Here is a 144179-nt window from a genome sequence, read left to right as displayed (position 1 = left end):
AACATCTATGGGTGCTCTATCCCCACCAACATTATCCAGATGTCATTAAATACATTTTGTGAAGAATAATGCAGTAAGAAGTGACTGTTATATTTGCTATAATGTTGGAACTATGTGACCTCTCACCCTGAAGGCATGACTGCACCGACACATGGCACAACATCGTGCTCTTCCCCCTCTGCGGCCACCCTGGACACCCTGGAGTCCCCCTACTCCCTGGTCACCCTGGCCACGTCCCTGACCATACCCGCCACGAGGAGTACGCCCAGCTTAGGTGCCCCTCACCTTTGGTGGCCTCCCAACCATGGCACAGATGGAGTCGTGCTGGCACAGCTGGAGTAATGCCAATGGGAGGTGTACACCACAATTGACCTGGGCAATTGGGGTGAAGGGGGTGGGATGCAAGATGTTAACAGCCCCCCTTCACCTGCAAGGCTGTATGTGACCCCGGTGATGTAGTGACGGGTCACGCTACGCTCAGGCACCCCAAAACTGCAGTAAAACCGTGCACGCAACCCTGCACCCTACGTGCGTGTCAGAATGCCTCTTCACTGGTTGACCCCGTAGTGTAGAAGAAGAATTCTTCCCACCAATGTACCCCTCTGAATGGTAACAATACACATACAGAGGGATCAATTAATTGAAAGATGTTTGGATATCCCTCCAAGACCACCGTAGCTGTAGAAGGAAAGAAGCACAATTAGTATCCAAGTATACCGTGTGTCTTCACCAAATACTAACACTCCTCCCACACTAACCTGCTCAGAGATAGAATTGATCCTAAGTTGATTAATCACGATCTGAGCAGGAATCGGGAAATAATAGGAATATTCTGCAAAACAAGCGACCTCTCTGGTTACAATCCCTATTAACACTAAACTACCAATAACAAGAAAAAGCACAGAGATTCTTACCAGAGGGATTCCAGGGTTAAGTGTACATGGTAATTATTTGTGATGAAAGAGAAAGATGATTTCCGTCTGAGTTAGAAGGAATACGGAAAGTCGAAGTTTTTTTTTACCTAATGGTGAGCAACTCCCGTGATGCAGCGGACGCTGTCCCACGTTGCAGCGGAGGCCATCCCGCGGCGCAGCCGAGGCTGTCCCACGTTGCAGCGGAGGCTGTCCATGAAATAACAGATACTGTGTTGACAGTACAAGAAGTAAGTCGAAAAGTATCAAGAGTGAATGTAGTCAACAAATTCAAAAGAAATCCTTTAAACAACCCGGGTCAAATCCATACGAGTAAACTTAGACTGAGGAATAGGCAATAACAACATCCAAGGGCAGAAGGCAAGGGTCGAAAACCAGTAGATCACTGAAGTACCAAAACAGACTAGGAATATCCAAAAGCAAGGTCGGTTAGAGAAGCAAGGGTTCAAGATACCAGGTAAACAAGATGCAAGGCAAGTAAATAAGTAGCGCCAAAAATGCTTGATCAGAAGCACTGAGCAAGCAGGGGGCGGGATTAAATACCCAATGCCACATGATCACCGCCGTGAACCGGCACGCACGTTGCGTCTCCTTAGCAACGCATTGCTAAGCTTCCATGGCAACCTCCAGCCACCTCGGAAGACCGAAGTTCGGGATATTCCTCCCCGTGAATCACAACACAAAGTTCGGCTGACTCCCGTGCTTTTTCTGGTGGCACGAAAAGTACGTATCCCATTCCGAGAACCTGCGCGCATAAGAGTGCATGGAATCAACCGCCCACAGTACGCGGTGGCACCCAGTAACACGAAAAATCCGTACGCCTGGGACACGCAGACTACTATGACCTCGAAAACGGGTGCGGTACACAGGGGCACCCGCAGTGGGAGAAATAGCTTGCGCGACTCACCGTCTGACTAGCGCGATGCAGAAAAACACGCGTAGCCAATACCCCCGCCAAAAGAAGAGATACGTTCTCGATCGCTGTGAAGATGTGATGGCACGCGAAACAACATGAAGCAGCTACACACGTCGGTCTCCATGAAAGACGCGTACAGCGAACTGCTGGCCCCGCTCACCTTTAACCCATGCTGAGGGAAACAGCCGCGTGCATCACGTCACTTACGTGCGTAGGCCCTTTCCTCGGATTACACGCATTCACACACGGACGTGCAGTTTTGTCACGTGCGCTGAACCACTATGCCCACGTCATGAGGGAAACACCCGCGCACGTACGCGTTCACGGGCTAAGGGCCTTTGGTCCAATGAAAACGCATACATGTGCTGACGCGCTTACGCGCTAAAGGCCTTTCCTCCAATTACACGCTAACGTGCAATTTTTTTACGTGCCAAATCACTCTGTATCAAGCTGGCCACGCTAAAACACACAGAAGACCACGCTCCTGCCCAGAAGGCTGAATTACTGCCCCCCAGAGCCCCGAGCACGCTCCCACCTGCAATCTGCTGCTGCCTGACTGCCTACTGCCCATGTGCCCTGCCATTTGCTGCCTGCACGTCAGCCAGGGGTGCAGTTGCTGTGACCACCCCTGCTGGAACTGAAGACTCCCGACTGGGATTCCATCGCTCCACAGCCCAGCCCCAGGACCATGTTGCCCACCCACTCCTGTCTCCTGGGTTGCCATGTCCAGCAGAACACCATCGGGCAGCACTGGCAATCCCCAGCCAGAGAGGCAGAGGGCCACCAGCTTCAGTGCCGGGGAAGTTGGTGTCCTGGTGGAGCAAGTCCTGGGGCAATATGATGCCCTCTTTGGAAGTTTGCGCGCCGACATTGAAGGACGGACCAGGATCTGGATGGACATCGTGACTGCCATCAATGCGGAGGGGGTGGCAGTCCGCGACTTACATCATGTCAAGAAGCGCTGGGAGGACTTTAGGTCCAGGACCCTCAACAAGGCCCGGTGCCTCGCAAAGGCAGCGGATGGCGAGGGGCACCAGGGCCAGCTGTCAGACCACCTAATGAGGGTCCTGGAACGCATATGCCCAGCGCTCTACGTCCAGATCCTTGAGAGGCAGACCCGTCTGGAGTCAAGCGGTAAGTGTACATGCAGAGTGATTGGATGTTGTGCGTGTCATGGTGTGCCTGTAGTGTGCAGGTGGCACATGTGTTTTTGTAGGGCCATGTAGGGATGTGTATGAACATGGGCGTGAGGCTGCCACATGTGTGTCCTCTCATGTGTGAGACCCATTGATGGTGTATATGTTGGTAAGCATGCTGGACAAATGCAGGTGTCGGAGCACACATGTTTGAATTTCTGTATATGTACATTGGCATGGTTGTGGCACGGATGGTGGTTCCTAATGCATGCATCTGCACTGTGTACATGTGCATGTGTGTGTACTTGACAAGTGTGCAACTGTGATGCAACATGGATGCATGTGACACTCACATCTGCCATTCAGCCTTCTACATATGACATGTATGGCGATCTCATCACTGCGTCAGTTGGACGAGATGTAGACATGAATATAAGTGTGGTGGCGTTTGTGCATGTCTACTGCACTCCCTGTGTTTCATGTGATGTCTGGCTCACCTTTGGATGCTCATGCTGTTGTATGTGTATGGATGGTGCTGGCTGTTGTGATATGGCTGTGGAATTGCTCATGTGTGTGAGTTGAAATGACATGTGTGTTGGGGATTGTGATGCCATGTCTGAAGTTTGACACTGCCACTCACGTGCAACTGTCATGTGTGTTTCAGTCCATTGTACAGTGCCCTGATGCCTTTGTCCTATCTCTCCCTGTCTGCAATGTCAACTGATGAAGAGGGCGGAGAGGGTGCTGTGGAGCACAGCGGCAGGGATCGCACTGCCAGCCGGAGACGCAAGGCCCGGCACCCCTCCCAGGTTGTCATCTCGTCAGGGAGTGAGGAGTCCGGTGCCATGTCCCAGGCTGCAGCTGCCGAGGGTAGGTCCAAGAGGCGGAGGTCGGAGTTGGACTCCACAGCAGCAGAAGGGGCAGCTGAGACCCCACAAGGTCCGACGGAGGAATATGGCACGGAGTCATCCAGGTTGGTGGGGGGTTTGGTGGGGGGTTTGGTGGAGGAGGAGGCCGTGCAAGGGACAGACAAGGGGTCTGGAGGTGGGGATTCCACTGGTGCTAGTGGTGCAGTGCAGGGGCAGGGACAGGAGGCAGCACAGGCCACAACGGAGGTTCCTGTGTGTTGTCCTGTCCCCGATCCTGTGACTGCATGAACCTGCACCAGCAGGGATGCCTACGTCCAGACCCGTTTTCAGGGAGGGGATCCGCTTACAACAACTGGCCTTCCTCACCCTGCGGACGTGGCTATCCGGGACCGGGTAGAGCCTGTCCTGAGTGGGATGGCGTTGCGTCAACGGGGCATGCGAGGTGACCTGCAGTGTTTTCATGAGGACACTGTACGTCATCTCGAATGCCTCGTTGACCGCATAGACCTACTGGGACAGCTCACCAAGGCCAGATTCCTCCGTTTGCTGGACCTTGTTCTGACCCCCTCCTCACCTGAACCCCCTATGCGCCAGTCGTCCTACATGCCATCTTCCCACCCATGTATCACCTGGGTACCCTGTGGAGCTGCCTCTGACCCTGCGGCTAGGCTGGTGGAGGACACATCCCTGCCACAGTCGGGAGTCGGACGTCCAGCAGGGGTGGCCACATCAACAACTGCACCCCAGCCGGAGGAGGATGTGCAGGCAGCAAGAGCCAGGGCACAGGCAGAGGCACAGCAGCAGCAGCAACAAGGTGGGAGCCATGATGGCTCGGGGCCTTCAACATCGGAGGGGCAGGCATCGGCCAGAGGGCAGGAAGACCCAGGACTGGAAGTGTCTTCCGTGTGGCAGCAGTATGGCCATGCTATAGATGTGGAGCGGCAGCGGGCAGAAGAGGCACGGCTCACGATGGTCAGGGCGGAGAACTCCATGCGGAGGACCCTGAGGCGGGCCGAGTGCCTCGAGGCAATTCGCAGGGAGTTGGATGAGCACATGTCATCGTCCCTGCGAACCCTCGGGGCCATGGAAGAGGACCGCCTCCAGGACATTGAGCAGGAGTGCGATGATGCCCTGGCCCGTGAGATCCAAAAATGAGCCGTCGGACTAGCCCGCTGCCCTTGTAAATAGTTTTTAGAGTTAGGTTTCCTTTTCGTTTTCTTTTTATTTGTGGTCAATGGACAATGCCACACAAATTTGTACATAGTTATATTTTTAGGTAGTTTGTTAGGTAGGTTTCATTTGTCTGGTTGGGATCTTGGACCCTTTACATCCTTGGACAATGGATTGTATATAGTTTCATCATGTATTCATTTCTTTTTTTTTTGCATTATGGACATGGAGCAATGGATTTATTTTTTCCGGACAATGGATTGTAAATAGTTGGACTATGGATTGATTTCTATTTTTCTTATTATTACGAACATGAAGCAATGGAGATTTTTTTTTACATTTCCTTTGGATTTGCGTTGTTGGAGGGTGACTTTGGACTGTTTTTCTTTTAATTTTTTCGGGATTGGTTATCATTTTCATTCAATCATCTTTTTCACATGCTTTTCATTTCATGTTTCATATTTTGGTATGCTTTCATTTCATTTTTGATTTCATGTACATAATACATTTTCATTTTTTATTTCCATGTGTGGGATCCGCTCATTGGGTTGATGCATGTGAAAATGTGGGTTTACACAAGCAATGCCAACCAGTGTATGTGTGTGACGGACATGTGTTGATGTACATAGTTGACTTTTGGTTTGTGTCATGAGATTGGCATTTCACTGCTGGGGGGTGCGGGTACAGGGGGACATGAGCGGGACATGAGTGGGGGCCTGCTGGCAGGTGCCCCACAGTGTTGGGGGGTGGGGGTGCAGGGGGACATGAGTGGAACATGAGTGGGGGCCCGCTGGCAGGTGCCCCACAGTGATAGGGGGTGGGGGTGCAGGGGGACATGAGTGGGGGCCTGCTGGCAGGTGCCCCTGAGAGCTGGGGGGTGGGGGTGCAGGTGGACATAAGTGGGACATGAGTGGGGGCCTGCTGGCAGGTGCCCTGCACTGCTGGGGGGTGGGGGTGCAGGGGCACATGAGTGGGGGCCTGCTGGCAGGTGCCCTGCACTGATGGGGGGTGGGGGTGCAGGGGGACATGAGTGGGACATGAGTGGGGGCCTGCTGGCAGGTACCCCACAGTGCTGGGGGGTGGGGGTGCAGGGGGACATGAGTGGGACATGAGTAGGGGCCTGCTGGCAGGTGCCCTGCACTGCTGGGGCATGGGGGTTAGGGGGACATGAGTGGGACATGAGTTTTGGCCTGCTGGCAGGAGCCCCTCAGTTCTGGGGGGTGGTGGTGCAGGGGGACATGAGTGGGACATGAGTGGGGGCCTGCTGGCAGGTGCCCTGCACTGCTGGGGTGTGGAGGTGCAGGGGGACATGAGTGGGGGCCTGCTGGCAGGTGCCCTGCACTGCTGGGGGGTGGGGGTGCAGGAGGACATGAGTGGGACATGAGTGGGGGCCTGCTGGCAGGTGCCCCAGAGTGCTGGGGGGTGGAGGTGCAGGGGGACATGAGTGGGGGCCTGCTGGCAGGTGCCCCTCAGTGCTGGGGGGTGGGGGTGCAGGGGGACATGAGTGGGACATGAGTGGGGACCTGCTGGCATGTGCCCTGCACTGCTGGGGGGTGGGGGTGCAGGGAGACATGAGTGGGGGCCTTCTGGCAGGTGCCCTGCACTGCTGGGGGGTGGGGGTGCAGGCGGACATGAGTGGGACATGAGTGTGGGCCTGCTGGCAGGTGCCCCACAGTGCTGGGGGGTGGGGGTGCAGGCGGACATGAGTGGGACATGAGTGGGGGCCTGCTGGCAGGTGCCCCTCAGTGCTGGGGGGTGGGGGTGCAGGCGGACATGAGTGGGACATGAGTGGGGGCCTGCTGGCAGGTGCCCCACAGAGCTGGGGGGTGGGGGTGCAGGGGGACATGATTGGGGGCCTTCTGGCAGGTGCCCCTCAGTGCTGGGGGGGTGGGGGTGTAAGGGGACATGAGTGGGACATGAGTGGGGGCCTGCTGGCAGCTGCTCTGCACTGCTGGGGGTGGGGGTGCAGGGGGACATTAGTGGGGGCCTGCTGGCAGGTGCCCTGCACTGCTGGGGGGTGGGAGTGCAGGGGGACACGGTTGGGATATGAGTGGGGGCCTGCTGGCAGGTGCCCCTCAGTGCTGGGGGGTGGGGGTGCAGGGGGACATGAGTGGGACATGAGTGGGGACTTGCTGGCAGGTGCCCTGCACTGCTGGGGGCTGGGGGTACAGGGGGACATGAGTGGGGGCCTGCTGGCAGGTGCCCTGCACTGCAGGGGGGTGGGGATGCAGGGGGACATGAGTGGGACATGAGTGGGGGCCTGCTGGCAGGTGCCCCTCAGTGCTGGGGGGTGGGGGTGCAAGTTGGTGATCAGTAGTGCAAGTTGACATGTGGCTTGGCTGGGGGGCATGCCCATGGTGGATGGGTTGCCTGCGGGACATGACCAGGAGTGCAGGGTAGTCCCCTGTGGTGTGGGCTGCCTGCAGGGGCCGTGGAGGGTGTAGAGGGAACACCTGGGAGGACCCACACTGCCAATTCAATTCATGTGTAGGACTCCCCTGCACCCCCAAAATACACGTACCCTGCTGAAATCGCGTGTGAGACTTCCCACAAACCCCAGTAATACACGTAGCCCACTCGCACATGGCCCTTTTGCATGTGAAACTTCACACGAACCCCAGGAATATTGGCCCTGTGTGAGTGAGGTATGTGTATTCCTGGGGTTCGCGTGAAGTTTTACACGCGAAAGGGCCCTGTGCGAGCGGGGTACGTGTATAACTGGGGTTCGCGGGAAGTCTCAAACGCGATTTCAGCAGGGTACGTGTATTACGGGGTTCGTGGGAAGTTTCACCCGTGAAAGGGCCCAGAGCGAGTGGGGTACATGTATAACTGGGGTTCGCAGGAAGTCTCACACGTGATTTCAGCAGGGTACGTGTATTACGGGGTTCGCGGGAAGTTTCACACACGAAAGGGCCCTGTGCGAGCGGGGTATGTGAATAACTGGGGTTCACGGGAAGTCTCACGCGCAATTTCAGCAGGGTATGTGTATTTCGGGGGTGCCGGGGAGTCCTACACCTGAATTGGCAGTGTGGGTCCTCCCAGGTGTTCCCTCTGCACCCTCCACGGCCCCTGCAAGCAGCCCACACCACAGGGGACTACCCTGCACCCCTGGTCATGTCCCGCAGGCAGCCCATCCACCATGGGCATACCCCCCAGCCAAGCCACATGTCACCTTGCACTACTGATCACCAGCTCATATCCCCATGCACCCCCACTCCCCAGCACTGAGGGGCACCTGCCAGCAGGCCCCCACTCATGTCCCCCTGCACCCCCACCCCCCAGCACTGAGGGGCACCTGCCAGCAGGCCCCCACTCATGTCCCACTCATGTCCCCCTGCACCCCCACCCCCCAGCACTGTGGGGCACCTGCCAGCAGGCCCCCACTCATGTCCCACTCATGTCCCACTGCACCCCCACCCCCCAGCAGTGCAGGGCACCTGCCAGCAGGCCCCCACTCATGTCCCCCTGCACCCCCACCCCCCAGCACTGAGGGGTACCTGCCAGCAGGCCCCCGCTCATGTCCCCCTGCACCCCCACCCTACAGCACTGTGGGGCACCTGCCAGCAGGCCCCCACTCATGTCCCACTCATGTCCCCCTGCACCCCCACCCCCCAGCAGTGCAGGGCACCTGCCAGCAGGCCCCCACTCATGTCCCACTCATGTCCCCCAGCACCCCTACCCCCAGCACTGAGGGGCACCTGCCAGCAGGCCCCCACTCATGTCCCCCTGCACACCCACCCCCCAGCACTGAGGGGCACCTGCCAGCAGGCCCCCACTCATGTCCCACTCATGTCCCCTGCACCCCCACCCCCCAGCAGTGCAGGGCACCTGCCAGCAGGCCCCCACTCATGTCCCCCTGCACCCCCACACCCCAGCACTGAGGGGCACCTGCCAGTGGGCCCCCACTCATGTCCCCCTGCACCCCCACCCCCCAGCACTGTGGGGCACCTGCCAGCAGACCCCCACTCATGTCCCACTCATGTCCCCCTGCACCCCCACCCCCCAGCAGTGCAGGGCACCTGCCAGCAGGCCCCCACTCAAGTCCCACTCATGTCCCCCTGCACCCTCACCCACCAGCACTGAGGGGCACCTGCCAGCAGGCCCCCACTGATGTCCCACTCATGTCCACCTGCAACCCCACTCCCCAGCAGTGCAGGGCACCTGCCAGCAGGCCCCCACTCATGTCCCCCTGCACCCCCACCTCCCAGCAGTGCAGGGCACCTGCCAGTAGGCCCCCAGTCATGTCCCCCTGCACCCTCTACTCCCCAGCAGTGCAGGGCACCTGCCAGCAGGCCCTCACTCATGTCCCCCTGCAGCCCCACCACCCAGCAGTGCAGGGCACCTGCCAGCAGGCCCCCACTCATGTCCCCCTGCACCCCCACCCCCCAGCAGTGCAGGGCACCTGCCAGCAGGCCCCCACTCATGTCCCACTCATGTCCCCCTGCACCCCCACCCCCCCAGCACTGAGGGGCACCTGCCAGCAGGCCCCCACTCATGTCCCCCTGCACCCCACCCCCAGCACTGAAGGGCACCTGCCAGCAGGCCCCCACTCATGTCCCCCTGTACCCCCACCCCCCAGCAGTGCAGGGCATCTGCCAGCAGGCCCCACTCATGTCCCACTCATGTCCCCCTGCACCCCCACCCCCCAGCAGTGCAGGGCACCTGCCAGCAGGCCCCCACTCATGTCCCCCTGCAACCCCACCCCCCAGAACTGAGGGGCACCGGCCAGCAGGCCCCCACTCATGTCCCCCTGCACCCCCACCCCCCAGCAGTGCAGGGCACCTGCCAGGAGGCCCCCACTCATGTCCCCCTGCACCCCCACCCCCCAGAACTGAGGGGCACCGGCCAACAGGCCCCCACTCATGTCCCACTCATGTCCCCCTGCACCCCCACCCCCAGCAGTGCAGGGCACCTGCCAGCGGGCCCCCACTCATGTCCCCCTGCACCCTACCCCCCAGAACTTTGGGGCACCGGCCATCAGGCCCCCACTCATGTCCCACCCATGTCCCCCTGCACCCCCACCCCCAGCAGTTCAGGGCACCTGCCAGCAGGCCCCCACTCATGTCCCCCTGCACCCCCACCCCTCAGAACTGAGGGGCACTGGCCAGCAGGCCCCCACTCATGTCCCACTCATGTCCCCCTGCACCCCCACCCCCAGCAGTGCAGGGCACCTGCCAGCAGGCCCCCACTCATGTCCCCCTGCACCCTACCCCCCAGAACTTTGGGGCACCGGCCATCAGACCCCCACTCATGTCCCACCCATGTCCCCCTGCACCCCCACCCCCAGCAGTTCAGGGCACCTGCCAGCAGGCCCCCACTCATGTCCCCCTGCACCCCCACCCCCCAGCAGTGCAGGGCACCTGCCAGCAGGCCCCCACTCATGTCCCCCTGCGCCCCCACCCCCCAGCAGTGCAGGGCACCTGCCAGCAGGCCCCCACTCATGTCCCACTCATGTCCCCCTGCACCCCCACCCCCCAGCAGTGAAATGCCGATCTCATGACACAATCCAAAAGTCAACTATGTACATCAACACATGTCCGTCACACACATACACTGGTTGGCATTGCTTCTGTAAACCCACATTTTCACGTGCATCAACTCAATGAGCGAATCCCACACATGGAACTAAAAAAATGAAAATGTATTATGTACATGAAATCAAAAATGAAATGAAAGCATATCAAAATATGAAACATGAAATGAAAAGCAGGTGAAAAAGATGATTGAATGAAAATGATTGTAACGCTCACCTGATTCCCACAGAGATGCTGACACGAACTGGACTGCTACCGTTTCTTCTATCGTGAGATGCAGGGCCCAGAAGATGTTCTGGACGGGCCTCCGAATTTGGATTGCCTGGCTTGTAGAGTAAGTTTTCTGCAGGTGGAAAAAAAGGGATTGATTACCAGCTGGGGTGGATATGTGTTCCCACCAATCTCCCGTTTCTCACTCTTCTTGACCCCCCAACTTGGTTTCTGCGATCTCTCACCTTAGGTATTGTAAAGATGAGCTCTCCATCCTGCTTCAGGTGCAGGGGTGCGAAGAATCCAGTTACGTCACTGGATGGGAAATAGTTGCGGACACTGTGTCCTTTGGTCTCTCCTGCGGTAGCCGTAAGTATGAGTGTCTTTTCTCCACAGGAGCCGGGGCCCAGAAACCTAAAGCAGGTAAGTCTCTTGGTGAGTATTTTTTCTCCGTGCTTAGTAGTGCTCACCATGTATTCCTCTTATGCAGGTGCTGGGATGTAGCTGGCGTCGTAGCCGCGGTGGAGGAAGGTAAGTGAAAGAAAAGCGACTGCTTACTTCTAATGATTGTCTTTTTCTGCTTACAGGTGCCGAGATGCTGCCGCGCGTGATGAGGCACGTAAGTAAGTGGAAGAAATGTGGCCGCTTTAGAGCGGCCACCTCTAATGACTGTCTTTTTCTGTTTTTCAGGTGCCGAGATGCTGCCGGCGTCGTGGCCGCGGTGGAGTTCAGCGAGGCCACGGATGGGTAAGGCAAGGCGGCGCGGCTGCGAGCGTTTGAGAGCGCTGCTAATCTTATACCTTTCCTTTGCAGGATCGTCGGAGGTAGGATTGCTGAGGCCGGATTCCGGTAAGTATAATTTCTAATGCTCGCCTTCTCTTTTCTTGTCTGTTTGCAGGTGTTCCGGGTGCTGGCGGGCGTGTCAGGAGCCAGGATGCAGGAGCCGACTCGGTGAGCGTCCTGCTGCTGATGCAGAATAACGCGAAGCACGTGTATTCCATCGGGCGTGGTTTAAATAGCAGAAAAGTGCTTCAGGTGTGTGTTCTTCCACCAGCCCCACCCAGGTAAGAAAAGAGTTCCTGAATAGAGGAAATAGTTCCTCCCAGCCCTGATGGCTGGGGACTTCAGCCAGACTGGATTGTTCTGGGTAAGTATGCAGCATGGTCTGCCTCAGGTAAGTCCACCCAAGCATTATTACACAGTTTATCAATATGAGCCCGGCGCCTATGGCGCCGGGACTGAAGTCCTTTATGAGCCTGGCGGCATAGGCGCCAGGACACGGTCCAAAGGGCCCCTGTAGGGGTCTGCTGGGTCCGGAGATGTGGAAGAAGGGTCTGCTTCCGGGGGCGCTGGGCCAGTCCTGGCTCCTCGGGAGTAGTGCTCATGACAATGATGACCAATCCAAAAAAATTTAAAAGAAAAGCAGTCCAAAGTCACCCTCCAACAACGCAAATCCAAAGGAAATCTAAAAAAATAAATCTCCATTGCTTCATGTTCATAATAAAAAATAATAAAAAAAATAAGAGAAATCAATCCATAGTCCCACTATTTACAATCCATTGTCCGGAAAAAATAAATCCATTGCTCCATGTCCATAATGCAAAAAAAACAAAAATGAATACATGATGAAACTATATACAATCCATTGTCCAGGGATGTAAAGGGTCCATGATCCCAACCAAACAAATGAAACCTACCTAACAAACTACCTAAAAATATAACTATATACAAATTTGTGTGGCATTGTCCATTGACCACAAATAAAAGGAAAACGAAAATGAAACCTAACTCTAAAAACTATTTACAAGGGCAGCGGGCTAGTCCGACGGCTCACTTTTTGATGTCCCGGGCCAGGGCATCATCGAACTCCTGCTCAATGTCCTGGAGGCAGTCCTCTTCCATGGCCCCGAGGGTTCGCAGGGACGACGACATGTTCTCCTCCAACTCCCTGCGAATTGCCTCGAGGCACTCGGCCCGCCTCAGGACCCTCCACATGGAGTTCTCTGCCCTGACCATCATGAGCTGTGCCTCTTCTGCCCGCTGCCGCTCCGCATCCATAGCATGGCCTAACCACTGCCACACGGAAGACACTTACAGTCCTGGGTCCTCCTGCCCTCTGGCCGATGCCTGCCCCTCCGATGTTGATGGCCCCGAGCCATCATTGCTCCCACCTAGAGCCTTCTCCTGCTGCTGCTGTCCATGTGCCGTGTCTGATGGTGCCTGCACATCCTCCATCAGCTGGTCTCCAGTTGTGGTGTCCACCCCTGCTGGTCCGCCGACTCCCGATTGTGGCAGGGATGTGAGCTCCTCCAAGCTGGCTGTGTTGGTCGGGCCAGGTCCACAGATGGGGCCCTGGTGGAATCTGGGCCGGAAGACGGTGTGGAGAACGACTGGCGCATAGTCTCCACAGAGAAGGAGAGGTCCGCCAGAGTGTGCGACACATGTTGGAACCCACCAACCAGGGCCCCTCCCAGCAGTGCCACGTCACGACGCTGCTCTCCATGATGGCGTGCGTTCTCCGCCCAGGAAGAACGCATGTCATCACGAATGACACGCGTGCGCAATGCGACACCAACCAGGACGGAGCCCATACGTTTGTGGGACCCCGCATCCGCAGGTAGTGGAGAGGGAGATGACATGGCATTCTCCCCTACCTGCAGACAGCCCTGGGACGGGGCCTCCCTGCTGGTGCATGGTGGTGCAGTCACAGGGTCAGGGACAGCGACATGCACAGGCCCCTCCGCGGTGAGCTGTGCTGCCTCTTGGCCCTGGACTGCACCACTTGCACCAGTGGTACTACCCCCACCAGGCCCCATGTGCAGCTCAGTAGCGGGCTCCTCCTCTGTGGAGACGACCAACCTGGATGTCTCCACACCATCTTCCGCCATTGGAAGCCCCTGTGGGGGCCCACCCGGCCCTTCCGCCACAGCCGTTGTGGCAGACGTAGCACCAGCCCCCTCGCTCCCGGATGATGGTAATTCCTGGGAGGGTGGCTGGGCCTTGCGTCGCCGCCCAGTGGAGGCATCCCCGCCTCTTGGCTCCACAGCGCCATCTCCGCCCTCTTCTTCACTTGACACTGCGTAGAGGGAGACATAGAACACAAGCATCAGGGTACAGAACAAAATACCCTAGACAGGAAGCAATAACACATGAGTGACACTGTCAAATGTCACTTCCATCCTGTCATTCCACAACACATGGGTGAATGCACAACACACATGCAGAAACAGTGCTGGCACCTGCAATCAACATCAACATCCATGTAGAAGGGCCCCTGTAAACCAAGATGTTGCCTTCAAAGTCACATGCATCCATGGCGTTTCAAAGTCACACACACTTCTCAGGCACACACACACATGTGCACCATACATGTACATGACATCAGCACCTATTCCTCACCCCCCCCTTCATGTCCAGGAACAGAGACAGCCATGCTTTCATGTGTGCATTCCGCATAGAGCTCCCCATGTTGCATTGAAACACATGCACCAACCATGTGGTTCACACATAACTGGTCTCACATGCATGACCATGATGTCCCTGCACGCACACATCCATACATGGCCTATGTCACACATACAGGCAAGCATCAGACTACCAGGACACTGCAGCATGCCCTGTCTCACACAGCAATGCTTGGCCACTTACCGCTCAACTCCAAACGGGTCTGCCTCTGAAGGATCTGGGCGTGGAGTGCTGGGCCTACGTGTTCCAGGACCCTCATCTGGATGTTACTCATGCGTGCCCGGCCCCCCTACGCGAGGCGCTGGGACTTGTGGAGGGTCCTGGATCTGAAGTCCGACCAGCGCTTCTTGACGTGCTTGATGTCACGGGTTGCCACCCCCTATGCATTGATGGCAACCACTACGTCGTCCCAGATCCTCTCCCGTCCTTCCTTGTTGGCGCGTGATGTTCCGAAGAGGGCAGCATAATGCCCCAGGACATGCTCCACCAGGACACCAACTTCGGTGGCAGTGAAGCTGGTGGCCCTCTGCCTCTCTGGCTGGGGGTTGCCAGTGGTGCCAGATGGAGATGTGCCCGACATGGCAACCCCAGAGGCAGAAGTGGGTGGGCAACTGGGTCCTGGGGCTGGGCTGTGGAGCTATGGTATCCCAGTCGGGAGTCTTCTGTTCCAGCAGGGGTGGACACAGCAACTGGACCCCTGCAGATGGCTGATGTGCAGGCACCAAATAGCAGGGCACGTGGGCAGCAGACCGTCAGGCAGCAGCAGATGGCAGGTGGGAGCGTGCTCGGGGCTCTGGGGGGCAGGTAAATGGCCTTCAGGGCAGGAGCGTGGTCTTCCGTGTGTGTATGCGTGGCCAGCTTAATACAGAGTGATTTGGCACTTGAAAAAATTGCACGTCAGCATGTATTCCAGGAAAGGCCCTTAGCGCGTAACCGTGTCAGCACATGTATGCAATTTCATTGGACCAAAGGCCCTTAGCGCGTAAGCGCGTCTGTGACGTATCGCGCACAGGCGTCGCCCTTTCACGTGTAAAACTTCACACGAACCCCAGGAATACACATACCCCACTCGCACAGGGCCCTTTCGTGTGTAAAACTTCACGTGAACCCCAGGAATACACGTACCCCACTCGCACAGGCCCTTTCGCGTGTGAAACTTCCCACGTACCTCTGTAATACACGTACCATGCTGAAATCGCGTGTGATACTTCCCGCGAACCCCAGTTATACATGTACCCCACTCGCACAGGGGTTTTCGCGTGTGAAACATATCCTGCGAACCCCATAATACACATACCCTGCTCCAATCGCGTGTGAAACTTCCCGCAAACCCCAGGAATACACGTACCCCACTCGCACAGGGCCCTTTCACGTGTAAAACATCACGCGAACCCCAGGAATACATGTACCCCACTCGCACAGGCCCTTTTGCATGTGAAACTTCCCGCAGACCCCTGTAATACACGTACCCCGCTCGCACAGGGCTTATCACATGTGAAACTTCCCACGAACCCGAGTAATACACGTACCCCACTCGCACAGGCCCTTTCACGTGTGAAACTTCCCGCAAACCCCAGTAATACACGTACCCCACTTGCACAGGGCCAATCGCGTTTGAAACTTCCCGCGAACCCCAGTAATACACGTACCCCACTCGCACAGGGCCAAACGCATGTGAAACTTCCCGTGAACCCCAGTAATACACGTTCCCCGCTTGCCGTGCTGGTACAGGGTTAGCGCAGCCCTTTGCGCTGGATTGGGGATTTTGATGGCTTTTCCCTGCACGAGGGGCGTTCTTGGGGGTGTAACTGGTGCTGCTGCAGGGTCACTGCGCCACTGTGCGCCATGGCTGTTTTCGGTAGCTAAAATCCATGAAAGCGCTGTGGGCGGAAATGGATTTTAGCGCATGCGGCTGGCGCAGAGATTCGCACGTGCACACTGTGCGCCAGCCGCGTGCGCCACTTGTGCGCTAAATTCTATGAATTACCCCCTTAATCTCTCCTTTCTTCTTGGCAGATTGGATAACTCTTTGCCTCTACAGGCCAGAGATGGAGCCGCCAGAATGGGAGAGGCCCAGGACAAAAACCTAACGGAAAAAGAAATAAATCTGAAACAAGTGGAGTGCAGACCAGAGCACCACTCCATCAAGACCAGGAATAGAGCAGCCGTGCTCTAAAGGACATCCCTGGGACGAACCCAGGCCACCGTGAAATGGACACCCCACTCTCTCCTCCTTGCTCTTCTCTCACTCAGAGGGGTGTGTGGGGTGAAATAGCCCTGGATGCCAGAAATAAAAGAATACGATTCATTGGTGGGCATGCCCGTAAATAAAAGGCCAGCGCAGAAATGATGTCCCTCATAAGGCCATGGAACTCGAGCAAAAAGGAGAGAAACTGGGCCTAAAAACTTCCAGATTGTAAAATATGTGAACTGCTTTTCATAAACAAACAAAAACACACGTGGACATAAAATGTTTGTCAAATCCATGAAGAGCTGTACTGATATTTCCAGGAAACAGCAGTCCACAAAACCCTCAATGGGATGTCAGAATTGTGTGTGCAAGCAGCTGCAGTGAAACGGAGCATCCGTTTTTCCTTTAAACTAATAATATGCTGAGAAAAGCGCCCACCAGACCTGTATGCTTGGGCATGGTGTTCTCCTTTACATGCACCATTCAGAAATAATGTGCATACATTGTAAATTGTGCACCTTATATGTTATTTAAAATACATTATGTAGGGGTTGCCAGGCTGTTTGCTGATCCCCCCTTTTTGTTTATGAAGAGGCAACATACATTTGATGTTTTCACTCAGTCCTGAGGAAGGTTGATTAAAGTAACTGGGCAAGGAGACCCTACCCTTGTTTGGAAACCCAACCCACAATAGTTTTCCAACCCCTGGAGATGTACAGAGGGTCACATAGTTTAATATTAGAGTGTTAAAGTGACATTTATTTGATTAGAATTTGAGATGGTAAGATAATTTTACATTATTGTCAAAATGTATGTGAGTATGAGGAATGTATGTGTGAGTTATGATTGAATAGAACATGGAAGGAAGATTTTTGTGTACTGAGCCTGGCTTATTAATTTCTGTGAAACTGTTTTCCGTATTTGTAAAATAAATATGATGTTTTACTATTAGATGATAAACAGCATCTTGTCATCTTTGGTCTAGTTTGACCAAACCCCCTTTTTTCTCATTGTATACTTGCCTGGAGGACCATAGACATAGCACCAGGCATCCCTTATCTTTATTATATGTTTGCTGAAAGGCCAATAGCTGTGGGGTGGGGATTTCTTCATATGTGAAACTGGACTTCAGAGCCTCTCCATTGCCCTGGGGAGTTAGGTCTGGCTGCCTTGATTGTCAGTGCCTCCCTTAAAAATACAAGAAAATAATTACTTTTGAGATGGGAGACACGGGTGGACCAGATAAGAAGTGGGTCTGTTCTCCAGCATTGGTCACAATTCACATAAAAAGTGCATTAGCTTGATTATTAGCTCTTGAAGGGCTGAGCTAATGTAAACACAGATCCCTCTACTGACGTCATGCCTGAACAGAGCAGGACTGGTATTTAAAAAAAGGTGGGGGTCTAGCAAAATGAGTGACAGAAAACTGCCCTTTGTGTAAAATGGGAGAAATGCTCTTTATTGTGTAAAAGTGACAATATATAGAGCACAACAGCCATTCTAGGGTTTTAATGAAGGTGAAAGTACCCCTTCTAACCATCCAAAAATGATTTTGGTGGGAAAAACACAACTCAAGTTATTGAGGAAAATATGATTTGGGCTTCCTCATGATTACCACAGATGTGACAAGTTGATAAATCAGGCCAATCATAATTCGAATGATGCCCGTAAAATGGCGTATTTTTCACTAATATAGTTCCGGAGTAAATGGAGAAAAAATGTATCTCTGCACAAGAATGACGTACAGACATCTGACGAGTCTCATGTGAACCGCTGCAAAATGTTTTAAAAAATATATTCATTTATGTCAAAACATGGAGATTAAAGGTACTTGCCATGTAGTAAGATTTCTATGTCCCCAGAGCAGACCAAGCCCACCTGTCAAGTGAGATGATGTTCTCTCCTCGCCTATTGTCACAGAGCACTCCCCTATTCCCTTGTCCTATCAGCACACAAGAGGGAGTGTGGTATTGACACTCCACCAATCTCTTCTGTGGGAATTGTGACACATTATCGATGTAATCTGCCCTATAACTTAGCCAACTTGCCTCAGAGCTGGAGTTCCCCCACTAATTCCATGAGGTAACATGCTGCCAAAATTTGACATGAACATCCCCGCAGACAGAGGCCTAACCTTGCAGCGGAGCCAGGAGACATATAGATTGATTGGGACCCTGGGAGCCAGGAGAGGAGACCTTTGATTGATCCCCATTGGCTGTCCCAACAGTGTGCCCTGATGCTCTCTGATGCCCAGTCCTGACGTCTCCTGTAATTAAAAATACCCCAAGCCATAGATTGTGTAAGACCTATAATTTTCAAGCATTGTTTTAGTTATTTTCCCATTGAAAAGATCCCATCTTTGCCTGTGTAGATCCTTAGCATGTTGATCAAAGTAAATCAATTAATGTCCCCATTGAATTCACAGGATCTGAATTGGTGGCATTCGATATTCAACAATCTTTTTTTTCCCAGTGTGTTGTGAGCCGGTATAGTCATAAAGAGTTGCCATAATAATGAATCCCAAAAAGCGATGTTTCCATGTGAGTACATTGTGCAGGGTAAAAACAAAATTGTCCCAGTGTGTTCCCATTGTAAGGTGTAAAAACGAAATTGTCCCTGCGTGTTCCCATTGTAAGGTTCATTCAAAATTGTCCCTGTGTCCGCATTGTAAGCTGAAAAACGAAATTTTCCCTGTTTTCCCATCGTAAGGTGCAAAACAAAATTGTCCATGTTTTCCCCTTATGAGCTAAAAACGAATTCCCATTTGCATTCTCTATCCCATATTACATCTGTGATTCCAAACCAAAACCGATTTTCCCATTGTGTGATGACCGATATCCCACAGCCCTGCCTGTCCTTTGTAGATGTAGAAACACAAATTTCTCCTTTCTTCCTATCCTTTCCCATTACAGTTGTGCTAAGTAAGTCAAAACTGATTTTCCCATTTTGCCCTGCAAAACAAATTTTCCCATTACCTTTTTGCCTCCCATGTTGTTTGTGTGAGCTAGAACAACATATACCCACTGTGTTCTCACTCCCTGCCACAGCCTTTAATTCAAAAGAGTCAAGCCTAGTGGATGTTTGAAGGGGTGAGGGTTGCTGGGACGAAAGTATAATTATGTTTGCAGTCATTTTCATTGTGTGCTTTGATCTGTTCTTTGCTTGTATTGGGGGGTGAGGTAAAAGTTAGCTATTGTAAATGCATAGTCTGGTGTCATCTCTGTGTTGGTACATTACTAAAAAGGATATTTTGTCTTTGTGTTGCCGCAACATTGGTGGCTGATGCAATCTGTTCTAATTTGACTTTCATAAATATATTAATAAATATTGTATTAACACATACCGGCCTGGTTCCTTGTCCATTGTGACACTGGGTATTTGTGGAGGTTGTGTGTGAGACGGTTTGGAGGCCTTATCAAAAAGGACCTGAATGATATAAATAAAAGTGTTTTTATTGTGTGCCACATTCACTGTAAGGGACGAGAACCCTGACTTGCATGTGACCATGTAATAAACTGCGTCAGAACTCCATTGTAACCTCCCTGTTTCAGACAAGTGTTAATAAAACAGACCCTTTGCCATCTTCCTGAGTTGGTTTGATTATTTGGACTCAGAATTACTTTGCGATCCCATCCATTGCATGCACGTTACTAAAGGGCCATATGCTCACATGTATGTGAGAGTTAGGGTGGAAATGGGAGATCTTGAAGGAATAAAGCACACAGCAGTAAGGATATCCATGATGTATTCTGCAGAGACTCTGGCCTTTGTCCCTTTCCAGGCTCTAACAGGACCAAACAAGTGTTGTCCTGGTTGAAGCCCTTGTCTATTTCAATCCTTTGCTCAGGGTTCCTAGGCGAAGTATGGTCTATTGTGGAGGGTTTCACACTGAGGTAGGAAGGGGGGCAGGGAGAAATTGCAAAAGCAGGGAAAAGGTAGGGGAAAACCGTAGCAAAGACAGAGACAAAACAAGGACAGCAAGCACAGGGTTTGAAAGGCATGGCGGGGAAGTCAAGGTAGGTGATAGGGACAAGGCAGAAGAGCAGAGGTAAAGGGAAGTACAAAATAGCAGTAGCAAAAGGGAGACAACAAGCACAAACACATAGTTTTAAAAGCGGTAGGAAGCCAGAGGATTGAGGGGATTCAGAAAGCAGTTACAGTGACAGCGGAAATAGGAGGGAAAAGAGTGAAAAGCAGAGGGGAAAACAGGAGCAATGACGGGCACAAAATGGAGATAAGAAGCACAAACCTGTGGTTTTAAATGCAGGGGAGGTGAGAGCTACACAGAGGGAGGGCGGAATAGAAGGAATCACTCACAGGATTGGGGTAAATAAGGAGGGAAAACAGCAGAAAAATGAAGGCAACAGGCACAAACACATGCTTTTAAAGTCTTAAAGTCTGGGAGGGGGCAATGCCACACAAACAGATGGATGGGAAGCAGGAAGCAGTCACAGGATCAGGGGGAAAAGGCAAAAAAGTAGAAAGACAGCAGCAAAAACTGAGACAAAATGAAGACAACAAATACAAACACAGAGATTTTAGGGGGGTGAGGTGCCACACTGAGGAAAGGACAACAATGCAGAAGCAGTCTGAGGAACAGGAGAAAAAGGAGGAGAAAAAAAGATGCAAAAGAATCCACAAAGATGGGGGAAGTGGGGCTGGAAGCAGTTAGTGGAGCAGAGGTAATGGAGAGAAAGGAAGCTGAAACAGCAACAGAAATAGAGACAACATCGAGAGAACAAGCACAAACACTCGTTTTAAATCGGGATTCGGAAGAGACACACGGGGGGAGCAGTCACATGAACAGGGACAAAAATAGGGAAAAACAACAGAAAAATGGATGCACAAAGGGGGAAAAGGCACACACACAAGGTTTTAAAGGAACTGGGGTAGGAACCACACAGTGGGAGTGAGGGGAGCCAGGAAGGAGCTGGGTAAAAAGGAGAGAAAGGAAGTTAAAAGGAGGGAAAAAGTATGCAGCAACATCGGAGACAAAAGAAAGGGATATTATTCTTTAATTTTGTATTGCAAGGTATTCTTTCAATGTATAAATGCCTCACTCACGTATATTTGAATGGCTTCATTAGAATGAATATGTTGATCTGGGCTGTTCCCGACACTTTAACTTTTTAGTATAGATTATGTGCAGGAATCCTTAATGAAGTGCATATTATTGTACACGTCTTTGTTCCAAAATATTCTTCTAAATTACAGAACCCTATGTCACCTACATTTGAATACCTAACCTGCAGCTGATATCTGCTTCTGGACTGTTTTGCTGTTCCTAATGGGTTTTGGGCAGCAAGAGGTTAAGAAAGGGATACACATTGCCCCATTCCGAAATATTCTTTTTAGTACAGAGGACTCTCTCACACAGATTTGCATTCCTAAATTGCAGTAATTGAGCTGTTTGGGGCTCTTTCAGGCACACATAGCAGTTATATTTAATATATTACATATATTGTTTCAGTGGTCTCAAATGTTCTTAAAAGTATACATACCTAGTTAACCTCGGGTCAATGACTAAATTGCAATTACTACGTTGTTCGGGGCTGTTCTGCGTATCTTCAAATGTTTATAAAGCGGTTTGGGTAGGAATCTGTTAAATCGGGTCATGATATCCCATGCAATTAGTCCTGAATGGTCTTCTAAAGTATACTTGCCTATATCATAGAGATGCGAATGCTTGAACTGGAAGTCCCATGTGCCATTCTGGGAGGCATTTAGATGGTTTCTAACAAGCATTTGGATAAAAAAGAGATCTATCATATTCCAAAACATTCTCCAAAATAGAAATACCAATGGTATTAGATTCAAATGCCTGAATTGGAATGATCGTACCTCTTGGTTTTGGGCAGGAACCGGTTAATAACGAGATATTATTTGATGCTAGTTTGTGCCATAATATTCATCCAAAGTATAAATTCCACCCTTACATAAGTTGGAATGCTTTGCTTGCAATTGTCATGCCTTTCTGGTCGGTTCTAGGAACATTTTGCCCCTTAGAATTTGGCATTAACAGGTCAACAACAGCTCATTATTCCACATTCATTTTGTGCAAAATAACGTCGTGACATTTTGCAGCCAGATTGGAACTCTTAAAGTGGACTTATTATGTTGTTCTGAGGTGTTGCAAGCAACTTTCCCGTTTCATTAGGTGAATGAAACTACATTAAATAAAATGTGAATGCTTTTCTCAGCTAGACCTAAAGGCGGGGTGTTCAATTGGAAATGTTTGGACATTTTTCAAAATGCTTTTTGCCCATTCTGGATTCTTTCACCTGTTCAAATGTGAATTTTGATCAGCAGTCGGTTATTTGCAGCACAATAGTCCAGAGGCGTCATCTGTGAAGGATACTCCAGGTCACTTTCCATTTTTCCGAGGTGCTTTTCTCCAACTTTGTGGTTATTTTGCTTGTGTTCCGGCATATTCTGGCTTCTACACCAAACCAAGATGGCGTAGAACCATGCAGGGCATCCAAACCTCCAGTCCCTCTAGAGAAACATATGTGGAATGTGATAACAGCACCCGATTCACAAAGTACGATCCAATGCAGTGATTGACAGGTTCGCTGAAATCTCATGCAGGGGCCATCAAGCAGCACCATGACTCAGTTAGGAGGGTTTGCCGCACTCCTGCCAACGATTGCAAACAGGGAAGAACTGGGAAGCAACTGAAACCCTGTGGGCATCTCTGACCTGTTCTTCCCAGATGCGATCAGAGTCTCTTGGATCCGAGCACCATCTGGGCCCCTGCCTGATCCAAATGGCCGGATCCAAGGGACTCTGATCGTCTAGATGAATGCCGCATACAACAGTGACTGGCACCAGGGTATGAGCATCTATCAGACAGTGTTCAGGGTTAGGCATAATCATGCCACCCTCTGGCTGGGCACCACATTTTGATGACTCGCCTAGGGCGCTGCCAAACCTAAGGCTGTCCGTGCCCTCTGGCAACAGGTTGGAACCATGAATTTCAAAGAAAGAGCTAAATACACCTGGCTATCAAGCGTGTCCCCTGCACAAAGACATTCTGTTTCCAGGGAAGAACAAGGATATCATTTCTGATGAAGCTTGTGATACATGCCTGGTGGCAAGTGAATTCTCGGGAACTGGCGAGGCTCGAGCTACCTGCCTGAAAGTGCATCAATGTGACAGCCAAAGAAGAGCGTCAGAAGAGGGGAGCCAACCTAGGGACCAGTGGCCCCTCTAACTGGGGCACAACACTGCAGTTCAATGGTTTCCAGCAATGGTGAGCTTGGCTGGAGAAGGAGGGCTGAGAGCAAAAGGAAGGGGAGAGATATATGGGGAGGAGGTATGAAACTAATAAGAGGTGCATGGATAGGGAGGGCTGCAGGGGAAAAAGGAGAGAGAAGGGTGAAAAAGGAGAGGAGAGCTGAGAGACGCCCACAGGCGAAGGAGGATCAGGGGCAGGGAAATGCAATGACAAAGGGAGGCGTGCATGGGGAAAGAAATCCAGCAGGAAGTGAAAACAAGCATTGGCAATGCCAACAGTTTTGGCTTTTGTGTAGGCATGAGAAAGGCACTTCCGTAGTGGTAACTCCTGGCCATAGATGGAAGCAGGTGCAAAATGGCGCAAGCTCCTGGGCATATAATAGACATGCTTGGCAAATGCCTGATACTTATACACAATCCAAAACTATTGGCTTTGCCAATGCTTGTTTTAACAGGACTTCAGTGAAGGACACACAGAGTGCCTATACATTGAGTGGCTGAAAGCAGACCTGATTAAGACATTTTTATTACAACAGTAGCGGGTTTATGACTCCATTTAAGTAATTAACTCTCCCGAAGACTGCTTTAAAAAAAAAACACTTGCAGGCACTTTGTGCACAAAGTTGAAGGTAACACAAGCTCAAAGATTTCCCATGAGGAAGTGTTTTAGGCGGGAGTGGCAGGAACTGGGTTGGGAATGGCCATAGGGATTAGCATGGCCATGGGCAGTCAATGGGTGGAAAAATAACCAAGCAACACCTACAAGCTTAGTGTCCATGCATAAATTCTATTTCTCCCTAGTTATACTCTAAACCAATAGTTTTGGCTTATAGGTGTCGCAAGCGACACCTAAAGCCCAAACTAAAAAGTGCCTCCTGTAGAAGTTGAAGTGACTGTCAATGACAGACTGGGTCCTGTACAGCCAAGCTCACATAGGCGACTACAAGTGCCGCAGGACCCTGTATACTTTACCATGCACAGATTAGGCCTGTCTTGCCACAACTCACACTAAAAGGCCCGCGGTGGCTAGGCATTCTTCAAGGAGAGTTTAGGCAGCCTTCTACAATCCATAGTTTTTTGGAGGAGCAGAGACTGAGTCTGGGGACTCTGGGTGTGTTTAACAATATCAGTAGCGCCATAGTCACCAGTCCCTCGCTAGCCAATCCACATTGTCCCCACAAAACAGCAAAGTTGGGTGAGCCAAAGACAAACCTTTTAAAAGAAGAACAATTAAATTAACAGATAGATTATAACATTCATATCAGTTGATTATGAGAGCAAAACGAAGACGAAACTCAGAACTAAAAATAGACTCCTTTTGCCGGTGCACTTCACAAGTTGTTTCTTAATTTTTCTACCACTTTTTCTAAAAAAAAAGGTTAATTCGATAGTTAGTTTCCGATCCGAGTCGTTGTATAATTTGCACCACCAGTCTTCAATGTCTAGAGATGGTCTTGCAGCAAAGTGTTTTCCAAGGGGCAAATTTCGGTCTTAGGTTAAACCCGGAGACATCAAGATTAAGTGCTTCAAGGTTTCCCGTGGGATTCCACACAACCGACACAATGTAACTACAGACACGTCTATTGTCCAAAAGTTTAATGTTTCTCTTGTCGGAAGTTGGTTTAGCCGGAATTTTAGGAATATGAGTCCTGGGAACTTTTCAAGATAATGCTCAGCCATGTTGTATCTTTTCGATTCCGGGGGAGCTGAGTTCATGGCTCTATGTTCGCTCCGAATATCATTGGTATCAATCCAATCTTGAGTCCATAACATGGTTTTAACTTTGTTTGGATTGTTTTCCAGAGTACCGATGTCAGAGCTTATGTCAGCCAGGATATTTCACAACGTTTTGCCCATATAGTAAGAACATTCTCACGATTTCCAGTGTCTGGATCTTTCAATATTGCATATTGGGGCGCCACCTGCTTTGCAATCATTTTGCGATATTCGTTGAGCGTATTCCAAGATATTCTTGCGTTGATAGATATCAAACTTAGCTCATGTCTTATGCAAGTAGTAGGCACACCCTTTAGACCACAATTTGTGTTCCAACGAGGACCAAAATTCTGATTTGCAACCAAAAGCAGCCTCTGCACCATGTATCAGGGCTGGGACAGCCTTTTGTTTGCAAAAGTTCAACACTGGTATTATGGAAATTTCCCAAACTTTGTATTTAGTAAGCATGCTTGCACAGTAAGTTGTTTGCATTTGTTCTTTGTTTTTGGTACCCATGGGGCATCATTAATACTGGCGCTGATGCACATGCCTAGATCCATAGTTTGGGTTACCAATTTGATAGAATCAGTTCCAATTTTCCAAGTGAACTTTTTGGACCCAGGAGTATTTTTGTTCTTTTGTAGATTTTGCAAAACTAACATTTCTGATTTGTTGGTATTAACACACAGCCCATTTTGCTGAATGTAATGTTGCAGGATGTTTAACTTTCGCTGCAAACCAATCGGTGTCAGGTCCAAGAGGACGAGATCGTCCGCATACAGGAGCCAATCTATTTCTTTGCCGTTGATCTTTGGCGGACAAACTTTGGCTCCTACATAGGCTTCACCAATGTCAGAGATAAACAGATTGAAAATTGTTGATGCCAAGGGACAACCTTGTTTAACTTCTCGTTCAGTAGGATCTGATAAGGTACCCTTTTGGTCCAATCTTACTCTCATTAGTGTGTCCGTATATAGATCTTTTATTGCCATGATTAGACTTTCCGGACATCTCCATGCAATTAGTTTTTTCCAAAGCAGCTCTCTGTCGAAGCTGTCAAATGCCTGCCATAGGTCAATAAACGCAAGATATATGTTCTTTTCAGATTTAATAGCCTCCATTTTTAAGACATTAAGGGTAAGCAGGTATAAAACACATCCTACTCCCTTTACAAAACCCGTCTGGTGGGAGTCCTGATGTCCACTTGTTTTTATCCAGGTCAATAATTGTTTTTGAAGCTGGTTCGCATAAAGCTTACCTAGAATGTCAAGGAGTGCGATCGGTCTGTAATTCTTTGGATCTGCCCGATTACCTTTTTTAAATATTGGGACAACAATCGCACTCTTCCAGACAGGTGTTATTTTTTTGCGAGCTATGTCTGTAAAGAGGATAAAACACAAGGACGCCCACTCTTTTGGATTCTGTTTTAGTATGTGGTTTGTCAGTCCGTCCGGGCCAGGTGCCCGTGATGAGCTACACCGCTGAATACTTTGCAAGATGTCCTCTGCATCGATATGACGGTTCCAGGTTACCAGTTCCAGAAATTTACGTTCAGGCACAGTTCCTTTTTTTTCTTATACTTTTATAAAGTGCAAAACCCACTGAACTTCTGTAACCATACTAGTTTGTATGGCTTGCTGTTGACAACTGTTGTGATTTATTAATTTCCAGAACTCTTGCAAGTTGTTATTAGCCAGGCTGAGCAGCATCGCCTCTGCATCTCTTTGCTGGAAAATTATTTTATGAGAGATCAACCAATTTTTGTAATTTTGTTTACTTTTTTTCTGGGCAAGTTGTTGTTCACTGCTTGCTAAGGCTGCATGTTGTCTCAGTTCTTTGCGCAGCTGTTGTCTCATTTTCACAAGTTCTTTATTGTACAGGTGCTTCGGTTTAAAGGAGCCTCTTTTCAAGCCATGGTTTTGGTATGTATACTGCTGCAATAGGTGAGAATACTCCACTTCGGTTGTAAAAGGACTACTTGAATGTTTAGAGTAACCATCTACGAGAGCATTTACTTCAGAAGGATTTATTTTCAAGCGGGTCCGATTAGGTTCAACTGAGACAATCTGGTTCCAATGCTCAGATTTGGTTCTCTCACTATATACAAGTAATAGTTTAAGTTGGCTGTGATCACTTGACGGCGACCTCATTATTTGAAGCGAAACTATTTGCTGAGTCAGGTTGTCAGACACGTAGAAATAGTCTATAATTGATGACAGCTTCTTGTTGTTCCAGGTTGGATGGGCAGGGATGTCACCCTTAATGTTGCCATTTGACACCATAGATTTCTCTCATCCATTGCAGTACACCATTTAGCTGCCAATGTTTGGGAGCCAATTTTTGTGCTTTTCCAGCAGTTCATCAGTTGTGTACATTCCAGATTGAGATCGCCACAGAGAATGATGTTCGGTACTTCTTGGTCGCAGTTAATGTCATCAATTATTTCACTTATCATCATTTATGAATTTAATTGTGCCTGCCAATTCATGATGCCAATATACATTGATTAGATTAAGGTGGTTATTTTCTTTAGTTATACAGCATTTAGATTCCACAACAGTATGCTGTATAAATGCAGAATGATTAGTAGAGGATGTGATTTTCCAACCTGAGTTTTTCCTAATTAATCTCATCAGGCCAGCGGATGGATGTCCCTTTTCTCTCATTATCACAGGATTCATTGTCAACTCAAAGTCTTCTGAAATCGGGCAGCTCGACATCCACATTTCTTGTAGACATATGATGGTAATGTCTTCTGTCCATTTTAGAGAATCCCTGAATAAATGATTGAATGCTCTGGTATTCTAGGATAAGATGTTAAGTTCACTGCCTTCCGGCCTTTTTTGGCATTAACTTTTATGCCCTCCCAAGACACCAGCTAACAGATTCCACTGTGTCGATGGATCCACTGGATTTACTGAGTTCAGTTAATTCTCATTTTGATCCTTGTAATTATGTTTGCACATGAAGGTTATCTTAATTTGTTCGCCCAGGATTAGTTCACTTGGGCTATCGGCAGGTTTAGTTGCAACCAGTTGCTCGCATCCTGTGCCATTTTCCATCACTGTGTCTGTCATGTTCATTTCTATGGATGATTGTTTAAGATTTAATTCAGCACATCTCTATCTATCTCTTTGGATATTCAGCCTCCAGAGACTCTCGAGACTCAGCTCCGACTCCGCGCCGCTCCGCGGGTTGCCTGGGTTTTTAAAGGTGAAATCTCCCAAACTGCAAATGGGAATAGAAAGAGGACAGGTCTGCTCTCAGCTCACAGCAGACTCTCGAGACTCAGCTCCGACTCCGCGCCGCTCCGCGCCGCTCCGCGCCGCTCCGCGGGTTGCCTGGGTTTTTAAAGGTGAAATCTCCCAAACTGCAAATGGGAATAGAAAGAGGACAGGTCTGCTCTCAGCTCACAGCAGACTCTCGAGACTCTGCTCCGACTCTACCAAGAATAATCAGCCTGGAACTCCACAACCATGAACAACCATGAACCGGAATCATATCCAGCTAAGAGGCGATATATGCAAATTTATTTACTTTCATGAACTTTTAATAGGTTTAGGGTTTCACCAGTGGAGCCTACCATATACCTTAATGTATTTTTACAGGGAGCATGATGTGCTGGGATAGCTATATCAAAAACATGGACCACATTTCCTTAGCAGCATACATGCCAGCCTGCCCCATTCCATTTGGGAGCGCTTCGCCCAGTCCCGTTTTTCCTTTCTTTTTCATTCTGAGACTAATTGTCCTAGAATTCCTCATGAATCCAGGCCTGCAAGTCTAAGACTGCAAAGAAGGAAACAGGACTGGACTTGCTTCTCCCGAATGGATCAGGGATTACTGTCATGTATGTGGTGGTCTCAAGACCCCCCACACACCTGTAATAAGAACATGCCATAGGTACTCTAATGTACATTCTTTGTGGAGCTGGACTCTGATGTCAAAATGCCCGTTGGCCCACAAAAGCCAGTCCAGAGTGAACAAAGCGGGTCCTTAAGCAGAATACCAACTGCCACGTGAATCATTTAAGGGGGGGGGCTAGCTTTTCAGGCTCCTCCATTCTGAACTGCCAGCCCCTGACATTTCAATATCGTTAGCTCACAAGAAAATATATTAATTCATTCAAGGGTGTTTATTTATTGCATAGCATGAGGAGAGTACAGCAGAACAATCGTCTGTCACAATGTTACTTCACAAACAAAGCTAGTTGCAAAACTGACATGTATTAAATGTCTTTAAGATTGTATTTCCAACCACGACAAACTAACCACTGACATGTTTATTTCCAGAGTACACTTTCCATGCGTGGTTTGCAAAATCGACGTTCTTGTGAGGGGTAGCATGTGTTTCATAGTAGTTGAGTGATGTTTCTGTCATGTATAAGGAAATGGTCCTTGTGCGGCAAGTGCGCACTATTGCAAACCATGATGGCCTGTTCTTTGTTTGAGGGGATCTTCCATTCTCTGCGAGAACCCATGCTATGTCTCTTTTATGCGAGGGATGTTTGCCCTCTGGTCGCCCATTATTAGGACAGGGTGCATTGCTGTGACCCCGGCTGAGATAATGTTACCGCGGGTGCTGTGTATTCTAGCATGTTCTCTGCTTGAGGGAAGCAGACTCTGCCACAAGGGATATAGGATAACCATAACTAGATACATTGGGCTGTACTGACGTTTGAGTGCAGTGCCATTAGAACATGATGGGCCTTCTGCGTGTGGTCCTGGGATAACATGGCAGCACCCAAATTAATATATAGTTGATATCTAAAAAGGCTCTCGTCTACCTAAGTAACTTGTTAGTGTATGAAATTGATATGTATTGAAGTTCGCATGCTATGCTGACACCAGGGTCAAAGGTTTGGTGACATCACTTGTTGTGACATCACTGGGGTCCAGAGGTCAAGTGGTGTCCTGTAATGGCGTCATTGGGCACACGGGGACAGTACGGCTAGCACTGGCATTTTGGTGAATTGACGACCCTGAAGAGGAGATATTGAAAGGTCTGTTTTGACTGGCATTCTGTGTTTATCTTTGCCCATAAATTAAGTTCATTGCATCTCAGAGACGGGTAGTAGGTGTACCTGCCTCCTGGATCTCCAACCATTGACATTTGATGCACAGAAAGTATTTCAGAACTGTAACTTTTATAAGGGCCTGTGACTGTCACTATATGTTTCTAACAATATCTTCTTCATTATCATCCTTGCCAATGGCTTTCCTCAATCTTTCCCAGAATGCCATCTGCTCCTCAATGCTGTCATCAGGCCAGTCTATGTAGGTTTTCTTCTTCACCATCTTGGCGAGTCTGTGAAAGGCAGACAACTGGTACTTGGAGATGTTCTCTAAGAACAACAGGATGAGGACGTCCTCCTGCTCGGCTATCAGCCTGTAAGTGGCCATCCGCATCTCCAGGGAGCACCAGTCGCTCCTTAGATAATTGTGGCTGATCACGCAGATGGTCTTCCTGCTCCTGTAAATGCTGTCCCCTATATTGTCCACAATGTCTTTCCCTACTTCAAAGTCCCGGTTATGCAGGCACAGCTTTAGGAACGGTGGCCCTTTCTCCTCCAAGTTTGGGATCAGATGCTGTAGGATCCAGTCCTGGTCCCAACTGCTATAAGACACAAACGCATCATATTCATAGCGGACCGCTCCACGTCTTCTGCCTCTCAGCCTGTTCAACCAGGCATGGAAGATGTACTTTAAATGCAGGGAAAAAGAGCCACAAGTATGGTACAACAAAGTGAAAGATAGGAAGGCCAAGAGAAAAAGTGATGTCAAGAGGAACAGAACAAACTCTATACTTTGCTTGCATCCTTGTTTTAAAAAATCTAAAAAGTTGTGTCTTGTGCGCTGTTGGAAGCAGATCACATTGTTTAGATTGGTAACAAAAGTTTGTTGCGTGCTGACAGCCCAATAATAAAACCAGTCATTGACACAGTCACAGGGGAAGGTCACTTCATCTAAATATAAGGACTGAAGGTTATGAAAAGGTCCCTGGATGCCATTCTCCAGGGTTGCAATGGCATCATTGCAAAGTACAAAAACCTGCAGGGAAACCATGCTTCTGAACATGCCACGAGTGAGATATTTTAGCCCAGAATTTTGCAGTTTGAGAAATTTAAGACTTGGCAAATTTTGGAATATAAATTCAGGATTGTCAGTGGGCTCTTCCATGGCAGAAAACAAGTTCCATACTTCTAAAGTATTCAAATAGGTTAAACCGGAAAAATTTAGTGCACTGTAATGCTGCCCAGCCAGAAAATGGCTGTAAAACAGTTTTTCTATGCGGGGGCACAGCTGGTAAAAAGAGACTGAAACAGCATTAAAGACAATATCTCCATTATAGCGTATTTTCAATTCTCTGATGTTGTGAAAATGGGAAAGGTTAGGTGCATGAAAATAAATGCTGAAGGAATCTAGGTTCATTATTTTCACAGAAGACATGGCTACGCCACTGTCACATCTTATAACTATAACTGAGCCTGAGTTAAATGTTAAAATGTTCAACTGTGGGAGGTTCTCTGGGATAAAAATCATTCTTTCTGATCCAAGTATGAGCTCCTGAAGGCAGTTCAGCCCTCCAATCTCCCCCCCTTTAAATTCTTGGACATCATTTGTGTCTATGTCTAAGGACAACAACTTGGGCACATGTGACAACATGTGGCTAGTGAGTTGCTTGAGTTTGTTGCCCCTCAAAACTAGGTACTTAAGTTGGAGCAGCCCCCAAAATCCCATAGGGTCAATTCTTTCAATATGATTTCCTGATAGATCCAGCTCCTCTAAGTTGGGCATGCACGAAAATCGTTTGTTTTTGACTATGGTGATATTGTTGTTAGAAAAGCGCAAAACGCGTAGTACTGAATGAAAATGTATTTTTTTATATAGCCAAGGGCAAAGGTACAATTTTAGTCCATGGTTACTTGAGAGATCGAGAAATGCCAGATGCGGGATTCGGTGTAGAAGGTCGCTTTCGAGGTACTGTAGATCATTGTTGCTGAGATCGAACTTTTCTAAAGACCAGCACATAGGTAGGGCGTCCCCTGAAATATTACCAATGTGACTGTCTATTAAACTAAAGGAAGTGAGATTAAATTTGGATGCTATAGAGCAACATGATTTTAGGACGTTGGTTGTCCCTTTGTGTACAGACCCAATAAGCAAGTGATCCAATGTAACTGCTCCAGAATATAAAAGGTCACTTAAAGCCGCGGGGCAAGGGCTCAATATGAGCGAGTGGAGACCCATTCCATTGAATGTGCCTGGGCTCACATTTGTGACCGGGTTTCCGGACAGATCCAGTTCAAAGACAGTTGGCATGGCATGCCATTGGTCCAAGTCCATTTCCAACCGGACAATCGTAATATCATTGAAGCGGACACTTAATCTTTGTACAGACTTCATTCCTCTAAAGATTCTGAACACTGCAGAAATGTCATCAATGTTATCTTGTTCTAGTGAAAGTTCTTGGAGTTGAGAAGAAGGTGACAGGAAAAGTTCTTTTATATATTTGACACAGATATTAGAAATGATTAGAGTTTTTAGGGAGGTCAAACCAAGAAATACATCTTGTGCCAAAGATATGTTATTGCATTTGTAAGTGGGCGGATAAAAAGAGATAGAAAGGTTCTGCAGGTTTTGCAGGCCTCGGAAAGCTCCCGATTGTACAGTTTTAACTGGAATCGCCAACGACAAATACAACAACTTCTGAAATCTGTAAAGTGCATTCTTGGGAATGGTCTGCACACTTCCTGTTACACACAGGGCCAAAACATCTCCTGGGAGGTCTGAAAAGTCATTGTCGAAGTTGGAGACATTGCCACAATGGGCTACTTTGTCTTCAAACGTCCTCACTAAATTGCAATAAGGCAAGTTGTACAGGGTGAAGGGACCCTGAGCAAGCACACATTTCCTGCTGGTCCAGGCTTGAATGAAGCAAGAGCTCAGGGAAAAACAGAAGAAGAAACCAATGCAGGCTCGCACAAAGACTTCTTCCATTCTGCTTAGTTTGGCAAACATCAGCATCTTTATTTCCTAAAAAAAACAGAAAAGGAAAAATAGAAAGATGAGTGCATGAAGGGAACATGGCATATCTTTAAAAACCTCCTGAAATAAACTTTCAACCATAACAAGTCTTGGTCATCCTGCTTGCCCGTGCCGGCCCATACATATGGCAATGTATTTAAATAGATCCATGTGTGACCCAAAATGTCAATTTTATGCAAAGCATAAAATATTTTCTAAAAGAAATCTGACAAACTTTAATATTTCCATTTTCTATTTTATCCATGTGTGCAGTTCAGGGGCAACTCGGTGCTAGAGGCTGAAAAGTGCAGCTTTACTATAAAAAACTCAGATAATTTAGGAAACAGTCAAGTCTATACTATGCAATGAAACATCAGATAGATTCAATGTTTAGCTGGGCAGGGCCATTTTTCCTGTCCAGGCGCATATAGCAAACACAACAGAACGGTACAAAAACATGATAAACCTTAGTAAAGATTTATAAAGGATGGCATAATTTGGTAAAACACTTGCACAAACTACAAATCATGTATTAATGAATGTGTATTTCATATCTAACTAAAGAGAAAAAGGACGGAATTACCATTATCCCCATGTTGTCCCACTGAATTAATTCCACATTGAGAGGCCACAGATATGTGTCCCAACATTTGGTGTAACGGTCATTTATTTTGACCTGCGAAATTAGCGTCAAAAACCAATACCAATCAGCACCTCAGCCACTTTTCAGCAGAAACAGCGTTACCACTGGAAGAATGGAGGGCTTGCCGATCAGTAATTCCGCTTGCAGAATTACTGCACAGGGGAAATAGCGTGGTTCCCTAAATGGGATGCTCATCAGAGGCCATCTATGAAAACAGAATGTATTCAATATCACCCATTTTCTCTTGCCATCCAAGCCTACAAGTAGTGTCAAACGTGCCGAGGAAAAAGGCAAGGGGAAGGTGCCTGAAATATGGGCGCGGAAACCAAAATGAAGCACGGCAGAGATTCAGATGCTTGCAGAAGAGGTGATCATCCATCCTGAGGAGCCCTTTGGAGCACATACCAGGAAAACAGAAAGAACAATATCTGGACAGAAACACGAGACAAGATGGTCAATGAGGTGGTCAATGGCCAAAGAGGTGGAATGACCTGAAGGCCAGAATTCAGAGTTTAATCTCCGTCCACCAGCTGGAGTCAGCTGCTACAGGAGGTGGCAAAGTTGAGCAATTATCCTAATGCCGTCGGAGGAGAAGGTGATCCGTATCCTCCAAAAGACTGGCATGAAGTGTATTTGAGGAGCAGAGGTCTGAGCATTCATGAGTACAGCATGAGAGAAATCTAGTCTCTGTGATGTGAATCCTTAACCTGCTCCGCAGCCAAAGGCATGCCTGTGCTAGGCTGTGGAGCAAGATGGCCCTAATGCCTGAGCAGGTCATGTGATCAAATCAGAAAATAAAGTCACATATACACTTGAAAAGACAGTAAAAGTCATCTTTGAGTTGTTATGAAATATTTACTATGTGACTATATACAATCAAGTGAAGTAGGTAAAGCCAATGTTAAACTGTATCTATGAGTTCCTGAGGCATGAGACCTCCATCCATGCCTTCTACAAAGGCACTGCATGGCCGCATGTTGTTCCCAGCAGGCATGTTCTATTACTCCTCTGGGTGTGCCATGCCATCTGATGTCCATGTTGTGCTTTAAGCACACACTACACCCATTTTCCCAGATGTGTCTAGTCTGTACATTAGGGCACCTCCTGTCTGCTGGAGGCAAAATAAGCTTCCCTTCAGCAGGCTAAATGATACTTGATAAAAGACTGATCCTGATGTGGGCCTTATTTCATGCCACTCCCTGCACTGTTTGAAGGATCTGGACATGTGGCATTTGCCACAGGACCTGGGAATAGCCAGAGACATCTGCAAAAGAAACCGGGGTGGCTGTAGTATGCAGCACATTCAGTTAGAGTAATCAGTAGCTATGGCATGGTGACCTACTTTTCACCCAGTTTATGTATGTGTTATGACCCTAGGTAGGGTCTCTAGGTCAAAGGATACTCTGGAGGCCAGGAATACTTCATGTTTCTTTAATTAGGTGTCATCAGGAGATTCTTCAGTAATTGCAGGATCAGAGTGGAGCCCACTGGCTCCCACCACCCAGGCTACATAATCTCAAGTGTACCTGGGCAGAACACTCACCACACAGCATTCCACACAATCATACCCAAACACTCCATTCATGACATCACTACTCAGGCACTCATCATACATACTCCAAGAGGACGGAGCGTCACCCTTAACACCTCCCTTCCTTCAAAGCCTAACACTCGAACACCTCCCTTCCTTCAACCGACACCAACACACCTCCTCCTTAAAAATGCACAACACACAAATGCCTACCACCACCCAGGCTACATAATCTCAAGTGTACCTGGGCAGAACACTCACCACACAGCATTCCACACAATCATACCCAAACACTCCATTCATGACATCACTACTCAGACACTCATCATACATACTCCAAGAGGACGGAGCGTCACCCTTAACACCTCCCTTCCTTCAAAGCCTAACACTCGAACACCTCCCTTCCTTCAACCGACACCAACACACCTCCTCCTTAAAAATGCACAACACACAAATGCCTACCATCATCCAGTTCCGGGCACCCGGGGAAGTATCTCCAACATGACAAACCGTTTGGTTTGAGAACAAGACCCAGCTGCCTCAGCTACTCTCACAACCCAACAAGAAACACTGATCACCTTCTATTCCCCACCGCCACTAGGGGGCCTCGCAGCTGCCAACTGCGGGCGCAAACCGGCCCCACCGTGGGCATACACACCATAGACAATCCACAAACCCTCAAAGAACTCTTGACTCCTTTTATTCAACCCCTGACACGGGCAAATTGTGGGGCTGCCACATCCATGCACAAACTCCCTACCTCGGGATGAACCAGGTCCTGCGCTGACAGAGCAAACACTACCTGACTATGAACAATCACCCCAGGGCGATCTTAATTAGGCACCAGGACCCTTATACCACACACACAATACCAGACAGCCAGCAACTCACTCACACCTCATACACACTAGGGCCTCTCCCACCAGAGGAATTCCACAACAAGTACCAAACACTGATCCCAGATTGGCGGCCGTTCCAACCTGAGCCATCAGCAGTCAGGTCTCAACCCAACACATCTCTAACAACGACGAAAACCTCTGGCAACTAGATGGAAAAGTCAAATTAGCCCTAAAAATTACAGGGAAGTGCCACCAAAAATTGACACTCCCTGCAACTCAATTTAAGAAACAAGAAAACGTACCCAAGCCAACTCACAACTTGGACAGCATACCACTTGGTAACCCTGGGCTAAAACACACACGCACCCCTTAACTCACCATCAGACACAAGACATGAAGGCGTCCATACACTCTCGTGCCACGAACAGCAGGAGGCAGCGTCCTGCCAAACACCCATTCCTAAAACCAGTTACCTCTGAAAACACCAAGTGTAACTCACATAAATGGGCCATACACACCCATACTTGTAATGCACATCAATGGGCCACACACACCCATGCTCATAACACACTTAAATGGGCCACACACACCCATGCTCATAACACACTTAAATGGGCCACACACACCCATTCTCATATCACACTTAAATGGGCAAAACACACCCATGCTCATAACACACTTTAATGGGCAATACACACCCATGCTCATAACACACTTCAATGTGCAACACACACCCATGCTCATAACACACTTCAATGTGCAACACACACCCATGCTCATAACACACTTAAATGGGCCATACACACCCATACTTGTAATACACATCAATGGGCCACACACACCCATGCTCATAACACACTTAAATGGGCAACACACACCCATGCTCATAACACACTTTAATAGGCAATACACACCCATGCTCATAACACACTTCAATTTGCAACACACACCCATGCTCATAAAACACATTAATGGGCAACACACAGCCATGCTCACAAAACACATTAATGGGTAACACACACCCATGCTCATAAAACACATTAATGGGCAACACACAGCCATGCTCACAAAACACATTAATGGGTAACACACACCCATGCTCATAAAACACATTAATGGGCAACACACAGCCATGCTCACAAAACACATTAATTGGTAACACACACCCATGCTCATAACACACTTAAATGGGCCACACACACCCATGCTCATAACACACTTTAATGGGCAATACACACCCATGCTCATAACACACTTCAATGTGCAACACACACCCATGCTCATAACACACTTCAATGTGCAACACACACCCATGCTCATAACACACTTAAATGGGCCATACACACCCATACTTGTAATACACATCAATGGGCCACACACAGCCATGCTCATAACACACTTAAATGGGCAACACACACCCATGCTCATAAAACACATTAATGGGCCATACACACCCATACTTGTAATACACATCAATGGGCCACACACAGCCATGCTCATAACACACTTTAATGGGCAATACACAGCCATGCTCACAAAACACATCAATGGGTAACACACACCCATGCTCATAAAACACATTAATGGGCAACACACAGCCATGCTCACAAAACACATTAATGGGTAACACACACCCATGCTCATAACACACTTAAATGGGCCATACACACCCATACTTGTAATACACATCAATGGGCCACACACACCCATTCTCATAACACACTTAAATGGGCAACACACACCCATGCTCATAACACACTTTAATGGGCAATACACACCCATGCTCATAACACACTTCAATTTGCAACACACACCCATGCTCATAAAACACATTAATGGGCAACACACAGCCATGCTCACATAACACATTAATGGGTAACACACACCCATGCTCATAAAACACATTAATGGGCAACACACAGCCATGCTCACAAAACACATTAATGGGTAACACACACCCATGCTCATAACACACTTAAATGGGCAACACACACCCATGCTCATAACACACACTAATGGGCAATACACAGCCATGCTCACAAAACACATTAATGGGTAACACACACCCATGCTCATAAAACACATTAATGGGCAACACAAAGCCATGCTCACAAAACACATTAATGGGTAACACACACCCATGCTCACAAAACACATTAATGGGCAACACACAGCCATGCTCACAAAACACATTAATGGGTAACACACACCCATGCTCATAACACACTTAAATGGGCCACACACACCCATGCTCATAACACACTTAAATGGGCAACACACACCCATGCTCATAACACACTTTAATGGGCAATACACACCCATGCTCATAACACACTTCAATTTGCAACACACACCCATGCTCATAACACACTTCAATGTGCAACACACACCTATGCTCATAAAACACATTAATGGGCAACACACAGCCATGCTCACATAACACATTAATGGGCAACACACAGCCATGCTCACAAAACACATTAATGGGTAACACACACCCATGCTCATAAAACACATTAATGGGTAACACACAGCCATGCTAATGACGCACACCAAATTTACATAACCACAGAGTTTTTAGAAAGTGTAGCATAATACTTTAACATTTCCCAAACTTTAAGTTTATACATTTAAAAACACCTGTTTTTACCAATGAAACCCTAAAAGTCCATGTTGCCATTTGAGTGCAATTTAAATGACCTGAAATTCCTCAAAGCGTTAGCTAGCACAAATACACAAGCATGCATTCTCATACAACTTCACAAGTTACATAGGGGGAACAATATGGTATATCATAGTCCAGGATGTAGTGTTGCCTGAAAAACCTCAAAGCGTTAACTCTAACATGACCACTATTTCAGGCAGACCTTCCTAATACCAAGTTCCTGATTCGCAGCATCAACAACCTGAAAAACCACAAAACTCAAACGTTTACACAATACTAACCATCCGCGTCATTCACATCCACACAGAGTAGCAAAAACCTGTCACCAATTACCAAATTCTCTCACTATAACGCAGCGCACCATAAACATTAAAACATTTCCATTTGTAAGAGCAATGCGTGCAAGAACTATATATATTCAAACCTACTCTTTCTTTACAATTACTCTTCTGTAACATCAGAAATAACGTATTTGGAAACTACCTGGCATCCATAACGTATTATAAGTCTGTCACATCAATGTCAGGGGACACTACATCGTTACCTTGCCACCATCAATGATTCCTTTGCCCTCCTGGAGCCGTTGCACGCTCTTGACTCCTGCCGAAATGTACACATAAGGTTCAAGACCTTAAGTGGACATGGCCGGATGGATTGGTCCCACATCCATCGATCCTGATGAACAGTTCACTTCTTAACAGTACGTTCAGGAAAACTCCCTAACGGACCTGCTTTCCTCACGTCCGCCCACACTGCCTGGCACAGTCTACCCACATCTCCACCAAGTAGAATCTAAAAACCCGTGCACGATGCAGCACGTAGTTGAAACCTGGCAATAGCATCATCCGACACCCTTAAGATGCCATGCAACACCCAACCTCAAGTTGCAACAATTCCTTCCTGGCACATTGTCAGCCAGCCCCAATAAGACATGTTTTCTGGAGACGTTTTAGTCACGTCGCCAGGTGCTTTCTTGTAACCATGAGATTGGTCGCCGTGAAGCAACTGAACGCCAACACTCGTCGGGCCCAAGAACATTTGGAGCTCGGCATTCCATTCATCACCGACTCCCGCCTGCGGCATCTGATGTCATCACATGCTCCTTTGGAAACCGACTGAGCAGAGCTCCGCAGGCTCAACAGTCGCCGCAGCCCGACACTCTGAATGCCTGTACATTCCTTCAGGTGCAACAGTAAGCACTCTCTGATGTCCAAAGGCGCACAACAAGCTGTTCTCAGTTACGCTCCCTTCTCAGTTATTGCATTAAAAAGCCCATGGGTGACAGCCAACTTCGTTCTGCTTTAACCCTGGTACCCCTCCAACTCTCTGGTGCCAGGTGGGGCAATCTTTGGCACCCTTGCATCCATCAGGGGCCTTCTGTGCCAGTCTCTCTGTTCCCCTGGGTGGTCCTCCAACACTGGCGCTTGCAGGACAGTCTCTCTTCCAGGATAGTCTCTCTCCCTGCTTCTCCCTGGAAGCCATAACTAAGCACTTTCTCGCCCCTGAGTGGTGGGACTCATCATGGGGGGCAGTGGGCTCCTCCCCTATTTCCAATGTCTTTTGATCCTGTGCTGCACCGTCCGCAGCAGTCTCCTTTCTCCTTAATCAGTCTCCTTTCTCCTTTCTCTTCACTCCCTCTGGCCCCAAACACACAGGTACCTGTCAGTAGTTTCAGTAGCTTCTTAGCTTCTTCTCTTGGGTTCCCATCAAGACCACCTCGTCGCTAATTTAAGTTATGACCCTAGGTAGGGTCTCTAGGTCAAAGGATACGCTGGAGGCCAGGAATACTTCATGTTTCTTTAATTAGGTGTCATCTGGAGATTCTTCAGTAATTGCAGGATCAGAGTGGAGCCCACTGGCTCCCACCACCCAGGCTACATAATCTCAAGTGTACCTGGGCAGAACACTCACCACACAGCATTCCACACAATCATACCCAAACACTCCATTCAACACATCACTACTCAGGCACTCATCATACATACTCCAAGAGGACGGAGCATCGCCCTTAACACCTCCCTTCCTTCAAAGCCTAACACTCCTAACAGTATGGCAACATTGCAAATTCCACCACTGGCGTCTGTGTCCCCCAGTTATGTTGTGCCTTAAGAAATAAGGAGCTACATGCTGTATTTCATTAGGGTATCCCCCCTTTTCCAACAACAGTGACTCAACATACGTAGCAACTATACGCTGTTAGTGGAGTGCTAATGGCGATGTTCTTAGTGAATGGTAAGTGCTTGGCACACATCCATGCACTCTGTTATGCTTTTTGATCTTTATTTACTATTTGTGATAAAGATCATGCAGTTAGAAATTGGAAATGTGGTGCTGCCTACATTACAATGCTACCTTTCTGTGCTGCAAGGTCATGTTCCGCTTGAGATCTGTACCATCGCCATTGTGGTACCTGTTGTACCATCGCCATTGTGGTACCTGTTGCCCAATCTTTGCACATGTGGGATTATGCATTTCTTTCATGCATGCTTGTTGGCATGCAGGGGCATGGCAGGTAGTGTGGAACCTCTTATGTGGTGTTTGCAAGGGCAGGTTTGTCCCTCAAATGACTTTGAATGATCATACATAACATTTGAATTCAGTAAGTGCACACCACACCCAGTCATTCTTTCCCTTCCAACTTATGAACATGTATGATTGATTTGATGGTGTTTTTATTTACACCGGATCGATAACCATTGTATTCTGTAGGTCTTCATGTATGCAGGCAGTGTACCATTCCACAGGACCATGGGTGGAATGGGGAAAGGGCACACCAGCGGCTCATGCTAGCACCGCAGGTCAACTGTACGTTTAGGGAATGCTGTTGTTTCGGGGTGCAATACAACTCGAGGGCCACTGAAGTGATATGTGTACGGTCCAGGGCGCCAATGGCATTTTGGGAAGTGGGCATTTGCACAGAATCTTGCTTTTGTAGCGTTTATATCTGCTGTGATGGTGGGCAGGGGGATGTGCCGGGATGCACGCGGTGGGAGTACATCTCGCACCTGTCCAAGCACTATGGAAAACACGTGCTGTGATATGCCATGCAGCATGCGAGCAGTGTGCTGGAAATTGCCTGTGGTGAAAAAGTGAGCACCGACACAAGCTTCAACAATGGTGGTGTGGGTGTTCTTATGTTGATCCTGCTCTCTACATCTGTTTGTATCAGGGTGAGTAGCTCAGCTATCGTCTCTCTGTCCAGGTGGCACAGTGAACATAGCTGCCCATCAGTGAGTGACCAGTGTGATGGCCTGACCCATGTTATGGGCTCTCTACTTACATCTCCTCTACCTTTGTGCAGATTGTATAATGAGACACTGCCGGTGTGCACGCCTCTGGAGCTCAATTAACAGCAGAAGATATCCAGAGCTCACATTTCTCTACTGCTAGTGGCTATATGTGGTTTGGAAGTGCATTTGGGGAAGATGGGATCTTGCTTACCCTTTCAGGGCCTATTAGGTGCACTTGTGGATTCAGTTCCATCACCTGGGTGCACTCTCTGACAAAGCCAGGAGTCAGGCATTCGAGCGCCTCCTGCAGCAGACGGCATCGCAGGAGGGGCCAGATGCTGTCAACTGCCTCCGACCATCAAGACCGCAGATTTGCAGGCCCACAATGATTTTCCCACTTTGCTACATCTATGGCAGCCACTCATGCCTCCTGATAGGTGGTCTGTCTAACAAAATACTGCTTTAATTTTAAGCCAGCTAGCCTGCCGGCGATCTCCCACACAAGGCCCCCATAAAAGGCCCTCGCTTGTCTGGGCATTCTGCACTCTCCAACAACACCAGGAGCCAGGCATCCAAGCCCCTCCTGGAGCAGACCGCATCGCAGGAAGGGTCCGATGCGGTACATTTCATTGTTAGCTCTTTCTCCGCTTTAAAATTGCCACATTCAACTGCCTCAGACCATCGAGATCGCAGATGTGCTGGTCCGCGACAATCTTAACCCTTTGCTACATAAGTGGCAGCCACTCGTGCCTCATGATTGGTGGGTTGCCTAACAAAATGCTGCTTTGATTTACAGCAGGCTGGCTTTATGGCGACATCCCACAGAAGGCCCTCATTAAAGGATCTTGCCTGTCTGTGCCTGGTTGAGTGCTGACAGAGCCATGGTGTTAGCCCTTCTGCCTCCTTGTTCCTGTTGTCTGTCTTGCTTCCTCACTCATATCTTCACCAAGTTTCTCTTCCAGCTGTTTTTGGTACTGCGCTTTCTTCATACCGTAGGAAAAGGAGGTCCGTCTGCAGACCTCCATTCTTCGGCTGAAGGAGAAGGGGGAGAGCCCATAGGGAGTGGCTAGAGTGAAGAGAGGCAAGAGGGAGCAGGAATCCCAATAGGAAGGATCTCAGTCTTGCTGGCATTGAGGCAGAAATAGAAGCACAGCAGGACTGGATAGCAGATAGGCAGTCAGGAATGCTAGAGGAAGTAGCGAGAGGTTCAGAGGGAAGTTTGGTGAAGAGTTGGGTGTCATCTGCATAACGCTAGAAGTGGGGGAGAACGAGGAAATAAGGTGAGCAAATGGAGTGAGATAGACTTTGAAGAGCATGGGATAAAGGTTGGAGCCCTTGGGGACGCCACAGCTGGAGATAGAGGTGGGAGAGGAGAACGAGCCCAAGATAACCTGGGAGGGTTATCTTGGGTGTGTTTCCTCTGCTACAGATTGTGCCCTTGCTAGCATGCCCGTGGTAGCCTTCTCACCCTCAGATGTGGCTTGCCATTATGTTTCAATACATATTGCGTCCCCCCTTTAATTTACTGATCTCTCTTCCAGTCCTGTGCTGTGATCTCCCCCTAAAACCTTCTTCAACTTGGTTTGGCTTTCCCTCTGCTGCACATCTCACCATCCCTTCTGTTACCTCTGGATATGACCGTGCTCAGATTTACTCCCCGCCTGTGTCGTTTCTCTTGTGCATGCTTCCTCTCCCACCCCTTATTGCTCCATCACCTCCTCCTTCTAGCCCTTACTTGCCCATTTACCTTTTGTGTGCCCTGTTGCCGCAACCTCTTGGCTGTTACTCCCAAACCTGCTCTGTGTTCTCTTCAGCCTCCCCATTAATCACTATGCCTTCTTACTCACAACTTTGCAACCCGCAACCTTTGTTGTCTTGAAAACTTGCATGTTTTGCATTTCACCTGCCTGCAACCACCGTTTGACTTGAAACCTTGAGTGTTTTAGAAACACTGTTTGACTTGAAACCTTGCATGTTTTGCATTTCACCCTCCTGCAACCACCAACTGAATCTGAAATCTTGTTGTGTTTCACTGTTGTCCTTGTGTTGTTACTTGATGTAGCCCCTGTCACCACGTGGTGAGTCTTTCCCAAGATATGCACCCACTTTTTCACTTGAGCCATGTCATTGTTCATTGTGTCCGATTCACTTGCAGCCCCACACTCTCTGCATCCACTTTTGAACTGAATTCACTGCTCTACCTGACAGTGCGCCCATTTAATTTCTTTACACTTGATGAAGCCCCTCACTCCTCGAGGTGCAGCTTCTCCAGGCTACATTCTTTCATCTCTATCTTGTTATAACTGCTTGTCTTCTAGACTGATGTAGCCCCTTATTCATGTGGCACGGCTGGTCTAGTCTCCATTCATTCATACCTGATTGTCATAATCTTTTCCACAATGCATTTTACCTATTTGTTCTTGGACTTTTTCAACTTGTCCTTCATTGTTCCTCTCTCCTTCCTCTCCTCCTTCACTTCCCTTCCTCCTCCATCTCCTCCTTTTTCACATCTCAGCACTTGCACAATACAAATCGCCTCATGGCCTCGTAGGAAAGCTTTTTATTGTGTTTCCACCCTTCCTCCCCCTCCTGCACTTCCTTCCTCTCAATCTCCCCTGTTCGCATTCTTCAGCACTTGCACATTCCGAATGTTTCAAGACCTTTTAAGAATGTGTATGTTCTTGTTTTATGCCTCTTCCCCTTCCCCATCCTTGTCTTGATGCACCTTGAAACAACGTATGCTGCATAGTGCACATTAGAAATAACCAACAAATAAAAATAAATACATTTAGCTCCACCTGGTGGGTATTACTGCACTGTGTTTTTGGAAGAATTACTGCCTGTTTTTGGTGGGTGTTTGGTGGTAGTTCACCTTGTAATATAGTCGATTTTTATTTCTGGTAGCTTATTCTGCCAGTGAATTACTGCTGGGGGAATTAGCACTGGTTCATATTGGCAACTCATCTGGCGAAATTAGGACCTGGGAAATAAGCGCCCACTTCCTGTTACCTGTAATGCGGAAGAGCGTTAAAAGAGGTGGTAACTCCATATTTACCACACTCGTAAAGAGTCCTATGTAGTAAGTACCGTGAACATAGACGTCAGATATTGTATAGCCAAACACTATAATTGCTCAGTACGTAACAAAATTGGAGAACAATTTTTTACAAAAATAATTAGCTCGTGTTCGTTTATTCGAGCCCGTGGTGCAATGCAGACAGCCAAATAAGCAATGTTCCACCTGGCGAGCTGCATGTTTTTCGACTGCATAGTCATTCGATCACATGGAACTTTTCCTTTCACAGTTGCATCGCAACCCATGACATTGATAACTCAAGCTCCGCATTCACCATCACCTGCTGCAACAGGTGTTCTTGAGCTCTCACTGCACAGTCTCCCAAAGGACCTATTACACAGCTTTCCTTCAACACCGGAACAGCCAGCTGATGAGATAAGACGCTCGCATGAATTTCCAGGGACGTCATTTGGGGGTCGTCAGTGGTCGCAGTTGTGGCCCCTGTGGTCTCCCTTGCTACCTCTGTGGTCTCCGTGGCTACCCACAAACCAAAGTTACTGGGCTGTGGCCAGCACCATGTGGCTCCTTCTTTCTGGAGTGTCTTGATTTCGCATTCAGGCCTCTTAAAAAAAACACAAAAAAACAGGGGGTTCCACTAATGTAAAAGTGACCCTTTATTTTTTCGATCTCCCGGGCATGCTGTTCAGGATGTTTGCTTGAATGTCTGAGGTAATGAACCCTCCCAATGGTATGTATTTTGCAAACCATTGAAACGTGAAAAGTAGATCCACGCTAGCTTGACATGTGGCCAAATTTGGCCCGAGACCTGCAGATGAGCTGCCTGCGTTCACAGTTACTCATTTTAATGTATCCACTACGATTAAAGTAATTGTAGTGGATGTAATTTGCTTTCTGATTTTGAGAACATTCAGGCATGTAATTGCTAATTGTACTATAGCCGGTAAGATAGCTCAGTGGGTTGAGCGCTCACTGCTGTGATGTGTGTGTGATTTGCAGGTTGTCGGATCGAAATCCAGCAAGGCCAACTCAGCCTTTCATCCTTCTGAAGTGGATCCATGAGTACCAACACAGGTTGGGTGATATTGTAATGTACATTTGTTCTATATAAAGCGCTTGAACATAAGTGCTATATAATAACGCATCATCATTATTTGGCCTTGGTCGTCTGCTTGCATTCACAGTAATGTGGTAATATGGGCCATACACACTGATATTAATGATACATATGGCAATCTATTCTTGTATTAAATGTATTTCACATTACAGTGATATCGTAATCATATTTTTGTAGTGTACTTGGGAACAATGCTATTTAATGCCACTTCCTGTTTTGTCAAGGGGTGAAAGGACGTGTGCCATCGCTTCCTATGATGTCACTTTGGGGATGTGTCAAATGACATTGTTAAACGAGATATTATATTGTGCCTCCTTTATTGTATATATTGGCCTAAGCCCAGTCGCTCTGCGAAGAAAACCGCGTTGCAAAGTTTCTATTCCAAAGTAATTCTGTGTTCTAAAATGGTGGACAGTGTTTCCCGCTTGTAACTGAGCCGTCCTGAACTTTGTATGAAAGTTAATGTTCAAACTGTCCGTTGGCCGAATGTTTGGGTTAAGTAAAGAGACCTTGTCCCATTCCTGACTTGTAGACAGAGGATTGTCTGCACCAAATAGTGTGATCCACAGACATACATCGAGTACAATGTTGTACAAATACTAAACGTGGACACTAGCTGAACTGCATTGTATAGGACATGTGTTAAGGCTTATTGTTAAATCCGAGAATACACTGTTGCAATTGTAACTTGTTTATATGCAAACTGAAGATGATCCCCATGCATATAGTTGGACAAACCAGAAGTGAACTCGGCACAAACTCTAGACCGTGTATAATTAACCTGTGAGGGGCTGGACATTGTGATTGGAAACGTATAAAATGTGCAACTGTTTAGACGTCCAGTACCTCTCACTTCTCACACCGAAAGGGCTGGTATTCGCTTTAATGTACTGAGGGCCAGATAGCTATCTGATACTTTGTTTCTTTGTAAACTGTACAGTTTTAGAATAAAGATCTGTGAATCTTTATAAGCCCGTGTTTGGTGTATTTCCTTTTGGGGTACTCAGCCCCGATATTTCCTTTTGCTTTTACAGATGGCGCCCGAATAGGGACCCTCAAGATTGATGCCATCTCCTTGAAGGTTGACGCGGCTATCGGACCGGGATCGGATGGTGTAAAAGGGGGCCCCTTTCTTGGATGAGACGCGATACCTCAGCAGCGCTGCACGACCCAATCCCTGGACGGTGAGCACGCGGTCCGAGATGGCATCTTGACAAGGGTCCATATATTAAGGAGGCCAGATTTGCCGAAATCACCAACCACATGGGACCTTTGTTAGTTCTTTGAAATCCAATCGGACCTCCTTAGGATTTGATCAGGTGAGTCATGGCCCGATTCTTAAGTATCCTGATAATTTGTTTTGGCGTATTACACTTGCAAGTGCAATTATTGACCAGGTAACACCAGTATTCTGATATGCCTCGGAAATTGTCTGCCTGCTTCAGGGCGTTATTCCACAGTGACAGACAATCTTTGGAATTTGGCTGACCGGCGCCAATGGAGGGGTCGCCAGTGTGTACTATGTACTGTAAGCACGGCATTGGTAGTATAGTGTTTAATGATATTTGCCACAGACAAACTAGACATGCTTCTGAATTTCAGTGGCCAATCAATGGTAGTTTTGAAATTCCTCGTATTGAATACTTAGAATCCATATTATTAAAGAAAAAGGCTAGACCTGCAGCATTTGATGTATTACAGAATTGGAAGAAAGAAGCTATGCAGCAACTTAAGAGTAGGGAGAAACATGTGCGCCGTCATATGACAAACGCCGAAAAAGCATTGTTATATGATCAGAATAAACAGTCTGAGTCAGTTAGGAATATGGATAGGGCTTTTTCACTTGGTATCCAGAAAATGTATCCTTCTAAAGACTTTCATGTATCTGATGAGCTGATTCACAAACTTCTAAATGAACGAAGGCCTGGTGCCACTGCACCACCTCTGTATGTTCCTCTTCCTGCTGTTATTCCTCCTCCCATAGCTCCTCCTGCTCCTCCTATTGCTCCTCTTAATGTTCCTCTTCCTCCGGCTGTTGTTCCTCCTCTTGTCTTTGCTCCTCCACCTGCTCCTCCACCTTTGCCTGCTGCTACGGGTCCGGTGGGTTTGCCTGCTGCACCAGTGATAGCACCTCTGTTACCGAATGTACAAGATTTGCCTACTCTCCCTCTTCCAAGTTGTTCTGTGCCGCTTGTAGTTGATCAGGGAGCAGGATCATGGGTTGTAACTCGTAATAATTTGTCTCCAGAGAGAAAGCGTGAATTGACTGCATGGGCTAGACATTGCATGGAGAAGGGTGAACAAGCTGATGTTTTTGCCACACTCTCTAACTTAGACAATTTTCCTGAGAAAAACGTTTTTATTGAAGGATTGGGAGTCCATTTGCGTATAATGTGGAACAGGTTAAATGATATAGATCTCCCACAAGGGTTAAGGGTTCTGAATATTTTAGCATTTTCTAGAGATACTGCGGAGAAAGTATATGAGCACGTCGAGAGGGTTTTTGAGTATAGAAGGGAGTTGGAAAGGTTACGGAATGAAGATGTAGATGGTGATAGTTTGGACGCTATGTTAGTACAGAAACGGTTCTTTCCTTGTCGTAAATCGATAAATGAGGAAACGCGAATTTGTACAAAAGATGCGATTAGGTGGATTTCAGACATGTTGATAACTCCCGTTGAAGTATATGACACGTATAGTCAGTATACGCCAGAAATGCAGAGGAAAGTGATACAGGTAATGGTAGAGTACCTGCAGGATGAATGTATAAAAAGAAAGATTTGTTGTCCCGCAGAATTGTTGAATATTTATAAGAGAGCTTTTTCGTTTGACACTTCTTCAGCTGCTTTAGCGCTCGATCTAGCTCTGTTGCTCAGTAAGCGTTTGGAGTTGCCTACTTCTCAGTTGCCTATGAGAGAGGTTCCTCCGACATTTGTTCCAAAAGTTGAGATTCCTGATAATGTTGCAGCAGGTACACCTGCTTAAGATATCCCTGCACATTATGTGTGGCAGTTTGTCCACGTCCCGTTTTCGAGACAGGAAGTGAACACCATTAAACAATCTATTCCCGATATTAGGAAAAATCCGACAGGGTTCTATAAAGAAATAGAGTCAGTCTTGCAGTCATCAGTATTTACCTTAAGTGATATTGATTTTTTATTTCCTGTACTCCTACCTATTGATTTGTGGAACAGATTAGGATTGTAGATTTGTAGATGATGTACCAGGGTTAGGAGATACATGGGATAACATGGTTAGACTAGATAGAGAAAGGCCAGCTGGCGAGAGACCACCACAGGTAATACTGACTTTGCCTGATAGAATAGTTACAAAGTTGAAAGCTATAATTCCTGAAAGAAGGATCATTTGGGACAAGCTTACTGCCTGTGTCCAAGGAAAGTCTGAGGGTGCTACCGAGTTCTTTAATTGGTTCGAACAGGTGTTTTCAGATTTCAGTAGACAAGATTTGAGCACAGAGTCTGGGAAACGATTATTTGTGGACAAATTTGTGTGTGGATTGCTGCCTGACATCCAGTCGCAAATTATGTCCTCAGAGAGCGCTTGGCAAGCGAAGACTCAATCAGAAGTATTGCATATGGCTCAGTACTATGAGAATCATGCCAATAACGAAAAAGAAAGATTTGAAAAGAGAAAAGGAGACTTAAAAACAAAAGTTCTATTGCAGCACATTGTTAGAGGCCCTAGAGGGGGTAATTCGCAATTTAGGGGTCGGTATGTTCTGCAGGGAAATGCGCCATTGGGTCCTGTAAACATAAACCAGTGTGCTTATTGCAGACAAGAGGGTCATTGGCGTGCACAATGCCCGATCCTCCAGCAGGGTCGAATAACACATTTGGTAATATGGGTAGATGATCCAGAGGCCGCCCTGGAGCAGAGGGTCCTGGTAGAAGTCAGTTTGCGTAAGATTCGCAGCAACCTTTTTCACAGGACAATCAGGCATTGAGTGTGGATAATAGAAACATTTTTGATCATCCTTCTGCTGCTTACCTCTCTGAAGAACTTCCTTTTGACGACATTCTGTTTCGCTAGGATTGCCCGAAGCAGGGTTTGGAACCAACGCCTATTCCCGTTAATCAGAAAGGTCCCTACGTTGAGATGGTAGTGGGAAATAGGAAACATCTATTCTTGATAGATACAGGGGCACAGAAGTGTTCCATTGACCATTCATGGGTTCCAAACATTCCACTGTCAGGGCCAACAAATGTTTTTGTAGGGTTTTCTGGCACATCAGTAGTCTATCCGGTTTCTTCACCGGTACCGATTACCTTGGGTCCATTTACGGAACATTGTCCATTCCTTTTGACTACGAATTGCGGAGAGAATATGTTGGGGTTGAATCTGTTGAAACAATTAAATGCGGTAATTCATTGTTCTTCTGATGGAGTGCGTTTAACGATTTCACCACAGCAACTTTCTGTCTCTCAGTTCTTGACCAGACCTTTGCCGCCAGAATTCAGTAATGTTCTGGAGTGTTTGTGGGCAATTGATGATAATGATGTCAGTGTTTTGCAAATTGAGCCCGTTAAGATTATTCTGAAACATGGAGTAAAGTTGCCACATATTTGTATTTATTTATTTCTATTGCGCACCTTTCCCAAGGGCTTACGGGTGCATGTTTGGGAGGGTTACAGGTTACAGCAGGTTCGCAGTATAAGATCTCGGTCGATGGTGAGCAAGCTTTGAAATGCATAGTCTCCGATTTTGTGCATCGTGGGGTGATTGAAGAAATTGCAGGTAGTTTGTGCAATAGTCTGATTTTGCCTGTGTACAAAAAAGGCGATAATGAAATTCCTTTCCGTTTCATTATTGATTTACGTGCCATCAATAAGATTGTTGCTCCACAATTTCCCATTGTGCCTGATGTGACAACAATATTAACTATGATTCCGGCTTCAGCTACTCACTTTAGTGTTGTGGATCTAAAGAAAGCCTTCTTTAGTATTCCTATACATAAAGACATTAGATAGTTGTTCGCTTTCACCTTAGGGGGACGCTCGTTTACCTTAACCCGTGCGCTGCAAGGTTACACGGAGAGTCCTAGTATTTACTGTAGGGCTTTGAAAGAGCAGCTCGATACACTCGAGTTGCCCACTACATGTACACTGCTTCAGTATGTCAACGATCTACTCTTAGTTGCTGACTCAGAGAGCGTTTGTAAGAAGGCCACCGTGTTGTTGCTTATCCACTTAGCACGACAAGAACACAAAGCTTCACTTAAAAAGTTTCAGTATTGTCGACAGGAGGTCGCTTATTTAGGCTATCTCCTATCAAAGGAGGGAAGAAGGTTGACACCTGAGCGAATAAAAATAATTTCTAGCATGTCTGTCCCAAACACACAGAAGGAAGTCAGAGCCTTGATAGGAATGGCTTCTTACTGTAGGCAGTGGATCCCAAACTTCTCCTTAGTGATTAAACCAATGTTGGCTTTGACGAAGAAGGGCATTTCTTCGCCATTGCTGTGGAACTTGGAACACCTGCAAGCATTTGATCTGCTCAAGACTGCATTGTGCTCGGCACCAGTTTTGGGCACACAAAACTATGAAAAGGCCTTCGTGTTGTATGTGCATGAACGTGATGGATGTGCTTTGGCTGTATTAACGCAGGAACATGGAGGGAAGAATAGACCGTGCGGCTGCTTTTCTTCCGCCCTTGATCCTATTGCATGCCCTTTCCCAAGATGTTTGAGAGCTGTCGCTGCTGCTGCTGCGTCTGTAAAACAGAGGGAGGGAACGGTCCTAGGCCATGCTTTAACCCTGATGGTACCTCACTCTGTGGAAGTTCTATTAAACAGAACACAAACACAACACCTCACCTCTGCACGATTAACGAGATACGAATTGATCTTGTTTGCACCACATATTCAAATAAAGAGGTGTTGTATTCTTAATCCGGCTGAACTTTTACCTTTCCCGCAAGGTACTGCTTGCAGTGACGAAGAGTCACATGACTGCCTTTACACTACAGAGCAAGAGACAAAAGGAAGAATCGATCTAAAAGATACTCCTTTGAATAATCCATAAGGGGAGTTGTTTTGTGATGGCTCCTGTTCCAAACTCCCGTATGGTACATCCACAACTGCTTATGCAATCACTACATTGAGCACGGCCGTGGAGACCAAAAGAATCACGCATAACTCCGCGCAGGCCGCAGAGATTATAGCATTGATCCGAGCTTGTGAACTTTCCGAAGGGCTTACCGTAAATATATGTACTGACAGTCAGTATGCCTTTGGGGTGGTTCACAACTTCGGCAGACTTTGGGCAGAACAAGGTTTCTTGACTTCACATGGCACTAAAATCCAGTATGGCTCCTTGATAGTACGGTTACTCTCAGCGCTTGCACTCCCTATTCAGCTAGCAATTATGAAATGCGCAGCGCATCAGAAGATCATAGATAATGTAGGAAAAGGGAACGGTTTTGCTGACCAGATAGCCAAACAGACTGCCAGTGATCTCTCTTCAGAAATGTATACTTCAAGAGAAACCACAAATGCCTGTACTTTGGATGAGGGTATTGAATCTGTGAAAGATATTCAGGCTGATGCCACGTTAGAGGAATCTAAGAAATGGGCTGAGGGTTTGGCAAAATTGGATGATGACGGGTGTTGGGCGGACAAAGTAGAAGGGAAATGGTTACTGCCTGATGCATACGTTACGATGATGGTCGCTATGGCTCAGGGTCCCACCCATTTTTGTGCACGAAAAGTCACCAGAATGTTGCAGAATGTGTGGGTAAATGATAAAATCTCTAAAGTAGCCGATCGGTTTGTCCAGGGGTGTATGATTTGTTTGCAGCATAATGTGGGAAAGGGCACATCGACTACTAGGGGTAGCTTTGGTCCACCTTCTGTCCCCTTCGAGGTAAAACACTTCGATTTCATTGAAATGGAGCGTTGCAATAACTACAAGTACGTACTAGTGGTTATCTGCACTTTTAGTTAAAGCGGTTGAAGCCTTTCCTGTCAAAGATGCCACAACTATGACAACAGTGAAGACCATGCTGAAGGAATATTTTCCTAGGTTCAGTTTGCCAAGGGTCATCTGGTCAGACAATGGTCCACATTTTATCGCTGCTGTAATTCTGCAGATATGCGCGGGATTACAGATCGATAAACGGTTCCATTCGGCCAGACACGCTCAGAGTGCTGGTTTAGTAGAAGACGCAAAGGCATCATCAATAAAAAGCTCGCTAAGACGTGTGCCGGCACCAAACTGAAATGGCCAGACGCCTTACCGTTCGTGTTATTGTCTATGAGAACGACCCCTCAAACTAAGACTTGGCTCTCTCCATTTGAGGTGGTCATGGGTAGGCCAGCAAACATTTGGAATTTGCCGAAACCCTGTTCGTTACGAGATGTTGAGCATGTACTTCTTTCTGACTATTGTGGACAGTTAACTAAAAATATGTATTTGATTTACCACCAGGTGCGAGAGACTTTACCTGTCAGGTACGAGGGCCCAGGCCACAACATACGGCCAGGGAGATGGGTCCTCATCAAGTCGTTTGAACGATCTTCTTGTCTCGCACCTCGCTGGCGAGGCCCGCACCAAGTTCTCCTGGTCACACAGACAGCAGTGCGAGTGGAGGGCAGGAAGCACTGGATCGACGCGTGCCACATCAAGAGGATTCCTTTCCCTTTGCCACACGAAACAGAAGACACAGAACCCCTCACCAATACCGTAACCAGCGATCACGAAGCATCAAACAGCCTTGAGAGTGCATCAGAGACTCTCCCTGAACCCGTGGGGCCTGGGGAAACAGCCGCTTCATCTCCACACTCTCCAACAGTTCCTTTTTCACCACTTCCATCAGGAAGTAACGACACATTGTTTGCGGATCACTCAGTACCAGAGATCACAAGGTTCGATTTGCGTCCGAGGAAATAGACTTACTGCACGGTTCGGATGTGCCATCGAGGAAAATCATCAGAGGGCTTGTCTCTTTGGCCAGATCTTTGTACATGAGGGGATTCTGTTGCCTTGGGTTTGTGAAAGGACTAAAAAGATGCTCAATCTGGAGATCCCCAGCACATTAACTTTGGTGTATTCGTTTGAAGATACAATGCCTACAACCGCTCCCACTCTTAAGGATCAGATAAGAGACTGTGTGACCGATCGTAAAAATGAACAATCAAATGCGTGGGCCCCGAAAACGTATTGTTGTCTTGTGATTGTGTTAACTGGTTTTACAATAGTCATTGCCTTAGGATTTTGGTATCTGGAAGAAGTACATCCGCTTGAAAATTTGTTACCCACTGAAAATGTACCCACTGTTTCTACACCTTTCGTGCATCTGCACACTCTATCTCCTAGAGACTCTCGGAACAGACAGAGTTACCATAACAATACTCTATTACTCATAATGAACGCCACACATGCCATTTTTAATAAATTCAATTGTTATGTCTGCTCGCATTTACCGCAACATGGGGATAAGGGGCTGGGTTGGTATATTCATCCTTTACCTTTGACTACTGCATGCTATGCTTCTCTAAGGGCACTGTTCTTTGGCCGATGGAACGATAGCATCCCGGGGAACTTTGATGGAACTAACTTGAATGATTTTGAGAAACGTGTTCGAATGCCCCTGGGATGCTCACTCTTTGCGAATAGGAACAAGCCTAATGTTGCTTCTATTAGGCCTTCTGATAGACTGTCCCGTCCTTTTCAATCTTTGATCTCTTTCAAGATGGCTCCTATATGCAACAGGGATGCCACGCCACCTTCTTATACTGTTAACCACAGCCCCGATTCAGTTTCTTTCTGCATACAGAGGAATGGTACTCAGTCAATGGGTGATTTTAAGGGTTGCGCCAACGTTGCAAATTTGACTAGTGAGGACAGACCCTTGTATGTAGGCGAACCTGTCTTCTTTGTTTGCGGTAATGTAGCATTTCCATGGTAGAAATTTTAAAGGCTCTTCCACAGAATAACGAGAATGGCGATACTTCAGCACAAGTTCTGGGCGATGTAGCTAAATCCTTTGTGACAATTTGGGGGCAAATACTGAACTCTGAAGATATCAGAAGACTAGCGAGAGTACTGGAGAGGACCATCAACCGGACCACTGACATACTCTATAACATGACTTTAGAACAAAAAGCAATACGTTTAGTGGCACTTCAGAACCGGATGGCATTGCACGTCATCCTGGCTGAGCGTGGTGGGGTTTGTAAATTAGTGGAGTCCGCTTGCTGTGTTTTCGCACCAGATTCCTCCCCAACTATCTTTAGGGCGATACAAAATTTGCACGTTCTCAGTTCAGAAGTGCATGTTCATGGGGGAAACTCGGGACTTAGCACTTGGTTCTGGGACTTCTTGCAATCTTGGGGATGGAAGCTACTTTCGGTCTTGCTGATTATTTTAGGTATTCTGGTGTTTTTCTGTTGTTGTATACAATGTCTTCCTGGTATGTGTTCGATGTTAAGAGGATGTTGTGCACAAGCGATGGGTACATTAGGGCACACGGTATACACCCCAGAGAAAATATCTAATGAATTCGTGCTGAAGGAAATCTCAGTATCTGACCTCATGGCGATCGATATCTCCGATAGTGATTCAGGATGCATGGACATTGATACGTGGAGTTATTCGTAAAGAGACTAGAAGTAGTTTAGCGCTTGGCTTAGGCCAAAAGGAGGGTTTGTTAAATGAGATATTATATTGTGCCTCCTTTATGGTATATATTGTCCTAAGCCCAGTCACTCTGCAAAGAAAACGGCGTTGCAAAGTTCCGATGTTAGATCGACTTCGCCGCCATTTTAGGTCCGTCCGCCATTTTGATTTCTATTCCAAAGTAATTCTGTGTTCTAAAATGGTGGAAAGTGTTTCCCGCTTGTAACTGAGCCGACCTGAACTTTGTACGAAAGTTAATGTTCAAACTGTCCGTTGGCCGAATGTTTTGGGTTAAGTAAAGAGACTTTGTCCCATTCCTGACTTGTAGACAGAGGATTGTCTGCACCAAATAGTGTGATCCACAGACATACATCGAGTACAATGTTGTACAAATACTAAACGTGGACACTAGCTGAACTGCATTGTATAGGACATGTGTTAAGGCTTATTGTTAAATCCGAGAATACACTGTTGCCATTGTAACTTGTTTATATGCAAACTGAAGATGATCCACATGCATATAGTTGGACAAACCAGAAGTGAACTTGGCACGAACTCTAGACCGTGTATAATTAACCTGTAGAGGGGCTGGACATTGTGATTGGAAATGTATAAAATGTGCAACTGTTTAGCCGTCCAGTACCTCTCACTTCTCACACCGAAAGGGCTGGAATTCGCTGTGATGTACTGAGGGCCAGATAGCTTTGTTTCCTTGTAAACTGTACAGTTTTAGTATAAAGATCTGTGAATCTTTATAAGCCCGTGTTTGGTATATTTCCTTTTGGGGTACTCAGCCTCGATATTTCCTTTTGCTTTTACAACATCACTTCCTGTGAAGGTGAAGGGTTGTTTGATGTCACTTCCGCTAATCCTGGCATTTTGGTGAAATGACATCCATGTACATTTCCATGCAACACTGTGCACATTTTCTTTTTATAAATGCCCAGCATGCTACTTGGACTTCTCATTAAATAAAACAAGCCCTTGTGTTTATGTATTCTTCTAAACACTTTCAGGCAATATCAAATACACTGGTGTTTTTGTTCTTAGATGCACATTGTTCACTTTTAGGGTAGAATTTTGTTTTTGTCATTCTCTGGGCCCACTTTATCTGTGCCCTAAACGTTTTGCTTGAATTTTTCTGGCTTCACCAGCTTTGTTAATTTATTTAGTGGTGACAGGGGTTTCTACTGTAGCCACGTACATTGTATTGTGATATGCTGCCATGGTAGCCCATATACCGACCGGGCCAGGCATGCTTTTTATGCACCCAAGTGTGCTGTGGAGTAGGGTGGTGGCAGCAGCATTGACCTATGGCTTCACCAATGGTTTTAGTCATTCCTAAAGTATTAATAGACCAACGTACCAGTGTGGTAGCCATTGGGGTACTGGAGTATTTTCTAAGCCCCATTTCTGCCCACTTTGTTTTGGGGAATCTATTTGTCTCTGAGGACAACAAGGCAGGTCTAATATGGCAGTTGTGCTGATGTGTGTTCACTGTCAGTCCAGCAAGGCACCCTCTAAAGTGATTTAGACAGGGTTATATTGGTTTTCTGCTGCAGGCAGACCTTAGCACATCCTGTGTGATTGGACCTGTGTATAATTTTTTAGAGACCTCCTTACTGGCTGGGCACCAAGACTTTTGCATGTCTGTCCCGTGTGTGATTGGAGGGCTTAAGCTAACAACTGATGTGTTATCAGTAGCAGCCCTCAGTAGCAGTCCATGTCCATTCCTTAGGTTCTTATCTGAATCTCTGGATGACTGCTGTGAAGAAGGACTGCTGCTGCTGAGGACTTGGTTGGGCTATGTTGGCCGGACTGTGAAATGATATGATACAATAGTTTATTTATATCGCGCCTATACACAATATCTTTCAAAGCTCTTCAAGGTAAGGGAGGGAACAAGGGAAAAAACAATGACATTCATACAGGCCATGAACAGTAAGGATGTGAAATTAACTATCATAATCAGCCTGACGACATGTCAGATAGTGCAAGACATAGAGAAGGAAGGGAGGTGGATAGTGGAAAGGAAATGGAAACAGACAGGCGACTACCGTACTAGGCCTGACGACATTGCTGGTAGAGCCGGAAAAAAACAAAAGGTGAGGGAGAGGGGTGCAGTAAGGGAGGGGAGGTACAAAACATGCGACTATCATAGTAGGTCTGACAACATTTCAGATAGTGCTGGAGGCGGGGTGGGACAAGTAAGGGGAGGGAAGAGGAGACAGACGAGGTTGCTATCATACTAGGTACAGGACAATTCTGATAGAGTAAGTGCATAGAAGAAAGTAAGGGGAGGAGGGGAGGAGATAGGAAAAGGGAGAAAGGGAGAGGAGGAGAGAACAGAGAGCAAGCAGTAAAAAAGAGTGGAGAAGCAAGAGGGGAGAGTGAATACAATTGCAGAAGTCAGTAGTAACACATAATATTGCAAGCCAGGATACAAGATGAAGATGGGCCACCATGAGTACAAGATGCAAAGGAAGTCCAGCATGAGAGTTGAGAAAAGGTGACGCACCGTGAATCAATGAAGTCAATAAAAGTCAAATCCAGCATTGGCCACAAGACAGTGATGATGAAATCAGAATGTATCAGGACAGACTCCTGCAGAAGTAGGCTGGAGGGTGGGGGGAGCAGGGTTCCTTTGTCCTTGCCCCGGTTTCTTCTAGGGCACTTGGAATCCAAACCTGCGGTTTTCCTTGTCCTCTTCCAGGCCACCTTGCAGGATGGACTACCTGTTCCATCTTGGGCCACTTTCACAACACACAAATGCAACATACAAAATAGATATTTTGAATTCTCAGACAGAAACATTTAGTTTGTTAATATTTATTTCATCCATAATGAAAATGCAAAAATGACACAATCCATTATATTTAAATATACATTTCTTGAAATTGTTTTAAAAAATGTTTTATTTTAAACATCTGACTCCATACAACCATCTTTACCATATTTAGACATGTAATATAACATCGCCAAAACAACACCAAATGTGCCTTATTAATACCTAATACATGTGGCGCTCTCATTCTCCTTTCATGCCACCAATTACCTACCTATCGATCTTATTATTTCAATTTCTCATATACTTGAGCTACATTGTATCCAAATCCAAAAAACGTGTGTCATGCCATTCTATATTACAAAATTAAGACAATACTCTTATGTAGCCCAACTTAACATGTCACATGTTTCGGTTCTGATAATGGTGCTAATGCAGAAACATTCACCCTGGCTCTGTCAATTCCTATTTTTTATTCATGGTTTTCGATAAAACGTTTTCTCCACATTTTTGATTTTGTCAAAATATACACTCCAGCTGCAAAGTAAAGTAGACTGAATGCGGGAAACACATTTTCAACTAGTTATGCTATTTCCTGACTTCCTGGTGTAGGAGTGAATCAGAGTTGCATCGCTGGCTGTTTGGACTGCTTAGCATTTAGTGGTGGAGCAATGGTCCTGTGGCATCACGGTATCAAAAACTGCAGTCGATTTTAACTAACCTTTTATTAACATTGATCTGCGGGAGGAGAATGGAACAGCACATGGCTATTTCCACTTATTGGTACTGGCCTTGCAAAGCTTGAGTGTGGTTTCAATCTAGACAATATGCAGCTTGGAGTAAGTCGGGTGATCACCATTGAATGTTTTGATCCTGTTTGTATCGCTGCCGTTCTCTTTGTGAGCCAATCCGTGCCTCGCACACTTATATTTTGAACCTATCAAAGACTCTTTTGTTCAGTTCAGCTAAAGATTATGATCAAGAGGCCTCCATTGAGTCTTCTAATTCCTTTATAGGCCCATTTGTATGCCTCTTGTGAAAGTTACAGGGTGGTTTTGAGATGTTTTTACTGATTTTGTATCCACGTAAGTGTAAGCCATTTGATCTACATGCGAAAGCATTAGTGGGGAGAACCACAGATGCATAAGAGTGCTGGTGTGTACTGCCATTTCCAGAACTTATCGCTCTGTGTTATGTCTTACAATCTGAGACATCATCTATTAAGGGCAATTGTTATGTTGATACAAATATTTGTTCTAAGTCAGACAACTTATTAAAAGTAGAGCCACTGAAAAGTAAAGCTGCTGCACACAGTAGATTTCCAGCTGGCACTTTGCCCAGCATCGGTTGAGCGGACCATGAAAATGTAGCATGGAGCTGGCCACAGGTGGCTTGGATTTTCAGGTTAGTGCCTTGTGATACACGAGTCACATTCTCCAATGGCTGCCCGCATACCTCCCCCCCTCGCTGGATGGACACATTTCAGCATCAGTATAATCTCTACCAGGCAGCTGTCGAATACAATGTATTTGTGCTCCTTTATTAGACTATCGTCCTGCATGAATGTGGTTTGTGACTCAACTGTGGTGGACAAATCGCCCAAACTGACCACACTGAAGTCGAGATCTTTGGCAAGTTCCTCGGTTAATCGTGTTGAGGCTTCAGTGTCTGTTATTCCAGCTTGTGTTATTTGCACACGAATTGGAGAAACCATCAATGTCGATTGTTTATTGGGTGGCCCTTTTTTTGCGGGTGTAGATTGTGTAACGTGGTCAGCGAGTAATTCAAAAGCATCTTCATTATATTCAGTTTCATCTTGTTGAGTTCTCGCATTGTAGCAATGGTCCAACAACACTTTGCTTGCTTCGCCGGTCGCATTCAATTTATTTCCTGGCCATTCGGCATACGCATCTCGAGTCTGCTTATTGACTGGGCCACGCTGCACCTCAAATAATAGTTGCTCCATGGTGAAATCTTTTTGGCAAGCAGCATCTTCAGGTTCATTTGTTGTCTTTGTCTTTATACTTCTTTTCCTTCTGGGCCTCTAGGAGATGGGTTATAAAAACATGTTCAATGTAAATCCAACATACAGTATATAGCACTTTAGATTAAAAAAACATGTTATGAAGACAACACCAGCCCAAAACACTTTTCGTAAACAAAATTGTTTGTAAGTTACCCTGGTTTTCTGGATTTTCTGTGAAACCGTGTTCTTCACTGTGACGACCGCACCAGCAAGCTGGTTGTTATGCTTGAGCTAAAACATGGCGCTGGTGCGCAGTGCATTCTGGGAGCGCTCGGAGCCATGATGGATATTTACTTCATGCCGCAGTGAAAAGCTGCACGCATTTTGCTGAGAGTTAGATTCACGGTGCTGAAGAAAACATGCTTTGCAAACCTAGTATGAAGTCAAGGACATTTCTGCTGGGAAAGCTAACTTTGTAATGTCTTGTTATGAGCTATGGGACTGTTTTTCTTGGTGCTTGTTTTTAGAGGAGGGAGGCACTTTGCTTCTTGAGGGTACTGTCGGTTGACCCAGCTGGCAACTAACGGCTGCTCATCAATGCGCAAGCGTGTTGCCAGAAGGTTTGAGAAATCGCCACCCCTTTTTGCAGTGTGCATATATGCGGAACCCTTGAGCGGTCAGGTGAGACTTCAGCCGGAGGAGGACGCTTTCGTCCGGCATACGTGTGGGCTGTTGTGCTCTCGGCCTGGCTGTTATCGGGGTCTTCCAGCTGCTTCTGGCGAGATGAGGAATCCAGTTACGCTCATCGTGATGTATTTCCTTTTGAATTCTTTGCTTCTTCTGTGATTTATTTCTATGTTATCACTGGTTGCTTCTAAGCTTTGAATAAATAGCCGTATAAGTGCTCATTATTTTCTAAGAGTGTGTGGATGCAAGTTATTGCGTCATACTGCGTTCAAAGTATTGGCTCCGTAATTGCATTGGTGATTTATGATTTTCTGTGCACTCTGGAAGAGCAATACATTTTTGGCGTCACGAACAGGATATTTGTGATGAATTGTTCCAAATATTCAAGAATCTGTTTGGACGTAGATAGGATTCGGTTACCTTGCAAGCGAAAGTGATTTGGCAGTGAGTGTTGAACTGTGTTAAGCTGTTTTTTTTCTTTTGCCGGTGTGTGCGTGCTTGTGGGAGTGATTGCAGTGTGGAAAGAAAAAAAAATATATAGATATAAAGAGGTTTTGTTTTGTTTGCAATAATGAGTAGTTTGTTCAAGAAAAAGAGCGTTACCGCTGGCGGTGAATGTTCTGCTGTTAGCATTCCAGGCTGGACTAAGAATCCATATGATAAATTGGCCCAGGCGTGGGCATGCGGTGCAGGGCTAAGTGAAACATGGGATCAGGGATTGGGAGATGCTTATCCGTCTGATGTAATGCAACAAGTCCCAGTGGAACGTGGCAGAGAATGCGCTGCATTAGGTAGGCGAGGTTGGGTTCTTTTGCATGCTTATAGGAAAATACATCAAATGAAGGTGGAAATGAAAAATGAGGTTTTGCGATTAGAAAGAGAGCTGGCTGCAGAAAGGCAGACTGCGTTAATGCAGCAGATTCAAATGAAACTTTTTAAAGATAAGGCTGACACATTTCAGGCTGTGGCCGAGAGGGCAGCAGTCAGAGTAGCCCGGTATAAGTATAGGAAAAGAAGGGAAGGGGTCAACAAAAGAAAGGTGGCAGCTGTAATCGCTACCGCCGGTGTGGAATGGGATCCGGATAAGTGGGATGGTGATATTTTTGACTCAACCAGTCTAGAGAGTAGTTCCGCAAATGAGTCTGACCCCAAAATGGAAATGAAGCAGAAAACAGTGGCGGCTAAGCCAGTTAGAAGACGGCGAGCCGGACCCCACCCGCAGAATCCTGCAGACGGAGTTGTGGATTTAACCATGCTGGAGGATTACACCCAGCAGGAGGTTGGGGAAATTATTACCCATTTGAGGCAAAAATCAGGGGAACCTTTATTGACATGGATGGTGAGATTGCTAGATGGGGGCGCTGCAGGGTTTTTGGTAGATTCCACGGACTCACAGCGTTTTCTACCCTTGTCAACTGACACCAATGTACAGGAGGTCTTAAGGGCAGGGCCGCCCCCTGATAACAATGGTCAAGATGCACAGGTGTCTTTGTTGCACCTAGCAGCCCAAGCATGTAACGTAAATACCCCATTACCACAGATTGGCCTAGTGAAGAAACAAAGTGGTATACTTTGAAAGGGGAAATTCAAAAAGTCAGAGAGCATGCTATGAAAGAGGCAATTCACGTAGATGCTCCAGGACACATGGGGGCCGTGCTGCTCTCAGTTTCAACTCGAAACATGGTGATTAGAACTGCGCCACCCGCATACAAAAGTTTCATTATGACTTTGCTCGTAGGTATGACGGGCAAACCAACTGATGAGGTAGAGGATGCCATTCGGCAACTTGCAGATTTAGGGGAGTGGGACAAGAGTGATGACAAGCCACGCGAGAGAGAGGGGCGTAGTGAGAGAAGAACTGAAGGCAGGAGGCAAGATAGTAGAGACTCCCGAGTGTCCCGAAAGGACATGTTTCTGGCTTTGTTAAAAGACGGTGTGCCACGAGAAAAGATTGATGGCATTGAAACCCGAGTAATGTATGAATTATAGAAAAAAAGAGGACTTGCAGCCAAAGAGCGCTATATACAGGTTAAGAAACAGGTAGTAACCAAGCCACAGGGGGACACCTCACCTTCTGCTCCTCCTGCGGAAGAACAAGAAGAAGGGTCTATGGGGACACCTTCCCCGTACCAGCCAACATACGCTGATTTGAGAAAGGTGGTGAGTGCAATGCTAGAGGCGGAGTCAAGTCACACTCATTCGAAATTTGACTGGGGCTACGGCCAAGCTCCGACAGCGTCTGCTCGCATAAAAGTTGATAGGCGGCCCCATGTTGATGTTAATATTTTTTGGGGGCCAGGAAATACGCATGGGGTGCGAGCATTGATAGACACCGGGGCGGAGGCCTCTCTGATTCTTGGCAATCCAGCACGGTTTAAAGGCAAACAATTTACTATTACAGGTCTCGGGGGAAAGGAGACCCCCGCAGTACAAACGAAAGTGGAGATGAAAATAGGCAATTTAAATAGGCAGAAATACCAAGTGTTGATTGTCCCGATACCTGAGTACATAATTGGCTTTGACATTCTGGAAGGGTTGACTTTGGGACTTGGAGGTAAAATGTACCAGTTTGGGGTGAGTGTATTGATCTGTACACCCATTACCGTAGGCAAATTGAAGATGCCCCTAGTGCAAGTGCCTGTGGCAACCAAGCGGGTAGCAATGAAGCAATACCGCATTCCGGGGGGCACAAGGAAATTTCAGACACCATCAAAGAGTATGTGGAGGCGGGTGTGTTACGCCCTATCACCTCCGCATGGAACAATCCTCTCTGGCCTATTAAAAAGGGGGATGGGTCGTAGAGGATGACGGCGGATTACTGTGAGTTGAATAAACACACTCCTCCCATAGTGCACGCGGTCCCAGATGCCATTACCTTGATTGAGAATGTCCAAAAGTTTGAGGGGACTTGGTATGCATTGATTGATTTAGCCAATGCATTTTTTCTGTGCCAATTGCTGAAGAGTGTCACGAGCAGTTTGCATTTTCTTGGAGCGGGCATCAGTACACCTTTACAAGGTTACCTATGGGGTACATACATAGCTCGACTATCTGTCACTGGCTGGGACAGAACACTTAGACAAGATACCGTGTAAACCTGGCATACAAATCTCTCATTACATTGATGATAATTTGATTCAGGGCAAGGATGAGCACAGTGTGCAAAGTCAGTTAGATGTCATTATGGAAGGATTGAAGAAGGAAGGGTGGGAGATTAACCCAAATAAAATTCAAGGCCCAGCTGAAACAGTGATATTCTTAGGGATTCAGTGGCATCATGGGCATCGAGAAATGGTGCCAAAAGCCTGACAGAAAATACTTGAATTCACCACTCCAATGAACAAAAAGCAAGCTCAGCAGTTTATAGGGCTGTTTGGGTTTTGGAGACAGCACATTCCCCATTTAGGGCAGATATTGGCCCCCCTCTACAAGGTGACACGCAAGAAATATGAGTTTCAGTGGGGGGAAGAGCAGCAGAAAGCATTTGAGTTGGCGAAAGACACCGTGCAGCAGGTGCTTGATTTATGGGCATTGAAGGAAGGCGAAGTGGAATTGAATGTGTCTGTACAAGACAATTATGCTAACTGGAGGTTGTGGCAGAAACAGGACAGGAAACGTGTGCCATTGGGGTTTTGGAGTCGTAAGTTTCCTGATGCTGGCAACTCATACACTCCGTTTGAGAAGCAGTTGCTGGCATGTTATTGGGCCCTTGTTGATACCGAGCAAATGACGGTGGGCCATGATGTATTGATGAGGCCAGAAATACCAATCATCCAATGGGTACTGAGCTCTTCTAAAATGCATAGAATAGGACATGCTCAAGAAGGCAGCATAATTAAATGGAAATGGTACATTCAAGACAGAGCCAAATCAGGGAAGGGTGGAGTTGCGAAATTACATGAGCAAGTAGCCAACATACCGCCCTCAGATTACATACCACCGGAAGTGCCTGAAAAACATGAGTCTCCCGTGAAATGGGGAGTACCTTACAACGATTTGACCGTGGAGCAAACAGAGCATGCCTGCTTCACGGATGGCTCAGCTGATATGTGGGAACTGAGCGATACTGGAAAGCAGTGTCGTACAATCCCAAGACAAAAAAGATGTTGACAACGTCAGGGAAAGGGAAGAGCACTCAGTTTGCAGAGCGTTATGCAGTTTACCAAGCATTGAAACAAGAGACCCCTGGTCGATGTCATGTGTACACGGATTCATGGTCAGTGGCGAATGGATTGGCGGTGTGGTTGCCAACCTGGCAAAAGAATGGGTGGAAGATTCATTCAAAAGAGTTGAGGGGAAAAGAACTGTGGCAAGATATTGCAGAAATGTTATCACAAAGTGAAGTCACTGTGTATCATGTGGAGGCGCATTGTGCCACAGACTCATTAGAACGTTGGTTTAATTCTGTTGCAGTTGAACACACCAAGATTTCATCTGTGGATGCGGAGGCTCAGGAAGACGATTTGGAGTGTTTGGCCAAGTGGGCTCACCAGAAATGTGGGCACCTTGGAGAAAAGGCTACTATCAGGTGGGCACAAGCTCGAGGAATCAGTCTTCCTTTAGAGGTAGTGAAAACGATCATTTTGCAATGTCCATTGTGCCAACACCAACAGCATAGACCTATCCATCAGATTGTTTGGGGTACATTGCGAAGAGGAAAACTACCAGGTCAAATTTGGCAGATTGATTATATCGGTCCCATGCCAATCAGCAAAGGTTGTCAGTATGCATGCACTATTGTGGATACATACTCAGGATATCTGATGGTTTTGCCGTGCAAGCGTGCAACACAACTGAACACCATCAGGTTGTTAGATCAGATCATATTACATTATGGAGTGCCTTTGCAGATTCCAAGTGACAATGGGTCACATTTCAAAGGCAAACTGATACAGGAGTATTGCCAGGAAAAGAGCATTGAGTGGCTATACCACGTGCCTTATTACCCTGCTGCTTCAGGGTTGATTGAACAAATGAATGGGTTGTTGAAAGAACAGCTGCGCAAATCTGGAGATGGCAATTTGGCAGGCTGGCATGATCGTGTGTTTGATGCGGTGCAAGTATTAAATAATAGGCCTGTGAATGAGCATGAAACTCCTTTGATGCGGCTAATGACTCCTACTTTACAGATTCAACCCAATTCAGTCAGAGAAACCCTATTGTACTAGGAAATTACCCCGGGTTCTTTAGCTCCCTATCGGGTGACTCCAGAGTCAGCAGGAGTAGACTTGCATTCCCATGAAGAAATCAGATTAGACCCAAGGGGGATTGTTGAAATTGAAACAGGGATTGGAGTACAAATTCCCCCAGAGCATATGGGATGGATTGCCCCTAGATCTGGCCTAGCATTGAGGGGAGTTCAAGTGTTGGGAGGGGTAATTGATGCCGATTACCAAGGTGAGATCAAAGTCATCCTGATGAATAGTGGGGACCAATTGTTATCGATCCACAAGGGTGATCGGGTGGCCCAATTGATTATCATTCCCGATAAGTTGTCCATGATTAAGAAGGGGGAGCCTCCTACAGTGTTAACTACCTGTGGGGATCGTGGTTTTGACTCTTCAGACAGTATGGTACCGGGTGCAAAGGTGTGGGTGGAAAGGCCAAGTGGCCCACCAGTGCCCGCAGATGTCATTGCGTCAGGCAAAGACCAAGTAGTTTTAGTCATGGAGCCCAGTAGAAAGAAATTACAATATGTGCCCGCAGACAAATGTTACCTGAGAGAGTGATGTACAACACGGATATCTCTTTTCTGGGTTTGCCTTGTAGATCCTGTGTCTGGCTGGTGTAATTGTGGTACTAAATGGACTCCATTTGGAAAAATGTCACATATGTGCCAGTGATCAAGGGGATACTGATAGTGATGAGTAATGTTGACCAAAAGCAGCCTTATGCCGATGCCGAAAAGCCAGCCAGACCAAAGACATGGATTCGTGAAATGCGGCAAACACGTCAGGAGCAAGTGAAAACAACCTTGATGCCAGTCATGCGAGAGGCATCTTCAGGACGGCGAAAACATTCTCCCATGATTACACAAACAGAGAATATGTGGCTATATCTGGCACAACAGGTGCTCAACATAATACACTTTTGCCTTACTGATGTGCGCAATGCTGAAGCCTTACTGACTACGTGCTTAGTAGCAGTGCTGACGCCAGTTCCGGTTCTAAAGCATATTTTCGGCGTCACACACAATGATTCTTTGGTTCAAGATTCTGATATTAGGCAATCTTTTTCCGTCTATGAGTACTTCAGATTTTGCCAGGAAACCGATCGCAAATGGAGAAATTTGACACGTGTTATAACCTATAATATAACCCAAGGTGATGTGTGCTACCTTATGACATGCAATGCACAAGAAATTGGCAAATGCCAACAGCTCGATTTAACCAAACCGCAAAATCACACGATGTTTGAGCAACGATTATGTTCGCGAGTACCACGCACATGTTATGTTATTTTATGTTATTTTGCACTTATGTAGCGCCTCATATACCATTGGTATGGTCTGAAGGCGCTGGTAGGTTGAACACCCTTGGGAACCGAAGTTCAGGTCAGTAGAGAGAGTGGGGAGGGTCAAACGGCGTGTGTGCGCACCGGGTATGTGTGCAGCTGGTGCGGTATTCGTGAAATAGCTGCTTCTTAGCGGTAGGTGTGGTGGTTGATATCAGGGGTATGTGTTCATTCTGGCAGGATTTATCCAGACCGACTGTGGCTGCGTTAGGCCTGAGGAGAACGCCTGGCTGGGGGGGGTGTAACCAGCGGTGTTTACTTAGAGTGATGGGGATTGAGCGAGAAGTGTTGGTATGAGAACAGTTATACCGAATGGTGTCATAGTATCTCTGTGTTCTATTTGGGTGGTGATGTAGAGGAGAGAGTAAGCGTGGGGGGTGATATGGTGGGTTACATGCTCTTCCAAACGTTCCCTGCATTCCAGACCATACTGGAACCAGCCACACTTCTAAATACACATAGGCTGTTGGGTACACTTCTACGTGCAATTTTTCTCTGAGAGGCTATTGGGCACAACTTCTAAATGTCACTTTCTCAGAGAGGCTATTGGGCACAACTTCTAAATACAGCTTTCTCAGAGAGGCTATTGGGCACAACTTCTAAATACACAAAGGCTATTGGGTATACTTCTTAATGCAACTTTTCTCAGAGCGGCTATTGGGTACACTTCTAAATACATAGAGGCTATTGGGCGCAACTTCTAAATACACATAGGCTAATGGCACATAGTCACAAGGGTGATTACACATGTACCAGTGTAATTAATACTATGTCTTGTAATCATACAGTGATAGCTGCCAGTCATTTGAATCATGTGAAACTTCGAACAGGATGGCTCTTTTCATGTGGCAACATAACATACACTTATATTCCAGCTAACATTTCCGGAGGTCCATGTGCCTTAACTCGATTAGGACTAATGATGTTCCCTTTACACCCAGCGATAACTCGAGGCAAAAGGTCAACTTTCGAGTCTGTGGGTCTATCTCCCGATTGTGATTCACATGTACATTTGTTATCAGAAGCTGAGGTTCTAGCATTAACCCTTTCATTAGTGGGAGTTTGGGGTTTAGCTGCTGGGGGTTACAAATCTTTGATTAAATTATCATATTTAGTAGTCAAAGGCCTTAATCATACTTCTCAGGCATTAGAAGAATTACTCCTTGATAGTCAAGTTATTAGAAAAGCAACTTTGCAAAACAGAGCTGCTGTTGATTATCTATTGCTAAAACATAATTTAGGGTGTAACGCAGTTGAAGGTATGTGTTGTTTCAATCTAAGTGACCATTCACGATCCATTGAAAGTCATATTCGAGGTTTGAGAGATCTCATTTCTCAAGTGTCCCAAGATCATACCGGGAATTGGTGGGATTGGTTATTTTCATGGATTCCTGATGTTGGGGGTGCACTATGTTACGCTTTTGCTTGCATTTGCATTATATTAGCTATCATAATAGCTTGTTGTTGTTGTATTCAATGCATTCCTAATTTAGTTTTAATGTTTCGCCGGTTTCAGAGACCGGCTCCCCTGCCACTGGGCTATGGAAGATAAATATCCAAGGGTGGAATTGTTATGCTTGAGCTAAAACATGGCGCTCGGAGCCATGATGGATATTTACTTCATGCCGCAGTGAAAAACTGCATGCATTTTGCTGAGAGTTAGATTCACGGTGCTGAAGAAAACATGCTTTCCAAACCTGGTATGCAGTTAAGGACATTTCTGCTGGGAAAGCTAACTTTGTTATGTCTTGTTATGAGCTATGGCACTGTTTCTCGTGGTGCTTGTTTTTAGAGGAGGGAGGTACTTTGCTCCTTGAGGGTACTGTTGGTTGACCCAGATGGCAACCAACGGCTGCTCATCAATGCGCAAGTGCGTTGCCAGAAGGTTTGAGAAATCGTCACCCCTTTTTTCAGTGTGCATATATGCGGAACCGCTGAGCGGTCAGGTAAGACTTCAGCCGGAGGAGGACGCTTTTGTCCGGCATACCTGTGGGCTGTTGTGCTCTCGGCCTGGCTGTTATCGGGGTCTTCCAGCCGCTTCTGGCGAGATGAGGAATCCAGTTACGCTCACGGTGATGTATTTCCTTTTGAATTCTTTGCTTCTTCTGTGATTTATTTCTATGTTATCACTGGTTGCTTCTAAGCTTTGAATAAATAGCCGTATAAGTGCTCATTATTTTCTAAGAGTGTGTGGTTGCAAGTTATTGCGTCTTACTGCATTCAAAGTATTGGCTCCGTAATTGCATTGGTGATTTATGATTTTCCGTGCACTCTGGAAGAGCAATACACTGGTGCACCACCTCTGATCCATGTGCCTGCTCTTCTAAGTCCCGACCTTGTATAAATCCATTGAATAGAATATTCATTAAAAAAAAGTAAATCGTATTTGAAATCAAATTCTTTCATCACACAAATCGCTTACATACATACCCTCGTAAAGAGTGTACGCCATTTTGTCAAAATAGACCTTTTGAATTTCACCTGATTGATGGCAAGTGTACGCGATCAGAGATCACCGTGCAAAACCTACTGATTGTAATGTTGCACTCAAGCATTTTGCATTGTATTCTGCATTAGGGTAGTAATTGTAATGTTATAACTGAAATGATAAATGTTTGAAGCACTGCACGTTTATATGAATGTCACTGTCTAATAGCATCCGATGTAGGATTTACTTTCTTTCATTCAATGGAACTGTCAGTACGCACACCTCATACTCTGGACCAGCTCCAAAGGATTATGTAATTGTAGTCTAAGTACCAGCATCCCCCTGTTACATAATACTTGTTTTAGTATGGATAAAAACTGTGAAATTGAACAAAGACAATCGGATGCAGACAATGGTACATATAAATAAAAACCCATAAATGAAACATTATGTAAACAAATGACAGGATACGTAAACTATTTCATATTATTTAAAATTCCATGCATAATACATTTGTGTAATCGAAAAGCGAAATAAAACTACCTGATAGGCACCCGAAGTTGTTGCTGACTCCGGAAAACAAATGGATGCAGAATCCTGCTCCTTCATTTTCAGTGCATTGTCACGAAATGGTAAAGGGAAAATTAGATTTGCATTAGATATGTGGGAAGATCCAACTCTCGATAATATGAACTTCTGCAAGTCTGTATGGCTCACCATTTGTATACTGGACGTGTCAGTGATGTCGTCAATACTGAAGGTCTGTGCTTCAGTCAATATGCTCACCTAAAAGAATTGACATGTGAAGCAACCGATTACGAAAAGATGCTTATTTCAAAGGGCACTGTGGCATAGTTTTCTATTTTCATAATTAGTTTCTATGATGCCCCTAAAACCAGGGACAGATGTCGAGAAAAATGGGGTATAGTTATAAAGCAATGCAATTAGGTAACTATGCAAAGTTTAGTAAGAAATATTTACACCGAAAGCACCAATCCTTTTATGTAGTTACCTGTTCACTATCCCAAGTCCTACAGCTAATTCATCATTCGGAACTCACCTGGTCTCGTGTGTGCATTAATAGAGTTGGAATTGCATTCAGAATCAATTTATGAGAGATTCTGAGACAATGCTTTTTTGTGTACTGTGATTGGTTGTACATATCCGGGGTAAAATGCAGGCTGCAGATGCGGAATCAATCACCCCTCAAGTCTCCCAAGACATCCAGGGCTCTACTTTTAAGCTCGCCCGGCGCAAATCCACAGTATCGGACCCATTCTCTTATTAGAGCTATATTCCTCAGAAATGTATGCATTATTGTGCCCTTAGATTTGTCATGGGTCTTAGAACGGAAACCGGAAAACATACAAGCAGGCATTCTTGAAAAATCTGTGAAACAAAAAAGTAAACATAGTTACAAAAATGTTTTACATGAATGCGTGAGAAAGATGGAATTATATCATAATTTTTCTATGCAATGTTTGTTTTGGTCACAGAAGCAAATCCTGTGTAGCGTAGTCGACTATACATTAGGATAACTTTCATACAGAATTGATTGATGTGACGCAAATCGTAACGTGTTACTCATCCGTTGAATGTACTTTCATACATCAAACGAAACGTGCTTATAGAGATGGTCTGTGAAGGATGTAATTCTATCCCAATTGACACTGATGACATTTACTATATATCAAGAACAGAACAAATTAAACAGAAGACAATGGTAAAGGCAATGAGATGAATGAACATTACACTACTAGGTACATTCGTTCGAAATAGATAGAAATTTAGAGATCAAAAAGAGATGATTAGGTGACCTGCCCTTACCTTGACTAACAAACAATTAGATTCAGCAAGCAGGGTAGTTGGTAGCAGGAGAACAGGTAACGCGATCATGAGTTGACTTGCAGTGCTCACAGATGTTCTCAGGATAAATATCAAGGGGTGTATAAAGAATTTGAAAAGTGGGTGTGTATGTGAATGAGTGACGTGTTTATGGTGTGGTCTTATGTGGATTGCAGGGGCGCAGTCTGAATCAATGGAGCCAGTAGACATGGGGTCTGGAGAGGCCATGTGTACAATGTACGCTGTGCAGAAGATACCTTTGACGTGTACATGGTGTTTGTCACCTCAGCCGTTCCCACCTCAAGAGCCCCCTTGAGAGGGCACGGCCACAGGTGCGAACTGCCATTGATAATGTAGGGGGGAAATGGATGGCCAAGAGGCGTGCAGGAAAGGGCCGGAACACTGCTGAATGGAGACACACTTATGTGATTGCAGGGGCGCGGTCTGCTTCAGGTGAGCATGCCTGGAGACACTTGGTCTGGGGAGTTGAATTGTACATGGTGTTTGTCACCATGGCCGTTCACACCCTGCCAGGACAAGTGAGCGTGTCCTTGATTCACTGAAAAATTGAAACAACTATTCATAAAAGTTCAGTTGTATTTTATTTTGTTGCTGATGTTGATGGCACAAATGTACTAAACATTGTATACTTCCGGTTGCAGCACGATGTGGGAAAATCCCCTTTACTGACCGCTGTCACTGAAGAATTGAATGGCACCAAAGACACAGACAGGTATTACTCGTCGAACGCGATATCCAAACCTCTCATGAAGCCACCATCTAAACGCACAATAGGCCACCAGCCTGTACCACCTGTGGAGGAGAAACATGCAAACTGTATTTAAATGAACATGATAAGTGTATCAAACCTTAGTTGAAAATCTTGTATCCTATGGCATAGTTGCCAGTACAAATGTTACTTCATGGATAAATCAACTTGGACTTTAAAGCGTAGACACATTACAAAAGTGAACAGCTATGCATTCCGTAACGTTTGGGACACAGAGAAATATTGTTTCTTGGTTGTACGTGAAAGACACATAAGATGACCACTATGATTTCCCCAAATCGGGAGTGATGTATATAATTGCAAGACTACATTAATTTGGCGGTGATAGATTAAAGTTACGACAATATAGGAGACAAACAAGAAATGCTAGTGGCCTCAGTGGTCAAAGTGACATCACATCTAGAGTACACTTACTCGTTACTTGGATTGCGAGGGCGAACTGTTGCATGAAGTTCGTGCATAAGCACCATCGTAATCCTCAACACGGACCTTGCGAGGCAGGCTGCCCTGAAGTCAAACAGCTCGGTAACGCATTGCGGTGGTGTGCCTTCTTCTGATATGTAGGACGAGCATTCATAGTTTTCTCTGCAGCAGCAGCTCTCCTCCTCGCTTGGCATGAGCTCACAGCGATTGCAGGTACACCAGGTGTAAACGTCTTCCATGCGAGTAGGCTCAGGCTCTTGATCCGGTGATTCATCCTCCCAACTGTCGTCCGAAGCCCCACTGTTTCCGCATCTTTCTCTTTCAACTAATTCCACCTATAGTCCGGCTCGTACTGGTAGGGCATTATTGATGCCATTATACGTCACAATTCAAATAGATAGTAATGATAGTACTAGTATCTGTTCGCACGGGATACGAGCAACGAAGAGAGCTGAACAGAGAAAAAACAAACCACAGATTACACAAATAAAGACAGTGAAACGATTGAAAAAGCAACTCTGATGTTGTCTGATGAGAAGCAGTCTTTTCATACCTATTGAGGAAAGAGGCGTCCTGCCATTTCCATAGAGACAGGTCATTGGCTGGCGCACAGAGAAAGTTGACACGAGACATGCATTTGCATTGTGAAATGGGCCGTACGCGTCTAGTGATGTCAGCTTCAGGGGCGGGGGATATGTTTTAGTGCCGCCAGGGCAGTTCACCTCAGGGCAATGGGGCAACGGAGAAGATTAGCACAAGATGGCCACACCCTGCTGCCTGATTTTGCATGTGTAAAAGTGAGGAAAACTACGGTAAGTTGCAAAGGAAATGATTTTACGATCGATCAACTTATGCGTAATACCATATGCCCGAACGCTCGGGACAAAAATATTTTTTAGCACACTATTCCTTTAAGGCACCAGTGGTCTCAGGAAACAACTTGCATATCGTAAAAGACTGTTTTTGTGCCTTAGGTGATATGCCTCTTGAAACAGCTTCATAGGAAGGCGAGAGGGGTACCGCCAGATTCGCTCTTACTTCATCGGTGTGTGTCCTGTCCTTCAATGAGTGCTGACTATCCTCTAAATCCAGAGGTAAACTTCACAAGGAAACGTTTACCATTTGCACATTACAGGTGTCCATCTTTGGCAGAACAATAGCTGGTTTGATAATCCAAACTGAAAGATCACCTCGCTACCTGTACCTATTCAAACGTCTTTTACCCCAATTTTCACTTTCCCACTTCTGGTTATGGGATTGGGATTTACTGAGGAGATAACCGTAAATTAAAATGATGACGTCACCTTAATTACAGGTTTTTTAAGAACTTTTTTTTCGTCTTCATGATTTTGAAGCACTTGAGTCTACGACATTCCTTTCTTGTGATGCAAAGGTCTCTAGACCTTTCTGTGTGCCTATCAATTCCAGACCGGTTGTGTGGTGCCTCTTCAATGGTGTTTGACTCCGAGGGCTGTTTAATGGTAGATTCTACTAACTGGGTAAAGCTAATTGGTGATACAGCGCTAAACCACATGGTTAATTGCTAAAATGTTATCTATGAAATTGCTTTCACTTCCTTTACCCTCTTTAGCTGTTTACAAAGTATCATTTGCCTTTCCGATGCAACACAAAAGTATCATTTGCACCTTCATCCTCTCTTAAATATTATTGCACAGTTGTAAGAATATCTTTAATGCAAACTCTATAGGTTCAGTACTCACAGTAGTAAGCAATGAGTTCCTAGTATAGGCACCTGTGCTGTGAACATCATGATCATCTTGGATGTTAAACAGATCCGTTGTGTTATGCGCAGGGGCTGACCTCTGGATGAGACCCCTAATGTTCTAAGAGGAACCTGGACTTTTGGTTTGCATAGAAGGAACCCAGTCAAGGGGATCAGTCCCTGACAGTTGAGGCTGTCCCAGCTGGGCAGAATCCAATGTAGCCGTCACCAAACTGAGTCAACAGAAGTCAGATTGCCGCTCCGTGTGGGAATCCAAGATGCCGTCGGCCGTTGGCGACATGAGAGATAGTCGGGTGCTGAGACCTGAGGTGGCCTCGGACTGCTGGTGGGGGTGAAAATAGCTGTGACAATATTTCCTTGTTGGAACAGAAAGCAGAGGACTGCAGTGCTTGATGACACAGATCTGCTCCTGCTGGGGAGCCAAAGGGGATGCACCGGAATGACAGGGATAGCCCCCAGAGGAGAACATCATACTGGATGCGATAGCCTCTCTTAGGTCCTCCCTGGAGCAGATAATAGGGGAGGTGAAAGTGGATGATTCCTTCTTGTGAAAAGATCCACCCTAGTGGAAAGAGTAACCACGTCAGTGGCTAAACTGGTGAAGACGGCAATGCCGACTGAGACATTGAAGACCCATGTAGATGAGATGCAGAAGAAGACATGGTTGCTGGAAGAAAGGGTGGAAGATATGGAGGGAAGGGCAAGAAGGAATATTTTCAGGATTCTGTGCCTACAAGAGGGTGAAGAAGGAAGTGACCCAACACACACATTACGTAGACAATCTGTTGAGATAGGGCCCAGGAAGCTATCACAGCGATTTATGGTGGGGAGAGTGCAAAGGGCACTGGCTAGAAGCCCCCCTCTCACACCATGGGGCCCCACTGGGGCCAGTGATTGCTAAATTTCTCAATTATAAGGACAAATAACATGTCCTACTATATTCCAGACAGGGAGGGACAATCAGAAGAGGCAACTCGGGTTTGGTAATACACCAGACTATACGAGGATGGTCCAGAAGAGTCAGAAGCAATATGACTTGATAAATGTCTGGCTTTGGCAGCAGCAGCTCTAATATATGCTGATATACCTAGCGGGGCTGTGGGTCATGAATAAAGGCAAAATCTGTTGTTTTGAGACACCTGAATTGACTCACCAATGACTGGAATTACAGGGCTGACATGCTGACTTATCCGACTGCCCAGTACTGAAGGTGGGGATGTGTTGGACCGGGACCCATAGAAGACTGGGTCAGAACATTTTGACTCTTGTGGAGGTCACAGAGACATAATGAAGTGTTGCCGAGAGGAACTGCAAAGTGGTGTTGGAGACAAAGCCTAAAACCTGGACATGTTCACAGAAAGGCCAAAGTTTGCTGGCAATGTAGAATTTGTTGAGGTGTGGAAGTGGGGAGTTGGGTCAATTTAGATAAATAGCTGCTAAGGTTGGCCACTAATTCCTTTCCCTCAACTATAATGCCTGGGGTTGGCTTGGCTAGCTGTCTTTCAGGCCCCTGAGTGGGCTTCTTAGTGGTCATGCATGAGCATCTTCCTTATGCTGGGGAAGACTTCTCAAATAGTGTTTTTTTTCTTTGGGTTGCAGGTTATGTTGTTGTTGGTGGGGATGGCTGTGTCTAACTCAGCAAAGGGGATATGGAGGAACAGGGTTTCTGACACTGGATGTAGGGATTGCGTAGGGAGTCAACATAGAGGTAGAGGGAGATTGGCTAGAGGCATTAGAGTGGTTTGTGGTTAAGACAGTAGATGATGGGGGTTGAATTGAGGGTAATGACGTGGAACCTCAGGAGGCTTAATGGTTGTATTAAAAAGAGTAAATTTTATAGCCATGTTAGACATAAAAATTTTTGTATTGCCCTGCTACAGGAAATGCACCTAAATAAAGTGTTGCGGTTTATTACATGGCACACGCAAGCCAGGGATCCCCTTCCCCTAAAATGAGTGCGGTGTACAATAAAAACACTTTGATTTTTTGTATAATTCGGATTATTTTTGAGACGGACTCCAACCCGTCTCACACCCAACCTCCACAAACACATGTGTCATAATGGACTAGGAAACAGGCTGGTGCGTATCAATAAGATATTTATTAATTTATTATTTCATGTCAAATGAGAATAACCAGCTTACATCAGCCAACAATGTTGTGGCGACACAAAGACACAACTGCTTTGGGATCAATCAGCACACTGACATAACTCAAAATATGCAGTGACAAAAATGTCCTTTTACTTCTTTCACCACTACAATCAGAGAAAAGTTCACAACACACCAATAAATTGAATGCAAACAAACAGGAAAGTACATGCCCCCAAATTGATGTTTGAGTCCCAGCAACCCTCACCCCACCAAAACATCCACTAGGCTTATCTGTTTTGGATGTAAAACAGTGGCAAGGAGTGGGAACACAAGGGAAAAATCTGATTTGGGATATGTTCATCAAAAAGTCTTGGCTTAAAAGGTTTGGTCTAACTTGGCGACATTTGATAGTTATGAAAGAAAATCACAGTTGCTTTAATCAGTACATAAAATCCATGGAGTCGCGTCTCACCATGTGCAGGGTTTAGCCAAGTGAAAGACCCCTTGAAAGACATTGTGCGGTAAAAGTAACCCGGAAAGAGACTGCGCCAAATCTTTGCAGAAAAAGATTTAGCCCTGATTTGAAAAAGGTCCTTGGAGGACCGAAACACGTGTCATCGTTTTTTTAAGGGCATTTCTTTTGAATAATAAACATTTTTCTGCAAAGATTTGGCGCAGTCTCTTCCCGGGTTACTTTTACCGCACAACTGATTTGGGATATAGTTCACAGAAACAATATGGGGAGCAAGTAAAGAATGGGAACATTTGTTTTTAAATCACAATGGAAGAATGGGTTTTTAATTATTTATCACAACTGCTATGGGAAAGAATTGAAAGACAGGGGATTTGTGTTGCTTAAACTTAGAAAGACAGGCAGGGCTTTTAGAGAATACAAGTCAGCACACAAGGGGAAAATCGGTTTTGGGATTTTCAACACATGGGCAACGTCAAAGAAACGCAAAAGCAAACATTGTTTTGACCTCACAATGGAGAAAGGGGAACAGAATGGGACAATCCGCTTTTGGGATGTTGAGCACAATTTCAATGAGAAAGAAAATGTAAATGGAATTTGTTTTTACTTATGCTTAAAATGACATGCAAGCTCTGGAGCTCTGGGAAATGGGGTACTCACAAAATGAAAATCGGTTTTGGGTTAGGATGACAGATGCAATGGGAAAATACAGCTCAGGATTTAGTGGGAAAATTCTTCCCATGGAAGGAATTGGTCACTACTACAGTACCCACTCCCACCTGTGTGCTGATAGATTCAGACAATGTGAGAGTGCTTTGGGACACCAGAGGAGGAAAGCACTTCATCATCTCCCTTTGACAGGGGGCTTGGTGTGGTTTGGGGACTGCATGACAAGCACCCTTAATCTCCATGTTTTAACAGATAAAATGCATTTTTTTAAACCTATATTTTGCAGCAAATCCCCTAAGCCTCGTCAGGTGTCTGTGGGTCATTCCTGTCCGGAGCTACAGTTTTTCCTCCTTTACTCCATACTCATATCAGTGAAAAATATGCTCCTTGGTGGGTGGCATGTGAATCATATTTTACATGTTTTATCAAGTTCTTGTACATTGGTGAATACAATAAGGCCCCTAGCACCCTTTTCTGGATAACTTTAGTTGTGTTCACCTCACATAAATCATGTTGGTATGACCAGAAAGGCTGAACTGACACCTTTCCAGAAATCCCATAATGACTATTGTGCTCTAAATATTTTTGATTACGATGAAAACCATTTCTCCTATTTTATGGGCAGCACAAACCACTCCTTGGCTATGGCCCCCACCTTTGCAATTTCCCTGCTCTTGGCTGTGACATCACGAGGGGGTCCTGTTTAGATTAGCTTGCTCATTCCAAGGGCTAATTACCAGTTAATGCATGTTTTCATTGCAGCTTGTGTGACCTGGGTCATAAAACTGGAGAGCACACCTGCCTTTATCTTGTCCACACTGTGAATCCGATCCCTAAGAATCTTTAAGTTGTATTTTTATAGGGAAGGCCCCTCTAGGTTTCCATGACAACCAAGGGAAATAATTCAGTTTCACATTTGAAGAAATAACAAGCAAAGAGAGAGAAACCCACAGCCTTCCCCCACTTAACCAAAATTACCTTTAACTCACATTTCACTTTAAAATAAACTTTTGAAAGGCACACCATTTTAACATGTAGAAATGTCACAGCAAAGTTGTTCCCTGCATGTGCTGGGTAAAGAACACGTCATAGTTACACTTTTAAAGGCTTTGGTGCACATCTGGCTTTTCAGACTGTTACTTTGGAGGCAAAATCAAAATGTCATTTTGTCGCATTCAGCCATGAAAGGCCTCCATTTTAAAGACAGTTCAGAATCCCATTATAGATCTGTGCATGGTTGTTTCATATGTGATGGGCTCATGATAGACAGAAACCAAGTTCATTTTTTTAAAGTCTTGCCGACACTTTGATGAGCATTATTTTAATTTAAAGGGAAAAACAAATATACATGCATTTGTTACTTTTCACAGTAAAAATGCTTCATTTTGCTGCAAAGGCTTGCAACACAATCTTGGCATTTTCCTTTAAGATTCTGGGCACTGTGGTATCTGAGAATGTTACTTCAGCTCTCCAAGAATTTGTCAAACCTTGCCACATACCTTTCCCTTATGCCAGGCAGTTGGCATTTTCATTTACCTTTACGTTTTGAGGCCCAGTTTCACTCCCTTTTTACTTGATTTCATAGGCCTCATTTTCCAAATTTATTCATGGCAGGACTTTTTACTTAGGGGCATGTCCTCCACTGACTCTGACCTTTTACTTATGGCATCCAGGGCTATTTCACCCCACAAAAGGGAGACAGGAAGCTATGCTGAAGACGTGGGTTGGTACTGGTTTTGGATCCATATACTCGACTTACTCCAGTGGGGTGCTCCTTTAAGGTTGAGAAAGTAATAAGGGCGATAGGAGGCCGATTGCTCATCCTCCGTGGGTGGATCGAAGGGAAACCACTATGCATTATTAATGACTATGCGACTAATTGCGACACAGCAGTATTCATTAAGAAGGCAATGGGGATATTGGGGGATCAAAGAGGCATTGCCTGGGCATGGGGTGGAGATTATAACTGTGTCTTTGACCCAGAATGGGATAGGTCACATTGCAGTAGCGGGTCACAATACACAGGATACAAAAGCACTCAGGGAAGTTGTGGTGATGCATCAGTTGAGAGACATTTGGAGGGAGTGTAATTCAAAGACTCAAGGATTATCTTTCTACTCTCCCTCACACAACCACACAACAAACGCACGAGAATTGATTTTATATTCACTGGGGAGGAACAGATGCGGGAATTTGTGCATGCACAATAAATGGGCGGGACGATATCAGACCATGCCCCCTTGATGATTATGTTAGTATAGTTGGATACGAGAGCAGTGTTCCTCATGTGGAAGCTTAGGGTGTCGAAGAGTCCATACAGAAATACTTTGAGAATAATGAAGATAGTGTGGTGTATTTTCACACAGTGTGGGAAGCCTTTAAAGTGGTGTTACGAGGGGAGTACATGGTGCTGGAGCAAAATGAGAAAGTGATCATTGAGACTGAACGGGCATTGGCTGAGGAGAAGGGAGGTGAATCACAAATAATGAAGCTGAGGCAGGAGGGCTTGGCCGCCTAGGATAGTTGGGGAAACATAATTACGTGGCATACTCTGAGAAGCTTAATGAACAGTATGACAAACAGGGAAGGTTACTGGCTTGGCTACCAAAGTGAGAAAACCCTACAAACAATATAATCGAGATACAAGATCAGTGTGGAGCAATGTGGTGAGCGGGTTCTGAGATTAATAATGTGTTTGCTGATTACCACAAATTCCTGTTTAGCAGGAAACAGCAGGTTGCAAGGGAGGCTATTGACTCTTGGCTTGGGGATGTCAGAATGCCTAGGATCATGTAGGGCCAAGCTGAGGAGCTAGACTCTCCCATTACAGAGCAGGAAATATCTGAAATAATATCCCAACTTGCCCTGCATAAAGCGCAGGGAAAAGATGGATTTCCAGCCGAGTTCTATAGGGCATATAAACACCTGCTAGCTGGGAAACTGTTGAAGACACTGAACACATCCAATGAGCAAGGTCAGCTACCACACTCAAAGCTAGAGGCAGTGAGTCATATAGACCACTGATGATGCTTAATGTGGAAACTAAGATCCTTAGCTCAATATCGGAGAAGCGCTTGCAGAAAGTGTTGCCACAGTTGCGACATCCTGACCAGACGGGTTTTGTGCCTTTTGTCATATCCCATACGTCTGGTAGTGGGGACCAGCTGGCAATTGTGTCAATGGATGCAATTAAGGCGTTCATGTTTCTTCACGCATTTGGAATTGTGGACCGGTTTTTAAAATGGGTTTGGTTATTGTACATCAACCCGTTGGCAGGAGTTAGGATGGGCGAGTATAAATGTATAATATTGTATAATTGGTTAATTATAACACGCGCTGACCGGGGGGAATCGAACCTGTGTTGTTCTGCGGCATCTTGCTTCCAAGGAGAGTGCTTTACCCCCTGAGCTATCCTGCGGGGCACAGGTTAGAGTGATCTCTAAAGACTCAATAGTTGAGAATGGAATGAGACAGCACTGCCCACTATCTCTGATACTTTTTGCACTGAGTATGGATACCCTCTGCAGCATATCTGTGTGTAGAGTTTCGTGAAGAGGCAACGCATATCGGGAGGAGTGACATTTGTTTGTTAGTTTGGTTGTTTGTCTATTTTATTTATAAAGTGCTCCTAACCCGAGGGTATCTGGGCGCAAGTTTACCGGTCTGAATGTACGCTGGTACATTTGGTCTAAATGTACGCTGATGATATTCTCCTATACGTCGACAACTGGTCTCTGAGTTTGCCTAATGCACTGGAAGTGGTGGGACCTTTTGGGGAACTATCGGGAAACAAGATTAACTGAGGTAAATCATGTCTGTTCCATTTGGCTGGCCTGAGAAACCAGGTGAGGCAGACAGGTTTGGGGGTGGGTCTGGCCTGGGCAGATGTTTATTTTAAGTACATTGGGGGTAGATGTTTACCATGATGCATTTGAGACTTAAATGCATTAAGCAAATAGTGTTCTACATAAGAGGATGCATTGCTGGGCTTATGAAAGAGGCTACCGCTCTCCCTGATTAGCAGAAGTGCATTAGTGAAGATGGTTCTGTTGCCCCGAATGCTGTATTGCAGCATAATTGTAGTTTATGAATTACCTAGCGGGCAATTTACACAGCTGCACAAAAAGTGCAGGACCCATGCAGAAAATAGCATTGAAGACGCTGCTTAGACCCTATGAAAGAGGGGGCCTGAAAGGTCCAGATTTTAAAGGCTATTGTGTGTGGCTCAATTGCAATTTGCGACTCAGTGGCTGGCAGATTAAGTGCACCTCGCGATAACTATGCTGGCCTAATAATTAAAACCATATGCTGTGAAGGAAGTCTTCTGGGTAGAGCTTACTGACTGAGGCGAGCTATCCTCTGTTGCTGAAGGTGGGGAGAGCTGTTTGGAGAAGTGTGCTAAGAAGCATAGATCTGAAGAATCTATACTCACCCTGCATCCCGCTATCACAATACACTGCATGGATGGATGCTAGCATGAGACCCCGATGAATAAAGTGGGAGGATTTCGGGCCTGGCTGTATGGGGAGAGGTCTTCGAGGAGGGGTGGTTGTTGTCATTTAGGGAACTGGGAGACAGGTATGCCCTTCCTCAGGGGCAGTTTTCAACATATGCAGCCACAACCAACCTGGCTAGGAAGCGGTGGCCATCACTACGGCAGGAACGGGACACTGATGGGTTGCTGACTGCTTTGTACTCTGGGGAAGTGTCAGACTTGTGTAAGACACTATCTCCAATTTGCAGTGCAATTGAGCTAGCAGTCCATGCAGCTTGTGGAGGAGATTTCAATTTGGTAACATGGTATGATAGGGTATTTATAACGCTCTTAATACCCAGAGGTTTCTAAGCGTGGACCCGGGGATCGAACGTATGCTGCTCTGTGTCGTCTTGCTTCCAAGGCGAGCACATTGCTGCTGAGCTCTCCTCCCGAGGATAGAGGATGCGACATGGAGAGGGCCCTGACATATGCCCAGAAGGTGTTCATAAATTCTAGATACAAACTGGTCATATAATGTAGTGCACAGAGTGTATTAAGCTCCGATGACTTTGGCCAGAATTTTCCCGAACCATCCCTCATGCTATTATAGATGCATCCAGGAGAATACCAGGATGCTATATATATATATTTTGGAGCTGCCCCTTGGTGCAAACGTTTTGGGCTAGGATGTATGATAAATTGAGTGAGCTAAGATTGGGAACTACGCATGTTTTTTCAAAAAAGGTAGCAGCCACGACTCTCCAGAAAGAACATGGCATGATGACATGTTCTGTGGTTTATTTTCCACTTTGAGAGTTTGCAGCCATCGCTTTTTGCTCACTATACCTTTCACAGATGGGAAATATCCATTTGCAAATCATTCTTTGTCCCGCCCACATGGGCAGTCCAGCACTGAAATGCTATGGCAATTCCCTTCTGAACAAGAGTACCAACAGCAACCCCATATATATGTTTCAGCCTTGTTGTGCCTCATCAGTGAGATGGAGCTATGCCTCTGTGAGCACAGTGAGCAGGGAGTCCACGTCTGGGATCCCCCAGGTAACTCAGGGTGACCGCCAAGTTCCTTGCAAACATTTCCAAAAAAAGTAGCAGACGCTCCGCTACAGAAAGAACATGGCATGATAACCTATTTGGTGTTTTTTTCCCACTTTGAGAGTTTGCAGCCATCGCTTTTTGCTCACTGTACCTTTCACAGATGGGAAATATCCATTTGCATATCAGTCTTTGTCCTGCTTACATGGGCAGTCTAGCACCAAAACTATGCATGTGTGCCTCAGGTCTGCTTACTTGGGATATACCCTAGCCTAGGGTCAGGTCATTAGAACAGCAGGGTGGAGGAATTGCCAGTTACAGTTGCAGAAGCAGAGGATAGAAGATGCCAGAACCGGCGCTGATTTTAATGCAGAGTCCGTTCTTGAGAGGTTCTTCACTGCAGAGAACCTGAATTGCAGAGGTTGTGCAGCGGGAAGTGGTAGCCAGAGAAGCATCCCATGAGAGAGAGAGAGAGAGAGAAGCTCTCTTTATATTGATCCTGATGCCGGTGGCTGGTGAGCCCCAGAGAACAGGAGAGAGGCAGGCTCCTTTCCCAAGTGGATATATTTCAATTCAATTTACTATGTACTTGCCATCATGCCTTCTGATTACATGCATTGAGATATCACTTAGTCGTTATGCCCTAAGCCTGGCTAAAATACATAACAACTCTTACAGACAGTGACAAATTTATTGAGACAATGCATCAAAATGAAAAGCAATCCATAGTCCATACCAACTGCAGAGACCAATTGGAAGCCAGCAGATCACCTGGGCAAATCTGTATCAAAAACAGCTGGATTAGAAAAGCATTGACTGTCTACCTCAAATGCAGAGTAAAGTCACAAACTTGACGTAGCCCAAGGTTTAGGCATTGGAGCAATGTGTGTCGGTGTTGGTTTACAACCATATCTTAATATGTTCGTAAAAATTATACCCAGTTTTTCATTGTCAAATCTGATAAACTAGAAATAGCCACACATCAGCGGGATTCCATAATTTTAGCGATTTGTATCTAAGAATGGAACTCTGTGTCTTGCATATTCTATAACAATTCACAAGTCACAATGTCTATCCTGCAGCCCTGCACTTATTGACATTTGCAATAAAGTGTTTCAAGAAGATATGAGTTACATAGTACTTTCACAGGCTTGTGCACATTCACATGTCAATTTTTACTTAACTTTGATACAAACAAACTAAAAGCAGACACCTCTTGCATTTTCAATTATAATAGACTATGTACATTATACTCTCTAACACTTGAAGGTGTATCCTGACAGAAAAAAATGTAATCTTGAAAAACAGAACTACTGCAAAATCAAACCCCATCGGACCTCCCTGTAATCCCAATGAAACGTAACAATCACACAAGCCTTAAGTGCATCACAGCAACTGGTCCATTTAAATAAAAGAACATCACCGGAATCAATTGCTATGCAAATGTTTCAATCAATCTGCAGTTTGCATTGCCACCACTTGTGAGCAATATTTACTGCCATGATTCAGAACAACCATGTTTACAACTCCTTCTCTTACACATAAATACTTTTAAAAAAATGTTAATTAAAGTGTTCTATTGGTTGGCACATTTTCCAACCTCTAAAACTATATTACATAAAAATATAAAACTGAATAATTAATAGACTAATCATACAATTCATTAAAAAAGATAAAAATGCATACCTTACCATTGTCCAAAAACCATTATTTTTTCCAATTAAATCATTATTTTCCACTAAAATATGAATTCAATATGTTAAAATAAAATCCTCTCATGCCTTTTCAGTTCTTGTCTATGTCCCAGCCTCCAGTGTCTTAACGATCTTCAAATATGCAAGGCAGCAATCATGAAAACTCTCGACTGTGCTCCCTCGATAGTGCTCCAAAACAGGGTTGAGTCAAAATCCATGGCATGAGGTATAAATCTGCCATAACTTTGTCTATTAAGAGTTTGCTAATTGGAAGATACAGTGAATATATTTAAAAGTGCAGTGCGGCCCTTTCGCGCCCTGCAAAGCTTGACATAGAACTCAGATGTGTGCCTCATCCATAATGTAGCTTTTAATAAAACCCCATCTTTTTATTACTTTCTGGCTAACATAATTACCCACACTAAAGGAATTAAATGTAGATGTTATGGGTATGCCAAGTTAGAGGTAACTCTTGACGAATGCAAGGCTCTCTCTGTCTAATGTCCATATATATTTATTGCATTGAAGTTTCTTACTAAAAACCATGACCTTAGTTTTGGTGATGTTTATCTTCAGATTGTTATTGGTAGCATAAATGTCAAATGACAAGTGCGTCAATGGAATGTTACAGACCTATAAGAGTTGGGTCCAGTAAGATGGCATCATCTGCATATGCCAGCCATGGCACCAATTCTTTACCAACGCGAGGGGGAAGTTGCATGCTTTACTTAAAGATTTATCTAGGTAAGCTGTATAAAGGTTAAATAGTAAAGCCGAAAGGACACATCCTTGTTTTAGTCCTAAATTGACATGATTAGGGAATGAGAGACAGGCTTCAAAGACCAGTCTGACTGATACAGTGTTGTCATTGTATAACAATTTGATAAAATATAACAGGTCAAGGTTAATTTCCTAAGCTCTAAATTTGTTCTAGGGAATGGCCATGGAAATCCTATCAAATGTGCAAGAATAGTCTTTAAAGCACAGATACAGTATCCTGCCAAAACGGTGCATAGTTTCATCCATAATATGATTTTACGTCCTGTTATGGGTGGTATTGCAACCACGTCTAAAACCTTTTCGAAAGGCAGGTAGGAGATCAAACCTCTCGAGCCAGGCTTGAAACTTTACCAAGATTATATTTGCGAATATCTTCTAAAAGGAATCCGTCATCGCTAGAGGGTGGTAAGCAGCAGGATCTGTCCTGCATCCCTTCTTAAAAACCAGGATAATGATGGAATGTCTACAGCTATTAGGGATTTTTCCCATTTCTAAGATATTAGCGAATAACACTGACAACAGCTGGGCCCAATATTCAAGGCTATTTTTGATTACCACATTTGCTAACCGATCAAGGCCTTGCACCCGAGATTGCTTCAGTTTGTGGATCCCTTTGAGGATATCTAATTCTTCAAATCCCTCAGTTCCTAATTTCCCCTGGTAATGGTAAATATTCATACAGTCTCTTTCTGCACTTGCTAATTGATGGCTGGTGATAAAATTGACCGAGGTGGCCCCAGAGATCGGATTTAAAATCAAGGGGGTATCCCCAGCCAGAGAAGTTCTGTATTGATGCCAGAATGTTCAACTGTAATGGGTATTTATTCATTTAAAGATGAATGACCAGTTGGCATTTTGTATAGAGGGTTTTGTGGTGACACAACTAGTTCTTAAATTTGGTCTTTAGGTTAGTTAACTGATGGAATTTTTCTGCCGGCTACATGCAAGACATTTTGTTAATGGTCTTTATCCTTTTTCGAAGTTCCCTCTACTTTGGAGCAATTTGCCTATTATATATGGATAGATCTAGTTCTCCTCTTCGAGTTCTAATGTTGCTAACCCATATCTGGGCAAAGGTTTCTTCAATCAATTTGCCAAAATTCAGGATATAATGTCCAGTTGACCCTACCACAGGAAGAGAGAGTTTCTTCAACTCAATAATGCATGTATTAATGTTAGTGGGGCTCCAAATCAGTTTATCACCATTGCCATTAGTTGTAATGTTAGAACACAATTTTCGTGTGGCTCTTACAGGTTCCTGATTAAGCCTCCATGAGAGTATAGCATTGTCGCTCAACCCATTATGATTTGTTCCTATGATGGATGGATAATTTTGCATGAATCTTCTGAGTGTGCATTCTCCCAGGTGGGTCATACAGATTGGTGATTAATATCTCCTTTAAAAGAGATAGTAGCCCTCCTACAACCACACTAATTACAAAAGGACAGTGTTGCCCTGGATCAAATTTTGTTAAGCCCAAAGAAGTTTTTGCTCCAATGCACAGGCCAGCTATAGTTCTCCTTTGACCCACACTGATGTAAAATATTATAACCATCTAGCATAAAATCATGAAGTGAGAACGGTTCCTGTAGAGTAAAATATGATTACTACTTAATTCCCTCAATTCCAATTGGGTGCACAAGAAAGAGTGAAAGACCCTATTATTCCATGAAAGACTTTTGCTTTTGTTTGTAGTCACATTTTCATGTTAAAATCTCCCCCAATACTGCAGGTACCCAACACACTATCTGGTGCAGTCCCAAAGTGGTGACTGTGGGCTTCAGAAGACATGGCAGGAGACTAGATATTTCAGTTCCATGACCAACATTTTTGTCCTGGTCCACAGTGGGTTTAGGTTAAAGGATGTCAGTATGTTCAGAGGCCATCAAATGTTTACAACTAATTATGACATTGAACCACATGCTCAGTATGATTTCAAAATGTGCACATAAAAGTTTCACAACCAAAGGAGACACAAACTCCACCAGTGCCCCATTTTCTGTGCTATCTGCTTCTGGAAGTTCTACAAGTCCAATATCTGTTGTGGTAATTGAATTTAAAGAAGGGATCTGTTTTAATAGGGATCAAATTTCAACATACCCACTCATACAAAAAGGAAAAAAACAAAAAGCAAAATGGAAATACTATGACAACCGAATCTTGAAAGCACCAAACACCCAAAAATAACTCTTTAAAATCATAAATGAAATAAAAAGGCAACCTGGCTGGAACAACACGCCACTACCATTGAAGAAACCATGCAATGTTCTAGCAGACCATTTCAAAAACAAAATCATTACCATCTAACAGACCATACAAAACAGACCATGCAAGCAGAATATGAAACCCACCCACCCCTACAAGGAATGCCCGAACAAACTCCAAAGCTTCCCCCTAATATCAGTGGAGCATTTGTCAAATGGGTAAACCAAAGCAACAAAACAGGTTCTCCCGCGGATCCCTGCGCCTTGGACATATACAAATCAATCCTCTCACAAGGAACACCCATGGAATACCACAGGAACATCTTCAACCTCTCAAACTCAACAGTAAAATGTTCCACAATCCTTCAAATCAGCTCACATCAGGCCGCTCCTCAAAGATACAGCAGGAAACGTAGAAGACCTCTCCAACTACAGACTCATCTCCAACATCTCGTACCCAGCTAAGCTGCTCAAAACATACATAAACAGAACAACTCAAGAATTCATAGAAGAGCACTGCCTGCTAGACCAGGCAGAAGTAGGCCTTAGACCGATGAGAGGAACGGAATCAGCACTTTTCTCAATATGGGATGCCCTTAAGGAAAATGCAGATTCAGACAATAGTACCGCTTTGATACTTCTAGACCTCTCTGCGGCATTCGACACAGTTAACCACGACAACCTCATCACGAGATTGGAAGAAATTGGAATCACTGACCACACCTTACTATGGATCAAATCTTACCTAACAAACAGAACAGAGACCATATGGATCACACCTTTCAAATCCAACCCAACAGAATCATCCTGCAGAGTACCACAAGTATCATCCTTCTCCCAGTTATTATTCAACATCTACCTGTCTCATCTAATCAGGATCATCAAAAGACAAGGCCTCATCTATTAAAACTATGCTGACCATACACAAATAGTCTAAAAAATACAAGACATTCAAGCAGATAAACACAACATTAGAGAACTGCCTTTGTGAAATATACAACTGGATGAACTGAAACTACCTCAAACTCAACCCAGGCAAAACCGAAATAATGACCATCACAAAAAACAGAGGAGACAACCACTACATCCCCGGCCAATGGAACTCGGTACAAACTCCAGCCCCAACGTTGATTGTAAAAAACCTGTGAGTAGTGATGGACAGCACACTTACTCTAGAGCCACAAGTAAATGCTCTTATGAAGAAATGCTTCTTTCTCCTGCAAGCAGTAAAAAGGATCCTACCATTCCTGTCATTCGCCAACAGAACACTCACCGTCATCGCTCTCGTCATGTCCAGAGTAGACTATGCCACTAGCCTATATCTGGGCATGCCTGAATGTATTCTAAAAAAAACTACAAAGCATACAAAATGCAGCAGCCAGACTTCTCCTCAAACTACCCCGAAGAGAAAAGATCACACCAGCGCTGAAAACACTACACTGGCTACCAACAGCGAATCAAGTTCAAATAAATGTGCATTACGCACAGAGCAATCCATGACCAAGGCGCAGAGTTCTCAAGAGACAAATTAAGCCTACATTGCCCAACAAGAACGCTCAGATCGAGCAGCAACACTCGCTTGGAAACAAAACCCTACAACAAAAGAGAATTCAGAGGTTCTTCTTTCTCTCACCTCGCCCCAAAAACCTGGAACGAGCTACCAAAGAACATACGTAACACAAGAAATCACCTCCTATTCAGAAAACCCCTCAAATCTTGGCTCTTCACCCCATAACTCAAAGAACACCTATGCAGGCATATACACAGTTGAAAGTGTGCTGAGAGAAGAAACTGACTCTCCCAATCCCCCTAAGCTACCGCCTATACGCAGAAGGTAAGGAAGAACAATCTATGGCATATCAACTTACCAACTAAGAGATAGATATGATAGAACAATACCAAAGAAAGATCACAGATAGATTGGGATGGAAAGGCAAGGATGATATATCAATAACACCTTGGCCTACAATCTACACACAGGCAATAATGGACCACTGACAGGAAATAGATAGCAAGGGAGTGGGTGATTGCTAATTTACAGCACCAATACCATAGTAGGAGACAAGACACATGCCTCCCTACAACACTAAATTTAAAACAACACAGCTGGGAACGTGCCACGCCATCACTCACAACAATTAGATGGACATGAATGAAAAGGGAAATCTGCAAACCTATAGGACAATTGGATAAATAGAACTAGAATTATAAGGACTAAGAGTCATATAACCCACTGATCCTATTCTCAAATCTCTGCATACCTAACTCACACGAAAATCCACACAACCATCTTCTCACTTAGCAAACTGCACGGATTTCACCACACTGCAACAACAAACAAACAACACACAAACCGCACCATCAGCACACAAGGTCTCACATCGGTCTGATAATCACAACAAAGCTCAGCGCACAGTGAAAACCGAACTGAAGCTGTCAACTGAACACCATTTCTCACTTTCCTATTCCCTCTTCACCCGACTAACCCATTCCCGCCTTCTTGTTTGCAGATCCGCCTGAGTGCCTGGGGACCAATTCCATTGGTGACGGTGCGCCATACAAATACCTTTAACATTAACATTAACATTCACATAGCAGAAAAGTTCTATTCATAAAAGGGCTTTCCATCAGTGGCCTAATTTCTATACATTTTACCCATTTCCTGATGGGCAGTGATACTGTGTTTTCAATCAGGCTGCTCGCTCTGTTGACTCTTTTCCCAAATTATTTCTGTGATTTTAAGAAAAAGGGGCCCTTAGGTATTCTAGATTCATCCTTCTGATGTGAAAAAGTCTCTGGAGGTGAATAACATAGTTCCTAATTATGTTGGATTATATTATTTAAAGTGTACCCATTTATCCAACGTGCCCCTCACCATCGGTACCTCTTGCCACCTGGGGCCTCCCTCTTTCATACAGGTTTTATTTACTTTATCAGGACAAACGTTTGGGGAAATCGAATTAACCGATTCCATAGGCACGTGACCTTGTATTGTGCTGCACAATTTTTAACCTTTGCTGGCTTTTTCCACTTCCCCTTTCACCTTCTCATCATTTCATGTTCAACCAGAGCTATCTCAACCCCGTCATCCTGGTCGTCCTATACCGAAGTTACCAACGTATTCTTAGTCTGAGTAGTTAGTGCTTCCAAAGCCTTGATGCTTTTTTGCAACGGTGTGGGGATTGCTCCCCTTTTACTTCTGTCTTCACTTATTATGGAGTAGTAGTCTGCTTCGACAGTGACCCACCTCAGCCTGTGATCGGAATGTGGAGCGGACGAAGAAATTGAATAGTCATCCCAAGAAGTGTTGCTTGGGATCCTTTTCTCGGAGAATATAATACCCACAAGTCTCACAAGTACTCTTTTGAGCTCACTCTGTTCCTTTGCAATAGTAAAACAAAGAGCAAACACTTTGTCAACCGTGGTGGCAACTGCACTCAGATGTGTGGTGGTGACTCCTTCAATACTATTTGATAGTGATCATTGAGTAGTAGTTTACATTTCACTATCAGTGGTTATCATAGAGGTTGTGACATCCCTCAGCTAGGAGAAGTCCGAAGAAACTGACAAGTTTGTGCCTATTATAGTATCAAAGGCCTGAGAGATAGCACATATCTCTGGAGCAGAGTTCATAACTCCCATCAGTCTCTTAGGAGATTAAGGCACATATTAAACAACAAATAGTTGTTGTCAATGAGCGGCGAGCTGTGTACTTTTGATGACAATTCCTTTACGTGCCCTGGTGATCCCGTTAGGGGAGCTCCCACAATAGATGTTGATGGAGGGATCTCTGACTTGATCGAAAAAAAACAGTTATTTTTGATTGTAAGTCACTTGGCATCCTATTGGATGGATTGAGTCGGTTGACCAATGGCGTCAGTACAACAGTATTTATTTAACTTGTGGTGGCACTTTTGAAACTTTTATTTACGCACTTACTTCTTCTAGGGGCTGTATTAGCCTCGCTAGTGGGTTTCATGTTTAAGGTTGCAAACATGTATGATAGCCACAAAAAACAAATGTAATGCACAAACACACAAATATATAGGAGCAGTCCGTAAACCACTCATTATGTCATAGCTGTTGCAAGCAGGCCAGTATTTCAGTCCATTGTTGAATGAAGGTACCTTCCAAATACCAATCGGTGGACCGTGGCAGCAGGCAGCAAGGCTTCAACGGCCTCAGCTGCCATAATTGCCTTTGGATGCCCTTTGCGGCACTCCGTGCCTTAGGTAAGGTCTTATGGATAATACCGGATTGCCACCTTCCCGCCGGCACAACATGGTATGAAGATAGTAGTAGGATTTCCAGAAGTTCTCCCAATGGGAAGTGCTTTCACAAAACGCAGCTTTGTCAGAAAATTCACTTTTTCCAAATGCACAGCAAAGCACACAGGCAGTCTGCACTGTCACAACTGCCCATGGATGCCCTTCTCACATAATTACTACCAACAAGTCTGACACAATCTACATTGTATCAAGCATAAGACAGATAGTTGATCAAAGTGCATTGATTGTTAAACTCACAATAAACACCCAAGAGGAACCTCAAGAATTCCTGATGTTCTTTTTATAATGTCTAGAGAGAGAACACCTTCCTATTCCTGAAAATGCCATCCTAAAGAATACATACACTTCTTTATTTTTAGGGCAGCACATGCACTCTCTGCAGCCATGTTTACTTGATAATGTTCCAAACAAACCATTATATATCTATACCTAATTGTGATAGTATTCCATTTCAGCAACTTACGAATAATGCAAATAATGACATGTTATGCCCATTTTGCAATTACATTTTTTTTCCACCATGAAAATAGACACACATGGTGAATATGCCATACTAAAGCTTTTCAAAGCAGGACAAAAGGAACAAAAACCACAGTAAACTAACCAACTTCTTTTCTGGTACAACATTCATTTACTATAATAGACACAGTACACCATACATGTTTCAAATCACATTTCGGCCATTATACTGCATATGTAAAACACGCAAGTGGTTGATTTGACTGTAACAACAATTCTATTATGGATAAATATGGACAAATAACAATTATCTGCAGACTTAAAAAATGCCTACTTAATATTCCTTGAACCAAAATGTACTTATTTAGGGGCCAATTCATAGAATTCAGTGCAGAAGTAGCACACGCGCCTAGCGCAGAGAGGGAGCGTGCGCCATGCGTGCGCCAGGCGCAGCGCAAAACAGCATTTAGGCGTACCGCATAGTCATGGATTTCCTTAGCCATTTGCAGCCTTGGCGCAGCGAACATCCAGAGTGCTAGTTACACCCCCAAGAACGCCACTTGCGCCAGAAAAAGCCATTAAAAATCCCCAATACGGCGCTAACCCTGAACCAGCATACAGCCCCCCTACACCGTAATTGCGTAAAAAACTGTGTGTACCCCGCTCGCGCCAGCCAAAACAAATGAACATCTCCCTGTGCACCCCCTTGAATATGCGTACCCCGCTCACGCCATAATTGCGTGAAAAAGGCCTACCGTAACCCTGTGAATACGTGTACCCCGCTCGCGCCAGACAAATCGTGTAAAAATCTCCTTGCGCACCCCTTGAATATGCGTACCCCGCTCTCGCCCGCAAAATCGCATGAAAAGGGCTGTGTGTGTGGTGACAGGTGTTAGGGGGTGCCTCCTGTTGTGTGGGCTGCCTGTAGGGCGTGGCCACGGGTGTTGGGTGGTCCCCTGTGGTGTGGGCTGCCTGTGGACATGGCCACGGGTGTTGGGTGGTCCCCTGTGGTGTGGGCTGCCTGTAGGGCATGACAATGGGTGTTGGGTGGTCCCCAGTGGTGTGGGCTGCCTGCGGGGCATGGTCACGGATGATGGGCTGCCTGCGGGGAATGGTCACAGGTGATAGGCTGCCTGAAGGGCATGGCCACGGATGATGGGCTGCCTGCGGGGCATTGTCATGGGTAATGGGCTGCATTAGGGGCATGGCCACGTGTGAGGGGCTGCCTGCCGGGGCATGGTCACGGGTGATGGGCTGCCTGCGGGGCATGGTCATGGGCTGCCTCTGGGGCATGGCCACAGGTGATGGGCTCCTGCGGGGCATGGTGACGGGTGTTGGTGGTTCCCTGTGGCGTGGGCTGCCTGTGGGGCATGGCCATGGGTGTTGGGTGGTCGCGTGTGATGTGGGCTGCCTTTGGGGCATGGTCACGGATGATGGGCTGCCTGCCGGGCATGGTCATGGGTGATGGGCTGCCTGTGGGGTATGGCCACGGGTGATGGGCTGCCTGTGGGGCATGTTGACGAGAGTTTGGCGGTCCCCTGTGGTGTGCGCTGCCTGTGGGGCATGACCAAAGTGTTGGGTGGTCCTCAATGGTCTGGGCTGATTGCGGGGCATGGCCATGGGTGTTGTGTGGGTGTGCACGCGGCTGATGGCAGCATGCAAGGGCCTCACCACGTGGGTGCGTGAATCTGGGGGGGTACGCAAGTGCGCTTTTCACACAATTTGGCTGACACGAGACAGATACGTGTATTCAGGGATACCCGAGTGCACTTTTCATGCAATTTGGCTGGCATGAGCGGCGTACGTGTATTCAGGGGTACACGAGTGCGCTATTCACGTGATTTGTCTGGCGCAAGCAGGGTACGTGTATTCAGGGGTACACGAGTGCGCTATTCACGTGATTTGTCTGGCGCGAACGGGGTACGTGTATTCAGGGGTACGCGAGTGCGCTCATCACGCGATTTTGCTGGCATGAGAGGGGTACGTATATTCAGGGGTACATGAGTGGGCTTATCACGCGATTTGGCTGGCGCGAGCGGGGTACGTGTATTGAGGGCTACGCGAGTGTGCTTTTCACGCGATTCAGCCGGCGCGAGCAGGGTATGTTTATTCAGGGGTACACGAGTGCACTCATCACGTGATTTGCATGGCGCGAGCAGTTTATGTGTATTCAGGGGTACGCAAGTACACTTATAATGCGATTTGGTTGGCGCAAGCGGGGTACGTGTATTCAGGGGTACGCGAGTGCGCTATTCATGTGATTTGGCTGGCGCAAGTGGGGTATGTGTATTCAGGGGTACGTAAGTGCGCTTTTCACGCGATTTGGCTTGCGCAAGCAGGTTACGTGTATTCAGGGGTACGCAAATGCGCCTTTCATGTGATTTGCCTGTGGGGTGGCCCTTCCCCCCCTCTCCAAACCCCGCAGGTGGCCCAAGCCACAGGGGACCACCCAACACCTGTGACCATGCCCCGCAGGCTGCCCACACCACAGGGGACCACCCAACACCCGTCACCATGCCCCGCAGGTAGCCCATCACCCGTGGCCATGCCCCACAGGCAACCCACACCACAGGGGACAACCCAACACCCATGGCCATGCCCCACAGGCAGCCCACACCACATGGGACCACCCAACAACCGTCACCATGCCCCCAGGCAGCCCATCACCCGTGGCCATGTCCTGCAGGCAGCCCATCACCCATGACCATGCCCCACAGGCAGCCCATCACCTGTGACCATGCCCTGCAGGCAGCCCATCACCCATGACCATGCCCCGCAGGTACCCCACACCACTGGGAACCACCCAACACCCATGGCCGTGCCCCACAGGCAGCCCACACCACAGGGGACCACCCAACACCCATCACCATGGCCGCAGGCAGCCCACATGGCACCATACACCGCATTCAAGGCCCCAACTCATGACCCCCACCAGTGACGGGCACCTGCAAGCAGGCCCCCACTGATGACCCCCACCAGTGACGGGCACCTGCAAGCAGGTCCCGACTCATGACCCCCACCAGTGATAGGCACCTGCAAGCAGGCCCTGACTCATGACCCCCATCAATGATGGGCACCTGCAAGCAGGCCCTGACACATGACCCACACCAGTGACGGGCACCTGCAAGCAGGCCCCGATTTATGACCCTCACTAGTGGTGTGCACCTGCAAGCAGGACCCGACTCATGACCCCCCAACCAACACATTGGGCCTCATTCCTAGTATGGAAGTAGTCATGGCGCTATTTGCGCCATGACTACCTCCCATACTGGTACCGACTCCGAATTGGTTCAATGGGGACTTACCAGTGTAGTCCGACCTTTGCGGGACCGGTAAATCCCCATTGAAAAATCCATTCCCCATTTCCATTTGAGCCCCCATAGGGCTCAATGGGAATGGGGAAGTAGATAATAACGGTACCGCAATTTGCGGTACCGTTATTAGCTCTGAAGTCCCTTAACGGGTCCCGTCCATAACGCCTGGTCAGACCAGGCGTTAAAGGAGGGACCCACTAAGGGACCTCGGAATAGGGCACAAAGGGTTTACCAGCACCAGTGTCCTTACCGGTGCCGGTAATCCCTTTGCGCCCAACTCGGAATGAGGCCCATTGTCACAACATACATTCATGTAGCAAATGTCCACCCAAATGCCACCCCACACTGCCCCCCCCATATTGCAACTCCACACCCATCCATTGTCCCCACTTTCCAGTGCAGGTCCCAAGGCATGTCATTCACAGAAGCACACATGTATGCACCCAAAGACATGCCCAACGTGGCCACACAGCAGTGACACATGACTGAGGCAATGACGACGGACACATGCACCAAACAAATGAGAGAAGACAACACAAACATATGACTGCATGAAAATGTATTAAAAAAACTGAAATTGACCATAGCAAAAGCAAACATGACAATGAAAAAGAAATGAATGTAAACAGAAATGAAATGCAAAATCCAAAAAAACATGAAATCCGAAAACAGTGCAAATCCTTCAACTGGTCCATGTCCAAAGTTAAAAAATCTCCATCCAAAGGCTAAACTAAAAAAAGCCATTACTCCATGGGTTAAAAAAAAACACAAATTCCACAATACTCCAACTATTTACAAGGAAAGTCTGAAGGGCCCATAATCCCAAAACAAAATGAAACTTTAAAAAACCCTATTAAAATACAACTGTATACAAAAAGTGGAGCAATGTCCGTGGACTCCAAAGTAAAAAGAAAAAGAAAGGAAACCTAACCCTAAAGAACTACCTACAATGGTGGCGGGCTTGTCCTACGGCTCACCGTTCTTACCAAGAGTCTTGTCCAGGGCATCATCGAACTTCGAGTCTATGGCCCGGAGGCAAGACTGTGGTCTATCCTCGAGGGCTCGCAGGGACGCCGCCATGCTCTCCACCAACTCCCTGCGAGTCTCCTTGAGGAACTGTGCCCGCCTCAATGCCCGCTGCATGGAGTTCTCTGCCCTGACCATGGTGAGCCGTGCCCTCTCTGCACGCAGCTGCTCTGCATCTATTCGCTGGCCCATCCGCTGCCACACAGAAGACACACTTTGTCCAGGGTCCTCCAGCCCTTTGGCCGATGCCTGCCCCATGATGTAATCGGCCCCGAGTCATGACGCCTCCCACGTCGAGCCTGCTGCCGCCTTGATGCCATCTGCCTGTGCCACCACGACTGCCTCTGGGACAATGGTAACCCCCGGGGCTGTCATGCACCTGCCCTACTCGAAGGTGCCTGCACAAACTCCATTGCCAGGGGTCCTGTTGCTGGGGTGACCACCTCTGCTGAACATGCAACTCCCGATTGTGGCAGGGATGGGATCTCCACCAGCCTGGCTGCGGTTGCTGAGGCAGGTCCGCAGGGGGCCCTTGTGTCATCTGGGCCAGAAGACGGCATGGAGGATGACTGGCGCATAGTGGGTGAAGAGGAGGAGGGGGTCGCAAGAGTGCCCAGCACATGGAGGAACCCCCCGACAATGAGTCATCCTAGCCAGTTCAGGATGGCACAAGCCTGTTTGTGATGACGTGTGTGGTCATGCAAGGAAGCACGTACATCATCACGAATGAGGCGTGTGCGCATCGCGACACCGACTAGGACGGGCTCAACCCTGTCACAGATTGCCACATCCGCAGGTAGAGGAAGGTCAGTTGACGTGGACACATCCTCTATCTGCAGACAGGCCTGGACCTAGGCATGCGTGCCGGTGCACAGTGATGCAGTCTCAGTTTCAGGGACATGATTAGGCACAGGCCCCTCCATGGCAACCTTCACTGCCTCCTGCCCCTGCCCCTGGACTGCACCACTTGCACCGGAGGCATCACACCCTCCAGGCCCCATGTGTGGGTCTGATGCGGCCTCCTCCTCCTCCTCAACCACCACCAACCTGGATGCCTCTGCACCATCTTCCGCATTATCCTGCCACTGTGGGGGCTCACCTGCACCTTCCGCGGCCCTAGTCACAGACACGGCACCAGTCCCCTCGCTCCCGGAAGATGTTGCAACATGGGAGGGTGACTGGGCCTTGCGTGTCCGCCTGGTCGAGGCATCCCTGCCGCTTTGCTCCACAGCGCTGTCTCCGGCCTCTTCCTCCATCGACGCTGTGGATAGAGGGACATTGAACGCAAGCATCAGGGCACCAAACAAATGTCTGCTAGATACAAAGCAAATGCACATGATTGGCACAGTCAAACGTCATATCCATAATCAGCATCCACAACACACAGTCAGTGCAAGCAATACACGCACATACAAGCATGGCACGTGCTACAGTAATTCGCATCCATGTCCAAGGCACTGTGTGAACATCAGAAGGGGGGCTGAACCTCACATGCATCATGGGACATGCACATCACATGCACACACACTACCGGACAGTCATGCATCTGGCCATGTCTACCTCCCGTCACTGTGCATTCATGGACAACTGGGCCACATCATTCAATCACGCATCGTGATCCTCATGTGTCATGCATCCATGGCAGCGTTTTCCAGTCACACACTCGCCACTCAGACACACGCACATGTGCACCATGCATGTCCATGAAGACGACTTAAGCATCCATGTCTCACACCCCTCGCATGGCCATGTCCAGACACAGGAATGCAAACATGTGTGCGTCTTCACATGCTGGTGCACATCATGCATTGCAACACAGACATCATTGATGTGGAACACGCTTGACTGGACTCACATGCAGCACAGTCATGGCCCTGCACACAGTCATCCATACATGTGGCATGCCAGACAAAAGTCCAAGGTGCACATTCTAGCCACACCTCAACAGGCACTACACAGGACAAGAACACATGGACACTTACCACTCGACTCCAGACAGGTCTGCAACTCGAGGACCTGGTTGTGAAGCAATGAGTGTATGCATTCCAGGATCCTCCTCTTGATGTTGCTCAACTGGGCCCGGCGCCCCACATCATCCTCAACCTGGACGAGGCACTGGGCCTTGTAGAGGGTCCTGGACCTGAAGTCCTCCCAGTGCTTCGGGACATGCTTGTAGTCGCGGGGTGACACCCCCTCCTCGTTGATGGCACCCACCATGTCCTCCCAGATCCTCCTCTGTCCTTCCTTGTCGGTGCGCAATGTTGAGAAGAGGGCATCATAATGCCCCAGGACTTGCTCCACCAGGATGCCAACTTCATTGGCAGTGAAGCTGGCAGCCCTCTACCTCTCTGTCGGGAGGTTGCCACTGGCTACAGATGGTGTTTGGTCTGACATGGCAACCCCTGAGGCAGGTGTGGGTGGGCAACTGGGTCCTGGGGCTGGGCTGTGGAGCGATGGAACTGCAGTCGGGAGTCTTCTGTTCCAGCAGAGGTGGTCCCAGCAACAAGACCGCTGGCAATGTCTTCTGTGCAGGCACCTAATTGCAGGACACGTTGGCAGCAGGCTTGCTGGCAGCAGCAGCAGATGGCTCGTAGGAGGCTGTTCTGGGCTTTGCAGGGGCAGGTAAATGGCCTTCTGGGCAGAAGCGTGGTCTTCTGTGTGTTGTCGCGTGGCCAGCTTGATGCAGAGTGACTCCACATGTGAAAAAATAGCGCGTTAGCGTGAAATTCGAGGAAAGGCCCTTGGCGCATAAGTGTGTAAGTGATGTGACGTACGTGGGTGTTGCCTTCGGCAGAGGTTAAAGGTCCGCGTGGGACAGCAGTTCGCTGTATGTGCTTTTCGTGGAGTCCGACACGTGTATTTCTACTACTTGAGGGTTCACACACGACATCTTCCCAGCGCTTAGAGTTCGTACTTCTTGTTTTGGCGGGGGAGTTCCGCATGTGTTTTTCTTTTCCATGCAAAGCAGACAGTGAGTCGTGCACGCTTATTTTTCCCACTGTGGTTCCCCCTGTGTGTCGTGTACCCTGTTTTCGAGGTCAGAGTAGCCTACGTGTTCACGCGTATGCTTCTTTTGTGTCCCTGGGTGCCGTGGCATACTGCGCGAGGTTTATTTCACGCACGTGGGCTACAGGGGGTTGCGTGCACATTAGTTTTGTTTACTTGGGGTGCCTGAGCATTGTGTGACCCGTCTTTATTCACCAGGGGTCACATACAGCCTCGCAGGAGCACAGGGGTGCGTCTACCATCATGTACCCTGCCCCCTTCACCCCAATTGCCCAGGACAATTGCTGTGTGCACCTCCCATTCACAATAGTCCATCTGTGCCATGATTGGGAGGCCACCAAAAGGTAAGGGCGGCAAAGCTGGGCGACCTCCCAGGGCTGGGTGTGGTGGGCACGTGGCCGGGGTGGCCAGGGAGTCCAGGGAGGCCAATGAGGTTGCGGGGGGTACGTTGCCAGGCTGTTCCATAGGGGCAGGATGTCCAGCTACATGCTGGGACAGCCATGCCACCACCCCCAGCGCCTCAGGGAGATGCTGCTGCTGCAGTCATCCCCGGCGTACATCTACCCCACAGCCACTGTCATTTGCTGCCACGGGCCACCAGGTAGTGGAAGCTGCTAGTGTAGCTGCGGCAACCACCACCCATGCTCGTGGTCAGCCAGTGCAGGCTGCCTTGGCACAGGAGGACTCCCAGGCAGATTTTCAGGTCGGGAAGGCCAAGCCATGTGTGCCTAAGGAAGCTGTGACCAAGGCACATGTATCTGGGGCAGTGGTGTCATCTGCTTCCCCGAGCAGCCAGATGGTGGGAGCTGCAGAGGCAAATGCAGCCAACACCACCCCGGCAGTGAGTCTTCCAGCCAGGACTGTGTTGGTCACAGCCCTTCGCACTGAGGCAGTTGTGCCACTGGGTCCTGGCAACAGCACCCAGCAGCCAATCACACAATCCAGGCCTTCCGTCCTCATGCCACTTCCTACTTCCATTGGCCAGTCCATCATTGCCACTGCCCATACTGACCAGAGCGGCATTAGCCACTCAGGGTCCGCACAACCGCCAAGAGGAGGAAGTGTGCTTCTGCACAAGAGGAAGGGACCCCAGACACTGATCCGGCCTCCAGCACGGCAAGGAAGAAGCCTTTCAATAAACAGGAACTGGACTTCCTTGTGGACTACGTGTCGGCACATGACCACGATATGCTGGTGGTCTCAGGTTGCCATACTACGCCTGCCCAGTGTCAGGTCCACTGGCAGCACATTGCGGAAAGTGTGTCATGGGATTTGAGAGGTGCACAGCTCATGATTGCTACAAGCGTTGGACTGACCTCCGACGCTGTGGAAAACATAAGCGGGCCTCTAATTACGCCTTGGCTCCGGTTACTGCCAGTGGGCCACCACCAGAGGAGGATGTACTCACTCTGCACCAGGAAATCGCTGCAGAGTTCATCGATCAGGGACAAATCGAGGGAGTGGGAGATATGCTGGATTATGACGCAACGTCCGGTGAGTCTTGATGCGTGTGTGTCCAGCCCATGTGTGTTTTGCTTGTGTGATGTGTTGTGATTGACTGCCAGTTCAGACTATGTATTAATGAGTGCCATATGTGACACATGGAATGCTTGACTGATGCGTGCTTGTCGTGATGCAGTCTGCATGCAGGCCATGTGAGCAACACGAGGGCAGTCCTCATCACACACATGCACCCTACTTACATGCAAGTCACTCGGCAGCCTCTTGAAGAGGAAGTGCCAAGCACGATTCACACTCCTGGCGCCCCTTCTGAAGTGCTAGGATCATTCACGCTGAAATATGTGACGTATGATGAGCAAAGAAACCAGCAAAGAGCCTCATTTGGGCTCTGTCCAGTACCTATCAGAATAACAGCACCTATTGAAGTACCGACATCGAAGAAAGCCTGGACAGTTAAGGTACCCATTGAGAAAACCATATCGACAAGTGAGACAGAATGACGATTGTCAGAATTTAAAATCCGAAGAAGCTAAGAAGATACTGAAGGAAGAAGAATGGTGACGTCATAGAAACCCAGACTGACTCACATATAGAAGATATAATGACCTGAGAATGATGACAAAAAGAGACGAAATACCATGGATAAGCGACATCCTGAGCCTAAAGTGAAACAATTAATGTCAAGATATCAGAAACGTATGCCATATGCACAATGATATTCAGTTAGTTTAAACGTGTACCGATGCAAGAAACCGCAAAAAGCCAAGAAATTGTGAGGGTTGCTTATACTTAGTAGCACAATAGATTGCGACAAGTGCCAACTATGCATATATCTACCTCAAAAAAAGCACTTTATAGAAGTATGCTTCCACTACGCACAAGAGCAGAATCAACCAGAGGTTACTAAAGGTCTCAAGAGGAGAGTTTTGCAGTAAACAAATCGGGAATTAAAGACAGATAGAAACTCAGCCAAAGGTAACCATGCCAAGAAGTCAATGTCGTATCAGCTGGAATAGGCCAACAGTGGATACAATTAAAGAGAAAGAAGAACAGAGTATCCTGTTCGGAAAGGTCAAGATAAGCCACAGATGGCGGACGACTGGCAAAATTAAATCAAATACATGAAATTGCATGAATGAAAGGCCGATTTCACAGTGTCGGAATCATGTGACCAGGCAAGCAGGAAGGGATAAAATTTTCCCACCTACGCATGGACCTTTGCCATACCCAGACGCCTTAACTTTCCCAGACCAAGAAGCAGAGTCAAGGCCAACTACAAAGAAATAATTGACACATGACCACTGAGGTGATGATTGATTGTAACAATAATTGGAGGGAAGTTGGGGTGCAGACGAACTCCCTGCACCTGGCCGGTCATTATGCACGCTGACAAGCGCAAGTGGAAAAGTATGAGTGGGGTTGATATCAACCCAATCATAGTGGACTGTGTAATCTAGGGTCCCATAGTTAGTAGAACCAATGATACGTCATACTTTTAGTGACGTTTACAGTAGCCATTTTGAAGGAAGGGCTTAGTTGCCCCACCTGACATTGTTTATCCAATCCCCTCTCCCCGTTACCATATACAGATACAGCACCTATATTAACGTTACCTTCCTAGAACCAATCAAGTTGCATGCTAATTTTCAAGAGTTACACGTCAGTGATGACGAGTTTTTAGTATAAATGTTATGTTTTTTCAGAAATTAATTGGAGTTGAAGCGAGAAGGAAGATCGAGCGATTGCTGATATTCATTGAACTCCCCATTTTTTGTACTTGTCATTAAACAGACTCCATTTGCCAAACTATTGAGTTGTCATTATTGATTTGGTGCAAGAGTATGAATCTGCATCCCCATCTATCTCGAGGGTGCTGCTGCTCATCTTAAAGTGCTGTTGGGAAACCCCCAGTCCTATGGGCCGGCTGGGGTCCATCCTGCACACTTGGCAGCAGTGATTGATGATCCGATTAAAATCGATTAGAATAGACACCCATTGACCATCGACATATGTAACTCTGGGTCCTCTGCAATATCACAAGTCCTTTGCCATCCAGCTGAGTAGAACGAGAAGCTCCGCGTAGATAGTGGTTAGTATAAGTAAAAACCCTGCAGGTTAAGTCTGAAGGAACCTTTGATTTCACCCAAATACCCCTTCCCACTTCTACGAGCAGCCGATCGGACGAACAGCAAGGAGAGGCGGTAACGAAGGTGGTAATCCCGAGCGTCCGGAGAGGAAAAAAATGCGAACGGTGAGTGAAAAAGACTGAATGCTTTGGTAAAAAAAATTGCATGCCTTAAAACAAGTAAGGGAAGGTAACGGAGGGAGGAGGGATCAAAATAACGACAGAGTAAGAGTATAATGTATATATAAGGGGAAAATATTGACTCGAGGGTGGCCGAACAATAGAGAGAGATACCAGGGGAATAACCGAGAGAGGAGTATACACCCAGATACCTAGGTTTTAATAGAGCGCTAGAAGAAGCCTCCATTTAAGGTCCTGAATTAATAGGACGATAAAGGAGACCAGAATCGGTTAAAGACGTTCTGAAAGAAATGGGCTTACATTCCATGTCGGAATAATAATAGGGGTAGAAATGCATCTGAGGGAGCAGATGGCATGAGATTCATGTAGCCGGCCGGAGTCTGTTTTGTCTGTTTTGTGTTTTTCTTTTTTTCCTGACGTCAGGAGGTAAGAACATTTTTGGGGGAAATAGCATGAAAATTGTGCGATTAAATAGACAATATGTTGCATGGCATGGATTGATGGTTGTTATTTGAAAAAATAAAAGTATGATTTTTTTGTGAAAAAACAGGATTGAAGCTTGCGACGATTGGTGCTCGCTCATATTTTTAATCTTGTTTGTGAAATGTAAAACATAACTAAGTGTTATATAAGGAGAGGAAAAACAGGTTTAAGCATGGAAGACGTTACCCCATTGGTACACTTGTGCAAACAGTTGCCAAAACATGCATCTAAGCTGAAGCAGTACAGTGCAGAATGGGTTAAAGGGACCGCAAACAAAATGTTTCCCAAGGTGGCTCGCTATATAAAATGGTCCTGCAACACATGACGACATATTTGCACACCAGGTACACTGGCAAAAAGTTAGATAAACGTCTAGATAGTTTAGAGCTTTGGAAAATGTACCAACAAGAAAAGGAGGAGGAGCCGCCGGTAGATTGGACACTTAACATATGTAGAGAGGAGGGTGAAACACCTTCTGTGCCACCCGCCTCATCTGAAACAAAAAGTAAAGCTAGCAAAGATGAAGGATTATACCCGTTGAGAGAGCTTAAAGCAGCCACAGGATATAGCAACTCATCATATGAGTCGCCTACGCAAAGTAGTGACGAAAGCCCAGAGAAAAACAGAGAAAGAGCTATTAGCACCATGGCTACCCCCTTACCGCATTCCGGGTCCAGGTTCCCGAAATAGGGACTTACCGGGTCATTCCAACCTTGGAGGACCATGTAAATCCCCATTATGGGAACCATTCCCCATTCCCATTCGAGCCCCCATAGGGCTCAATGGGAATGGGGATGGAGCTAATAATGGTACCGCAATTTGCGCTACCGTTATTAGCTATGAAGTCCCTTAACGGGTCCCATCCATACAACCTGGTAAAACCAGGCGTTGAGGAAGGGACCCGCTAAGGGACCTCGGAATAGGGTGGTAAGGGATTACCGGCACCGGTGACCTTACCGGTGCCAGTAATCCCTTACCACCTACCGTGTAATGAGGCCCAATGCCTCCAATGTCCTGAAGGACAAGGAGAGACGCGAAAAGGACAAAGAGATCAAGCACAAGCAAGTACAGCTCTAGATATGGATAGAGAGGGAAAGAGATGGAAAGGAGATGAGGACAGGACTGATGAGACGGCATTTACACAGAATGAATGGATGGGAGGTCAGATTTTATTAAAAATCAATGGTAAAGGCATGGAGGATATGAAACAAAAGGGAGATCAAGATGAATTAAAAAGTTAAAAGAAGGAAAAGGAAAACCGATTGAGAGACGAAGGAACTAAGAAAAAAGGATAGACAGAAACGAGAGCAGTTATATCGCGAGGAGCAAGAAAGGAAACGTGATCATAAGCAGAGAACAGCTGATGATCAGGACAGGCAGGAACAAAGGAGAATAGAAGAAAAAGAACAAAAAATACAGGAGAAGAGAATAAAAAGACCAAGGGATGAGGAAATACAAAGGGCAAATGAACAAAGAGATGCAAGCAAACAAGAAGAAGATAGGGTCAGAGAGGAAGCGAGGAAGCGCAGAGAATTTTAAGACAACATAGAACGCAAACAAAGACAGAGAGCAAGAGATCTTGAATATCTGGAAAGGGAGGTTAAAAAACCCGATCCAGTAGTAGACTGGGAAGACATAGAAGAATTATTTCCGGAGTACAATTTAGTACCAGGCACGTCTAAGGCAAATATGGAAGATGACTTCGACACCAGAAGTATCGGAGAAACGATCAATAGAATATATGATGAAATGGGGCTAGAACAGGCACCCCAAGGGAAAGGAGAGGACGAGCGTCTTGAGAGCACTCAGTTGTACGACACTGAGGATGCCTCCCGAAGTAGCAGAAATAGAGAACTTTCCCTAGATAGGTTGACGCTAACCAGAAATGAGGAGGATGAGAGAAGTTGCATGAGTTGGGCACAGACAATATCAGACGCAGAAAGAGAAGAATGTGAATAAAGAGAGGACGAGAGAAGACATGAAAAACGCTTCTCTAGGGGAAAGGGAATAAGATGGTCAGATTCTGGAGGATCTTGTCACGCTCCCGTCTCGCACACACCTCACTTCCACACGTGTCTCTACTACATCTAGGTGTCCCATAGCGCCCTCAGGCCCCATATTGCCCTCCTCTCATACTCACGTAGGGCGGGGGTCACGTGAGTGGCTGGTTCCCCGATTTCCTCCGGGCCTTGTCACCCATTTGGGACACGGCGGGCGCAGTGTCCGACCCCGCTTGTCTCCCTTCCTTCATTGGCGGTTGCCATGGTGCATGGGGGAAAGCATACCTGGACGATCGCGTCCGCGTCACATGACACTTGGGTCCCGGTCACGTCGGAAGCGTTCGATATTTAAACAGTGATTCGCCCGCGACTCCTTGCTTCACAGCTGTTCCTTGGAGCTCTGTATGGCGATTATTGTTTATTCATGCATCACAGACCTCTCGACCTCAGAACTCTCTAATGAACTTGATTTGCATTTGTGCTTCGGTTGTGACTTTGTGCACAGACCTCACGCAATACTTGACCTCGGATTTGCAACATGGACTTCTTTTGGATTACCCTTTTGTCTTGGCGTCCTGCATCTGTTCTTCTTTGAATACCTTGACAACTCCAGGATAATTATTACGGAACCTCTTGTTTTCTCCACGCTTCAGCTACAGGTGGGCCAGTCAGTGTTTTGGTACACACGACTCTGAGTCATCACTACTCACCCTACTTCCATCTGGGTTCCCGCTCACGTGCCCCCTCGGAATCACTCCCTAAGTCACCTGGGGTTAGGAGCTACATCTCTACCCCTGTTAGGTAAGCCTATTACAGTTATTTTTATGTACTCTGGTATTATCACTGTGATCGTTTGGTGCTAACTGGCATTTTGCTTTACAGTGGCCTTGGGGTTCCAGTGTTCCGCTGTTCCGGGCTTCGAGCATCTCCCACCTGTGGCCTCAAGGATCGCACAGAGAGTGTATTTGCGTTCTCTCTGTGGGGTACTTATGGACAGAGGTCTCTCTAATCTTCACGACAATCAAGACCTGACAGACTGTGAAGCCTATTGTCGTGTGGATTATGGAGGGTTCCGCGGAAGACCCCATGGCCGCCATGGTTCAGGCGATCACAGTGCTAAGAGCCGACATGGCCGCAGCTACCACAGCCATACACCATCGCTTAGACTCCATACAGAGTGTTCACCATACCCTTCCCGTGGATGCCGAATTTGGGGACACAACTCCACCTCCTCCACCTCCTCCTCAGGCTCTGAACATACAGAATCCCATTCCTATGGTACTTCCTTCCCCCTTCCCGTTGGCAGCTCCCGAAAGATATCATGGGGACCCCAGAAAGTTCTGTACCTTTCTCAATCAATGTAAACTGCATTTTCTATGTAGGCCTACTGCTTTTCCTGATTCCACCACTAAAGCAGCCTTTACACTGTCACATTTGGCAGGCGCTGCAGCTGCTTGGACCAATCCTCTTCTGGAATGCGACAGTCCTACCTTGTATGACTTTGATCTTCTGGTGACAGAGATGTCACAAGTCTTTGACACTCGTCACAAGGTCCAGTCTCGGGATTTGGGGTTCTTGGATCTAAATCAGGGTAGAGGTACACTCATAGGATACATCACTCATTTCAATCAATTATCAGCAGAAACCTCATGGCCAGAAAACAAGAAGGCGGTGGTGTTCTATAGGGGTTTGAGCAATACCATGAAAGATGCCCTATCGGTTGTCCCCTCCTTGCCAACTCAGTTCCCCGATCTTAGAGCCGAAGCTGGGTTCTCTAGTCCTTCTGTCCCGACTTCTGTCTCTTCCTCTTCTGACTCAGGGGAACCTATGCAAGTGGGTGGGATCCGCAGTCCAATCACTCCAACGGAAAGGGAGTGCAGGAGGGTGGATAACTCCTGTTACTATTGTGGCTTAATCGCTCATTTTGTTAAGGAATGCCCACGTTGTCTGAAACCCAAGAACCAGGGTTTTCGGACAGCTCGATCATAGATCCGGGGACTGGATCGAGCACCTCCTGTTACTCCCCGGACGCAGTGCCTGCTTTTGGCAGCATCAGGCCCATTGTTGTACAGGCTGTCCTTCAACCCACTCCAGACATCACACATCCTGTCGCCATCATTATCAATTCAGGGGCCACAGGGAACTACATTGATATCACATTGGCAATGTCCCTGAACCTCCCACTGGTGAACAAGATGCGTCCCGAACCCATACAGGCTGTGGATGGTACTGCCCTGGTATCGGGCCCCGTTAAGCGGCAGACTGCACCTCTCACTCTAATCATTCACACTAATGACAAGGAGACTATCAGTTTCGATTTAATCACCATGCCACAATTTGGTCTCATATTGGGTATACCATGGTTGAAGCAACAAAATCCGCTTATTGACTGAAAGGCTCGGTGCATTTCGAATCCGATATATGCCAGGATTTCTGGCTTTTGTTATCTCAAGGCGATGAAACACCATCACAAGCTTTGGGCGCTATCGCACAATTTACCATAGAAGAACCCAAGGCCTCTTCAGTGGACCTTCATGTGGTGGGTCTAGTGGTCGGGGGCGCTCCTGAAGCCTACCAAGACTTCCGGGAAGTCTTTGATAAAGGGTCCTCTGAGGTCCTCCCTCCTCATAGACCTTACAACTTTCCCATAGATCTGCTTCCTGATTCCACAGTCCCGACTGGTTGTATCTATTCACTGTCCCCTTCTGAGGAACAGGTGTTGAGATCCTACGTACAGAAATCCTTACAACTGGGTCACATATGGCCTTCCTCGTCACCAGCAGCCAGTCCGATATTCTTTGTCCCCAAGAAAGAAGGAGACCTTCGGCCCTGTGTGGACTATCGCCGACTTAATGCCATCACTAAGAAAGACCGGTATCCCATATCCCTTATAACACCCTTGCTTGACCGCCTCACGCATGCTTCCGTGTATACTAAATTAGATCTCAGGGGGGCCTACAATCTGGTCCGTGTCCAAAAAGGGGACGAGTGGAAAACTTCTTTTTGTGCTCGCTATGGGCTTTATGAATACATGGTCATGCCGTTTGGGCTGTGCAATGCTCCAGCCACGTTTCAGCGTTTCATGAACGAAGTCTTTAGCAATATATTGGATGTGTTCATGGTTGTCTAATTGGACGACATCCTCATATTTTCACAAAGTATGGAGGAGCACATATTGAAGTCCTGTCCTGGTTACAGAAACATTCTCTTTTTGCAAAACCTGAGAAGTGCCAGTTCCACATCGACAATGTCGAGTTCTTGGGTCTCCATATCACTCCAAACGGTTTAGCCATGAACCAGGCCAAAGTGAGGGCTGTGCTGGACTGGCCAATACCAACTAACCTCAAAGCATTACAGTCGTTTTTGGGCTTTGCCAATTTTTATAGGTGTTTTATTTTTGGGTTCTCCTCCATTGTGGCACCCCTCACTGCATTGACCAGCCCTCATGTTCCATTTCTTTGGTTGGAGGAACATCAGCATGCCTTTGACACGCTAAAAACAGCTTTCACCACTGCCCCGGTCCTTCAGCATCATGACCCAGAGTTGCCATTTATATTGGAGCGGACGCATCCTCATTTGCCCTGGGAGCAATTTTATCTCAAGAATGTCCCTCCACAGGCCGGTTGCATCCCATCGCATTCCATTCTCGCAAATTCATCCCCACTGAAAGCCACTATACAGTTACCGAAAAGGAGTTGTTGGCAGGGAAAGACGCCTTCCAAGTGTGGCGTCACCACCTCTTGGGTGCGAAACACCAACCAACTGTGTTTTTGGATCACCAAAACCTCCAAGACCTAGCCTCACTCAAGTGCGTTAACAGTAGACAGGTTAGGTGGCACTTGGTTTTTGCGGCTTACGATTTCCAAATCAAACACCGGTCAGGTATCACTCATGGGAAGGCCGATGCCTTGTCCCGTTCCCCTGGGGGCGTTTCACTTCCTGTATACCCTGAGTCCCTGTTGGACAAAAGAAACGTTGTGTACCTTTGTACTCCACCTCTACCCCTTTTGGACTCTATTCGTACTTGGGTATCCAGTCATCCAGACCTGCTCTCGGAATGGAACCCTGTTTTCCAGGATGGCTTGCCTTTTGTACAGGAGAGACTGCTTTTGCCAACGACAGATGCCCGTAATATCGCACTGGAGTGGTCTTATGATCTAGCCTTAAATGGTCATCCTGGTCAGAAAAGGACGTTGTCTCTCCTAAAGCGCTGGTGTCAGTGGCCTTCCATGAGACGGTACGTCGAATGTTACGTGAACACTTGCTCTGTCTGTGCCCAATGTAAACACTGGAAGAGACGTCCATTGGGCCTACTACGACCACTACCCATACCCCCAAAACCATGGCATACCCTCTCCATGGACTTTGTGACAGAACTACCAAGGGTGCAGGGATTTGACTCCATCTGGGTGGTGGTGGATTCCTTTACGAAGATGGCACGGTTCATTCCCTGTGCAGGCATTCCTTCCGCTCCTGTTCTAGCGGGGTTGTTTTTCAAGTCTGTGGTCTGCTTGTTTGGGTTGCCTTCTGTGTTGGTGTCCGATAGGGATTCCCAGTTTACCTCACGCTTCTGGCGAACCTTGACTAAATTGATGGGGATTGACTCTCGTTACTCCTCGGCCTACCATCCTGTGACGGACGGGAAGACCGAGCGGGTCAACCAGACCATGGAACAATACCTGCGTTGTTTGACACTTCAGCATCAACAGTCATGGTTTCATGTTCTGCATCTGGCTGAGTTCGAGTACAACAACGCTGTGAATTCTTCCACTGGCTTCTCCCCGTTCTACGCCCTTTATGGTCAGCATCCTCGGGTCCTGCCTGTCCATGATTTCTCACTCTCTGGTAATCCTGCCGCTACTGCCTGTGCCCGGGATTTGTCTGCTGTCCACTCGCAGACTCTGGTTCATCTCATGGAGGCTCAGGCTTCTTTAAAATCCGTGGCAGACCGAAAGCGGTTGCCGGCCCCAGCCCATTCTGTGGGGGATAAGGTCTGGCTGTCCACTCGCCATCTCAGATTGCCGGGGTGCCGCAAGCTGTTGCCCCTTTTTGTTGGTCCTTATGTGGTCTCCCGTGTGGTCAATCCCGTGGCTTATCGGCTCCCTGGTTCTCAGCGGATCCACCCAGTGTTTCACACCTCCTTGCTCAAACCTTTTCCAGGTCCTACCCGTCTCCGCTTCCCGGCTGCCCCGGTCTCTCCTGCGCCCCTGATGTGTTTGTGGTGTCTGGCATTCTGGGGTCTCGTGTGTTCAGGGGTTGCTTGCAATACTTGGTGGATTGGGAGGGCTATGGTCCAGAGGAGAGCTCCTGGGTTTCTGCTAGGGATGTCCATGCTCCCCGTCTCATCTCTCGCTTCCATAGGGACCATTCTTCTTGCCCACAGGGTCGTGGGCCTTTGGAGGGGGCTCTGTCACGCTCCCGTCTCGCACACACCTCAATTCCACACCTGTCTCTACTACATCTAGGTGTCCTATAGCGCCCTCAAGCCCTGTATTGCCCTCCTCTCATATTCACGTAGGGCGGGGGGTCACGTTAGCGGCTTGTTCCCCGTTCTTCTCCAGGCCGTGTCATCCATTTGGGATGCGGCGGGCGCAATGTCCGGCCCCGCTTGTCTCCCTTCCTTCATTGGCGGTTGCCATGGTGCATGGGGGAAAACATACCTGGACGATCGTGTCCTGTTAAAGACTCCAATCAAGCAGTTCCACTAAGTCAGTGCCTTGTCTGGGATTGCTCAAGGGAAGCCCTTATTTATATATTTTTATGTCCAGTTCGTGTACTCTGGATGACCACCCTCATATAACACCCCTGTCTTAGAATCCCCCTGACCCCACTGAGCCAAGAAGTAAGTTTGTTTTGCAAATTTAAAAGGTTTATTTGAGAATTAAACAATATATATAGTGAGTGATCAACAATGGATGATGTGATACTAGCACACTGGGTAATTACTTAGGAGTAGTATAGAGGTTAAGGTAGCTGAGAATGCTTTATATGGTACAAGGAAATGCAAGGTGGAAAAGAAGCAACACGAATAAACTTGATATGATTTCAGCAAAATATAATATAATCACTTTTCCCCTTTTGGCAATTCACCCCCCCTCTATGCAATGTAAGGAGGTGGAAGTGACACACACAGTTCTTCAGGAACACAATCACAGTACAATCCCAATTCAGTTCCCCCCTAGCAAGCTTAGATCAACAGGGATGATTTTAAACACAGGCAAAGTACTTTAAAGGTGGTATGCAAAGAAGGGAAAAATATGGTAAAAATTGCTTTTAATTCCCTATAGGAGGTTCAGGGTGAGTGATAGCTACTTTAAATTAGTTCAGGATCACTTTAGCAATGCTCTATGAATGATTGTCAGGTTGCAAACGAATTTCAGCAAAGGAAAGCAAGGACAAATATTTTGCCAAGTGAAGAAATTGAGCCAAATCGCAATTCGCAGCAATTTTTCTGAGTGCGTTGAGCGCGATTACGGAAAAAGTATAATAGAAAGTTGGTTCTGGGTTCGTTGGAAATCCCAGAATCTTTGCTTTAAGATGAAAGTTAAATTTCGTTCCTAGGACAAACGGTTCCTGAGATACGGACGATTTCGTGAAGGTAGATTCTCAAAAGAAAAGTCAAGCTCAGAATGACAGATGACAGTTTTCAGGTTTGAGATCACAGAAGGAACACAAGATTTCTCGGATGCAGTTCTCAATAGGATAAAATAGTTTGAATTAGATTATTTTAAACTAAGAGATTGGGTTTTTCACAGTTCTGGCGGTACTCACACTATATTTTGGACAGGAATGCGACTTCGCCACGGATCGGGTCAGGATTGGACTGCGGTTCCCTCGCCACGGACGGTCTCTGCCTGGTTCTGCTCACAGCGATCTGGGTCAGCTCTGCTAGCGGCACTGCCAGCGGTCTGGATCTCTGGTTCTGGCAAAAGTTCTTGGCACTGCACGGCGGTCTGATCTCTGGTTCCAGGTACAGCTCTGCTTTCTGGGTGTTTCTGGCACAGGGTTTTAGGCCAGAATCAAACAGCTCAGCCCGGCTGTTTTACTCTGATGTGCCCCTTGGAAGTCTGGGGTAAATCAGTTTGAAAAATATTTTGAGGCCTGCTGACAAATTATGAGGTCTGAATTCAAAGTTCTGGTCTCTGTCTGGATTTGAAGTCTAAGTGCTGGATCTGGTGTCTTCTGGCAAAATGCTCCGCAAGAAATCAGCTTGAAGTGGGAACTGAATGTCCCTACCTGTCCTGCACAGTCTCCTTTTATGTGTTTTGAAAGTGGGTGGGACGGCTCATTCTGCATGCCCAACCCTCTCAACTTATCATTGGCCAGTTCCTCCTCTCTCCCTTGATTGGGGGAACTGGGTTGTGAGTCAGAGTGATGAGGTAGGTTTATGGTCAGAGGATCCTCCCCTTGTCAAATTGCACACAAATCTATTTCTGATCCATATACATATTTATCTATGTACCATTTTTCTAATATTATATGTCCAGTTAACATATTTTCTGTAGCACCAAACCATCTGATCCCTGTTTTAGTAAGATGTTGTGTCCACTTATGACAGAATTCTCCCCTTTTCATCCAGATAACGACCTTTAAACCTTTCCAGATTTTACACAAATGTGCACCAGGGATATTGGTTTCAGATGATAAAGTGTCAGATTTTTAACATGCATACATTTGGAGTAACAACCTTTTTTCCGCTACTATCCCCAAGATCATACCACAGGGTCCTAACACCTCTTAAAATGTGCACAGAAAAATCACAAGAATGATGATGTTATTTATATCATTTTTACAAGTCCGCACTATGAATTATCCATCTTTTTAAAATTATGCTCTGGCCCCAAAGGGATGTGGTGTTCCAAAGCACATGGTGGAATTTCTGGTTTATCCGCTTCCCCCAAGCTCAGCTGGCTCACAGATGCAGTGCCCCTCCCCGATTCCTTCCAAGAGGAAGCCATTTACGACCCCCCTAATTTAACATTTGCCTGGGCCAAGGACAGTGCTTTGTTTAGTTTCCTGTAGTCCCCAGGTGCTCCTCCCCTGATTCAATCAGGGAGGTGTCATCTCCTTTTGGTGGGGGCAGCAGAATGCAGCCAGGCCTGGGAAGAGTGGCTGATCAAATTTCACTCCTGTCGGGGGTAGTTGCCGGGCAGAATTCACTCTCTTCAAGCCAGGCTTCAGCTAAATGTCACTTTAGTTCCCAGTTTTCTACATTCAAATCAAACTGACAATTTTTACACATGCAGCTAGAACACTGATTCTAAGTTCAAAACTATGACATTTCAACAGTTGCAAACTATGTGACGCTCAACAGTAGGTCACTCATTTATTTCAAACATTTAGATTTTAGTGTCTTTCAGTCCAATTTCACTTCATCTGCTGACATCCACAGCTCAGCCAGTTTTGTTATAAACATTGTTTTGGGCTCTTTCTCTTTCCAGATTTTGTATGCACACAAGACTACATTCTGCCAAATGTCTGCTGGTGTTCATGGAGATTTTTGAATATCTTGCAATGTTTAAAATAGGCATTTTTAGCTTGCATTTCAGAGAAACAAAGGTGATTTCAACGCGCTTTTTTTATTTTAGCCACCGGCACTGCTGTTTTTCCTTTGGCACACATTTCACTCATGGCACTCCTGGCCTATCATGCTCGCACTCGTGGGTGGCAGGTCAGGGGACCATTTTGCTGTGCGCAAAACTGCACGGTTCTCCAGGATTCTGGCGCAAATGTGGGCTTTTCTGCCCTCTTGGATTTCCTAAGCCCACAGCACCAAGTGTTGCAGCATAATAACTTGAACGTGGGCCAAGACAGCCAACAGTCCGCGTCACATGACACTTGGGTCCCGGTCACGTGTCACGACGGGGCGTCACGTGACACGGAAGATTTCGATATTTAAACAGTGATTTGCCCGCGACTCCTTGCTTCACAGCTGTTCCTTGGAACTCTGTACGGCGATTATTGTTTATTCATGCATCACGGACCTCTCGACCTCGGAACTCTCTCACGGACTTGATTTGGATTTGTGCTTCTGTTGTGACTTTGTGCACAGACCTCACTGAATACTTGACCTCGGATTTGCAACACGGAATTCTTTTGGATTACCCTTTTGTTTTGGCGTCCTGCATCTGTTCTTCTTTGAATACCTTGACAACTCCAGGATAATTATCACTGAACCTCTTGTTTTCTCCACGCTTCAGCTAAAGGTGGGCCAGTCGGTGTTTTGGTACACACGACTATGAGTCATCACTACTCACCCTACTTCCATCTGGGTTCCCGCTCATGTGACCCCTCGGAATCACTCCCTAAGTCACCTGGGGTTAGGAGCTACATCTCTACCCCTGTTAGGTAAGCATATTACAGTTATTTTTATGTACTCTGGTATTATCACTGTGATCGTTTGGTGCTAACTTGAATTTTGCTTTACAGTGGCCTTGGGGTTCCAGTGTTCCGCTGTTCCGGGCTTTGAGCATCTCCCACCTGTGGCCTCAAGGATCGCACAGAGAGTGTATTTACGTTCTCTCTGTGGGGTACTTGTGGACGGAGGTCTCTCTAATCTTCACGACAATCAAGACCTGACAGATCTGCACCAAAGACATCAGAGTCAGCCACACAATCAGACCGACAGGAAGGAGTACCTTACAGTCAGAGGGGGGTGTTTCCACCACCCTATGTGTGCAGACTAAGGACATTGCCAGGTAGACGGCGATGCATGAATATTAACACTGCAGTGGATAGAAAAATTATGAGAGAAAAAAGGAGTGCCATGTGTCACAATTCCCGTTACTCGAAAAAGGAGGAAACATGGCCACACATGGATCGAGAAAATCTGAAAAATAAGCTTCCAATGTTAACATCGGGAGCCGGAAAATGGATACATGAGTTAGAAAAAATGACGGGAGGGAACACGTTAGCTATCAGGAATATTAAGGGTCTTTTATTTGCCATACTTGCTGATAGATCTGACGATGTGTGGACACGTGCAGGTTACCCCGGTGTGACTACAGTTAATACTGTGCATGATGGAGCGCTGTTTAACAATTGCAGAATCGCAGTATGGAAAGCATTACAAATGCTATACCCAGATACTTCAGACATGGGAGCTAAAATGACACGTAAAATGAAGGAGTCAGAGAATCCTTTGCTTTACATCCAGAATTTCCAAGATGCCTGGGTGCTGGAAACTCGTGAATCTTGGGGGAAATCTATACCAGTGTTTTACCATATATTATGCCAAGGGCTGCCTGACCAAGTACAGAAGCAGCTCAAGAAATTGGTAGGAATTGAGGCCAACCCGTTGTCTGAAATACAGGCTGCTGCAATAGACAAATTGCAAAAAAGAGGCTGCACGAAAAGGTTAAAAGGCAAAATTAGTTCTGGAGAAACTGTCAAAATATGCCATTCAAGGGGCAAGGATAACCAACACAGATGGATCAAATATGCAGCAGGTCAATAATCAAAGGAAGTTTGATCAGGGCAATAACGGGTTTTACCCGAAAGGAAAAGGCTTTTGAGGAAGATGATGACAGAGTAATCAGGGAGGTTTCCAAAACATGCAAAATGGCAATCAGGATATGTCCAATGGGCAAATAATCAGACCACCACCAATATTTTGGACGTGTGGGATGACAGATCATCTAGCACACACATGCAGAAGTCAAGGCATCGTACAAAACGACCAAGGAACAAGAGTAGGGATGGTGAATCCACCTGTGTTTTAACAGCAGGGTGAAAATGGAGTTGCACAAAATCACACGGTGCAGCAGCAAGCGCCGGGAGCACAGCAAAGTTTGCAACCTCAGAATATGACACATTTTCCACAAGGACAGTCTCAACAGTCGCTGATGCAACTGTTACAAATGACAAGTACAGGGCAGGTAGTGAATTCTGGAATAAGAAATGAATCTAGTGATGGAGGAAGTCCATTCACTCAGCATGGGACAAAGTTATATATGGATTAGGACAGCTCACTGGGAAACCTGATGTGTTCTATCCTATCAGTGACACCAAACCCTCACGAGGAACCAAGGGTAGATGTCCTTATAGGGGATAAAGAGTATTCTTTCTTAGTTGACACAGGTGCAACATGCTTGTGTATACGTGAAGGCAAGTTTTCTTTGTCCGGCGATGCCATAAATACTCAGGGCTTCACAGGAGCAACAAGTCATGTTCCTTTTGTAAAAGAACTTCCGGTTTCCATAGTAGGATGTGACATGAATGTGCCACTGCTGTATTCAAGGCAGACTCCAGTAAATATATTGGGACGAGACTTAATGACGAAGTTTAACATGACAATCTCGTTCACGGAGAAGGGCATACTATGTTGAACTCTAGGAATGCATTATTTGAACATATGCGAAATGATCAGAGCATACGCAGGACAAACGGCTATGAGAGCTGTTCCATTGGAACCACAAATATTCGCGTATGGAGTGCGCATATTAATGTCATGGCTACCCAGCCTTATAGACAAACCAATGAGAATCCCAGATGAATTCCTATTTAGACCAAGAATACCTATGCAGGAGGAAAAGGGACGAGTGTTTCCCTTGGTAATACACACAACCATAGTGCGAGGAAAAATGGCATTGATCGATGGTTGTGATGATGAAGGCAGACAACGGTGCACAGTAATCGCCATTGCGGAAGGATACGGATTGACTGACGTCACTGATGACGATCTGTGTGAAGAGCAAACCGGTATAGATGAAACAACAGTCCAGGTTAATCTCATTTATTGGGTGAAAATGATCAAAAGAGAAGTGCCCCAGCGAATGATGCTGGCACAAAAACGTCCTGAATATTTTGATGACGACATGGCAAAAGTGCCTATCTCAGTGTGTACTACAGGCCCTTATGACGTAGGTTTTTGAAAGGGGTCGGAGAAGTGAAGATTACATTGAAACCAGGAGCAATTTTACCAAAAGCACAACAGTATCCCAAGTCTAGGGAAGCAGATGAAGGGATTTTCAAAACAATTTCTGCCATAATGGAGCAAGGCATTTTAGTGACGTCAGAGTCATCATGTAATACTGCGGTTTATCCTATTAAAAAATCAAAGGGAGGGTCTTAGCATTTAATCCAGGATTTAAGCCCAATAAATGATATTGTAGAGTCCGAGTTCCCTCAAGTCCCTAACCCATCCACAATCTTATGTAATATACCTGTTGAGGCAAAGTATTTCACAGCGATTGACTTGAAAAATGCATTTTTCTCAATCCCATTGCATAAAGACTCACAAGATTTGATGTAATTCACGTTCAGACAAGTTCGTCTGAAAAGTACCAGGTTACCTCAGGTGTACTGTGAGTCTCCTTCGAATTTTAACAGAGTCCTACAGTTGGACTTAAGCAATATTGCATTAGAGAGTGCTGTCTTGCAATATGTGGATGACATCTTAATTTGCAGCATGACATAGGAAACGTGCAGACACGATTTTATTAAGCTATTGACTATATTGGCTGAGAAAGGATATAAAGTTGACAAAGAGAAGTTACAGTATTGTCAACAAGAAGTGCTGTACATAGGCAAGCTGATCTCACATGAGGGGAAAAGGGTTACCCCCAAAAGGGCTGAAGCCATATTGAACACAGCTAAACCACACACAATAAAACATATGCAGAGTTTTCTAGGATTATGCAAATATGTCAGGGCATGGATCTTTGACTACAGCTCTTCTACCAAGCCTTTGTTACAAGCCCTAAAGAAGGTACAAGTGATGAAAGAAAAAAATGTGTGGATCGAGATCATGGAAGAAGGGTTTGTTGACCTAAAAAAGGCCATTTACATGGCACCGGTTTTACGGATTCCCAATTATGCAGAGGAATTCTACCTGTTCTCACACACGAATGGCAGTGTTATGACAGCAGTACTCACACACAGAACCACATTGGGGTACAAACCCCTGGCATACTACAATGGGAATTTGGACCCAGTGATGAGAGGTCACTTCCCGTGTGAACAAAGTTTGGCTGCCGCAGCACTCGCCATAGAGAAAGCTACAATCATTGTGATGGGATGCTCAATGACGTTGTTCGTCGAGCACGCACTATTTGCCATTTTAGAGCAACCACAAGGCACATTGACATCGCAGAGAGCTTCGGTTTATGAAGTGATCATATCAAATCCATCTATTAAAATAATTTGATGCAAAATAGTGAACCCAGACATGTTTATAGCAGAGCCAGTCACTGACGGAGAGCCAATACATTACTGCGTGAACTATGCAGAATTTTATGATGAGATTCCCAGAGTAAAAGAAAATGCATTGGCAGAAGGAGAAATTAACTTTGTTGACGGTTCTTTGAGAATTGATCAAAATGATGGGCAGAGATATACAGGCACTGCTGTGATGAAACACATGGCAAATAGAGAATTTCGAGTACTCATTAGTGCATGATTACCATCACATTATTCAGCACAAGCTGCAGAATTATTGGCATTGATACTCACACTCGAGAGTCACACAGACCAAGAAGTGACAGTGTACAGTGACTCTGCCTATGTGACATCGACAGTGCACGCAAGCCTAGCGCGCTGGAAAAGGAGGGGCTACCTCCGAGCGGACGGCACGCCAGTGCAGCACGCAGCCTTATTGGACAGGCTCATTAAGGCACTACAGCTCCCAGTGGGCATAGCGGTCGTGAAATGCGCCACCCACACGAAAGGGACAGATTTGTTCTCACGTGGAAATCAAGCAGCAGACATGGAAGCCAAACGTGTTGCAACCAAAGATGAAATAATAATGAATGTGGAAATAACTGACGTGCATGAGAGAATGATTGTTGCACGGTGTGAACCTGAAGGTTATAGTAATGTGGAGAAAACCCACTTAATGGAGCTCCAAGGGGAGGCACAACAGGAAGAGAAGAACCTCTGGAAGCAATGAGGGTGTTCTTTAAACCCCTCCGAAAGCTTATGGCGACAAGACAGCACTGATAAACCGGTGATGCCTATAGCCATATTGAAGATAGCACTGGAACAGTTACACTATCTAGCACACATGACAAAGGAGAATCTAGCAGCGACAATTGCCCAAGACTGGTTTATACCGAACTTGGCAGAACATGTTGCATTTTATATGGTGAACTGTATAATCTGCCAACAGTTCCTGGCTGGGCATACACTACGAATAATTAGAGGAGTCATCCCAAGGTCTAATGGGCATTTTCAGCACTTGCATATACGTTATGTCGATATGATTCAAGTGTGTAACAGGTACAGGTACCTAATTGTTGTGGTGTGTCCATTCTCTAGATGGATAGAAGCAGGTCCATGTACACACCCAGATTCTACCTTAGCGGCCACATTTCTGGAGAGAGAGGTATTTCCCAGATGCGGAGTATATGAAGCTATGAGGTTGAACAATGGACCTCACTTTGTTAACGCAGTATTTGAACAGATCAGCTTGTTGCTTGGTATAAAGCACAGGTTTTCATCAGCGTATCATCCTCAAGGGAATGGGGTATGTGAGAAGCTCAATGGCTTGTTAAAGGAAAGGATAGCCAAGTTGAAGCTTACTCTAAAGAAGGGATGGCTACTCTCTCTTCCACTGGCACTGTATGCACTCAGAAACCAGCCTGGTCCTGACCACCATCTCACGCTGCATGAAATCGTGACAGGCAGAAGGATGCACATGCCATTAACACCTAGAGATAGAGCTAGATGTGATGCTCAGCCAACAGGGGAAGTGTTAGGATCAGAACTGCAAAATTACTTGAATTGTATGAAATCTTGTCTTACTGTAATTTCAGGACAGCTGCAGCGATGACAAGAAGGGTGCAGGGCAGCACAGAACACAGAAGGAGATACTGCAACAAACCAAGTTCAGGGTTTACATGTACCCCAATTGTTCCCTGGGGACATGGTCCTGGTGAGAAATCACACGAGAAAAAAGTGGGACGAGCCAAGGCTCAGCGGTCCCTTCAGAGTGGAGGACGTCACTCCCTCTGCAGTTAAGTAACAGGGAAGAAGAGCTTGGATCTTTTTGGGTGACATCAAGCCATACATCGGAGAAGACCCTCTGCCCTCACCCCACCATGTAGAGACTACAGACGACGGGGAAGAACCACAGCACGTGTAGACAAGATCTATGACGAGGAAGAAGGACGCATGATCAGCAAAGCAAAGGCAAAGAACTTTTGTGCAAAGTTGTGGCTTAATTTTGGACATTTCCTCTGAACAAAATAAGGGGATAAGGACATAAAAACATGGACACTCTGTGCATCCTAGTTGCAGGATGAAGAAGAAAATTGCATGTATAAGCCACAACATAGCATGTTGACTTTGAACTTTGGATTGAGGCACACTGATGCCTTGATAAGGAAAAGATATGCCACATTTTTATCGAGGATACATACATTGGAAGAGAATACAGTATACTAACTATTTTGACACAGAAGGATTATTTGGACTCACTTATGGTGTCACGCAGTAGTGACATCACTAATGACATTTTGATCTATTTCGAGTTAGTATTGAGATTGTACCCGTCGCTAGTGGGAAGGCTCACTAACATTACCGAATTTCTTCAAGATCCTGAAAACAAAAAGACAGTAAGAAGGCTGCTCACTGTGATTGCAGAGCAGTTCCTTTTGCTTCCGGAGTACACAGAGGACAAGACAATTGTCCCTGTCACTAGAAGATAGCAGACTGGCGAGATACATGTTTTTTTACTTGATTGAAGACTTTCCAGAGCTGGTGGGGAGACCTGCCAGTGTTGATGTCCTCACTTTCATCAGAGACCCAGCAAACTCTAAACAGATGAGCATGCTCCTGCATGGTATTATAATGCAGGTCGAACTTTCTAATCATCATCAGAATTACCTGAGAAGATTGTAAACTTTTCGTCAAGGGACAGATCGCGAAATGTTGCCAGAGGACTTCACTCCTGTTTATGTTGACAAGGAAGCGGCATGTCATCTGGAGTGAAACAAATAAGAGGCATTGACTGGGAGCTTGTTTATTTTGAACACGCACATTAGAGACTTGCTGAACTTATTACCATTAATTGACATTTTCGTATACGGAAAAGAGGACTGTTTCCCGAGACAGGAGACAATCTTTTATTCGGGCAAAGAGGATAATTTTTCCAGTATCTGTAACCAGCAAGCAGAGACAGCAGAATCCAGATATAGCACTATCTAGAATGTATTAAAGAGTTAGTTTTTCCTTAGATGATCGAAATGGGCAGCCAAAATAGTAATCTTGTCCTCCCTCAGGAGGAGAGATGCTCACATTGGCCCAGAAATAAGTTCTGTAAATTGACCTACAGAGGAATTATTTACCTATGCATAGTGTTCATTATTGTATTACTGTCAATGACGATTCAAACTGCATTTTCTATTGGTGCACAAAGCATTCAGATTTCAGTGCACCCACCTAATGATGTACGTATGAAACCCACAAAGGTGCCCAGACCTTACATAGTCATTCCAGTCCCTAGAAGATCTGATAGAGGGGTGAGTGAACTTGAGATGGATGTGATTAGCAATGACACACACACACACTTGTGGTAACAAATAAATTGAACCGCCGGAGACAGGGTCGGCAAGGTAAACACGAGAAAGGGTTAACGAAAGACACACATACGCAAATGATGAGTGCACATACACCTGACCTAGTGTCAATAACTACAGAACCATATTCCAGAGAATGGTGGAAGTATGGACAACCAACGATGAAAAGTTCCACAGCAAGAGAAGTCAAAAGACAAATGGAGAAAGATGAACTTTTAACGAGACAAAAGGAGTTGGAGAATAAACAAACAGAGACAGCATTGACAAGCACACCTGATCCAGTGATGAAAGGGTCAAGCTTGAGTCCTGCAGTACAGCCACATGCTGGAGCAATAGGAGAGTCAATATGGACATTCATAACCAGAGCAAAAAAAAATACAAGAGGACAAGGAAAGAATTACCAAACTTTCTCCTACTCAAACGGTACAGATGAAAATGCCTGGACCATTGATGGAGATACCTGAGAAACCTCCAGCAAGAAAAAGCTATACAGATGTGTTTAAGGATGTGGTTATAGCAAACTACAGAAAAACCATAAGAATCAGCACACAAGAAGACAATAATGAACTAAACGACTACCTGGACCGCACAGCACACTTGGGAAATAACATATGGTACCAACATATGAAAGAAGTTGGAAGACGAACTTCAGAGGAAGAATGCTATGTTTGTACCATACAGCATGAGGAAGTAGAGAATCTTCGTAGCTGTGGAAATAGATGTCATGACAGCGCACTGCCTATCACACATAGCAATGTGCAAGGCCAGAGGCCAGTTAATGGGAAGTGATGCTTCACTCAAATGGGCAACTGAAGCAACTGATCCAAATGAAGACGATTATGTCCACGACATAAAGACGAGAAACAATGGAAAAACAAAGAACATTGTGATCAAGTATGAGAAGCCTGGAGTTAAAGGAGCGGAGATCAGAAGAGAGACAAACAAAAAGCTGAACGTTCAAGGAAAAACTCCAGAAGAAACTCAAAGTTGGAAGAATAGAGGTCAAATGCAAATCTGGGGAACAGTGCTTTCTCCAGACGGATGGGAGAAAGGAGTAGTGATCTGCAGAGCATGGATGGTCAGCTGTCGTTACCAGACTACCATTGACATAGTACAGAATGGATGTAAGCAATTATGGCCAAAGCTTGCTAAACTATTGACATGGGTCGAGGACAGAGGAGGACCTTGCAGATAGTTCCATTGAAGAGTCCAAAATTCTGCTTCAGAAACAAAGGTACGAGAAAAATGGGAGAAAATCAGAACTGTGGCTGAGTCTTTGACGCTCCAGGAATGGTACACAGTACAGCAGTGATCATGGATCATTATTGGGCGTGTGGATCCAAATCATACATGAGACTACCAAAGTAATGGGGAGGTATATGTACATTACTAAATGTCCATGTTCCAGCATTGGTAATTCTAAAAAGTGATCTGAATATTGACAGTTTCCCGAAAGCAGATGCTCACCTGAGAAAGAAGAGATCTGTGGAACTGATGAGCCGAATGAAGAGAGAATTACTTTTCTGCCAAATCAGAAGAAGCCTTTTATGCAATCCCATATGAACACAGGTTGTTCAGCCTAACCTCATCTGTTTTCACGACAATTCTGATGCCAAGGATTTAAATTGGAGCAAATACTAAATGGTTGCAGATAACCAGATGGGAGTTACTGCAGACCATCAACAAAACCATAAAAGGATTCAATGCAATCAAGGAAGAGTTAAGGGAGATTCGACTAATGACTCTCCAGAACAGATATGTCCTTGACATGATCACAGCTATGGATGGATGTGTTTGTGCAAAAATTGGAGAATCATGTTGCACATTCATACCGTCGCATGATGATAAGAATGGAACTTTAACAGAAGCCATAGGTATGCTGACAAACCTACATAATCAAATGATAGATGAAGTTGACGAAGTTGATGACGACAGTTGGTTTGGATTACTGTTCTCATGGGTTCCGCAATGGATGGCAGACACATTCAAATTCCTAGGAGCCCTGCTAGTGATGATATTGTTTGGATTCTGTGTTATCAAGATAATCTGTGTTATCTGATGCCTACTGTTTTAAATATATCACTTACCCATTATATTAGTCGCCTGTTCACCGCTGTCCTGCTATTGCTGTCCTACCTCTCGATGTTCTAACTATGAAGCATAACATTTGAAATACATCTAGTCGACCATCCACGACCTCACCCTGCCGCATCACCTGTACCTCATAATGGTGTTGATCACACTGCCAGCTGTAGTTCCGCATATACTATTAACCAGCACTGCCATTTTCGGCCTGCACAGTGACAACCTTTGCATTGTTATCTAATGTATTTCGCTTTACCTGCTCCTATACCTAGTAAGGAATCTTAATCTTCCCCCTGCGTAGCACGTACTCAGCCTGTAGGAGTAACTACCTGCAACTCGTCTATGCCTATCTGCCCTGGCCCACAACAGCAAAATCGCATGTAGATTGTATAAAAAAATGTCTTTGTAACTTGACTGGCTGCCTAACATACTGCCTGTGCTAATCTATTCTTGCTCATAATAGCAAAGTCGCATTTAGACTGCCTGTGAAACTTCTTTGGCAACTAGCTACTGCCTACCTATTTTTGCCTATAGTACCAAAATGGCATCTAGATTGTATGAGAATGTATTCTAGTGTGAGAATTGTTTTTAGTAACTAGCCATTGCCAAACCTTTCCTACCTACACTAGCAAAGTCACACTTAGACTGCCTGTGAATCTGCTTTAGCAACTAACCACTGCCAACCTATCTCTTGCCATAATAACAAAGTTACATCTAGATTGTGTGAAAACTTGTTAAGCAACCAGCCACCGCCAACATATTTCTGTCTATAGTAGCAAAGTCGCATTTAGATCGTGTAAGAACTTGTGTGAGAATCTGTCTAAGCAACTAGCCACTGCCAACTATCTTTTGCCTATATTACCAAAGTTGCATCTAGATTGTGTAAGAACTTGCTTTAGTAACTAGCCAACCCCAACCCATTCCCGCCTAAGGAGCAAAGCCACCCTTAGACTGTGCTAAGCTATTATACCCAGTAGCCGCTTTCATAGCCTGCCCTGACTGTCAGGATCAACCTCGCCTAGCCTTACCGTTTTAGCACTCTAGCCGCCTCTACGAACAAACTATGCATTTGCCATCACTCTACACTGTTCTACTCAGAACTATCCTCAACTTGATCACCCTACAAAACCTCAACATGTCCCAGTCTCAGAACCAATTAACACATGCAAGTGCACCTCTTGAGTTTGCCGGCATGGCCACTAAACCTTGTAGCCTCCAACAGAGAAACCTTAAACTTCGCGCCAGACTCCCAAGAATCTACGATCCCCTAACTAATGGTCACCTCTCCACCAATCACCCCAGGGACACCCTGCCTACTACCAATACCCCACCCCATAAAGACAATAACGGCCAACACCCACTGCAGCTCAACTAACGACTCTTTAGAGATCCCACCTCCTCCTCGAACTGCCATCACAAAGAACAGCTGTTATCTGCTACATCCACCCAACTGGCATAAAAGGTGCATTAATAAATACCCGCTCCATGGTAGCCCATGCTACAGATTTAGCAGAAATAATCCAAAATGAAAACATAGACTTCCTGGCCATTACCGAATCCTGGCTCCACCCTGCAGCAGGCCCAGCAATTATGCTAGCCTCGCCAGACAACTATACTCTTATAAGACTGGACCGTACCACCTCCAGAGGTGGAGGCCTCGCTATAATTGTTAAGAATAACCTAACGCTAAGATTCTTCACACCCCATAACACAAATTCCTGTGAATCCCTCACAGCCAAACTTACCATCGCCAACAATCAAACTATCAGCATTCATCTGATATACCGTCCACCAGGCCCCCTAGGTTCCTTTGAGGAAGACCTCATGAACTTCCTATCTGACAACTTAAAAAATTCTTCACACTGCCTTATCCTAGGAGACTTCAACCTCAGATTTAGTGAACCACTAGACCCCAATGCCTTACAGATTAACAACTCCCTCTAGGAACTAGGATTCACCCAAAAGATTACAGAACCTACGCATATCAACGGAAGGACCCTTGACTGGATCGCTGAACACAACTGCCCTACCACCCATGAATACTAGCAGAAATAAAATAAATATTACCCCTGAAAATCTTATCCTCCTCATCCTCCTCATCCTTCCCCCACTAAACTCCATCTCAGACCAGACTGAACCAGCCACCATGGTTAAAATGTACAACAAAGTGATGCTCGCATCTTTAGACGTCATTGCTCCACTGAATATCAGAAAGAGCAAACCCTGCCAACACTTAAACACATGGTTTACGCCTCATCTGAAAGCTATCAGACAAGAGAAACGTCTAAGTGAAAAAATATGGAGATCAGACCCTTCAGACTTCAACAAAAATAACCTGAATAAACTAGGCACCCTCTGTAAAAAAAGAAATTATCTCAGCTAAACAAACATCCTACAACTCCCGAATCTCTCAAGCCAAATCAAATACTAAAGAATTGTTTGCCATCCTTAAAGAGATAGAATCCCCCATTCAAGCACCTGACTTCTTCCCTACTGATAATAATTGGTGCACGAATGTACAAAATGCCTTGGCCAATAAGATAACAACGCTCCAGGTGAAGATTAACAATAAAAAAGATACCATTACTGCTTCTAAATCTGGTATCAATGGTACCACCTCTAAGATTGCCACGAATATTTTACCACTACCGCAAATGAATGTAACTCCTCCCAGATCACTGACCCCCAGGTTCCACTTTTGCAAAGTATCTAACAAAGAAGTTGAGAAAGTTATCCTCACCCTCAAACCATCCAACTGTCAAGGCGACCCATGTCCAGCCCAAATTATGAAAGACGCTTCCCGTGAACTTTCCCCCTTCATTACTAAACACATTAACGCTTCATTCACATCAGGCACCATACCCAGTAACCTGAAACATTCCTGGATCCTCCCTCTCCTTAATAAACAAACCCTCGACCCCTCCATCCCAACTAATTACCGCCCCATAACCACAGTGCCATTCCTCCAAAAAATCTTGGATAAAGTAGCATACCTACAAATTCAGCACCACCTGGAACAAAACCACCTCATTCGTCAGTCTGGCTTCAGACCTCAGCATGGTACTGAGACTGCACTCTTAGACCTCAATGCAAAAATAAACACACTAAGAGACAAAAGTAAGATAGCACTCCTACTACTCCTCAACCTTTCAGCCGCATTCGATCTGGTGGACCACTCAATACTTTGCAACCACCTGGTCTCCGCGACCTGCTTCTCTCAGGAGGCAGTCGCTTGGATCCAGTCTTTCCTTGATAATAGAAGAATGCAAGTATTCTCTCCTCTAGCAGCTGCGGACCCCGCGTCTATATCATGCGGTGTACCCAAAGGCTCCTGCGTCTTGCCCACTCTGTACAATATCTTCACAAAGCCCCTTTTCGATGATCTAGATGGTCTAGGTATCACCTACACAAATTATGCAGATGATACACAGATCCTCATACCGCTGACGGGAGATTACGACAAGGATTTGGCCTTTGTGAACAAAGTTTACCTCATCATCCAGGCATGGATGGCCTCTCACAGTCTATGCCTGAATGATGACAAAACAGAACTCCTCATTCTAGGTACTCCCTCCAACATTAAAAAACTGGGTCCTAACTACGCCTCCCTCATAATCGACAACAACATCATTACTGTGGCCATGGTAGTCAAAACTCTTGGCTTCTACATAGATTCCACGCTCACCTTTGGTAAACAAGTAAACGCTATGGCATCAGCCACATCCTAAGCTTGCAAGCTAATCAGAGCAGCCAACCCCTTCTTTTCACCCAACAACTGCATCACTTTAACGAGAGCACTTATCTTATCCAAACTGGATTATTGCAATGCCTTTATACATAGGCAGCAACAAATTCATTACATCCAAAATTCAAACTCTTCAAAACAATGCCCTGAGAGCTGTTCTAAGTCTACCCAAAAATGCCTATATATCTGATTTTAGGAGATCCGTCAATTGGCTCTCTACAAAAGATAAAATCCTCCTCAAAACTGCATCCTTGACACATAAATATCTTAACCACGCAGCCCCACAATACCTCACAGACAGATTCACAAGACAAACAGCCTCCCGCCCCTTAAGAAAAGCTAACTCTAACCTGCTACTAGTACCTAGATTTAAGCTCACTAAGTCCGGTGGGAGCAGTTTCCCTGTTAAAGCAGCACAATATTGGAACTCCCTTCCCCCTGCTTTAAGGGAAGATTTGCCCTACTTACAATTTAGATCCAGCCTCATTCACTGGCTAAAGGAACATGGCGTCTGACCCTACCTGACCTGCATCCTTCCTAGGATCTATTGTATATACAAGACCTCACTGCTTGTGCTATATTTATGTGCCTCATACCTATTCCTGTTACTTATTGTATATACTTACCTGCTTTGCCTATTGTTTTATGCATACAGCATTGTAACCTTAACTGTATTTTTCCTGTCCACTATGTAACTTAAGCTTAACAACCCTCTTTATGCTTTCGCGCCCGAATACCTCTGGATCTGGTGCGCAATATAATTAATAAAACAAACAAACAAACAAATAATATCTCTGTGCCAGAAAACTGCAAAAAAGGCCATAGGGATGAAGATCATGATTGATGCTGAGTCAGGATGGAAGCCCAAGGACCTGACTGATGAAGAAATAAGAGACTTTGTGAAAGCCAGCATTTATGCACCAGAAGGAACAGAGTTTTGCTATCCAGGGAAATACAGAAATTATGTGGGAAGATGCATCTATTACATTCTAAGTGGAGAATGTCAACTAATGACTTGGAATAAAGATGAGCATGCAAAAACAGCAGGATGCATGAAGGGAGTCATAAAGATATGCACCCCTAAGAGACATTTCTTCAGACCTCTATGTCTGGATCCAGAGGATGAAAGAAAGGTGGGTACAAAGGAAGAAGTGAAGGTGGTTGATGAATCGCCCAGAGGGGGAGTGAAGAGGAAGTGCCAAGCACGATTCGCAAGCCATATCCAAAACCATATCGACAAGTGAGTCAGAATGACGATTGTCTGAATGTAATACCCGAAGAAGCTAAGAAGATACTGAAGGAAGATGAATGGTGACGTCATAAGAACCCAGACTGACTCACATATAGAAGATATAATGACCTGAGAATGATGACAAAAAGAGATGAAATACCATGGATAAGCGACATCCTGAGCCTAAAGTGAAACAATTAATGTCAAGATGTCAAAAACGTATGCCATATGCACAATGAAGTTATTCAGTTAGTTTAAACATGTACAGATGCAAGAAACCGCAGGAAGCCACAAAATCGTGAGGTATGCTTATGGTTGGTAGCAAAATAGATTGCGGCAAGCGCCACCTATGCATATGTCTACCTCAAAAAAAGCACTTTATAGAAGTATACTTCCACTACCCACAAGAGCAGAATCAACCAGAGGTTACTAAAGGTCTCAAGAGGGGAGTTTTGCAGCAAACAAATTGAGAATTAAAGACAGAAAGAAACTCAGCCGAAGGTATCCATGCCAAAAAGCCAAGGTTGTATCAGCTGGAATAGGCCAACAGTGGATACAATTAAAGAGAAAGTAGAAGAAGAGTATCCTGTTTGGAAAGGTCAAGATAAGCCACAGATGGCAGACGACTAGCAGAATTAAATCAAATACATGAAATTGCATGAAGGAAAAGCCGATTTCACGGTGTCGGAATCACGTGGCCAGGAAAGCAGAAAGGGATGAAACTTTCACACCTACGCATGGACCTTTGCTATACCCAGACGCCTTAACTTTCCCAGACCAAGAAGCAGACTCGAGGCCAACTACAAAGAAATAATTGACACATGACCACTGAGGTGATGATTCATTGTAACAATAATTGGAGGGAAGCTGTGGTGCAGGCGAACCAACAAGACTTCATACTTTTAGTGACGTTTACAGTAGCCATTTTGAAGGAAGGGCTTAGTTGCCCCACCTGTCATTGTTTATCCAATCCCCTCACTCCTTTACCATACACAGATATAGCACCTAAATTAAAGTTACCTTCCTAGAACCAATCAAGTTGCATGCTAATTTTTAAGAGTTACATGTCAGTGATGACAAGTTTTTACTATAAATGTTATGTTTTTTCTGAAATTAATTGGAGTTGAAGCGAGAAGGAAGATCGAGCGCTTGCTGATATTCATTGAACTCCCCATTTTTTGTACTTGTCATTAAACAGACTCCCTTTGCCAAACTATTGAGTTGACATTATTGATTTGGTGCAAGAGTACGAATCTGCATCCCCATCTATCTCAAGGGTGCTGCTGCTCATCTTAAAGTGCTGTTTGGAAACCCCCAGTCCTATGGCCCGGCTGTGGTCCATCCTGCACACTCTCATGTCCATGTACATGCTCACTGACATGTTTACATATAGCCTATGGTGTAGTTCAACCCAACACTCGGCCTATGTTGTCACATGACTGACGGCAATGTGAGGTCACCCTGCAAGCTGCTCCTCCTCACGGGCATGATTACTTGCCTCTCCACCACCCTGCAGCTCACTGGGCCTCATTCCGAGGTTGGCAGTAAGTATTGGTTTTTACCGGCATGGCGGAAAGACCGAGACCGATCTGGTACCACGCTGCTATTTACAGGCTATTCCGACTTTGTGGGCACGAGCTTTCCGCCATGCCGGTAAATCCCCTAGCGGCATACCGCTAAAGGGCCCGTTAAACCCCTTAGCGGCATGAAGCGAGACGTTCTTTACAACACCGCCATCGAAGATTCGCCGTCTGTAATTAGCGGTGACCGTAATTTACGGATACCGTAAATTACGGTCACCACTAATTAACGGATATGGAAATTACGTCATCGCACAGGAACGGGAAGGAGCGCAGCGGCCATCTTTAAAAACACAATCCATTGGCATCCTCTTTGCCATCCTCTTCATACAGGACCCGGAGGCATATTTGGATCTGGAAAATAGCCATTAGAGACCAGCATCATGCCGAAGGCATTGAAAAAAGGTGCCGCCCGCATAAGGAAGGAGCGCTTTATGCAGGACGAGCTCCAGGTCCTGGTGGACACTCTGCACGAACATGCTGAGATAGTATTCAGCAGTGACATGCGCAGGCCCACCATTGTCAGGAAGAAGGAGATCTGGGACTTGGTTGCACAGAGGGTGAGCGCCGTAGGAAACAGCACCCGCACCACGAAGGACTGCAGGAAACGGTGGGATGACCTCCGTATCAGGGTGCGGGCCATCCTATCGGCCAACCGAACCCAGGCCCTGGAGACAGGAGGAGGCCCAGCTTCTCCCATCAAGATGATGCCCTGGGAGCAAACGTGTGCGGACATGATGGGCACAGAAGCCATAGAAGGGGTTGGCGAAATGGAGTGCGGTGCTCCGTCATCCGCTGATGGAGGTGAGTGTCATGAGTCAAGACAGTAAATGCATTCCCAATGTAAGGCACCGCCAAGGGCTGGGCAAGCTGTCACATCACGTATGGGAAACCCCCCCCCCAATGAAATCATGCCGTAACAAGTGGGACCCAGGCTGATGTCAGGTGCAAGGCTCCAACCCATATTGGCCATTGCACACAAAGAGGCAGTCAATGTGAGTCAGCACAGTACTCTGCCAACATGAGTACATCTGCATGCATTTTCCATCCAAGCCCAGATCACTGTCCCACTCACCACCCAAATGTCAACCAAACGCTGCAATCCCATTGTTATACCATAGGCTTGAAGAAATGCTGACCCCCAAATCATTGCTCATGCCATCTCTCTCTTCCCCCCCACAGGCAGCGGGCATGAAAGTGAGGACCAGGAAGCCACCCAGCCCTGTACCTCCAGGGGCACAGCGAGGGGACACCATATACATACAAGAAGGAAGAAAACACAGGCAACACCACCTGCTCCATCAACCCCCATGGAGGGTGCACAACCCCCACCCGCACCCCTACCCATGCCTGCAGTGCCCCCGGAGACATGCCCCACGGTGCACTCTGAGGAGTCCAGTGTGGCAGGGGAGACTGCTGCCATGTGCCTCCTCGATGTGCCAGATAGCCCCACATTAATTTCTGTTTCAAACGTGGAGGACCCCAATGACATTGGACATAGCCCAGACACTCCATCCTACAGCCAGGTGGTGCACAGCGACTCCGGGGAGAGTGACACCCCAGGGCTCACAGGCCAAGGAGTACCACCTGCCTGTCCTGGATCCACCTCCCCTGCAGAAAGTCCCGAAAGGGCTGCAGGCTCTACACCAAGCCTGCCAAGCACATCGGCCACACCGGCCATGGATGCAGTGCACTCCCAGCACCTCACAGGCCTGATTGAGGACTTTATCCGGGACAACCGCGAATCTAGGTCGGAGTGGCACAATGACCTTCAGGCTCTGGGCGAGGTGATCACTGCCAGCACAAACCGGCTCTGTGAGGTGCTGGGCCGGATCGCAGATGCCCTGGAGGCAGCACCCCCCACACCACAGCCCCAGCGGGAGTACCCACCCTCCCAAATCTCCTCCATGCAGACCAGCCCTGTCCGTCGGTCACTGCGTACATTGGGCCGCCACAACATGGATCCCCCTGGCTCTGGAAGTGCACATTGACCATACTGCCACACACATGTGGCCTATGTTGCACTGATGGGACTATTGTGGGGTTGTTGTGGGGGGAGGTGAAGGGGGGTGAGGGTGTGTGTAGGAGTTGGGGGGAGGGGGGAGGGTGTGTGTGGGTGTTGGGGGGAGGGGGGTGAGGGTGTGTGTGGGAGTTGGGGGGGAGGGGGAGGGGGGTGAGGGTTGAGGTTTTGTTGTACACGTTTCTACATTATTGTTAAATACACTGGTTGATCATCCCTAAAAAACAGAGTGGACATTGATCATTGTGCATGTGTCTTTTAATGTCGCACAGTGCATGGTGTACATGTATCCCCACACCCAGTGCCCAATGTCCTGTCATCCTCACACCCTCAGCTGACTTGTGAGTCAGAAATATTGTCCAATCAATGACTGCCGCACTGAACGTCCCTCCTGTGCATCGGCACCGTGATGCTGTCCTGCCATTCCTTCCTTCTCCCCCTCATCATCATCTGGTGGTAGCAGTTCCACGTCAGGGGCAGTGGCACGTTCCGACGGATGCACATGTTGTGCAGCATTACACATGCCATGGTGATCATGGACACCTTCGCGTGGCTGTAGATGAGTGCCCCACCCGACCGGCTGAGGCAACGAAATCGTGCCTTCAACAGGTCGAAGGTCTGCTCTATCACCACCCGTGTACGGGTATGGGATCTATTGTAGTCCTCCTCGTGCCTGTTCTGTGGGTTGCAGGCCGGGGTCATGAGCCACGGCTTCAAAGGGTAGCCAGCATCACCTGCATGAGAGTGGAATGAAGGTAAGTGTTTGTGCATTCATGGTGGAGAATTGTACTAGTCTTACATGGCCGCAGGTGATTACTGGCTATACACACATGTCCCAGGATACAGTCACCCCATTACTGGACCGGCTATGTGTCATGTGCAATGGAATGATGGAGGGGGTAGCTTCTCACTGATGGGTCATGGTGTGCACTCACGTCGTGCTGCATGTGCATCATATATGCATGCAGCAGTGTTGGACTGCATTCATTGATGTCTTGCGCGAGACTTTGTGAAAGGGGGTGTTGGCTGTATTTGGTAGCATACTCGTCACTCTGCACGGATCCCTAACATGGTGACTTGCAGCAATCCTATGGGGGTGCAGGACCAGTGACACGCTGTAGGATCCCTGTAAGGCTCCCTTCTATGCACTCCCAGGGATGATCCTGTGTGTTGAGATGCAGGAGTCAGCGACATTGCACTGCATGGTACAGGATGCCGCTACGGTGTGTAAGGTCCGCCGATGAGTGGTGCATGTGTTGTGGTATCTGGCCAGGTTTCCTGTTAGTCATGTAGTGTTAGGTGTCGGCTCAAATTCATCACTGTGTGGTTATGTGGTCATGTGCCATGTCACTTGCCTTGGGGCACAGTGTGCTGTGAGGTGAACACTGTGCACTGGCGTGGACATTCCCACCCAGGTGGAGTATGCATCCCCCCCTTTACCACCCAGGTGGAGTATGCATCCCCCCCTTTACCACCCAGGTGGAGTATGCATCCCCCCCTTTACCACCCAGGTGAAGTATGTATCCCCCCTTTACCACCCAGGTGGAGTATGCATCCCCCCCCTTTACCACCCAGGTGGAGTATGCAGGCAACCTACTCACAGCCCCAATGCACTGCCATGGCCCATTCAGGTTACTCACCAGGCAGCCAGGCACGTCGTCCAGCATGTCGCTCCATGTAGCGTGGTAGTGTTGAGTTCCGCAGGACCAAGGAGTCATGAGTTGATCCGGGGTATCGGGCATTGCAATGTGTGATGGCTTTACTGGCATTACACACCATCTCGACGTTGATGGAGTGGTATTGCTTGCGGTTGCGATACGGCACCTCCATGGCATGCGGGACCACCAATTCAACGTGGGTGCAGTCGAGGGCACCTATGCAATTTGGCATGCCTGCCAGTGCATGGAAGGCAACTTTGGTGTCATATCCCCTGGGGAGTCTGGGGTAGGGATATGTAGTCCCTTGTGTGGGTGAGGAGGGCATCCAGCACTTGGTTGAGTATCCGGGAAAATATGGGTTGTGAAATGCCATGCATGTGCCCCACTGTATGCTGGTAGGTGCCTGTGGCAAGGAAGTGGAGCACAGACACTACCTTCAGTAGAGGGGGGATGGCAGTGCTGATTTCTATGCGGCTCACTATATCGTCATGTATCAGGTCCACTATGGTGGTAATGGTGTCCCAGTCAAGCCGGTACAGGGTGTGGATCTGCTCTGGTGTGAGGTTGAAGGGGGTGGCTCTGATGCGGGGGATTGGGGGTTGCCGGCGTGGTAATGGTGGCTGCACCGGTGGGCATGCTGGGCCTGTCTCACCCTCCTTCTCCTCCTGTGTATCCTCTGTGGTGGGGGCTGTGGTTGTTGTTGTTGTTGCTGTTGTTGTAGGTGCTGCCTTGCAAGCAGGGCCTCCAGCTCCAGGAATGCTGCTACAATTGGTATCATCTCGGTGTGGGAGGGGGTGTGGTGTGTGGGTGTGCTCCTTTTGTGCTGTGCCAGACTCCATTGCCTCCACCTGTGCTGATTGAGTGCACCTGTTCCTCTTGGAAACACTGCTCAGGGTTCTTAAAACTTCTCGGCGATGCCAGTATTTACTCCATGGTGGTAAGGTACTTTGCGGTCTTGTGGAGGCCGTTTTTTCCATGTCCGCTTTCCTTGGGATCAGCTCCGGTTTACGCCATGCCGCTAATTCCGGCATGGCGTGTCGGGCGTGCGCCACTAAACCGCTATTTACGGCCTCGTACTTTATGGCGCCCTAAATAACGGTCTGGTGGGTCAGAATGGGCCGTAACGGGAAACGATGCCGGTAGTCCTTTACCGGCATCGTTTTCCCTTACCACCCAACTCGGAATGACCCTCACTGTCTCCATGGTACTGGTGATTTCTGTGTTGGACTGCTGCAATTGCCTGTTCCCCTTTCCTGTGTACATGCACACTTCCCTGTGCAACCCTGCCATACCTGTACTGTGGGGTACATCCTTTTTCCTTGATGCAGGGTGCCTCACTTGGACCGTGCAGATGGCACAGGCTCAGGGTGGACATGAGTGTTCATTCATGGACCATTGCATTCCCTGCAAGCCCCTATGGGTCTGTGGCAGGCTACTCAGTGTACCACATCTCCGGTATTGTATCCATTTCATGCTCACTCAGGGTCACTTCCTCATCACGCACATGTGTAGGGTGTCCTTGTCTGTGTCGAGCACAGGCCTCCCTCTGTTACAGTCACCCTGCCTCTAGGCAACTGGTGTTGTGGCTTCTGCCTGTATAGATGTACTTGTGATGGTTCCTCATGTGTCCTGCTTTCTGTCCCCTCTCATCTGCTGTAGTCTCAGTTGACTGAGATGATACAATTGACACCTGCCAACACTGTCTGCAATTTCACAGTACTGTGGTCAGCCATCCAGAGCCATGCACTGCCTCTCTGCCATTCCCCTGGAGTGCGGGGGGTGGGGGGTCAGTGCATCCCTACAACCCTGTGCCAACACTTTGCAAATGATGACTGCACTTGCCCTTACAGTGCTGCCATGTCACAGGATTGACATCACTACGTTTTTGGTTCTGTTGATAGTTGGGGACGTACACATGTGCTGCACTGCATCCACGTACTTCTGAGCCATGTTTCACCCTTCAACATGCCTATTCACTTGGGTGATGTCAAAATGACCTGGCATGTATGTATCCATGTGCCTCCCTTCACTGTATTTCAATGCACTTGCATTGTTGCATCCTGTGACACGTGTACTTTTGTTAATGTTTATTTTCTTGTAGTGCTTGTTGACATGCATTTTACATGTGTCATGGACAGTTATATTTGACTTACTGCTGTGGCTATTTGTGATTTGTGCCATGGCTATGCTGCATGCCATCTCTTTGTTGCCATCTGTCATTTCTGGCGAGGATCTATGCCTGCCAGTAGGTTGTGTGTGATGCAGATGATATGCAACATGCAGTACATGTGTGGCCTTCACATTTGACACGCATCCATGTCTGCTTTCAGGGTCCCCTTCCATTTCATTGCCAGGGCATACATGCCAGAGTTTGTGTCGTGTGTGACATGGCTGGTTCATTTGTTGGCTGTCAATATTGTGTTGTCTATGTGTGTGGTATGTGCTGCTGACATGTGCTCATGTGTTTTTTTATTTTGTTACAGGTGATGAGGCATTGGAAGCAGAGGAGGAGGAGATGGCAGACAGGGTGGAGTGTTCACGTCAACAACCATGCACCAGTGGTGGTCGTGGGGTGGTAGGCCGCGAACATCCATCGGTGCTCCAGGTCATCCTGTACAGGCCTGCCTCTGGGTATGGCTCTGAAAATCTCTTTGACTCTGATGTTGAATCAGATGCTCATCAATCCGTGCCGTCGACGGTGGGTGATTCTACAGTAGACGCTGTTCTGTCCGCCAAACCTGCAGTGGGGGTTGAGCCCTCAAGGGGCCAGTCAGTGTTGGAATGTCCGCTGTGGTGGTTACGGGTGCAGGGTCACACTCCACACCAGTTGCTCCTGTTCTTGGGGCAGCAGTTCGACAGAGGAATGCAGTCCTGCAGCCACAGGCAGTGCCAGCACATCAGGGACCACGTCTCCTTGGGCCCAACAAGTGTGGTATCCAGCAACGCGGTGGCCGTGCGCCACCGGGGAACACTGGGTGGGAGAATGTCATGTATGCCATTGCATAGCAACAGGGGGGAACTGTCATGATGCCTACCTCTAAGGAGCCAGGCCGGGCCCAGCAACCCCAGAGGAAGACATCATTTTCCCCAGGGAAGTCTCAGCGGGCCCAAGTCGGGGCCCTTTGGACTCAGTCCTGGCGCCTTAGGCGCCAGGCTCATAGCGGACCCCAGTCCTGGCGCCTTAGGCGCCAGGCTCATAGAAGAGGATATGTGTTTAAGTGCTTGGGTGCACACTTACCTGATGCAGACCTTGCTGCTTCATCCAGGCCCTCTTGAGGCCTGAATGGGACTACTTAACCTGTAGGACTACTTCACCACCCGGGTGTGGTTGGGGAAGGATACATACCTGATTGGTGGAAGGATACATACCAGGAACTTCTTCCAAGGCTATTTAAACCCCACCCGAACAGCCACACATGCTTCGCGTTGTTCTGCACCTAGCAGCTGGACGCTCACCGTGTCAGCTCCTGCATCCTGACTTCAGCCACGCCTGCCAGCACCCTGGAACACCTGCAAGGGGAGAAAGGAAGAGAATAGGTTAAGAAAAGCCCTTACCTGCTAAATCTGCATCCCGGAGTCATTTCTCCAACGGCCCTGAAAAGGAAGACATCATTTTAAAGGCATTTCATTTCGATCGCTGCAGCGCTGAATTTTACTCACCTTGGCAAGGCGCTTCCATCTTCAGCAGCGATCTTCCGGATTCAGCTACGCCCCGGCGCCTAGAGGAAAAAAGACAAGAACAAAGGTGAGAGGGAGAAAAGGAATAAGGAAAGCTCAGTTTCCTTTTAAGTCTTACCTGTTGGATTATTCCCACTGCATTTCGGGTCCTGCCGCTTCCTGGCATCTCCGGACCCCGGCCCCTATGGGGAAAAAAGACAAAGACATTGAATGAGCGAATGCAAAGACATTACCTGAGCGCTCATCCAGAACTGTTTCACTTCGGGTCAGCGCCATATCTCCGGCACTCCGAACCCCGGCCCCTAAGGGGAAAAAGACATAAGCATTAGCGCTTGCTGCAATTAGACAACGAACATTATTATTAAGCTTGAACTTTTTAACAGAACTTTTACAGCGCCTTACCTGAACAGTCAAGCTTACCTGAACTCCCATCAATCCTCAATCCAGTGAAGTAACTGGGTTTCAACGCGCCCCTGCATCAGAAGCAGGATGGAGAGCTCATCCTTCCAAACCCTAAGGTGAGGCTTCACGGGGAATCGTGGAGGAGGTATCGTGGAGGGTTGGAAGGGAGTGGGAGGCTTGAGCATTGTTCCACAGTTGGTAATACTCCCTTTTCACGCACAGGAGGGTATCCAACGAGCCAGGGAAGCCAGAATAGAGGGGCCCTTCCTGTCCATCTTCAGAGTTCTGCGCCTTCGACGCCGCGCCTCCGTGGGAACCAGGTGAGCGTTACAGAACGCGAAGCCTTACCACAATTTCCCACCTGGGCGCTATGGAGACTTCCGAGACAGATCAGCTGGCCCATCTTTTAGGGGAATTACGGGCAGAAGTGCACTCAGCCCGCCAGGAGACTAATGCTCTCAGAAGGGAACTAATCCTATCCAAGGAAAGAACTGATGATCTGGCCAAAAGGTTATTGCAGGGCCAAGCAGAGCACACTCCTTTACCTGTTTCCGGAGATATTTCTACAACAATGGGTTCGAATAACCCGGTACAAATCAATCTACCTGGAAACATGCCTTTGGCCCCGCCGGAACGTTTTGCGGGGGATCCCAAGAAATATGCCGTTTTTATGAACCAATGCCATTTACACTTTTTATGCAGACCCGGGGCCTTCCCCAACGACCAGACCAAAGTAGCCTTTGTACTATCTTACCTCAGTGGCTGTGCTGCCGATTGGTCTATTCCATTGGTAAATCAGGATGATCCCATTCTCCGGGATTTCCAGGGCTTCCAGGCCAGCATGGAAAGATTGTTCGCTCGACACTCGCAGGGACAGGCCCTTGACAACGAACTGCTATCCTTACGACAAGGTAATCAGGATCTTTTGTCCTATATCGCCACCTTTAATAGACTAGTTGTGGAAACCGGATGGCCTGAAAATAAAAGGATCACATTGTTTCATCGAGGCCTGCGCGGAGAGCTTAAAGATGTTATAGCTCAGATAGTAGATCCACCCCAGGCCTGCGCAGACTACATAGACTTAGTGGTTCAACTTGATCACAGACTTCAAAATAGAAAAGCAGATCGGCTCAAGTATGAAACCAGAGTACCTATCAAGACCCACGTTAACTCCAAGAGTACTGACGTTTCCGAACCTATGCAAATTGGCAGTGTTAAAGGACCATTAACGCAGAAGGAACGAGAGAGAAGGCGACAAATGCAACTTTGTCTGTATTGCGGAACTTCCGGTCACTTTCTTCAAAGTTGTCCAGTTAAACCACCCAAGAAGGTGGTTGGAGCCTCTGATAACGAGTTATTGACACCTGGTTCGGGAAACGACCTAGCCCGACAAGCGTAGGGGTCCGCTTGCCGAGCTTGAAAACAAACTCTTTGACCTCGCATTTTGTCATGCCAATGGTGCTTGTGAACCCAAAACAGCCTCAGCAGTTGCATGCTATAAAAGCATACATAGACAGTGGAGCTATTGGAAATTACATAGACCGTGAATTGGCTTCCAGGATTAAGCTTCCTCTCCGCCCGAAAGTAACCCAAGATGTAATTACTACAGTTGATGGAACCGAAATAGCCTCAGGGCCTGTAACGCATTCCACAGTTGAAATCACTCTGGTGGGTCAGGACGGACATCGGGAAGCAATCGTGTTTGATGTGATCAAGGCCCCACAATTTCAAGTACTTCTTGGAATCCCTTGGTTAGAAACACATAATCCGAGAATAGACTGGCGAGCAAAGAAGATAACTTTTCCTGATTGTGAACCAACCTGTTACCCAAGGAATCCAGCTATGGGTCTAGCCTCTGTAACTTCCACCCCTGTACAGCTACCATCTGAATACCAAGAATTCCAAGACGTTTTTCAGAAAGAGCAGGCTAACACCTTACCTCCCCATCGATCTTACGATTGCCAAATCGACTTGGTACCCAATGCACAACTACCTTGTAGTAGGATTTATGCTCTTACTGAACCTGAGAACCTGCATTTGCGCCAGTATTTGGATCAATACCTGGCCAATGGCTTCATTCGCCCATCAAAGTCACCAGTCTCTTCCGCTTTGTTCTTCGTACCTAAAAAGGAAGGAGACCTTAGGGCCTGTATTGACTACCGCGCCCTAAATCAGATAACGATTAAGAATCGTTACCCTTTGCCCCTGATACCTGAGCTTATCGACCAAGTAAAAGATGCTCGTGTGTACACCAAGCTAGATCTCCGAGGAGCTTACCACCTGGTACGTATAAAAGAGGGCGACGAGTGGAAGACTGCATTCCGCACTAAATTTGGGCTCTTCGAATATCAAGTAATGCCCTTTGGTTTGTGCAACGCACCTGCCGCCTTTCAGTACTTCATGAATGATGTTCTTCGGGAACTTATCGATGTTTGTGTCATCGTTTATATTGACGACATCCTGGTGTATTCCTCCTCAGAATCTGATCACAGAAACCATGTTAGGGCAGTTCTTGAGAAATTGCGCCAGCACAAATTATTTGCCAAGCTCGAAAAATGTGTTTTTCATACCACAGAAGTGGAGTTTCTCGGATTCATCCTGACACCTCAAGGAATCCGAATGGACTCGCGGAAAGTGGACGCCATTCTCAAATGGCCATCTCCTAGCTCTGTGAAGGGCGTGCAAAGCATGCTTGGCTTTGCCAATTTCTATCGAAGGTTCATCCCGGAATTTTCTCGAACTGTTCAACCCATCACAGCTCTCCTAAAGAAAAACAAACGCTTTGAATGGACTCTTGAGGCTGAACAAGCCTTTCAGGACCTGAAAACCAAATTCACCTCTGCACCTGTATTGAAGCACCCGCGCCCAGATCTCCCTTACATCGTGGAAACCGATGCATCCAGTTCGGCCATGGGAGCTGTCCTGTCGCAAAGAGACCCAGAAACTAACCAACTACACCCTGTAGCCTTTTGGTCCAGAAAATTCTCTCCACCTGAACTCAATTACGCAATTACCGACAAAGAACTACTGGCTATTAAATCAGCTTTCAAGGCTTGGCGTCACTATCTTCTCGGTGCAAGACACACCATCACCGTAATTACGGACCACAGAAATTTGCAGTATTTAAAGACGGCCAAAGCTCAATCTTCGCGACAACTCCGATGGGCTTTATTCTTTGCGGAATTTGATTTTGTAATTACCTATCGCCCTGGCTGCAAGAATGGTAAGGCAGATGCCTTATCCCGGATAGGCATGGAAGAACCCAATTCGAGTTTAGAACCTGTGCCAATCATACCGGAACAAAGAATTCTGGGCTTGACTTCATTGCAAACCATTGAGGGCATCCAAGCTCAAGTAAAACAGCTTTTTGACTCTTCTGCCTTACTGGAATGGAGTCAAAAGGGTCCTCACTACACCGTTAAGGATGATTTACCCTACTTCCAAGAGCGGTTATTTCTGCCAAGTAAAGAATTGCAGGAACTTGTCTTTACCCGTCATCATGAATCATTAATGGAAGGACACCCCGGTATCGCGAAAACAGAAGAAAAGATCAAACGCCACTTCTGGTGGCCTTCTTGGAGAAAAGACATAAAGTGATTTGTGTTGTCTTGCGGAATCTGTGCCCAAAATAAGAGTCAAAAGAAAAGGCCAGCCGGCCTACTTCAACCTTTGGACATTCCACCAGCACCTTGGCACACCTTGTCAATGGACTTTATAACTGACCTGCCTCCTTGTGGTGGTTACAACACGATTCTCGTAATAGTGGATCTATTCTCCAAAATGGCCCATTTTATCCCTTTAAAAGGATTGCCGTCAGCTTCCACCTTGGCCAAGGAATTTATGGAAAATATAGTGTGGTTACATGGTTTCCCTTCCATATTAGTCTCAGACCGTGGAAGTCAATTTATCTCCCACTTTTGGAAGAAATGTTGCCAACTAGCACAAATAGACGTGCGGTTATCCACCAGCCACCACCCCCAGACCGACGGACAAACCGAGAGAACCAATCAGACTCTCGAGCAATATCTGCGGTGCATGTTACACCAATCCGAGTTGAATTGGAAGGACATCCTTTGGATTGCAGAATATGCATACAACAATTCAGTGCATTCTGGAACCGGACAGACTCCTTTTTATACCATGTATGGTCACCATCCTCGGACCTCTGACCTAGATCCACCTCTGACCCTGGAGATGCCTGCAGTAAATCACCTACATTCCACAATAACCCAAGCCTTC

General features: G+C 46.6%; 1 protein-coding gene across 1 annotated transcript; it reads right to left on the bottom strand.

Moving 5' to 3' along the window:
* Positions 1 to 29515: 29515 nt before the first annotated feature.
* Positions 29516 to 97946, bottom strand: LOC138548428 (toll-like receptor 11). Its single transcript, XM_069642279.1, has 3 exons — positions 97769 to 97946; positions 39625 to 39680; positions 29516 to 33411 (listed from the first exon to the last, which is right to left on the bottom strand). The coding sequence occupies exons 1-3, from the start codon at positions 97944 to 97946 to the stop codon at positions 30544 to 30546; spliced, it is 3102 nt and encodes a 1033-aa protein (XP_069498380.1). The 3' UTR covers positions 29516 to 30543.
* Positions 97947 to 144179: the final 46233 nt, after the last annotated feature.

The sequence above is a fragment of the Ambystoma mexicanum genome, chromosome 1p, assembly GCF_040938575.1.
Source record: "Ambystoma mexicanum isolate Mex_15411 chromosome 1p, UKY_AmexF1_1, whole genome shotgun sequence".
In the NCBI taxonomy this organism is placed as follows: Eukaryota; Metazoa; Chordata; class Amphibia; order Caudata; family Ambystomatidae; genus Ambystoma; species Ambystoma mexicanum.
The sequence above is the reverse complement of the archived record's forward strand: the minus strand, read 5'-3'. Positions and strand labels throughout refer to the sequence as shown.

Coding starts and splice junctions, on each gene's coding strand:
- LOC138548428 (XM_069642279.1), bottom strand. CDS start 97,946: ATGGTCAGGGCAGAGAACTCCATGCAGCGGGCATTGAGGCGGGCACAG. Junction 39,681..97,768: donor TGCCCTGGACAAGACTCTTG/GTAAGAACGGTG, acceptor ACATTTCGGCAG/GAGTCAAGAGCGTGCAACGG. Junction 33,412..39,624: donor GAATCATTGATGGTGGCAAG/GTAACGATGTAG, acceptor TGTTTTTTTTAG/GAAATAAAGATGCTGATGTT.